At 24.0% G+C, this 115,657-nt stretch overlaps 2 protein-coding genes across 11 annotated transcripts; both read left to right on the plus strand.

The window, feature by feature from the left end:
* The first annotated feature begins 8,510 nt into the window (after window positions 1-8,510).
* LOC129613774 (voltage-dependent calcium channel type D subunit alpha-1) lies at window positions 8,511-75,000 on the plus strand. Of its 10 annotated transcripts, XM_055527989.1 has the most exons (32): window positions 8,511-8,842; window positions 9,138-9,510; window positions 11,562-11,858; window positions 12,412-14,661; window positions 15,318-17,785; window positions 17,988-18,127; window positions 18,317-18,423; window positions 18,492-18,644; window positions 18,779-18,963; window positions 19,024-19,543; window positions 19,664-19,889; window positions 20,072-20,282; window positions 20,410-20,616; window positions 20,722-20,825; window positions 21,207-21,280; window positions 29,774-30,017; window positions 35,093-35,222; window positions 35,606-35,772; window positions 35,846-35,933; window positions 42,686-42,793; window positions 58,471-58,523; window positions 59,237-59,383; window positions 59,901-60,372; window positions 60,548-60,694; window positions 60,761-60,949; window positions 61,244-61,498; window positions 61,600-62,262; window positions 62,340-62,490; window positions 62,954-63,215; window positions 64,802-64,842; window positions 73,975-74,096; window positions 74,164-75,000. In XM_055527989.1, exons 3-32 carry the CDS (start codon window positions 11,846-11,848, stop codon window positions 74,650-74,652), a joined length of 10,386 nt encoding a protein of 3,461 aa, XP_055383964.1. In that variant the 5' UTR covers window positions 8,511-8,842; window positions 9,138-9,510; window positions 11,562-11,845; the 3' UTR covers window positions 74,653-75,000. The 10 variants fall into 10 exon arrangements, 9 of the variants coding, with proteins under 9 accessions (XP_055383964.1, XP_055383969.1, XP_055383970.1 ...); XM_055527994.1 differs by lacking the exon at window positions 29,774-30,017 and adding an exon at window positions 26,377-26,494 and having other exon boundaries at window positions 8,511-9,510; XM_055527995.1 differs by lacking the exons at window positions 29,774-30,017; window positions 42,686-42,793 and adding exons at window positions 26,377-26,494; window positions 49,760-49,867 and having other exon boundaries at window positions 8,511-9,510.
* Window positions 75,001-93,981: 18,981 nt separating this feature from the next.
* On the plus strand, window positions 93,982-112,299 carry LOC129613731 (apolipophorins). The gene is made up of 11 exons (XM_055527918.1): window positions 93,982-94,108; window positions 95,486-95,590; window positions 99,014-99,040; window positions 99,356-100,461; window positions 100,678-103,131; window positions 103,406-105,505; window positions 105,797-106,537; window positions 106,604-107,173; window positions 107,543-109,942; window positions 110,200-110,320; window positions 111,421-112,299. The coding sequence occupies exons 2-11, from the start codon at window positions 95,494-95,496 to the stop codon at window positions 111,747-111,749; spliced, it is 9,945 nt and encodes a 3,314-aa protein (XP_055383893.1). The 5' UTR covers window positions 93,982-94,108; window positions 95,486-95,493; the 3' UTR covers window positions 111,750-112,299.
* Window positions 112,300-115,657: the final 3,358 nt, after the last annotated feature.

The following is a 115,657-nucleotide window of genomic DNA, read 5'->3' on the forward strand; positions in this document are numbered from 1 at the left end:
TTATTATCCGATATTGAATTGGGGTACCCTTAATTTAAAATCTCTTAATATTTTGTTATTACTTTTTCCTTCAATATTTTCTGAAAGTCTAATGAGAAAAGAGAAACTTTTTTGAAATAAATTATTTGAAAGACTTCTTTTTAAAATACAAAGACCCCTAGTCTAGTATTTCCCGGAAAACAAATTGTTTTTAACAGAAACAGAAAAGAAACAAAAAAAAAAGCAAGATAATAAAAAAAATGAAAATGTTGTAAACTAAAATTTAAATTTAGAATTATGTTAGCTCGCACTTTACACAATTTTTTATAATTAAAATAAGAAAAAAAAAAAAACAAAAATTGAAATACTCATTTTTTTTTTTTTTCAAAAGTGTATAAATAAAATTTAAAATGTACAGAAACACAAAAAAAATACATACAAAAAAATTGGGAAAAAAAATAAGTGATTTTCCTTTTAGTTTTGTTTCGTTTCTCTCAACGGCAACGGTAACAACTCTTGCCCTAGGGTAAATAAAATAACGTGCGCGCTTTTCTTATATATTTAAACGTTTTATTTGAAAAAGAAAAAAAAAACAAGAAAAAAAGCACAATATTCTGTTCTCTTATTATAGTTTCTATTTTAAAATTTATGAGTATATGTATATAAATTATAATGCATATACATATCTGTACATTCATATACATTTATAAATTTTTAAATATAATTCCTTCAAATTAAAAATAAATGCGTGCAATATACATATACACATTATATATATGTATATATATAAATTATCTGTATTCACAAAAAATAACATTGCCATAAAACATAAATTATATATATGGGGAGATTTTCGGAAAATTTAATTCTATCTTACGTACTACATATGTAGATCTTAAATAAAAAGGATCTATTTGAAATATCAGTACTGCAATATATATATATATATATATATATATACATAAAATTTGTAAAGTGGCGGCGGATGGTTCGAATAAATCTGCATGTCTGTTTTATTTATCGAAAAATCTCTTCCGCACGCTTCCTGTGAATTTTTACATTGATAACTTTTATCATCGTCATTGATAAGACTTGTGCATTTAATTTTGTAATGCAATTTTATTGCAATTTTAAATTTAAGGATGCAATATAAAATTATTATTTTTTATTTTTTCTTTGATTTTAGGTCCAAAATCGTGCTCCATCATTATATTAATTATTATTTCATTTATATTAATTTTTTGTTTTCTCATTTCAATTTTAAATTCAAGTTCGGATTTAAAATTAATTTTAAACTAGTTTTATTTGCTGGATAACATTTTTTGCAACAAATTTTATATATGTATCTTCTATAAGAACACGTATGTGCAGTTAAAACGCAAAATATACACTTAAAATACAAAATGTAAAAAAAGGAAAATAAAATAAAAATTAAAAAGGAATAATTTTCAAATGTTTTTTTTTTTTTTTCGAAAATAATTAATATATTTTTTAATAAATAAGAATTAAATTCATATTATAAATTAGAACAATTAACAAAAATATATTTTGAATTTTGGAAAAATTTAAAAAAGCAGTTTTAAAAAGAACTTTTTATTTTTTACATACACGCAAACGAAAAATAAATAAATTAAAAAAAAAATTAAAAAAAAATTCTTTTGAATATGGCAATGTTATTTAGTTTAAATGTACGAATAATATTTTGAAGAGTGTTGTTGTAAAGCCTCAATAATTTTGTTGTGACTTATAAATTTTACTACATTTAATTTATTTTATTATTTTTTTTAATTAATTTTTGAAATTTATTGTAAGAATTTCTTTTTTTTTATTTTGCTCGTAAATTTTTTGATTGTTATAATAATAAGAGAGAATTTATTTTACAAACTTTCAAAAAAAAAAAGTTAAATATAAAATTCCATTTGCAAAAAAAAAAAAAAAAAATTTAAAATACCTAATTTAAAAAAGAAATAAATAAAAAGGTTCGTAAGATTTTTTTTTTGTATTTTTAACCCTTTAATTGTTCATTAATATTTAACATATTTTTTAACCACAATATGTACATATGTATGTACATTTTGATACACACATTATAAATATAGAAAAAAATTAAAAAAACAGAATTAAAAATTATTTTTTACTTCGCGAAGTGCGGGTGATGTGTTTAAGAAAAAAAAAGTCATAACAATAAAAAAGATAGAAAACAAAACAAAACAAAAGATATACCTATATGTAGAAAATTAATACAAGCCATTATGACATTCAGAGAGACAGACAGAGAGAAAGAGAGAGGAAAATAATAAAATTACCCTAATAAAACAAAAAATTTACTAAAAATAGGAAAAAAAAGAAAATTTTTTTTAGTAATTAAAATAAATATTAAAATTACTCTTAAAATTAATATTAAAAAATAGCAAAAATAGTTGTTAATTGTTGTACAAGGTGTTTCACATAAAAATTTCAAGTATGATTCTTTGATCGTATATGGGTGGGAATAGCCTGTCGAAAAAAAAAAAATACCGGACTTTTCCTGCATATAAATAAATGCTTTTAACTTCAAAACCATACAACATAGAGTTATCAACGATAACACTATGTTGACGGTAACTTTGACGACCATACGTTTGTCAAAGTCAGCAATTTGTTTTTTTTTTTTTTTAATTTTTGTTTACAGAATTCGAAATTTCTCGAAAATTTTTTTTAATCAAAAAAATCCTGAATTGAAATTCGAAAACAAGTGCATCTGCATTCCTCCCCCCCCCCCCCCCCAGTCAAATTTTTTGCTGAAAATTGATCAAAGAATCTCCCCTGAAATTAATGGCACCTTATGTGAAACACCCTGTATATTAATATTTTATATGAGCTTGGCTTTATTAATATTATTAGCTTGTATTTTGCAAGAACCTATCAGAACTAAAATGCTTATAGGAGTCGCAAGGATAAATGAATTTTGCTATATATATATGAATTATATATTTTCATCATAGCACTTATGTGATCTTCTTTTGAATAATATTTGCACACATATACACGGACACCATATTATGATATTTTGAATTTTGTTTATGTTACTTCTTTTTTATCTTACTTTATTACATTCTCCATTTCAACATCCAAAGCAGTGTTGTTATTTCCAACTAGTTTTTCAGTAGCATTTTGCTCAAAAAAAAGTAGTACCGGGATCTTTAGCACAGTAATTTGGGGTTATCATTAACACCAAACAAAAAGTAAGGCATCGGCCTAAATAGATTATTTGTTCAAAAATTGATTTAACATCAAGTTTCGTTTATGAAAACAATTATATTTTGTCAAAATTTTTTATTATTTCAAAATAATGACATTTTCTAGTATAAATTGCAGTAGTATGGTAGTATAGAATGCCAAAATGTAGTAAAAAACCACAATTAAAGTAAAATTAACAACACTGAATTCCAATGTCTATTATTACAAGGTCTCAGGTAATCAAATTCAGCAATAACAAAATCATAAACTGAATTGTTTTTTTATAATACCTGCAATTTTTAAAAGCAGAGTTAATACAATTCAGCTTATATATTTATAATATTAATTAATGAATTGTGCTATGGTGATATTAATATATTTATTCATGGTTCAGCAATTTGCAGCATTTTCAAGTTTCTGATTTATTTTTACTCCCTGTTTAAGTTAAAAAATTAATTCGATAAATTTTATAACTTAATTTAAGCTTAATGTAAGCTGAATGCAAATTTGAGACGTTAATTTTTACTCATAGTCATGTGTCGTGCATGTATAGCTTACAAATGTACGAAATATGAGTGGGTAAATCAAATGAAAGAATATCGCTAGCGAATTCGTTTAATTGCACCCAATAAGTGATTGTAAAGGTTGAGCAGCTTTGAATAATTTTTATTGCAATTTGCAGTAATTATGGTATTAATTATGCAGTTCAGCTTATAAATAAAAATTACTCTTTTTAATTATTTAGAATCAAAACAAAAAAAATTAAGATTGTATTTTAATTGCCAAATCATGTTACACATGAAATGAATACAACAGTTTCATAATAAAATGCTTTATAATAATCGAATTACATACATATATAAATAATTTAAATAATAAATAAATTAATTGAATAATGAATAACTGAACAATAAATAAAAAGAAACTTCAATGAAGAAAAAAAAAGAAAAACAACTTAAAATAAAGCGATTATAACACTTGTAGTATGGCATAAAGGAAATTTTAACCATTATAACGGAACCATGAGCACGGTAAGCATTTTTTTGTTTTCTTTTTTTTTAAATATTTCGAATTATTGAATTGAACTGGAAAAAAACTGCAATTAATTTTATAAATTAAGCGTTACTTTTACTGTTATACCTATACATATGTATATACTTAAATGGATATGTACATATGTAAATAAATGATTTACACATACATTTTATATATACAAAATTAAAGTAAATTTATATTGTTTTTTTTTTTTTTTATTTTTTGACTTAGTTTTCTTTTATTCCTGTTATCTGTATAACAGAATGAATAGTTTTAAAAAATTTAGTATTCTTAATAGCGTATTTATTGCCTAAATTTCATTTGAATTATAAATTCGTCGATTTAAAGGTATGAAATTGTAAGAGCTTTTAAAATTACTTGAGAAACAAATTCCTTTATTAGTTATTTTAAATGTATATGTTCAACGGCTTCGAATATATAACGTATATAATATTTACTTGCATAGGTAGGAAAAGTCTTGAAACCAATTTTTTTCAACATAATTTGCAATTTAGAAAGAATCAAATCAGCAAGCTTCAACTCGCTCTCATCTTCCTAATCATTAAAATTAAACAAAAAATTATTCTTGGATTGGAATTATTTGCAACCTTATGCGACTGTTCGTGCATATAAGTATAAGTTTATGTGAAATTTACCTATTTTCGGAAAGTCTTTTCTGATCTTATTCCACTTATGTCATTTTTTCAAGCAGAGTTAGTGATATAATACAATTCAGCTTATATACTTATAATTAATTAAAGAAATGTGCTATGTTTATATTAATAATATATTTATTCACGGTTCACATTTTAGCACATTTCATGTATTTTCAAAAAAATCTTCTCTAAACATGAAAATTTTATCATCTAAAAAATGAAATTTTTTTGATTTCAGAAAATTTTTTTTTAATTTACACACCCTGTTCCTATTAAACAATAATAAATAACAGCCTAATCGTGTATTTATTCTTATATCACTTCTAACTTTTTATTCACTTTCAGATCAGAATTCTTAGTATTTTTTAATGGATGTTTCACTTTTCCAATAAGATTACTCATTTTTTAATTGGATATTCGCATTTCTTCTCAAATTATCGACTGAATGTTTCACTTTCAAAAACAAAGTGAAAAACTTTTGTATACGAGTACAGTTTAAGAAAAAACGAGTTACGCAAACGGAATAATTTTTCTAACTCGAAAATTACATTATATACAAGTATATGATAGTTACTCATTTTCTTCTCACTTTCCGCGTAAAATACCGAAATAGGCGATCACGCCTTAATAATATGATTCTATATAAAAAAAATCTGGTGTGATCAGCAGATAATCGACCGCAATATATGTTGTCCTGTTTAGTGAAAATGTTACAGAAGATTATGAAAATGCATTTTGAACACTCCCTTTCAATTTTAAGGAAGTTAGCTAGCATTTAGTTAACATACCTAGCAAAGTGTAAATTTAGGTTTTAGTAGAATTGCGCTTTGTGCCACCTGAATCCCCTGAGAAATTCACGAGTTAGTTTCGATGATAATCAGATCTCAAATATCAAATTTCAAGAAATTCCATCAATCCGTTCCGTATATATGATAAAAAATGTTACATCGGCAACCAGTTCGCTTTCCCTGATTTTTCTAACAAAATTTATGGATATATTGCTTCAACACGCCGAATTTAAATATTAAATTTCAATGAAATTGGTTGATTATTTGATGTTAGTTGATTTGACAAAAATGAAAAAACTAGGATTTTGAATATAAAATACCATTTTTGTTATAAAATCCGTAATATAATTTATTTTTATATCCTATTTTCTTTATTATAATGTTTTAACCGTGACTAAGGCCAGCCTCACCTTATATTTGTTAAATGCAGTTTGATTAACAATGCAAAATAAAAGAATCTTAATGATATTTTTATTCTGTTAAAAATATGAACCATAATTATTCTGCTACCTTCCTCGTATGTAGTTTAAACATTAAAATAATAAAACATTAGCAAATGTAATAACTGGCGCCCAATCAGAAATAATTTGAGAGACAATGTAATTACATAACTGTGCATAATACCTTTAATATTTTGGATATTGGAAAAATCGATATCCATAATTATTATTGAACTCTGACTTTTATATATATATAGTTCTTACCAATAGAAATAGTTCTATCTGAATTCTCTTAAATCCTTTTAAGTTTATGGACAAGTGATGTTATTTTGTTATTTTGGGAGATTTCAATAATTGCACTGAAAAAAATACGCATATCTAAAGTAGTCATAAACCATTTTGAAATTCATAGTTTTCAATAAAATTTTTACTCAAAGCAGAAACAATGTTAATATATATATATATAACATAAACATATTTCAATACATCTTTTAGTAAAACACGTTAAAATTATTTCAATAATTATGTGGATAAAATCATTATCCATAAATAATTAAAAGGAATATAATATATAGCAATTTCGTTGATGGTCCAATTATGATATGTGAATGTTGTTATAAAGGTACATAATATATAAATAGCTCTTTTTGATTTTAAAAATAAAATATATGTAGCTGAATAAAAAATGTTTTGATGAAGACAGTAATTGGAATTCAAATAACAGCATTACTAACTATTACTAAAAAGAATTTATCTGTAATGTGGCATAAATATTTCTCAATTTCTCGAAAAATATTTTGAATTTGACTAAAATGTAGCTCATATTTTGAATTTGTAGATAATTTAATATTCAAATAGATAATTTAATATTCATAAACGGCTCAAAAGGCGAACTAATTTGAAAACAGTTTATTTATAAAACTATTTCGAATTATATTCAAACTAAAAATAAAGGGAAAGGGAGAAAACATATTTATGTGAAAATTATCTATAAAGTATGGTTGTCGTGATTTCGGATATAGTTTTTAGTCTGTTCTCTTTAAAAAAATATCTAATTTAAAAAAAAAAATTTTTCTCAGTGAGAAAAGAAACAAACAAATCCAAAATTCGTATCCTTTCCCAGTACACTTTTACTATTTCTCTTATTTATTTTTGTTTTTATGTCTCTTTCTATTTCTCTTTCTCTTTTTCTCTTTCTATCAACATTTTTTGTTAAATTATTTAAAATTTTTTCTTCTTAAACATATTTAATTCGTGAAATGAAAACTTTATTTTACAATAATTTAATTTTTGACAAAATTTTATGTCGAGAAACTATGTATTTAATATTTTTATATAAATTTTGACTTACTCAATATGCGTAATATATTAAAAATTGTATTTGAGTGTATTTACTTAATTTGCCATTAAAATTTCTTGAAAGATACGGCGATATTCTCTATATATTTTTGGGTATGGCAGCACTATAGTTATTCAGGATTTTCATAACATGCATACACATACATAATATGATGTAAAAAAATAATAAGAATAAAAACAACAAATAATAAAGATAAAATGAAAATATTAATAATAACCAAACGAAAGAAAAAATCTGATGTAAAAACAATACCTAACTGATTGCAAGAAAATTTTCTATATAATAATATTGAGAAATATTAGAATAAATCAATTTAAAGATTTCTTATTCGTTGAGCGAACGATAAAATCCTTTTAAATTTTAAAGGAATTGCTCAGTACTTTATAAGAATTTCCTTTAAATACTCATTAAAAAATTTTAAAAAAGCTAGTATTAGCAATCCTTTTGATTGACCTGTCGTATATTGTTAGGCGGACAATTTATGTATATATATATGTATATAGATTTCCTCAAAATTTCATATTATTTATTTATATAAAATTTTAAGTAAATCTTGTTTAATATTTTCTGTTTTAAATGCTCAAAAATGTAAAAATCGACCCATCGTGAACGTCTCCATCTCCTTAAGTTGGACTTAAAAATTTTCATCATCAAAATTTATTCTACTGAAATTAAAACACACGAGTACAATACACACACCCAACAGATCAACATCTATTTTAAAATTGGATTATATTTTCTTACAATAGATAAATTCAATTTCCGTTTAAAAACTTGACATGTGAAATTTGATGTCATCACATAACCTCCCATTTTTATTGTATACAATGTGGTCGGTAAAAAGAGAGAGCAAAAAAAGGATATTTTTTTAAAGGAAAACATTAAAATTGTTGTTGTTTTTATTTCTAAAATATTTGAAGAGGAAAAAACACTCATTCACAAATAACCATAATTAATTATTTTTAAAAAAATAATAATAAAAAAATGAAAAAAAAAAACGTTAAATAATAATGAAATTGAGAAAAGTTGAAACCAATAAAAAAAAATAAAATGAAACGTGTGCAAGTGGAAATAAAAATTTTTAACAAATAGAAATATGAAAATATTAAAAAATAACAAAAAAAAAGAGAAAAAATTATCCAATAATATTTAATTGGTCATTTAAACTATACAAAAAAAAAATTACTGATTTTTTTAACAATTAGATTATTACAAAAAAAAAAAACTAAATCAAACTTAATTTTTGTTTCTATAACCACCGACCGCAAAAGACGAAGAAGACAAAGACGACGACGACGCGATATCGAACGACAAAAAACTACGACATCAGCAGGATATTGAGAGCGGAGCGCGGCGCGGCATAATGTAATGTAGAAAACGGAAAAGAGAAAGAGAGAGAAAGAAAAAAGAAATGAAAAAACGAACTGCGATTTAATTCGTTTTTCTCTTTTGTTTTTATTCCGTTTCATAAAAACAACATTTTTACAGTTTCCAAAAAATAAAAGAAAAAAAGCAAAAAATTAAAACTATAAAAAAATTTAATAAATAAATAAATAGATTTTTTTTTTCTATTTTTCTGTTTTTTTTTTCGATCGAAATTTGAGAATTTAAAATTTTATTAATCAAATTTTTTTTTGTTTTTAATAATTTAATATTCAAGGAATAAAAGAAAAACAAAAATAAAATATTGAATAATTAAAAAAAAAATTAAAATTTTAAAAATTTTATATACCTACTACGATAAAACAAAAATAAGGATACAAGAGGATATTTTGAAAACGTTATACGTGTATATATATGTGTTTTTTGTGTGTGTATCGGAATACCCTTAAGTTTAAAGTGACTTAATCTCAAAATATAAAATAATTAAATTAAATTGTTTACTATACAACAGCTAGGCTAGGCTAATTAATAACTCTTGAAGTTTGTTTAAATTGAATTCATGGTTTAAATTTTCATAAAAAATCCTCAATATACTTGAAATTTTCAACTTTTCTCTATCGATTTAAAAAATTTATAGCAAGATTTTATGTGTATAGAGATTTTATTAAAAATTTAAGGGATTATAAAATTTTTTAGAAATAGACTCTGACTTCAAAATTGCAATAATACGATATTAATAAACAATTTATAGTAATACAGTTTTACTGTACTATTCAAGGATTCTCTGTTTGAACCCACAACAAAATTTTTAAGTGTACCTAATAGAAGAGTGTTTCAAAATTTTTCAATTATAGCTTTATTACCACAGATCTGGATAGGTAATAAAAAATTTCGTATTTTCTAATCAGAATTTCGATTACTAACTATAGAATTAATCAAAAATATGGGGGGGGGGCTGGGGTTATTATCTAAGTTCTATCGATTCACATTTACTATTATTAAAATCGAAATGACTTTTTTAAGTTTTTTGACACTAATTTTTCAAGAAATATATATACATACATACAACTAATATATGTGTGAATTTTACTGTAATTTTAATAATTAATATCAAATTGAATCTTTTAATATATTAAGTCTTTTAATATCATTAAAGATATTAAATCTATTTTCAAATATTAAAGATATTTTAATATTTGGAAAGTAAAAGTATATATAAACGTATTTACAATTGTGTTTAATAATAATAATTAAAGTATATGCCTATTATATATTGTATAAATATATGATTATTAAGTGTATATGATGAAAAAAATCTGATGTGGTGAAACACTTTCTTTCAATTTTATGGAAGTTAGCAAGCTTTTAGCTTAGAAGAATGTAAATTTGGCTCTCGGTAGAATTTCGCTTTGTGCCACCCGAATCCCCTGAAAAATTAGTTTCGGTAACAGCCAGAACCCAAATATTAAATTTCCAGAAATTGCATCAATTCGTTCCGTACATATGGTAAAACATGTAAAATCGGTTTCCAATTTGGTTTCGGAGCCTTGATATTTCCAAAAAATTTAAAGATGTGAAATTGGCCCACAATGAGGTTCAGTTCCAGAGGTCTGATATATCCCAAAAGTTGATCAATCCGTATCATAACCAAAATAAACTCACATATAAAATTTCATCAAAATTTGTTCAGCCGAACTTGAGATACATGCGTGCACACACAGACCAACAGACTGACAGACCCGAAATTTCTCTAAAAGTAGTTTATTTACGCTTCCCTACTATATAAGAGTGCGTTACCACCGAAAATTCGAAATCCAAAATTTGGTGCCAACACATAACCTCATTGAAAATCTTAGCTATTCGTCGAGTTTTGTTTAGTGTTTATTCCTAAATATTTGTTTTCTAATTTACTATTTTCAATTTGTATATTTAGTATACGTCAGTCTTTTCCTTAAATATTGGATATTTTGTTTTATCTGCATTTATATTTATTTCATGCTTACACATCCATCCTTTGATTATTTCAAAGTCGTGCTTTATGTTCTGTTTAAGAATGCGTGAAGATGATAAAGCAGACTACTTCCTTGTTATATTAATATCCCATACATCACTATTTATATTCCCACATTCTGCAAATTGTTTTCTATCAGACAAATAGCTTCTGAACTAATTGAGTTCTGGACACCAAGTTCATACAGAATTCTGATTGCATTTCTGAAACAATGTTAAACAATGCTGTTTGTGTTCTAAGCTAAAATTGGACTATAACTCGTGACCTATCGCTCTCTAGAAGGACGCTCTACCAACTAAACAGGTATGAAGAAATTATCAGCAAATCGTTCTTCACTTTGTTTTATGCAGTAATCGTCGTGTTTACATGTAATCGATTCAACTGTCTTTGGTCGGTAGGTCATTGCTTAGAGAATAAAAACTTTTTAATTTTTCTACCTTTACTCGTTCTGTTCTGTATTTGTATGAGGGAATTTTCATTATATTTTCCCAGAAGAAAAAAGAGTCCTAGTTGGACACATAGGTTTTGAGTTTTGGGTACTGTTTTTTCATAAAATTTAGCTAAAAGGAACGGTACCATATTCTTGCAATTTTGATGCCAGGTTTAATTTTTTGAAAAAATAAAAATTTTATATAATACAATTAATTAGGTTATAAAGTTAAAGTGCAATTAAAAATTTTTATTTTACAGAAATGCAAAAAAAGTGTCCATTCAAATTTTTTTAGAAATTTTAAAAACGAATTTTGAGTATTTTAATAGAAAAAGAAAACTGACTTTGTAGTTTCGTTAAAATAAATATAAAAAAATAGATGAAACAAATTGTTTTTAAAAATTAGTTTTTTTCTATATAAAAATATATAAAATATGTTATTTTGAATAAATTTATTTATATAAAACAGAATTTATACCTAAAATTAAAACAAGGAGAAATCGATTGGGAAAAATTTACTTCTTTTTTAATAAACCAGTGTCAAATGTCAAAGTCTAGTAAGTATTTTACAAATTTTAGCAGAAATTTTCACATCAAAAATTTTAATTTCAAAATTTAGAGGATTCTGACTTTAAAATTATAGGTATATTTTCTTTTGTTGTAATTTGCTGCGTAGTTCAGCAATTAAACCCTATAGGTTGAATACCGTATTACTGGGTTTTTTTAAATCAGAGCGTATTTTTTTGAACACCCTTCCTAGGAGGGATATAAGGCTTATATATGATAGAAATTAAAGATGGCTAATGTCCTAGATTCGTACGTCATTGTACTTTAACTAGGTAGATGATTAGCTTCGCCTCCGGTGCAAGTCATGCTCTATAATAAAAATTGGAAACTTGAACATCGGGTTTCCAGTCATCACTAAGAAAAACTGAAAATTAAAATGTCCTTCGCATAATTTCTTTATATCGTGCAAAAGCCTCTAAAAAATTAATAAATTACTTTTTAAAGAAGCTAATTATTTTTTTTTCAATATTTTTATAAAATATAAAATTGCAAAATTTTATAAATAATGATCAATTTCTTTTTTTTTTGTTTTTGTTAAAACAGGGGACCAGTATGAGCTTCATTCGTATAACGCTCATTTACAATCGGCTGTGGAAAGCGGTAACGCTAATAACAGCAACAATATTAACAATTCCAATTCAACTCCTCCTACAACAGTTACAACAATTACAACAACATCAACAGCTACAGCAACAGCATCGACATCAACAACGTCAATATCTGCAATTCCAACAACATCATCGTCATTATCAACAGTACAAACAAAAAAAATATCAGAAACAATTACAATTCCAACATCAGCAACAAAAAATTTGTCATTATCATCTTCATCTACATCGTTATCGTCGGAAACTAAAAATGCCTCAGCAACAAATCAATTCAATAAAAAATTCGATAAATCAAAAATTACCGAAGAAAAAAACAAAAACTCAGAACAGGAAAATGAAAAACACGAAAAGAGAAGAAAAAAACAAAATACATTTTCTACTGTTACAACAACAAAAGATCAAAAAAATGATAATAAGGATGAATTGGATGATGATATTGAAGAAAATATTAAAATTAGGAAAATTCGTAAAAAGAAAAAAAGCAAAACTTTATCTAAAGATCCATTAAGATTAAAACAAATAAAAATTTTGCCAACAACAACAAAATCATTTGAAATTCCTGAAACAAAATCATCAGTAGCATCACTACCTTTAGCAGAAAATAATAGTAAAATAATTAAAAAAACTGAATCATTCCCTTCCTCATCAAAAACATATTATGATCAAGAACAAAATCAAAAAAAGTTCCAACAATCACAACAGCAGCAGCTACAACAATATTCAGATAAAAATATAATAAAAAAACAAAAAAGTGAGGACCACAATTTAAATTATAATAAACTAAAATTTGATAATATTCCGTTCAAAATTAGTAAATTTAAAATTTCATCTTCGATACTACCATTACACCCACAGTCATCTACATCTTTACAATCAACATCTATCGTAAATACTACTAATATTACAACTAGTACTATTTTAGGAACAAACGTTTCTTTTACAACAGCTTCCACCACATCAACTACCAGCACGTCTGCAACAAGTAATGATATGGTAGATATACATATAGACAAAATCAATAAAAATAAATCAGTTAAAAATAGAAATTTAAAAGATAAGTCTGAAAAAATGCTAGTAAAAAAATTAAATAGTTCAGTAACTGTAACAAATGATAATTCTAATTTAGAAAATTATACAAATATAATTAATGACAGTAAAACACAAACAACAGCGTCTACAACAACAACATCAATAGCAGCATCAATATTAACAGAAACAGTATCATCAACTACTACCACCACCACAACAGCAACTCCGCCAGTACCAATAGCAACTACATCAACAAAAAATATTAATAAACGTATAAAATCATCATTAAATTTAACAAAAAAACGTTATAGTTTTAATGGTTTTTGTAATTATGATTATAATAAAAGAAAAAGTAATAACAATATTGTAAATTTAAATAATAATAACAATAATAATATTAATAATACTAATAATAATATTGATAATAATAATGATATTAAATGCCAAATTTCAAAAAATAATTTTATTAAAACTAAAAAACAAAAGAAATCATCTAAAACTAATGACAATGATAATGTTATAGTTGATGATAATAAGGGTGATACTAATTTAATTAATGATAATGTTTTTGATAATGATGATGATGATGACACAACAACAACAACAAATGCAAAAGTAACTGCAAAAACAACAACCTTTATTACAAATAGTACAAGTAGTACAACATTTAGTAGTTCGTTTGCCAAAGAAAATTATTTTGATAGTAGTAATACTAGTGATAATAATAAAAAAATAATAAAAAAACCATCAACAACAACAACACAATCAACTAAGATAAAAGGAACATTAGAAAATAGTAGTATTGAAAATGATGATACAGCAATAGTATCAACAACAGCAAACACGAATAAAATGATAATAAAACCAGTTAAAGTAGCAAAAGCAAGTGTTGATGATAATGATGATGATGATGATGATGATGATGATGATGATGATGTTGATGATGATTACTTTTTATATAAAAATTTATCAAACAATAGTATTGATAATGATACAAGAAAAATTAAAAGAACGCAACAAGAGAAACAACAAGAATTTTCAAATACTAAAATTAATTATTTAAGAAAACAACAAGAAAAACAAATAAAAAAACAGCAAGAACAACAGCAACATAAAAAACAAAATTTACGTAAAATGTCATCAAAACATCATAAAGGTAAACAAAATGAAAGAGGAAATTTAAAAGAAAAAAAAAAATAACATTTTGTTATCGCACAATAGTTTGTGCTATCACTGTGCTGTCGTGTGCGGCAGGATATTTTATAACAGGATGTTAAAAATATTTGAATTTTAAAATCGAAGCAATGAAATTAATTTAAAAAGTATTAATTAATTTTATAAAACTATAAACATAGAATTTTAAAAATTAATGATAAAAAAAAACACCACTTTAAAATTTTATTTATTGTGATATTTTTGGTAAAGTAAAAATTTTAAATTAAAAAAAAAAATTTAAAAAAATTAAATTGTAAATAATTTATATTTCGCTGTCATAAAGGTGTTAAAATTAAGGTATTATAACCAGAAACTTTTTTCGTTTTTACCAGTGCGTCAAATGCAAAATCAAAAGTAATCGTTTGAATCACTGTTGTATTCATTTATTGATGCATTCAACAAAAATATTTTATATTTTAATTGAATATTATGAATTACTATAACCACATACGTGTGTTCGAATTTGGCATGAATTTAATTTAGCAAAATACATATTTCGTTTAACAATTAAAATTCTTTTATATAAAAATTATATTATAAAATTATAATTAATATAAAAATATATATTTTTCTTTATTTTTATTTTCTATTTTATAGGTACTACAAATTTAAAAACAGTTCCTCAAACGAGTACTGCTGCAACAACAGCAGTTACAACAACAGTTCATTCTCATGAATTAGCAACAAATATATTAAAATTAAATGAAGCTCAATTACATAAATTACAATCAGCAATTAAAACAACAGCAGCAACAACAATATCAGAAACAACAACACTAAGTTCCATATTACCAATTACAACAACAGGAGTAACAACAACATCATCAAAATTAATATCAAAAGTATTAAATCCAATAATTACAACAACAGCAACAACAACAACAACAAGTGCATTAAAATCATCTATATCATCTAGATTTCCAAGTACAAGTTGCACTAATTTTTATGTCGATAGTAATAATAGTATTGGTAAAACAGGTAATAGCTTTTTCGAATGTAATAATAGTAGTTTAGAGGATTCATCATCAATAATTGATGAATTATTTGAAGAAGAATTAAATGCAAAAAATTTTATTGTACCATTAGCTGATGAAGAAGATGAAATAACAACTGGTGGTCTAACATCTAGTTTAAATGGTAATAATGATAATATAAATAATAAAAATTTTAATATTATAAATAATAAAAATAATTTAATTAAATATAATAATATTAATAATACTGGTGCTGATAATAATGATGATAATCCATTTTCATTAACTGATATTGATGATATATCACATAAAACTTATATTATATTAGATAGAGATATTGAGGATGGTGATGATGATGATGATGATGATGATGAAGAAATTGATGATAATGATGATGATATTTCAAATATTGATTATAATAAATACGATAAAAATATAAACGAAATTTTATTAAATGAATATAACGATGATATTAAATTAAAATATAATGATATAATAGATGACGATGAAGAAGCTATATTAAAAGATACAAGTAATGAAGAAATAATTGAAGGTGAAGAAGACGACGGAGAAGAAGAGTTAATTGAAGAAGAACAAGAATATGATTTTGATATCAATGATGAAGAATTTGATATTGAAGAAGGAGAAGAAGAAGGAGAAATTGATGACGAAGAAGAATATATTATAGAAGAAGAAGTAGAAGAAGAAGAAGAAGAAGAAGAAGAAGAAGAAGAAATAGAAGACGAAGAAGAAGAAGTAGAAGAAGAAGAAGAAGAAAAAATAGACGAAGAAGACGAAGAAGGCGAAAATAATATTTATAAAATCGAACAAAATATAAAAGAAATTAATTTCAATAATAAAATATTAAAAACTGGTGAAAATAATTTAATAAAAACAATAATTAATAAAGACAGATTAAATAAAAGAAAAAATAAAAAATTAAATAAAACATTAAATAGGTTTGGTATTAGTAATAAATTAAAATATTTTCCGTCCTCCGGTAAAATAAATAAAATTATAAAACAAGAAGAAGAAGAAGACGATAATATTGATGATCATAGTTTTGTAGATAAAAAAAATATTAAAAAATATAAACAAAAATTCAAAAAACAACATCAAAAATTGCAACAAGAACAACATCAACTACAACTGCAACAACAATATCAAAGACAACAAAATAATTTAAATTATATTTATAATCAAACATTAAAAGATTTTACTGGTGTTATTGATAATAATGTAAATTGTGGTGGCATTAATAAAATTAATAATAATAATATAGATAATTGCGGTGATGTTAATAATATTAATTATAATAATATAAATAACAATCAATCAAATAAACGTTTATCATTCTTTCGTAGACGTCATCGTCGTAATAATAATACTAATAATAATAACTTTCAATATAGTCCAAATTCATTATATAGAGGTGTATGGCAAACATCTTTAAGTAGTGCAACAGCTGCTATAAGTACAGCTACTGCACCAGCATCATTTATAATAAATTCAAAATTAAATAGTAATAGTGTTAATTTAATAAAAAATAATAACAGTATGATTGGTAGTAACGGTAGTAGCGGCGGAGGTGGTAGAGGTGGTGGTGATAGTGGGGATGATGGTGATGGTGGTGGAATTAATGATACATTAGGAACAGGAAATTATAGTAATAGTGGTGGTACCGGTGGAACTGGTTGTGGTTATAGTGACTTAGATATAGGTATGAACATTGGTGATGGTATTGATGGTATTAGTAATGGTGGTGGTGGTGGAGGTTTATATGGTCCAAATATACCAGAAACATTAAATGGTACTGGTGGTGGTGGACAAAGTGGTAATACCGGACAAAAAACAGGTACAACAGCACAAAAAAGACCAGCAAGACGTGGTGGTAAACCACAACCGGAAAGGCCGGCTAGAGCATTATTTTTTTTAACATTAAAAAATCCGATTAGAAAATTTTGTATTGATATTGTTGAATGGAAACCATTTGAATATTTAATTTTATTAACAATATTTGCAAATTGTGTTGCCTTAGCTGTTTATACACCATATCCTTATAGTGATTCCAATATAACAAATGCAATTTTGGTAAGTTTTTTTTATATATTTTATATATATTTTAACATATTTTACCATAACTTCGAAATTGGAATAATACTAATAATATCGATGCATAATTAAGCAATTACATATCGTAAGCTGAATTATGTATTAGTATCGTATTACTGCAATTTAGAAATCAAGGCACATGAAAATGAAATTAATCTATTGAATTTTTAAAAATTTACAGGAAAAAGTTGAGTACGTGTTTTTAGTAATTTTTACGGCCGAATGTTTTATGAAAATTATAGCTTATGGTTTTGTTTTACATCAAGGTGCATATTTAAGGAATGGTTGGAATATGTTAGATTTTTTTATTGTTGTAATAGGGTAAGCCATAACATTGAAATTGTAATAATATTGTTTTGATTATACAATTCAGCGAATTATATTTTTAACCTGAATTGTGTAGTAACACTGATAGTTATTATTTTAAATCAGATGTATTATTGTAATATTTATTGTATTTATTATAATATTCTTCTTTTGCTGTTTAATTTTCATATATTTAAATAATAGCATGGTAAGCACAGCATTAGCTAATTTTATGAGAGAAGGATTTGATGTTAAAGCTTTAAGAGCATTTAGAGTACTAAGACCACTTCGATTGGTTTCAGGAGTGCCAAGTATATTTTTAATTTACATATTGAGTTTAATTATTAAAAATTTTAAAGAAAAAAAATTTATTTTTAAGGTCTACAAGTTGTACTTAATTCAATTCTTCGTGCCATGGTGCCTTTATTTCATATAGCTTTATTGGTGTTATTTGTAATTATAATTTATGCGATTATAGGATTGGAATTATTTTCAGGGAAAATGCATAAGACATGTTATAATAATGTAACAGGTTTGTTGGATTTTATATACAACACAAATTTTTTCAAAATTATTACAACACAAATAGAATTCAGCTTATTTATTCTACGTGCTGAATATTTATTTTTTTATTTGTTTTTATCTTTTTTACTTTTTTTCAATTAGATGAAATTATGGATGAAGCTGTACCATGTGGGGATGGTGGTCTATTATGTGATGATGGCTACACTTGTCATTCAGGTTGGGACGGACCCAATTGGGGCATAACGAATTTCGATAATTTTGGTTTAGCAATGTTAACTGTATTTCAGTGTGTTACACTTGAAGGATGGACTGATGTATTATATCATGTAAATTACATATATAAAAATATAATAATTCATTTAAAAAATTAACTCCGTTTCATATAGATACAAGATGCAATGGGTGGTACTTGGCAATGGGTTTATTTTATTTCAATGGTTATATTAGGTGCATTTTTTGTTATGAATCTTATTCTTGGTGTCCTATCTGGTGAATTTTCAAAAGAACGTACAAAAGCTAAAAATCGTGGTGATTTTCAAAAATTACGTGAAAAACAACAAATTGAAGAAGATCTAAGAGGTTATTTAGATTGGATAACACAAGCTGAAGATATTGAACCTGAATCAGAGGGCAATATATTACAAGATGGTAAAGTAAAACAACCAAATGAAATGGATTCACAAGATCAATTAGGTGAATTAGAAGCATTAGAACAAAAACAAGAATCATGGTTTGTTAAAAAAAAAAAAGATATGGATCGTGTTAACAGACGTTTAAGACGTGCATGTCGTAAAGCAGTTAAATCACAAGCATTTTATTGGTTAATTATTATTTTAGTATTTTTAAATACTGGTGTACTAGCAACAGAACATTATCGGCAACCACCATGGCTAGATGATTTTCAAGGTATATAATTGAATTTTACTTCTAAGCTGAATTTTGTATATGTAGTAAATGTAGTACTACTGTAATTTAATCGAAATTACAAGGTATTTGAATACAAAAATTTATTGCTTTTTTTTTCAGAAATTACGAATATTTGTTTCGTTGCATTATTTACAATGGAAATGCTTCTTAAAATGTATAGTTTAGGTATTCAAGGGTATTTTGTATCATTATTTAATCGTTTTGATTGTTTTGTGGTAATCGGTAGTATAACGGAAATGATATTAACAAAAACTCATATAATGCCACCATTGGGTGTATCTGTTTTGCGTTGTGTTCGATTACTTCGAGTTTTTAAAGTAACAAAGTAAGTTTATTTATAAAGTAATTGGTGTAATTTTATGCATTAAAATTAAATAATAAAATACACCCTGAGTTTGCGGTTGCAGTAACACGATATGCGTTATTATTGCAATTTTGAGATCAGGGATTGTAATTTTATAAACTTACGATAATTTTTTTAATGATTTGCTTTTTCGTTTTTTACAGATATTGGCATTCATTATCAAATTTGGTTGCATCATTATTAAATTCAATTCAATCGATTGCATCACTTTTATTGTTATTGTTTTTATTCATTGTAATTTTTGCTTTATTAGGAATGCAAGTATTCGGTGGTAAATTTGTTTTTAACGAAACCGAGGAGAAACCAAGATCAAATTTTGATAGCTTTTGGCAAAGTTTATTAACAGTATTTCAGGTATATTTCACTTAATTATTTCATTCCTTTTATATTTCATTCATTTTCGGATGCGAAAGCATAGTTTCCAGAACTTTATATTAAATAATTTAATTGATTATATAAAAATACTTATTTAAATATTCAGATATTAACTGGTGAAGATTGGAACGCTGTTATGTACGATGGTATACGCGCTCATGGTGGTGTTAATTCAACTGGTATTCTAGCATGTGTATATTTTATTATATTATTTATTTGCGGTAATTATATCCTGTTAAACGTTTTCTTGGCTATTGCTGTCGATAATTTAGCTGATGCAGATTCATTGACAACGGTTGAGAAAGAAGAAGCGGTAAGCGGGCTTAATGTCAAAAATTAAAAAAAAAAAATAACCAATAAAATTTATATTTTTTTTTTATTTTTTTTTTACTTAAATTTCGAAAAAACAAAAAAATAGGAGGAAGAAAATAAACCTAAATCTCATAGTCCTACACCCATATTAGATAGTGATGAGGAAATTTTAGATGAAGATGATTTAAGAGATGGTGATGAAATAAATTTGTTAGTTTCAAAATTTTATTAAAAAAATGTAAAAATTAGAACAATTATTCTGTGACATTTAATAATGATTTTAAATTGCAATAATACTAAATTTACCTTGAATTCCAAATTACAGTAATACGGTATTAATACACAATTTAGTTTATAAGTGTGAATTGTGTATTAATACCGTATTACTACATTTTGGAAGTCAAGGTTAATATACACAATTCAGCTTATAATTTTTAGTTGCTGAATTAGTTTTTAATAACATCGCATTTTTTAATCTTAAAGAAGTGATCTTAATATTTGAGAATCGAATTAAAATTTTTTATATTAATTTTTTTTTTTTTTTGATAAAAACACATTTTAATTACACATGAAATATTATTGTGTGTGCAGGGATGAGGATACAGCATCTGAAACTAAAATTCGTTTTGAAGAAGAACAGGATGTTTACGATGAAGAACAAGATGGTAAGTTGTATATTGAATAATATTAGTTTATCTAATTATATTTAATTATCAAATATTCAAAAAACTACAAATAAATTTTATTGAGTATAAAAAGTATTAAATTAAAAAATTTAAGAGAGAAAGAAAATTTAAAAATAAAATTAAATGAATTTTCAATTAAAAATAAAAAGAGTTGATAATAAAAAAATTTCTTTGAGTCTTTAATTTTTTTTTGTTTTTTTTACAAAAAATTGTTCGAGTTTCTGAAGCGTTCAGTTGCATAATAAAGTTGCGATTAGCGAACAGACATGTTTCTGTGTTTGCTTGTTTCATATAACGAAAACTGCTTGCAATTTTAAGAAACTGAACACTTAGATAAAATTGAAATAAGGCTATGTATTGAAAATTAATTTTCCTGAAATTGGAAATGCAGTAGGTACAGCGCATTCCCATGTACAATACAGTTTATGAATTCTAATTTTTGAATTATTTAAGGTATATCAATGAAATTCCGATATAGTCTGGGTTTCCATATTTATAATGAATTTTTTAATTAAAATTTACTTATAATTGGATTTTGAAACTCAATACCAGTATAAAAATAAAATATTTTTTATATTATAAAAATTAAAATTTCTTTTTGTGGTCTATATAGTAGACCCGAAAAACGCATAGGAAGATTTAAATTTATATTCTTATAGTTTCACTTTTCCAGATGAATAAAATAAGAAAACATACTACTTAATGTGGGTTATATGTAGATATTATTAAAAACTAATGAGAAACCAAGAGATAAAAATATACCAACTTTTATTGTAAAAATATAATATGCGTCAATTAGGATGCTAAGAAAAATTTAAAAAAAATTTCTTTTGTATATAATTTTAAATAACAAATTGTTATTTTAAATATTAATTTCACTTTTATTGTTAACAAATAAGGAATAACACCACCTTTTAAAGTCAACGTATTTTACCCTCCTCCACACGTTTGCTTTCCCTTTCCTGTAATCCACTGATCTCAAATAAGAAAAATAATGAGGCAATAAATATTTAACACAAGGTGGTTAGTATTTTTTATAATTAAAGATGGGCCATTTTGAATTATCTTATTTTTATGAAAAAAATCTAAAGATGAAAATACCATAATATCGCTATTATAATTATATATTTCTGGGAACATTTACTATGTTATTTTATAAAACATTGTGTGCGATTAACACCATATGCACATCACTACATATCTAAACCAATGTGCAGTGCTTATGGCACTGGTCCTCTAACCAAAGGGTTTCACCTTGAAACTCTGGTAAGGTCACTATAAATAAGTTATATTTAATATTATAAAGCTTACTATGCAATATTATAAAATAAAATATTAATATTAAAGTAATAGCCCACATTTCTAATAACATTTCTATAATTTTTATAATATTGTACACCAACAAAAATAAACAATAAATATCAATAAGCTTCAATATTTAGTATGAACAAAAACTACGGCAAGAGGGTCACCGCCTAGTTAACTTTAATGACCTGTAAAAACTGACGTTTGAATCTAAAATCAAGTGGAAGGTCTTAATTTTCCTTCTCGGAAAAAAAAAACATCAGTACATAATTCAACAACAATAAACTCTCTATTGCATACAATGCGATCGGTAAATATAGAACTTATAACTTGAATTGTACGTATATGGGTTCGGCAATTATCATTTTTATCGTGTTTGTTTGAATTTTTTTTCAATGATTGTATTATAGTGATTGGATTTTCAAATAAGTTTAAAGATTGTGATGCATAAATTAATTTATATGATAATAGCAACACAGTAAATGTTCCTAAGATTTTTAAATTATTTCTAATCGAAAGAGCAAAGTCGGTAAATTGCCCATTTTTAATATTAAAAGTTGTAATTATATTTTCAAAAATTTTTAAATCACAAACAAGTACATACAATTAAGAATATTAAAAAAAGTTAATTGAGTATATAATTGTATATATATATAATATATATATGTATATAGATATACATCTATAATCAAAGTCAGTCTGAAGGATCTGCGAAATAATGTATGTTAACTTGAATCGAATATTATATATAACTTTCGCATTTATTACTTTGACTGGCTTTGTTTATACATACATTACATTATGTGAAATGAATATTTCTGACATAAAAATTGTAGTAATCCTGTATCAATATATATAGTTCACTAATTAGCATGCATAAACTGAATTCTATATAGTAAATACAGTATGAAATAATACGGATGTCAAGAAGAACGTAGCATATTCCTAAAATAATATTAGAGATTTTCATAAACACCAAACCTATGCAAAAGATAGGCACAAAATTTGCATTGTTGCAAAAAAGTTTTATTTGTTTATTTATTTTATTTTTTTTTTTTCTGGTGTCATCATTATGTATGAGCGTGCACTCGGATTTAATTTTGTAAGATAAATAAATATTTTGTAGTTTTATTTAATTATTTGGGAACGTAGTTATTTTCAGCATTCCTATATTAAAAGTCAAGTCCTGTTTATCGGGTCGGCACCTCGACCTACAATACATATACTTCGTTGCTAGTATATGTCATATTTTTTTTCTTATAAACAAGCACAACCACCCATATAAGAAAGATCTGACATTAGAATTCCACAGTTATACTTTATTATATACCATATACAGTAAAGGGTTGATAAAATGTTTTGTTCTGGCATAATATTACAGTAATTTCTATATGTCAGGGATACTTAGGGAATTTTTTCGTTTATATCCAAATTTCTTATACAGGGTGTTTCGCATAAGGTGACAAATCATTTCAGGTATGACTCTTTGTTCGATTTTCAACAAAAAATTTTATGGGTGGGGAGTGCAGATATAACGTACTTGTTTTCGAGCTACAGCCTGTTGAAAAAAAAGATACCTGATTTTTCTTGCATTAATATAAATGCTTATAACTTTAGAACCATGCAACATAGAACTTTAGAACCTTTGGATACTGGTTTCAGAGGCGATTGATTATTCTTTATTTTCGGCCTTACAATCATTTTGATCTGGGTCATAGTTTCGAGATAAAGCTCGTCAAAATCTGAATTTTTGTTTTTTTTTTTTTTTTGTTGAATTTTCTTTTAAAAAACTCGAAATATCCTGAAAATTGGTATTATTATTACTTTTTTTATAATATCTCCATAGTATAAAATGTGTGAAATTTGCATTTTTCTCATGTTTTTAAAAAACTAAAAACGTGTTGATTAGTAAAACTATAAGAGATAGAGGAAAATGTTCCATGGGTTATTCTTTAGCTCTCATTGTAGTGCATCGAAAAAAAGATAACACAAATTTGTGAGAAATTTCTAACATTTAAAAAAAAAATCCAGAAATAAAAAAAAAATTCTCACTTTGACGAGCTTTATCTCGAAGATTGTGGCTCAAATCAAATTGATTGTAAGACCGAAAATAAAAAACAAGCACTCAATGGTTACCTGTGTCGCCTTGTTTCGAAAAAACCTAGTACATTTGTTTTCAACTGGATGTAGCTCGAGAACGGCCACATCTCCAACCACCCCCACCCCCCTTATAATTACAATTTTTGCTGGTAATTGAATAAAGAATTATCCCTGAAATTATTTGCCACCTTATGGGAACCACCCTATTATATACGATTTCGGCTAATTAATGAAATTTTTAGGTTTATAATTAACCGTTTTTGTGACTTATGTCACACTTGAAATTTTATTTTACGAATTACATACATATAATTCAATTATACAATACAATTTCGCATATTTTTGGAAATATGCGCATTTCATTTCTTGTCATATTTCAAACAAAATTAAAGTGTTTATAAAAATGTCCAATATTTTGAATAAATTACATACATACAATATATCAAAATTATTTCAAGTATATATATATACATATATATATATAAACAATACTATACACATATTTACATTTTCATTCTACACAATACTATACAAATAAAATTTTTTTATTTCGATAATGGAGAGTCAAACAGTCAAATATTTTTAATTCTTGTTCCAAATATCTTATTTGTCAGCACTTTACCAAAAAAATTAAAAAAAAGTGCTTTTTGGTTTCACTCTGTCCGTTCGTCCGTCCGTGGACATGTTTACAAAACTTTTACATTCTTCTGAAACTTCATATGTACATAGATCTTTACTAGAAATTTATTTCCGTAAAAGAAAATTTTTACCTATCTCCTCCCTTCTAAAAGTTATAACCTCTCAAAGTCCTAAAAAGGCCATTTCTCAAGTAATTATTGTAGCAAAACCAGAAACATTTTTTAAATTCTGCAAACGCAAAAAAGTAGCGGCATACTATTTTTAAACTTTACAAAAACAAAATGGCCGTTAAAATTTACCGTTAACTAAAATTTATTTTTTAATAATTATTTTTCTTAACTCTGACAATTAACCCTTAAATTCGAGCATTTTATTAAAGCCTCTTTAAATTTATTTTTGTTTTATTTCAAAGAAAATCTTTGAAACATATTCGTGTATGAAGGAAACTTATTTTTATAATATAGAACACATATTGCTTTTAAAAACAGTATTTTCACTTGTTGAAGGGTGCTATTACAAACCATTGGTTTGATCCAATTTTATTTCTTTTATATAGAAGTTAATTGCGTTTTATTCTACCTTATTTCCGATACAATTATGTTGAATTGTTTAGTAATGCAAGTATTACTGCAAATTCAGGGTTTTTATACATAATGTTATTTGTTTCTGTACGTGACATGCAAAGAACATTATTTTTGCTACAAAATTCTATATAAAATTTCATTGATTTTTCTTATTTTTATTGTTTTTGATTTAAGACACAATTCAGCTCATATATTGCTAAATTATATAATAAATTTAATATAATTATAATATAGATATCAGGGTATGTTTAGCTTTCCATTTCGAAATCCTAAATATTTTATATAAAATGAAATTAGAAACAAATATACATATGACATACATTAACATATATACATTGACATACATACAATATTTTGAAACTATATAAAAAATTTGAAAAAAAAAAATAAAACAAAAAATAAACAATATAAATAAAACAAAAACAAACATAAACAAAAATTTATTAGATGAATTACAAGAACAAGTAACAGCACGTCCTCGTCGAATATCAGAAATCAACATTAAGAAAGTTAAGAAACCGATACCAAAAGGCAGTGCACTATTTTTATTTTCCTATAAAAACAGGTAATCAAACTAATGCTTAACATAAAAATCCAAAAACTAAAAAATTAAAGTTTTATTTAATCTTTAATAATAAAAACCTTTCGATCCCATCAAATCCCCACCCCCCGCCCTCTTTTTCATTTTTATTATTACAAATTTAAAATTAAGGTTTTATTTTCTTAAAATATACTTATAATTATAATATTGAATAAGCATAACTAAGATTTAAACAGAAAAATGTATACGTATATCATAGTATCTGTTATGTCATAGTATTGAAAAAAAATCGAGCGTAAGTTACCGCGTTTAAAATTGCATTGTATTGATACACAATTCAGCAATTACAATTTATCAGCTGAATTGTGTATGAATACCGTATATTGCTGCAGTTTTGAAATCAGAAAAAAAATTTAAATGATTTTTTTTCTTTTATATATTCTTCATATGTTATTAAATATCCTCCAATATTTATAATACATTAACAATTGTATTACTATACGGAAAAATTTAACAAATGACACATATAGTAATGTAGCTATAGTAACGCAAAATTAGGGGGTTTTCGTTTATGCACGCTGCGCTGAAAGTTCTATGTTAGAACTAAAATTTCTAAGTCACAGCGTTAAACAGTATGCAACAATTTTAGCTAAGTTTTTTTATTTACACAGTCTACATATTCTGAAACTTCAAAATAATCAGTCGTTCGAAAATGACAGAAATGACATTATTTATGAAATTTTGTCCCAATTCTTTTTGCCTTCCAATTCACTACAAAATAATGAAATTTTAACAAGATTTGAAGATTTAAAAAAAACTTATTTCAATAACTCTTCAATATATGAAGCTGCTATTTTTAAATTTAAATTTTTTTTGAATTTATAATAGAGGTCTGCGTTACATTTCTTTATTGCAGATTGAATTTTCGAACGCACTTTATTGCAGGCAGTAATTTCCGAACGATCTATATTTCCAGTGTATGTAGCATGAATTTTCGAAAGTACTACAAGCTAGTACTATTTTAGAGCTGCATAAACGAAAACCTCCTTATTGTATTTGTAACGATTATATGGGAGACCCTTTTGTTATTTTATAAAACCTTACTATTAAAATTTTTAGTTCTTTATAATGGTATATTGAAACTTATGTTATCAACTGCCTGATATTTTGATCCTCTATATAGTACAAAATATTTTTAAAATAGATTTTTTTTTACACCTCCCCCCGCTCCGTAAAATCGAATGTTTTTAAAATTTTAATAATATATTTTATAATTTTTATTTAATTGAATTTTAGTTATATACATATAAGTATAGATGTTAATGAATATTGTTTATGTATAATATTATTTATATAATTATAATGTAAAAGTTTTTTTCATAAAATTATTGTATATGAGAATTAAAATCAAAATCCGTAATAATAAATAAGTAAACTTTGACTTCAAAATTGCAGTAAATATTGAATGTGTATCATTACACAATTCAGCACTTATAGCTTATATAAGCTGAATTGTGTTTAAATACCACATTTTCTAACATTTTTGAAGTCAGAGCAAAAATTTATGGATTTAATGTTGGTAATTTTAAAGATTTTTCTTTTTTTTTTTTGGAAACACAAATATGTACAGTAAAATTTTGTATGTGTACCACTCATATATTATAACAATTATATAAAGGCCCAAAGAAATTCTGTATATATAAAAATGTTTTTTTTTTTTAATTGTAAATGGTATTTTTAATTTGATATAATCTTATAATATATACACAAGGTGTTTCGTATAAGGTGGCAAATAATTTAAAGGATAATTCAAGGATTTGATCAATTTCCAGCAAAAAATTGTTTGGGTGGTGGGGGTGCAGATATATTCGTTTTTGATGTTGCCTCTTTTGAAAAAAAGGTACCAGATTTTTCCTGTAAAGAAATAAATGCTTACAACTTCGAAACCATGCGGCACAGAATAACCATTGGGTCCATCTTTTGTAGATGGTTGATTGCTCTTTATTTTTGGTCTGACAATCAATTTTTTCTGAACAACAATTTTCAAGATTCAAGAGAAAACTCAACTGTAAAACGAGCAGCCAATGGTTACATTATGTCGCATGGTTCCAAAGTTATTTATATATGCATTCATTTATATGAAGAAAGAACCTGGTACTTTTTTTTTCAACTGGCCGTAGCTCGAAAATTAGTATATCTTCACAAACCCGCCACCCCACCGATACAATATTTAAGGGAAATTGATCAAAAAATTATATCTGAAATTAACGTATTTGCCACGTTTTGCGAAACATCTTGTGTATATATTTATACATAATATAGCTTATAATAACTTAATCATATTATTTTTTTTAATTCTTAATTCAAATTAACACGAAACATTACACAATAAATAAAAATAAAGGGCTGGATAAATTTCATTTTATTTTTGAATTTGCAAAACTCAAAAAAAAAAGCGAAAAAATATGCTTAAGTAAAAATATTTAAGTATGATTATTAAACGATGTTCACATTGTTATCTTTAATATCATCGTCCCAACATTGAAAAGTTATCACATATGGTATACTAAGTTGTTTTTTATTTGGTATTGTGTCGGGTTGAAAATTTTCCGAGACAATTTCAATGCTAATGTCCAAGTCCAACATTCTTTATTAATTTTTGTAATGTTGCTACAGTTAATTTTGAAAATTTTTTATTTTTCTGATTTCATTTTTAAATTAACTTTCTTATACCTGTTATACATATATTAGTATAAAAAAGGTTGGGAAGTAGAAAGGAGGAGGGGGGCGGGGTACATTTTATCTCTTCCCCTCTTCTATTCCCTCTCAAAAATTTATACAATATTCATATATATGCTTCTGTTATTTTTTGTATTCCTTTTTTGATTTGTTCTCTCTATCTCTCTTTCTCTCTTTCTCTCTCTTATATGTTCTTATACATTTATATATACCTATTACTTTTATAATTATTTTAAACCTCACCTACACGCACGACACCTATATATACAAATTTTTTTTTTTAAATTAATTTTAATTTTCCATTCAATTAAAATTGAAATTTAAACACAAAAAAAAACAAATACACAATAATAATAAATTGAAAAAACGCCTGGGTTTGCACCAACACACCACCCACACTATTAAATAATTTGCCGATCATTCACTATATTAAACACAAAACCGCATTTATATATATTTTTATATGTACTTATATAAATATATATGCATATATAAACAAAACAATAATAATTAATAAAATGCTCAAAATTTGAATGAAAAAACATAAATTAAAAAAAAAAAAAGGTGGCGGCGGCGGCCATCAGAATAATTATAATAATAATGAAAATAATTTTGATGAAACGATGTATATGGAAGATGAAATGATAGAAGAAGAGCAAGAAGAAGATGTTGATATTAATGGAGAAGTACCAAAAAAAGGAAAACGTTCAGCAAGGCCTAGACGTATGTCAGAATTAAATGATCCACCTGAAAAAATTGTACCAATACCAGAAGGCACATCTTTTTTCGTCTTCGCTCAAAAGAACAGGTTTTTTTTTTGTTAATGAAAAGAAAAAAAAATTATGTTTTAACCCTAAAACAATTTTTAATTTTTTTTTCTTGTTGTCTTTTTTTAATTATCCGTACTTTTTTAATTATCATTATTATTTTGTTCTTCCTGTTTCTTTTACATACATAAAAATATCCAAATGCCTTTCTATTCTACAAGCCTGATCACCAGCCTCTTCAATTTGGTTTAATTAAATTTTAAGATTTTTCTTCTCTTTTTCGGCTATTTTAATTTCTGGCTCGAAAAGCTATTTTAATTTCTCAACTGGAATATATACATAGAGAATCCCTTACTCTTTGCAAGTTAAAAATTGATTAATTTTAATTTCTAATTCTATACAATTCGAAATACGAGTAGTATGAAAAAATTTAGAAGTTCCAATTCTTAAAGCCGACAAGAATACTATTGACATTATACACAACTCAGAAATTACAGTAAAAACCTTGTAAATTGAATTGTAATAGTAAATATTATCAACAATTCTAAAGCAAAGTTTTATATGAATAATGATTTACTCTAATTTTTGATGAATTATGATTTACCTTAGATAATGTTTTATTATTTACAGTTTTATTTCTGTTCCAATGTTTCTAATCAATATAAAATTACTTTAAATAATTTATAAAAAAATTTTACAACTACTTTAAACGATATGAATTTTCTTTATGCAAAACGAAAAATTGTTGCAGTTTAAATGCCAAAACTTTTAAAGATTCCTCATAATACAGTCAATAGTCAAGTGGGGCTTGATAATAAAGAGGCTTTGGATTACTATCAATATTATTATTAATATATTTTTTTACTTTATATTTGTTGACTATTCCATTCTATTATTTTAATTATTTGATCTATCATTGTAAGTTACTTTATGTTCCAAAATTATGCTGTGAATTGTGACACAATTTTATTATATTAAATTCAATTTAATTCAGTTTCAGTTCAAGCACGAGGCTGTGCTAAAATTCGACTTAAATTTTAAAATTTCTTAATTCTTTTTATTACTATTTTCGTAATAATTGCAATTTTTGGAACCTAAGGTTTTTTTTTAATTTTATTAATTTTTATTTCTACTTTTCCTTTGTTTTATTAATTATTGCTATCTTTTTTATATTTTTTTATTTTTTAGTTTTTGTGTATTTACCAATAATTTATTATCAGTTTACCCATACAAAAAAAAAAGTTTTTATTTAAAATCAAATATGTGGCATTGTAACCTTATACTTGCGTGTTAACCTCTTCCTTAAGAAATCGGCTGGCCTCTTAAGATTTTTTTATAATATTAATTGAAAAATATATTACTATATACGGTTTCTTCATTGTTTTGTGTTATCTTTTCTAAAACAAAAAGAAATTTAAAAATTCTTTCAATATCCTTTTTATATTGGTCGAAGTTGTAAGTAAATGATAGTGTAATTATGTGCTGTAATTGTATATGTTAAGAAAACACATTCCGGAAATCCAAATTTAATTTTTACTGTTACTACTAAACAATTCAGCTTATAACTTGTAGTTGTTGAACTATTAGTGATACTTTGTAATTTTTGTGATTTTAAGATCACAATTATTGCTCAAATTAAGCTTTAATAATCAAAAAATTTGTGTTATAGACTTATAAAGTTTACTTAATAACGGTAAATATTGTTACATTTGCTAGGCAAATAGTATAGGTATAAAAAAATTAGTATGTCGTGGAGATCGATCAGCGCAGAACAGATAGTGTTGCATTACACCGACCTTCTGGCTTAATAATACTATAAAATTGAGTCTTCTCCTATCAACAGGAGTCTATAACTTCGACTTGTGCCACTCTACTGTCTTAAAGACGTATATACATTTTTTCTCCTATTTTATTTTTAAAATTTTAATGCTTTTAATTTTTTTTTTAATTTATAAATTTCTATAATTGTAGATTTTTCTCCCAGAATATAATTTTTATTTAAATTTTTTGTTTACAAAATGAAAAAAGAAATGTTTTTACAAATAAATATATGAGCAAAAAACGTCAAAAACGTCAGCCAAATAGAGAAAAAAAACATCAACAATCCTTTAAATTTATTTTCTAAAAGGATCTGTCAAAGTAAAACATATACTTTATACTTCTTGTTAGTGTAATAACTGTATATAAAATTTTAAAGTCATTATAATTTTTATATAAAATATAAAAATTATATAATCAGTATCGGGTGTCGGCAATCTTAATTATTTCTGTTTTTAAATTAATGAATTTTAAAAAATTTATAAAATCAATTCGGTTTATTATTAGTGTGGTATATAATGTTTCACTTGATGTTAGAATTCATGTACTGTTGTATGATATACCCAAATTAAAGGTTCCCGAGATCTGGTTCAATATAAATATAGTCATTTTAAATTAATATTATTTTATTTAACAAGCATATTCTGTATACATAGTTGATATTTTATATATAAATATGTACATATATATATAAAAATAGTTTTATTTAAGTAAAATCACACATATTTTTGAAATAAATGGAAAGCACTAATTTAGTATTAATCTTACTTTGAATATATATATATATATATATACATATATATATATATATATAGAATATTCTGAATATTTTAGCGTAGAATACATAATACACAAGCGACTATTTATATAATTGGGCTTATTCTGAATAGTGAATCACTAAGTGATAGAGAAATTTATAGTAAAAACTTCAAAAACTTTATTATCGACTTGTTGGTATGAATTAATTTGTGTTTGCAATAATAATATTACAATAATATATTCCAATATGTAGTTTATTTACATATATATATATATATATATATATATATGTACATATATGTAATATATTATCTCTGACATCAAAATAATATACGGGATCAATACACAGTATTAATATACAATACTCAATTTATTAGTTGTAAATTGCTCATTTGTGTAAATAATAATGCAATATTACTGCATTTATAAAATCACAAAATATATTATTAAATCATTAACTAACTTATATTAAATTCATTCACAATGTCAAAAGTGCAGTAATACAGAATTAATACAAAATTCAGCAATTTCAATTTTGTTAGCTGATTGTGTATTAATACCATTTTAAAGTTAGAATATTATGGTGGTTAACCAACCATTCCACTTTTCCAGTCTTAAAAGATTTCAAAAATTTTAAGCGTATATACTATATAAGTATTTATTTTAAGCATTACGAAACCGAAACTCATCTCTATATTAATATTTTATCAACTTAAATAAGATTTCAAATGATCATCAGTAATTTCTTTTATAGCAAATTATAAAAAATATTAAATTTTATTAAAATATTGAATAAAATCTTGGCCACGTCAGTTTAATCTTGATTTACTCAGATAATTTTTTGTTATGCTTCCTTTATTGAAATTTGTAGTTATTTTCCCAGCGATTTTGTCTCTTAACTATATCTATACATTTAAATGTCACTCTTTGCTTCAAAATATGTGTTTAAATACAATATTTAATTTAAAAAATAAAAAAAAAAGAATAAGAAAATCCTAAATTTTAATCATTTGTTTAAATTTTATTATTTGTTTTTTAAATTAAAAGCTGTTAAATTAAAAATGTCAAATTAAAATCAATTAAAATATCAAAATAATATCATAGAAAAAGTTTGATGTTAAAATTGCATTATAATGAAGGCGTCTATAAAAATTCAGATTTAACGTTAATTTTATCTATTCAGCAATTAAAATTACATACTTATTTTATTTACACTAAAACAATTCAGATTAAAAAGTTTTAATTTGTGTATTTTAGAAAACAAAGTGTGTATATTACAATATTATCTAGCTGAACTACAAATCTAAAAATTAAATTGCGTATTAAAACCCCGTTTTATTGTAAATTTCTTGCCATCTTTTAATGCAATCCAAAAGAATTTTAAAAAAATCAAACATTTTTAATTTTAATTTGACATTAATTGCTATTTAGTATTATTTATATGTTTATATAATATGCGAACCTAGTTTTAAAATTTTAATAAAATCACAAAAAATTTGTAAAAAAAAAATTGTTAAATTTATTTATTAAATGTTGAACTTAATACACTAGTTTGTAATTAATATTATTTATGTGCTAAGTTTTGTTTAACTACACAAAAAAAAGAATGCTATAATTATGTAATTCCAATAAGTATTTAAATTTATAATAACTTCAGTGTTGCCGTTTATATTCAATTATTATTACATTTTTGTTTGCATGTTTTTTGTACGTTATTTACATGCCACCCATACAATTATTATTATATAAGTTGTAACTTTGTAATTGTTTTTTTTTTTTTTTCAACATAAATTCATTCCTTTACAATTTAGTTTAATTATTCAAAGACTCCCTCTTCTCTCCTCCTATCCTACACCCAGACCCCGTAACAACCCATCTTCCCATTATTTACCATCTACACAATATTTTAAAATTTTATCATTTTCGTTTATAATTTTATTCCTTTTGTTTATTTATTTCTAATTTACTTTATTAAATAAAAATATTTTTTAATGTTAAATTTATTTCTAAGGTAGATTAGAAGTTCCTTTTTTACTAATTTATTAAAAAAAATTTTTTTTTACTTTTTGTATTTAAAAAATTTATAGAAAATACAATATATTTATATACAAGGGTGTAATCTAGGTCCATCTATGATTTTCTTTTTAACATTAAATTTATAAAAAAATATAAACCGCATGTTAGGCAATGGCACACTTGAATGCAAATCAAAAGTTTATTTGATTTATTCGGGCTTGTTTTCTTAAAATTGTTTTGTGCTGAATAAATTGAATTAAACATAGATTTAGAAGGCAAAGCGCGTTGCCATAACATTATTTGATAATTTAAATAGAAATTCACAAAAAAGGAAACTGTAAATGGTGCATATCCTATGTATATGAATGTATATGTATATGTATCCATATATTTTTTAATTTACAAAAAAAAAATTTTTTTTCTTCCTTCCTTTTTATCACCATTTAATTTAAAAAAAAATTTTACTTTTTTTTTTTCAACCCAATGCTGCAATGTTTTACAATAATACAATAATATACAAAAGATTTCGAATATTTTGTCACTGGTTATGTAATCACAGTTATTTTGGTAATATAATTTTGGCAAGTATTATGTTTTCATCAGCAATGTTAGCGGCAGAAGACCCTCTAAAAGCCGATTCACCGCGAAATAAGGTTTGTATATCTGTATAGAAATAAATTTATAAAACAGAAATCATTAAAATTAATAAGTTTCAACAAATCATAAAGAGATTTATTTTTTAAGAAAAGTGGTGACTTAGCTAATAACAACTTAGCTAATTCAGCAAAATAGAATTCTAATGTTATATTGAATGAGTTGAATTGATATTTATATCCCTGACTTAAAAAATTGCAATAAAATTTTGTAAGTTTTACAATATTATCGCAATGTTTAACTAACGGAGAGAGGGAGGGGAGAGAATATGTGTTTCTAGCTAATTATATTTCGATCATACATACATACATTACTATATACAAATTTACGATGAAATTATAGATTTAAATAGAAATAATTCTTCTTTGGTTTTTTTTTTCAGATTTTAAATTATTTTGATTATTTTTTTACCGCTGTTTTTACTACTGAATTGTGTTTAAAAGTAATTGCTTATGGTTTTATATTACATAAAGGAGCATTTTGTCGGTCAGCTTTTAATATGCTAGATTTATTAGTCGTTTGTGTCTCGTTAACATCAATTTTTGCTGAGTAAGTTTTTTCTTAATTATTTTTACATCTTCAATTAATCAATAATAAAATTAAAAATTTCATATACCTACAGTTCGAGTGCAATTTCTGTTGTTAAAATTTTGCGTGTATTTCGTGTATTGAGACCATTAAGAGCAATTAATCGTGCCAAAGGATTAAAGGTAAGACAAACATTGCACATAAAATTATATATATGTAATAAAAAAAAAATAAAAAATATATATATATATTCATATTTAATAAAATATAAGAAATATAGAAAAAAAAATTAGACGTTTATTCGAATTAAACGGCTATTTAAATTATAATTATGTTGTAACTTCTACATTGAACATATATTAGATCGCTGAAGCCAGTTAAACGAACCCAATAATATAAATTAGTTTGTATAACGTAAAAGGGAGTTATGTAAATGGGAAGACAAGAATTAACAAAATATTGTATGATTCTGTTTTCATGCCAATTTTTCATTGCCCATAATTAATAATTTTCAAAAATTTTTCTGTCCCTTCTCTGATATATATTAAAGATGTTACAAAACATACTTATTTATATATTAAAGATTAAGTGAGTTATTTTTTAATTTTAATTTGTCTCGTGAAAGAACCTACCATAAAAATATCTATATTAATTATTTTGAATGAAATTTGTGAAAATAATGAAAAATAGTCTTAATAAACTTTAGTACCTGCCTACATCAATTAAAAAAAAATACAATTAAATTATTACATACATAAGAATACAATTAAAGGTTTAATTTACAATTTAATTTTTATATTTATAAGAAAACCAATTAATATCATTTGCAATTTAAGTTGTAAATGCAGTTAATACCTTAAACGCCTTGTAAAATATTTCTACTGGAATGTTCCAAATAACTTGATAAGTATGCTTTCATATACAAGTTGAATAAGTCTGTTATATGCAGCCGGCATATCACATAAGATTATCGTACATCTACAGTATAATACTCGTATTGCATTTGCGCACGTAGTGTTGAAAAAAATTATATTTACTGATTGACTATGTCGAATTTTTGTCGTTTTGTAGATCAAAATTATTTTTTTTATTGTAAATTTTGCTTTTATACATATTTCCAATGGAAGCAGGAGGTTTGAAGGAAGAAAGAGGGTTAGATAAGCTTGTAAGAAACGAATAAAAATTAACTAAAAATTATGTTAATCGTTTGTGTTTGCCTAAAGTTTATTTTTCCTCTTCTTTTCTTTGTAAATTGGAATTAAATTAAGTTGAATCAAAACAGCGCTTTTACAACAATCTAGCTATGTACTATATTATTAAAATTACTTTCATTCATATACGAATATATGTACATATGTATGTATGTATGTATTTCAAAAATCGCTTACCTTTGGGATGAGCAATGTTGAATACATTGCAATAAACCGAAAAAAAATTAAAGAAGCGTTAAAATAATGTTCCTTAAGAGTTAATTACGTGAGTTAAAAAAATAATTTAACATGAGAGTGGATGGGAGTGGAAAAAAATTTTCTTCTAGCGAAACTAGAAAGAAGAAGAATTTTTTTTACACAATAAGTACTTTATGTACATATACATTCACACAGTATGTACATATACACGTATTATAATATAATGACTTCGACTTCAAATTTCAAATTGAAAATGTAATAATCATTATCCAGAAAGTTTTTGAATTTTAAAACTCAAATAAGTGGATTCTAATTATATATGTATGTACATATGTGTATGTATGTAAATTCAACAATATACATATTTCATAATTTTAATTATAAAACTTTAAATCTTCTTACCTTGAATCAAAGCGATTTAATTTTAAAAATCCAATATTTAACTTTACAAATCCAGTTTTTTAAATTGAATATTAAATTTCAACACTTTTACAATTTGAAAAACGAATTTTAAATTGCAACGCTTCCACCATTAATTAAAAAATTTAATTCAACACAATTTTTATTACAAATATTTAATTGAAATAAGAAAATGCTCTTGTTTTATAACAACCGTTAAACATGTTAAAGCTTGTTTCTTCCAAAATATTTTAATCAAAGTATATCTACTTAAGAAGTAGTTCGGCTCGTTTCATTCCGTTATTTTTCGTTCCACTTCCAAAATCTTAAAATATTTCATTTTACTTTAGATATAGATAATAATAAGATAATTTGGTAATAAGAATTGTGTAGGCAAGAAAGCAAGAAAATATTTTATTTTTCATTTCATAAAAGTTAGGTAAAAACATTCGAATGTGTGAAAGCAAGACTTATAAATTTAAAATTTCATACCTTGTTATACGGTACAAACCAATTCAAGGTAGATACACAATATGATGTAATAATATGTATGTACCCCGTTTATATGGCTGCTTCAAGTTAATTGTTGTCTATATAAACGTTACTTGACCTGAAGCCGGCTTCACTCAAGTGGCTTACTTGACATGAAATATGAATGATTTGATAAACGTCGTTTTCGGGCTTAAGCTAATATAGTAAAAACGCAGCTTAGGTTTCGAGTTGATTTCACTTTAAAGCCGCAATATAGACGAGGTATAGAAATTAAGCAATTTATAAAAAAAATGCGTGTGTGTTACCGATACAAGTGTGTATATATATTCATAAGAAATATTTGTTTTAAATTTTTAAAAACAAAATTGAAATAAAAATTTCATAGTTTATATTTATTGCAATAAATGTAATGATAATTAGTAATTACAAATTTTAAATTTTTTCTTAATGTTATTTGTCTTGCATATAATCGTATGCATATAAATTATAATTTTTTTTTTATTTTAATTGTCAAATTTTGTTTTTAAATCGCTTCGTTTTTATAATATGGATACACCATTTCTGCTACCTTATAGTGGAATAAATTATAGAAATTAAACTCCCGCTTTCAAAATTTTTAATATATTTTCCTATACTTTATATACGAAAAAATAAATAACTCCCACTTTTAAAAAAACATTATAAAAAAACAGGTAGACATCTATTGCATACTCTTTCTCTCTCGAAAAATTCCTATATGTATAAAAATGAAAATAAGAAGGCATTCAGCTTAACTCTTTTTTAGCTAAGGGAATTTTTTGTATACAAATATTGGTGAGCGATTGCATTAAACGGGGAGTCGAACTATTTCTTCGGTAGATATACTTTGATTTTAATGTAGACAGTAGCAATGAATTTCTTTATGTACTAAAAAGAGAAAAATATATTCTTAAAATATTAAAAATTTGCGACTTGCGAGCAAAATGTGAAGAGAGACAAAAAAAACAGTTGAAGATCGCTAAAAAACCGGTAATAATGTTTATTAATTATCTAGTTTGGATTAATGAGCATAGCTGTAGTTTGGCTCCGATTTGAAAATTTCAATCAAAATCAAATATTGATAATTATTCTTAAAAATTTTTTCAATTGAAAAATATAATTTCAAAACAAGAAAAACTAACGAAATTATGTGACAAACGAAATTATGCACATATTATGCACCTTTTTTTGCTAATATAATTTAAAAGTCGTCACCTATTAGTAGTCAAGTTAATTGATTAGTCATACCTATGTGTCACAACTTTGAAAACGACGTTTCACAAGTCGACAGATAAAATCATTTTGCATAGAATTTTTACAATACATGATAATATTTAATAATACCTTCTTGACATTTTATTTGAAGTCAATCGTTATGTTACGGTAGAACATGCTTAATATCAACTTTTTAATACCTATGCATGTACCGTCTATATATGTAGCTCTTTTGAATTAGCTCCTCGTATATAGTTCTCCCGAATTAGCTCGGGTAAATGCAATACGCATAAATTTACAATTTTATATGAGTACAAAAAATTTTCATTACCAAAAATTTTTTTATATGAATTTTTATTCGCTTAAGTGGAAATTTTCTTTTTCTTTGAGAGATATATAATTCTGACACTTCTTCTACAAAACTGCAATCATTTTATTTCTTAGTAGATGAATACACTCTATTACGCATATTGTCACAACTTGCAAACAGCAGACATACAGCGTTGTCAAAACTAATAATTTTTTTTATTTTAATGTAATGAATTTTAAATGAATTTTTTGCTTTTTTCGGAATCACCTATATTTGCAAAAGAATAAACTAAATAATATTGATTTGAAAACCTTGAATATTGTTGAAAAAATAAAACTATTAAAAGAAATTCAAAATGAAACGAGAAAAAATAGAGTTGACCGTGTCAAGTCTGTGATACCAGTACGAAATTTTTTATCCATATACGACATCACAGCTTTTATAGTTTCTGAGATATATAATAATATAATATAATTAAATTAGAATCAGCAATGGCAACACAATTATTTATAATGCCAAAACAAGTACTTTATTTCTTTGATCTTTTTGAAAAACGGAGTTTTGCAGTTTTTTTCAACGTTTTTGAGTTTTTTTTTTTGTAAAGTTAACAGAATTTTTTCAATTCGTAATTTTTCGAATTTCGGAGCTACGAATGAAATTCATGATAAGACTGATTATTTTTTTAGCATTTTCATTTTCTTTGATAAACTTATAATTCTCATTTTAAATTAAAATTTTTGAGGAAAAATAGTATATACCATTTTCTTATTTCGTAGCACCAATATAAACATTCTCCTCTTGACAGTAACAAATATTCACTGACTGACAATTAACATTTGGTTTCATTTTAAATTTGAATTTGACACTTGATCAAAAACTTATACAGTACTAATTGTATTAAAACTTGAAAGTGCCTGTTTAAGTTATTTTTATTAGCTCAGTTATAGAATTAAATAAATGCAATAGAATTAAAAAAATTCGATAGAATTAAATAAATGTTAGATGTTTGTGAATATATAAAAAATATCTTAAAGAGAATTTATATGGAAAGAAATAGGGTTTAGAAAGAGAAAAAATTAAAATTTTGTAACTAATGATGGTAAATTGAGCAAGAAAGAGTTGGAAATACTAGTGCACTTTAAAATATTTTGGAAGAAACAAGCTTTAACATGTACATATAACGGTTGTTATAAAACAAGAGCATTTTCTTATTTCAATTAAATATTTGTAATAAAAATTGTGTTGAATTAAATTTTTTAATTAATGGAAGCGTTGCAATTTAAAATTGGTTTTTCAAATTGTGAAAGTGTGAAAATTTAATATTTAATTTAATAATGTGAGCTTATAAATTTGGTTTTTTAAAGTTGTGAATTCACTTTAATTCAAAATAATAAAAAAAATGGTAAAAACGTGTAAAATGAAAGCATACTTAGCTAAGAACAGCATTTCCATGTACATATTTGAATAATTTTCTCAATGGCTTCCGAAATTTTAAAGGTACGTGCCCTTTTTACTAATTTTGCATTGTAATAAATTGTTTAAATATATTTATTGATTTTAAATTGAATATTCATAATTTCAACAATAAAACTATAATTTATGTATGGATTAAACGTTTTCTTCGTACTATTAAATTCCTCTTATAAGCCTTAGTTTGCTTATTATATACATGCATATATATTTTTATAAATTATTATCATTTAGGTTTTATATTTTATGTAAGTAAATTTAATTGAATTTTTTAAAATATAAATACACAGTTGCAAAATTCGTATTACCGAAGTGAATGAAAATCCCCAACAAAGAATAATAGAATGATAAAATGTTAGATATGCAATTTGGGCTTAAACCAAGTTATACATATTTATAATTTGCAAACATAAAAAATTTTTCAGATATTGAGAAAAAAATTAGTCTTTAATATAATGTCTATATTATTTTTACTGTTTCAATCGAATATTATGATAAATTTTGAAGTATAGTAACAATATTACTATATTTTACGTACATAGATAAGCTTTCGGTTCTGGTAATCATCCTTGGCTCTTGAATACCCAATATAAGTTCATCGGTTCTTCTGCCTTGTAGTGGTTTTGTGGGTACAAAATTTGATTAATTAAAATTAACGAGTTAGGAATTTAAGAATGCTTTAAATCCTTTACATCCTTTAAAGGATATTTATTTTAATTCAGCAATTAGAATTATTAACATAAATACACTGTAAATTGTTTAATAAATTATGTGATGTTGTATAAATTAATTAAAATTTCAGCAGATTAAATTTGTTTCTAAAATATCTTTGCGCGTTAATAAACCCTTTTATTAATTAAATTTTTATTAAGTCCGTATCATTATTTCATTTTTAATTCAACTCTAATCTAATACTAAGGATGTGTCCACCAAAAATCTAAATTTAAAATATACTTACAATCTAACATTTAGTAGATAATTTATTAAAACTTTGGTAGATGTGATCTTGATAAGGTTGGAAAGTTTACAATGCGTTGGGCAATTTAAGAAACATTCTAAATGCAGATTTTATATGTCAAATTGATTTATATTCAATAATTACAATATTGTATTGCTGAATAAGATCAGTTGATATAAGATTTAAATTTAGAAGAAGATGATCGACAATAATTATTTTAACAACTAATAAAAGAAAAATTACGACATAAGATTTTAAGGAGGATAGAAATTTTATCCGATTGCAATTTTATTTCTTTCATTTTATATTGCGGCTTTATGCCACTGCCGTCTCTATTGTCATCAAAAATTACTAACTAATTGTTACGGTTTATAATAATATTATATAGCGTCATTTTAAAATTGCAATAAATATATTTTATTGCAACAGAACTCTGCGATTACAACTTACCATGGGTATTTCTGCAATTTTGAAGTCTTATGGATAATTTTTGTCCTTTTTCTAAAACAAATATTTAAATTAAAAAATTGATTTCGGTTAAATTTTTTTTAATTTTATTCTTTTTTCGTTTTGTTTATCTAATTTTTTTTTTTTTTTTCGAAATATGTTATGTGATTTGATAATATTTAAACGAAATTATTAAATTTCATATGTAATATGTAGCACGTTGTGCAATGTGTTATTGTTGCGGTAAAAACAATCGGCAATATTGTTTTAGTGACGTGCCTACTACAATTTATGTTTGCTGTAATTGGAGTACAATTATTTAAGGTAGGAAATTAAAATTTGGTTTTAGAACAATAAAAAAAAAAAAAATAGAGACTTTCTGCATTGGTATTCAGAAATGCAAATGTGCATGTATGTAAGTACTACACATAAATACCTGATATCGGAATTACCACGAGCAATACGACTTACTGTGTATCTCACTACATAATTCAGCAATTATTTCTCATAATACATATTGAATTATATATGTATAATATAAAAATATAATTCCGGATATCAGAGAATGTCATAAACACTCTGTTTTAATATATGTACATATGTACATATTCAGTACGGTGTTTCTATATACATACATCCAGTTATAAAAATTAATAGCGTGGTACAAAAGTGTAATCGCAAAACGCGATTGCAAGCAAACATTGACACAAAAATATCTTCTGATATGATTTTGATCTTTAATGGTACTGCGGATTTCCCTATTTTGATATTTCTCTTATAAGTTTATGACATTGATTGCATTTTTTTATACCTCAGTTTTCTATTTTTTTTATTTTCTTTTCTTTTTTTTTTGTTTTTTTTTTCATAGCTGTATTTTTTCTTATTTTTTTGTTTTATTTCTCTATGTTTTTGTTTTCTTTTTTTGTCTCACAACTTTGTTTTACTTTACACACATTTTGTTATTTATTCTTTTTATTGTCCTTATGTTGTTTTTTTTTGTTTTGTTTATGTTTTTCTTTGTTTTTATATTTTTTTTCCTATTTTTTAGTCCCAAAAACACAAAACAAAAACAAACAATATTTTTCCATCTTTTTTTTTCTTTTTTTGATTTTCTTTTGTTATTGTTACATTGTATACAATCCGTATGTACATATTGTAAATATACATAATAATTATTTTAAGTATGTATATGTTTGTGTATATGCTACAAGTTGCAAGCTGGAAAAAAAAACTTTTTTTTTAATATTTGAGGTACCTACATATTTCAAAATGCCTGACTATTCCCTGGTCACTCACATAATAGTGGAACCAAGCAAAATAGTGCATTATTTACACAATAAAAATGAATGAAAAATGTACATACGCAAATCACGATAAAATCGTGTAAATTCACAATTTATGTATGTAGTAGTGTTATACTACGTATTGTATGTAGTATTGTTTTATTAATTGAATTTATTAAATAGAAGAAGTTAGCGATAAACTTAAATATAGTAATTACATAAAAAATTTTTGTTTTTCTGTTCAAACTCAAGAAACTTGAAGATTTATTTAAGATTACGAATCAAATTTAGTACTGTTATTTAATAAATTAATTGAACCCTGTCAGAAAAACCTAATTGATTTCTCTGACGGGGAACTTTATTTTAAATAATGACTGCACTAATATTTAAATCTGTATCTTTTTACGATTTAAATAATTTCAACTTAATCAACTCAACTCAACTTTCTTCTTAACATGAATTAAGTGGTAGTTAGTGAACAGTTTTGAAATCCATGGGTTAAAAAACTTGTTAAGTAAAAAATCAAATTTTATACAATCAATATTTTAGACTTAGTTTGATAAATTCTTTCAAATACATAATAAAATATAATGAGTAATCTGCGTAATAGAGTCGCTGTCATCTGTGTGAATATCAAAATTTATGATTAAATTTTGTTTCATGCACCTACATACATAAATCAATTAAATATTTCTTTCAAATAAACTAAATAGATATACATAAATATTTATGTACATAAAAAACTTCTAAAAAAAGATATGTAAATTGTATGCATATAAGTATATAATATATTTTTTTCTTTGTTTTCCTATAATAGTTTGAAATATTATTTTTCTTATTTACAAAAAAATAAAACACTTATTAAATCCAAATTGCAATAAATATCGGCGCATTACTGTGTAAGTCAGCTAAATTATTGCTATTTGGAGGATGTCATAGTAAAATGTCCTTTTTTTCTGTACATTAAAATAAATCAAAATGATTATATATTTACAATTAAAGAAATTAAATTACAAAACTATATCATTACCGCAAATACAGGATGATTTTCTCATTCGAAAATACAAGATTTATCAGAATTATGGTAATATTGCATTTTTGCCGTATTTCAGTTTATACTTGTGCTAAATTATTAAATATTGGTTAATTTAACTCAGATGTTAAATTCCGTGTGCACACACATATATATATATATATATATATATATATATATATATATATATATATATATTACAGAATTGAATTTAAATTTAGAGATTTCCTCATATTATACTGGAATACGAATATATTTACATAATTTGTTCTTGTGGCAAAGTGTTTTACTGATTTCTCCTGTGTTATCTATAGTAAATTTAAGAGTAAATTTCAATTTAACCGAAAATATTTGTTAATATTATTTAATCTACAATATAACGGTAGAAATAGAGATACTTATATAATCATTTTGATTTTAGTTTTACGTTCTTTTTATCTACTTTATATGTTTTAAGTTTTGTTTTTTATTTCTTTTCTTTTTTCATTGTTTTTTTTTTTTTTGTTTTATATTTTTATAGATTTACTTACTTTCGTTTAAATTTTTAATTGCATAAAAATCAACGAAAAATAAATACAAAAGCAAAACAATTTTTATATGACTGAATTGTTTGTTAACTTACATTGCAATTATTAAGTCAATAGTGTGCCACAAAATTAAGTATATATTGTATATATACATGAGCCACATAATTGTAGGAATAACGTAATGTATAACACACAGCACTTTATAATAACAACAACAGTATAAAAATAATAATAATACTGCATTATAATTTTTCTGGTTTCTTTAAATTGCAAACCCTGACATTCATGATATACTTTGTAATCATGAATGAAAATAAAACGTTTGAAGTAGAAATTGTTGAAATGTGTATCAGGGTTGTGTTTAAAATGTATTTGATGTAAATCTATTGTACTTCAAATATTTGAATAAAATATTAATTCTCTTTATGCTTCAAAACTCAGCAATTTCATAATATAAAATGATCATAAACTAAAATAAATATGGAATCAAGGGTTAATTGAATGCAAAAATTTATGAATTTAATTTTCATATTAAAATGTGAGTGGCGTATTAGCATACTCGTATTTAAAATGTTAGCAATACGTGCTATCTAGTTAAGCGAAAATGTTGCAGACGATTTTGAAAATGCCTTTTAAATGCTTCTTTTCAATTTTAAGGGCGTTAATAAGCTTTTATTTGATATACCTAGAAAAATTGTAAATTTGGCTCTTAGTAGAGTTTCACTTTGTTCCATCCGAAATCCCTGAATAATACGTTTCATTATAATTATACCATTTTTTGTAATTGAATATTTCTTAGTTAAACAAAAACCTGATAATATAGAGAGATGTTGGAATTCAGTATAGTACTGTTTTAAATATACAATCTTCAGCTTATTGGGTTGTGATTGCTGCCTGCTAGATTGTATAACAATACAGTACTATTGCATTTTTAAATCAATGTTTTATTCTTTTAAATTAGTTGTTGCTGTTGTCAGAATTATGATAAAGTATAAAGAAAAAAGGAAATTAATATGTTGCACGTTGATTTAAAAATTGTTAAAGAAAAAATCGTATTCTTATAAAATTCAGCGATTAGTTTTTATATGGGCTTAATTTTGCATTTTAGAGTGGATACAATTTCATTGCAATATTTCAAAAATATACATAGTTGTATATTGTAAATGTCAGATGACCTATATGTTTACACTATAATGTATTATAATACTGCTAAAAATGTGGTATTAATGTCAGCTCACAAGTTGTAATTGCCAGTTTTACAATTTTTGTAATTTTTGAAGCTCCCCAAATGTAGGCTGTCATGATAAATTGTTGGAAGGACAATGATTTCTTGTACATATACCTAATACGTCTCTTATTATGTATATTTTATATGTTTTTCTTTTTTATTTATTTTTTTGTTTGTTTTTGTTTTCTTGTTATCAAATACAGAAAATTTTCCTGTTTTTTTTTGTGATTTTGTAGTACTTATAAAAATTGCGAAAATGTATTTCATCCAAAAACACTACTATTCTATTCAAAAACACTATCACCTACACACGCACACAAATATTGTATTTATAATTATGCATAAAAATTTAATTATAGTGTGTTATTTTAGTTGTTTTTTTTTCTTTTTTCTGTTTCTTTTTGTTTTCTTTATATTAATTAGTCTTTTGTTTTTTTTTTATCACTTTTATTTTTTGATTTTCAAGTAAAATGAAAAAAAAAAAACATCCGTGACTTCAAATTTTCCGAAATGATTGTATTGCTACACCAATTTAGCAAAATAAAACTTACAAACTGAATTGTGTGTATTAATGTTCAGTATTAGTGCAATTTTGAAGTCAAGGTGTACATAATATGTAATATGATACAAAATATTGCAAAAAACTGCTAAAACGGAAACTGTTGTATATATTATTTATATGGGATGAAAAACTTGTAAAAAGTATTTAAAATTTTATTTATTTAAAATCGGAATTTCTAGTTTTTTCTGAATTATAATACATAATATGTTTAGTTAAAACTATGTATTTAAAACAAAAAGATAATTAATATTTGTAAACCTAGTTAGTAAAAAGAGTCAAAAAATGTTAGAAATTCTAATAAAATTATTAAGAATTAAAAAAAAAAATCTAGGATACTTATAAAAACACGAAAACATTATTATTGTCACTTTTTTGTTTTCCTTGTTCCATATGGAATAACGGGCGCAATAGGAATTGGAGTTCATTAAATTTTAGCGCAACGTCACCTATGTGTATCCTTTTAATACCATTACACTTAATATATCATAATAACAATTTTATAAAATAGATTATATGTAACTTTAAAACTGCCGAAATATTGTATTAATACAACAATTCAGAAATTACATTCTATAAACTGAATTGTAAGTACAATAATATTGTATTAGTGCAGTTTTGAAGTTTATAGTTCTGCATATATTAATTTTATACATGTAAATAAGTATTATTTGACATTCGATAGTATAGTGTTGTACATAAAGATCATTAAAAGTCTAGTAAAATACTTGTTGTTGTAACGCGATTCAGCAATTTATCACTGAATAAGCAGAATTGTCTCTGGTAATGTAAAAAAAGAATAGTAATTCCCATTTCAAGACCAATTATTTTAAAAGTATGTTATTAAAAAAAAAAATAGAATTTTAACTAATAATCAGTTTGTGAATCAAAATTTAATTAAAGTGTGTTATAAGAGATTAATAAATAGATGAACGGTATATTAGTATACACTATTGTTTTAGCATACTTAATGCTTTTTATTATTGTTATTTACAAAGAGTATAAAATCGCATTTTGAAACTTGTTTTGCATACTATGTCCTTTTACATACTATGTCTTCTGACAAATTAGAAAATATTTTATTAAATTTCCCGTAAAGAGATCATCAAATGTTATTAATTTGATCATACAATCATAGTATATTGCTTACTATGATCCTATATATGTAGAAAGTAACTGAAAAGATTCTAGCTTGTGACATCGAAAAGTTACTGTATGTAATTGCATTACATACAGTAATGTTGTATTTACTATGCGTACACAATTTTATTAAAAATTTTAATTATACCTACTGAATCGTGTAATTTGTAGTGAATGGATATATCTTAGCAAAAATAAAATATTTGAGTACAGTTGGAATTCATTTACCTATGGAAAAATATTCGATGCTAACGTTCTTTTGTTTTTTTACTGCATTCTTGATTTTTAAAACACAATTAAACGCATCACACATCACACAATGCAATTCATTTCATGCGCAAAAATTATATATTTATACATACATATACGTACAAGTATATGAATAAGCACATAAATACAACACATAAATATCCTGACTTAAAAAATTGAATTTTGTGTGTGTATAAATGCAAAATGCTATAGAAATTTTAAAGTCAGAGATTTTTTTTTTTTTTTTGATGTGATAATTTTGATTAATATATAAGCAAAGTACTTACCACAATAAAAATTTTTATTGTTTTAGTTTTTTTTTCTTAAAACCACCAACCACCAACCCCTATACTTTCTTGAAATTATATCTTTAGTATTGGGTAGTGTTGCCAATATTATATAAACGCTCTTCATTCCTCTACAATAGTTTTTTTTTTTTCACTACAATTCGAGTTCTCTAATTATATACATATCAAGAAACCTTAGAAAATTTTTTTGTATCTTGCAATAAAGTGATTGTATATGTTGTTACTCACTCTCTCTGTTAGGACAGTTTTTATAATTACATACTCTGTATATTATGTTCTATAAATTAAATAAAATAAATTAAATATATATTTATATATATATACATATATACATATATATTTATATTTTTTTTAAATATTATTTTCCTTTCTATTTTCATTCCATTCACAATTAAAAAAAATTGAAAAAACTGAAAAAATTGAAAAAAAAATCGATCAATTGAATTTGAACATTAAAAACAATCAATAAATACCGATTTGAAATCCTGTGTGTGTGTTCATCTAAAATCGAAAAATCAAAAAAAATCACATATTAAAATAAAAAATCTTTTTATCTACATACCAAATATATAATTGCATTACATACATACATATATTTTATATGTACATAACCATATATATACATATATATATATATATAAAATCAAATTAATTAACTTTAATAATGAATTGAATTTGTATTCGAAAAATCATACCAAACTCTGACACGGACGCGTCATACTGCACATATGACATTTTGAATATTACGTCATAATATGTATGTCATTTAATATTATTGGTTCAATATAATTCGACATGTATAAAATTTTCTATGAACGGAAAAACTATAAAAAAAAAAAATAAACAAACAAACAAAAATATTTAATTCAATTCATTATTTTAATTATATATATATATATATATATATATATATATACTTATGTGCATATGTGTATATATATGTACAATATAACATATATACAGTATGTGGTAAAATGTGTCATTGTTGCCATTAAAACTATTGGTAATATTATGTTGGTTACTTACCTTCTTATATTTATGTTTGCCGTAATTGGGGTTCAACTTTTCAAGGTAAATTTTTTGTGTGTTTTATGAAACATACATATTTTTTTTTATAATTAAGTTCGTGTTTAAGACTTGTTTAATTTTTTTTATTATTATTAATTAATTATTATATATATCATAAAAATCTGCTGTAAGAAAAAAAAATGAAAATTATTAAGAAGAAATAAATTTTAAATCGGAAATGTCATTAAATGACGAGTACATTTTATATATAGAAATTAATTAAGGGTTAATTGATATTTTTTTTATTTATATTTTTTCTACAAGTCTATTTAGGATTTTATATACAAATATATTTGGATTTATGAAATATGCAATTAATGTTTCGGAGAAATGAAGTAGAATATCTATCCTTCTGTATAGAAAGAAAAAAAAAACTATACCGTTGCCTAATGTTTCAGAGAGAAAAAAGTGCAAAGTGTAAAAGATACTTAAAATTTATCCCGAACAAACTTTCAGAATAAAATTGTATAAAACAATTACCTTAAATTGCCCTCTCTTAAAATCTCAATCGGTTAAATCAAATCGTTTTTCAACTAATTTTCATACAGAATTTTTCTTTTTTTTTAAACAAAGTGGCAACTCGGATAAATTTCAAGTTTTAAAATGTAGACCTTGTAAAGCTTTTGATAAGTACATGTATGCTATGTAGACTTTTTTTGGTTTAGGTAATTTGATTTACTCCATTTATTTGATTCAAGTTTATTCAATATTTTTAAATATCTATCTACATTGTTTTATGTATACAATCGTAAATTTTTTGAGGGATTCGGATTACGGGCAGGCGAAACGATCCCTCCCTCTCTAAATTTTTTTGCAGCTTTTCTTCTTTTTTTCTTCACTCCGTGTATATAATAATTGTTTTATAACAATATTAAAACTATAAAAATTTTTAATAATTTCTATATAAATTAACTTTGATATTTCCGATTATAATAAACAAAAATAATAAAATAAATAAAATTTAAATATCAAATTAAATTTTTTTTTCTGTTATTTTTTTCTTAGATAACGATCTTACAATATATATGCATATATAAATATTAATATATATATAATATATATTTAAAAATATATATTTATATATATATTTATATATATATATATACGTATATTTTAATTATTAATATTATAAATCGACGTATTTATTTTAATTGCCTTGTTTCGTTATATATACCATTATATAATAATAATTTTGTCACGTGCAATTTATATAATCAAATAATTTGAATGTTTTTTCTTAGTTCTAATACTCTTATACATAAATATAATTTTCTGCTAAGTAGCTAAGTATTGTGACTTAAAAAAACAGTCTTTAAGTATACAATACATATATATATATATATATATATATATATTATGTACATATTGTATGCTTATTATATATATCGTCGGCTGAGAAATAAAACAGCGTATAAAAAAAGGTATAGTTTTGAGTAAATCGCGTTTGAAGTTTTTTGCAAAATGAAAATGAAGTTTCGAATCTAAAATCTTCCGGTCGTCATCTTTGACTATCCTGAAAAGTTATGTTAAACATTTTTGGGGGAATAAATAGTTTATTTGCATAAATTTGATTAAATAAATTTTTGTAGATCTTAGAAAATTAGAGGTTTGAAATTTCTTGGTACTTCTTACACTATTTTATTTTTGGTAGAAATTGTATGAAGAAAGTTATACACTGTTTCATTTTAATTTTTTTGTATGGTATACACCATTTCATTTTTATTTATACGTTATTTTATTTTGTAAAAAATTAGTATAATTTGAGAAACAAAATTAACATTACATACTTTAACTCAACGTATGAAAATATAAACAGGTATTTTTATCGATATTAATGTAACATGAAAAGTCGTAAACAAAAATAAATAATATTAACATAAAAGATAATTCAAATGTACATTATTTCTACTTAAAATTTTGAAACTTAGTTTTAAAAATTAATTATAGCTCTTCAATCTCGTCTTCTGAATAGCTTGGTTCGTTTAATTTAGATAAATTATTTTTAGATGAGGCTTTTTCTGCCAAGTTTTGATAAAATGTTACTGAATGTTTCTAACTAAGATTGATTGATCATGTTTTCATATTGCGCACATGAAACGAGTAACTAAATTTTGTATTAAAGATTATTTTATAAGTATGCTAGCCAACTTTTATGTGTATTTTATAATACTTAAGTTAAGTTTTTTTGGAAACGGTTTTACCATAAAATGTATAACAAGGCGTAAAATTTTTTCGAGACATTCGCGGTCGTTTTCTTGTATATACTTTGTGTGTGAAAGTATGTTTTAGAAATAATCTTTTCTTTCCATAATCACCCAGCTTTCAATACGAATTATTACTATTAATTCTTGCATCTTAAGGAAATTTTTCAACGCAATTGTGTTGGCAGTTGCAAATTCCGTTGTAACGTTCTTTTGCTTTGAATTCTTTCTTTTTTAATTTTTTTTATTGCTTTTTTACATTTTCACTTAGATTAGTACTTTCTAAAATTTTTTCGAGTAGTGTTTCCGGTGATGTAGGTGTAATGGTTTCATTATCAAACGTTTAGTCTATAAAACATTCTGTAAGTTTTTCTGGTTCCGCTTCACCCGTTTCAGATGCTGAACTCTTGCTAGGTTCATAATTGTCATCAGAACCAGAAGAAAAGTCTGTAATAGAATTTTCTGGTGACTTTTCGAAAAATGTTACCACTTCTTCATTAAAATTTCACATCATTAAAATTTTTATTCCTTTTCTTTTTGAGTAACACAACAAAATTATTTTAATTGTTGTAAGTATAAAATTTTGCCTTAAATTATTAATTATTTGCTTCACTTATTAAAAAAGTTATAACTTTAAGTTCTGTACTGATCAACAAAATCCAACAGAACACTTATTTGTTAAAAATATTTGTCTTATACATGAAGATGCATATAGAATTAAACAAATGTAAAAGTATAATGTACATATGTACGTTTGTTTTGTACGCTGTTTTATTGTATTGTTTGCCAGGGAAGACGATTCAAAATTCAAAATTAAAGTAGTGTATAAGACAATATGAAACAGTGTATCAAATTCTTACACCGTTTTACTTTTCAGTTTATTGCAAAAATTTTTTTATTAAAATTTAAAAAGCGTGTAAAAGTAACATACACTTTTTTATTTGGTATTGAAATTAACAACTGAATGATAAATTTTCTACCAAAATAGTGTAAGAATTCATTACGTTATTTTAAATTTTGTAAAAAGTTACGGTTTGGCAATAAAACAAAGTAAACGCATTTTACGCTATTTTGTTATTAATTAGTTTCTAAAAATGCTTTATACAATATTTTCGTTTTTATTTAAAAAGTATGTTAGAATGAAAAGATAGAGAAATATAAAGTAACTCAACTTATAGAATCGACTATGGAGAATCCAATGGTGATAAAATCGGATAACGACGTATAAATGTTATACGCTGTTTTCTTTCTCAGCCGACGATATAATATATATATATATATATATATATATATATATGTATTATGTACATATTGTATACTTATTATATATATATAATATATATATATATATATATATATATATATATTTATATATTATGTACATATTGTATACTTATTATATATATATATGTATATGTATATATATACATGTATATATATATATATATATATGTATTTATATATATATGTATTGCAACGTTTATGTTTACTGTTTGTAATTTTGAATAGTTCATTTTTCATATATACGTACATTTATAATCAAAAATAAAACTAATATTTGCAAAAACTTTCAAAATACCAATAATTTCTCTATTGCTGCTGCTGTAATACAATTTATTGTATACTTCTTTTAATAGTATAACAGTTTTAAGTTTTATACTCCTACTTCATTTGTTTTCTTTGAACAGTATAAAACTTTTAAAGTTTTATATATTTCATGTTATTAATATGTATATATATAACAGAATTTCCATTCAAATAATGGCGACATATTATATTCAATTTACAAAATATAGATATGCCCATTTAGGAATATAGGATATAATTTCTCTTCTGGGGATTGAAAAGTAAACTTTTAAAAATAAATGAACTATTCAAAAAATATATACATAACTGTTATACTTATATATGTATATGTATAAAAAAAAAATGGAAAGTAAAAAATAAAATTCAATTTTATTAATTGCACGATTTTTTTTTTCATTATCTTTCTTTTATTATATAATATTATGTATGTTAAAAAATTTAAAATTGGAATGATGGAATGGCTTTAAAAAAATTCAATAAAAAATAGAAATGTTAATAATTATTTTATTTTTTTTGATTAATTAAATTTGAACTGAAATGCAGAAGGAAATTAACCGTTGAAAAAATGAAATGCTGTAATTTTGGACACTTAAGGATAAATGTATTATTTTAAAAGAAAATTTTTATCACTATCTCTCATATCTATTCTTGAAAAAAAAAATTAACCATTAAACACTCAACTCTAGTTATTCATTAAGGACTGCATCTTGTTCTGTCGAAGCTACAATACAAATGCATTTTAAATCCCTAAGAATCCCGTGATAAATTTCTGACAGAAAAGTAGTAGTAAAAACAAAATAATCGTTGCTAAATAAAAGTGCAATGATTTATATTATCATCAGTATGCTTGATTTTTTTTTTTTCGAATTTTTGTTCTTATCCAAAGAGATTTGCGATGACAAAGCGGTCGTCTATTATGGCATTAAGATAAATGACGCAGAATAAATAATATAATAATTGTTGCTAAATTGAAATCTGCTATAATTAATGTCATCGAGCCCTTCTTCGATAACCCTTCGCAGCTGCTTATCAATAATCAAATCGAAGATTATATAGAGACACAAAAATTTATATAGAGCTCTATAGAAATATCTTTTCTATTAAACAGAAATGAAATTAAGTTGATAAATAAATAACCACAGTTTAATTGTATTATAATTGAATTCTCATTTTTAAAGAAGGTTTATTAAATTTATCTCGGACAAACAAACACGAACAAAGGATACAAATTGGTGTTAACTATTATTTTTTTTCTTTTATATTATTTATGTAACTGTATATATGTATGTATTTTTCTATTAAGAGCATATTGCACGATGAAATAGTTTTATTTTGAGATTATAAAATTTATTTTTGTGCTTATATACGTATGTATGTACATACATATATATATATAAATATTGGGTAGGTGGCAAATAATTTCAGGGATGATTCTTTTACCCTAAAATTATTTGCCAACTTATGCGAAATACCCTGTATACTATAAATATACATATACATTTGTAAATATTTTATATATACCCATATATACTCACATATATATATGTATGTACATATAATTTAATCTATAATTAAGTCAAAATTTTTTTTAATGAAAAATTAATGCAAATTTTGCATATTTTCCGTTCCAAAAAGACTTAGTTCCGCATTATTCATATTATACTTCATGTTTCAAGCCAAATCAGATACTTTTACGCGCATAAGTATATACTTATCTTTTACCAGATAAGTATACGCGCAATAAAATTTATATACTCTTGCTCTATATACAATTAAATCGAATATGTGTAAATGGATTGGTGACAGGAATATGTTGGAAGGGTTGAAGGGGATAAAGGAAATTGTTGGGAATGGTTATAGGCTTGAATTTTTGCTAAAATAAAAAGTACCTAAAGTTTTACGCGCAATATAAAACAAGTAATGCAAATTCTGTATATCAATTATATATATACCTATATTCATCGATATAATCTATATGTGATATATATGTACATAAATAGAATTAATTTAACTAGAATTAATTTTTTCTGCATTGTTTACATCATATTATTATTAAACATTGCCAATACCTTAAATCTTACAAATCTTCAATATGAAAATCATATGTGTAATTATTTAATGCTTTGAAATATATGTATATATATAAATATTTTTGTTTTGAAAATAACATATATGCTGTTATACATGTTTAAAAAATGGGGGAAATCTTATACACTCCCAAGAAAATAGGGAAATTTACACACAATCACCGGTTATTCTGAATTTACATTCAATTTTTTCAATAAAATTATTGGCGGGTTTACGTCTGCCTGTCTTAATTACTGCCTGGTTTTATATTACATAAGAAACTGATACTATATAGGTATAAGTGGGATACGGCTCCACCACCACCTTATCTAAGTCAAATTAGCTAGTTTTGTGTACAAGTAATCTATAATTTTAATTTAAATTCCCTTATAATAATATTTTAGGCTTTAAAATTTTTTGATCATATATAGCGCATGTTGTTTCTAAAAATTTGTGCATGTAAGTATGTGCAAATTAATTAATGTATAAATGTATATATATATTATTTTTCAATAAAATAATAAGCCCATATGTTCGTTTAGCTATAAATGTCATTTGCAAATATTTATAGTTTTAAAATGCATACTTATTCTTTATATGCAATTAATCTTATTATAATCCGTAGCTGACTACTTTTGCAAATGACATTTTCTGACTACGGCGGGCTATATTTAATGAACTTATTTTAAATTTGTGTATAAAAATTCTTGTACACATGATTTTTTTAATGAATAAATTTTTCTGTGTGTGGCGCACGATTTTCTTAATTTTAGATTTTTTTTTTTTTTTATAAATAATTAAGAAAAATTTTGCTTGTGATTAAATGTGTATATGTGTGCAAAAGTATGTTTTTTAAAATTTGCATCATCCCTTTAATTTTTTTAATAAAAAATTATAGCAAATTTTAATAAAAAACAAAATATGTTTTTAATTTTTTTTGTTTTTTTCTACCATTTTCAATAATCCATTCATATTAAATGGATGTGTGCAATAATCATATTTAAAATTATTTTGTTCTTAAATTTTTACTGTAACGTACAATTACAATAAATATACAATAGAAATTGACATATTAAAACTGCGTTGCGAGAATGACAAGAGCGACAATATTGTTAAATTCTTAATTTCAAAATCGGTAACAAAAAAATATTGTATAAAAGCGCACAGTTCAGTAAAAAACGAAAGTATACTGAATTGTGTATCAATAACGTAATTATCGCAATATTGTAATATTATTATATTAAAATTTTTGTTTGCATAAAATGTATTTTATATTTTAAAGTATAAATAATTGGACGGCTTATTTTGAAATTGAACTTATGTCCCATTTTTTTATTTCAGAAGTCTTTTTTATTTCCAAAATCGCAATGATAATGTCCAATTATCGGAAATATTCTATATAAAGCAAATAGCCAGTTTAAATAACAATTTTTGGTTATTTTAAACCCAAACGGGAGTATAATATTTCATTTTTAATTGCAATGAGCTTAAGTCACTTTCAAAATAAATTATTCAATTGTAGTGTAACAATTTTCGTTTACACACCATGACTTCAATAGTGCTTTATAAAAAGTTTAAGTACGGTATTAATACGATTGTAGTACCTTCTCAGAGCTTTGAATACCTTTACATTGTGAAAAAAACTGCTAAAGCTTTTGATACATTTTGTAATACAACTTGTACAATATTTATACATACTTTGAGGCTCGTTTGAAAAATTCAATTTAAAGTTCGGTGCAAATGCTTATTTTCAACAAACGTTACCATATCATTAAAAACTTAGGATTTTTATATGCTGCAGTTTAGGAAAAAAACTTAATAACTAGCATTTTATTGCTGAAAATATATGCTAGTTTATTCAATTGGTTATTCCTGGCAACATTTATATGACATGTATAAGAAAAGCGTGCCCGATTTTTTCGATGCCCAATTTACTTTTATTTTAGGTATCCACTACGTATAGAACGCATTTAGGAAAAGTGCACAATGTCAAGAGCTTTTACTAAACTTTTTGGAAAGTGATACTTTGCAAATTTTATAAAGTACTTGAATCTTTTTTTACAGCATTATTGAAGTCACGGTATTATTAAGAGCAAAATTTTATATTGTGCGTGATGCTTGTGCATTTTTGACGCCTTATATATAGCTACAAATGTATGCACATTACTAATTAGTTATTATTTTTATTGTTATTGTTATTATAATAATTTGCTTTTGATGTGTTTGTATACCCTTTCAGTTAATTTTATTTGCTTTATTTAAGTGCTGCTTTTTTCGCGCCTCCCCCTCCCAAATTCTTAAATTCAATCATTTTATTATTTACTTATCTGAAATAAATTAGAATGAAAATTTGATTTTAAATATTTTTATTTAAATTTTTTGTTTTATTTTTTTTTTGTTTTTGATTTTTTGTTTTAATTTTGAGTGGGTTCAAATTTATAATTAAATATTAATTAAATTAATAAAGAAACATAAGGCAATGCGTCTATACCAAAATGCAGATCTAACGTCAATTTAACTTATTCAACAAGAAATTTTTTAATTACTGAGTGTGAGTCAATTTGACGTTAGACGCTCATTTTATAGATAAAAAGTTTTTTTTTATTTTAATTTTTTTTTTATTTAAAAAAAATACTACTAAAAAAAACTGAAAAATTAATAAAAAAAACCTTAATAATTAATTTTATGTTTTTCTTCTTTTTATTCTGGAAAAAAAAAAAACAAAAATATAAACAAAATCCAAAAATTTAGGGAAAATTTTTCAAATGTACGGATGAATCAAAAGTTATTGCAGACGAATGCCAGTAAGTAGAAAAAAAAAATACTTAAAAAAATTGAATCTTTAAAGAGCAAATTGTAGGAAAATTCAGCCCTGTTAAATGTACTTTCCAAATATGCGTGCATTTTCTTATGCATTTTTAGAAAATTGAGCCACATACATATGTATATGTTAATGTATATTGACTATTCTCGAATCACAATATAACTTACAGAAATTGTGAAATCACTGTATATTCTTTTAATACAATTACTTACAATAAGTATAAGAGAATATAGAGTTTAAAATTCAAATGAGAAATTTTGATTTGATCCTTGCGTATTTATTTAATTTAAAAAAAAATATTGTGTATATAAATCTCTACATGTTAATTTGTTTAAAATAAGTTTGAGTATGAAAAATTTTCTAAAAAATTTTTTTAGGATCAATCAACTGATGCAAGTATACTCGTAATGTGCAGTACACAAATTTCTATAATTTCTATAACATACATATATTAAAAAGTAAAATTTTTTATATCCCAATCTATATATGTGTTAATAACTTATTTAAGCTTTTTTTTTTCGAAATCATCATGCTATAAAAGATAACCTGCAGTTGATAACCTTTTTTCAAAATATAAATTAATATTTTCAAGCTACATATGTTATATACAACATATACAATATAAAAATAAATTATTAATAGTATATTTTTGTTATTTTTCGATTATTGCTCTTTTTTTAAATCGTAATATAGTGGAACTTATCTAATATATGAAGGTGGTAATATCGAAAAACCTGAACTTAAAGAACGCGAATGGAAATTGAATAGATTTCATTTTGATGATGTTATCAAAGGAATGTTAACATTATTTACGGTATCAACATTTGAAGGATGGCCAGAGTATGTAATTATTAAATCATTTAAATTTTTTGCATTTACGATATGATTGCATTATGAAATCGGAATCGCAATATAGTATTCTGTATATTATATTTATACAGTTTAGTTTATAAGTGCGCTGATTGTTAATTAATGTATTGCTGCTGCTGTATACTGCGTATTACTGCATTCTTAATTGAACAATTGTAAACATATAAAACTGAATTGTATCAAATTTGAAATTGCAATTTCGAAATCGCGGAATCATTGTGGCATTTTGTCATTTATTTTAATTCATATATTAACATTCATTCCATGTATAATTTCTATAAATTATAAATTTTAAGAATGAACCTCGTGACATTAGAGTCTTTATCAATTTACAATTTCAATTATAAGAATTTATGAGCTAAATTATGTAAGTTGTAAAGTAATATATGTAATAATCGATTCTGATGTCAATGATGGCTTATTTTTTGTGTTTGTGTGTTAATTTATAAAACTGATTTTCTTTCTTGTTGTTGTTTTTTTTTTTTAGTTTATTATACGTATCAATTGATTCAAATCGTGAAAATTATGGTCCAATACATAATTTTCGTCCAATTGTTGCTGCTTATTATATAATTTATATAATTATAATTGCATTCTTTATGGTTAATATATTTGTTGGTTTCGTTATTGTAACATTCCAAAATGAAGGTGAACAGGAATATAAAAATTGTGATTTAGATAAAAATCAAAGAAATTGTATTGAATTTGCATTAAAAGCAAAACCAATACGTCGTTATATACCAAAACATCGTATACAGTATAAAGTATGGTGGTTTGTAACATCACAGCCATTTGAATATACAATATTTATTTTAATTATGATAAATACAATAACATTAGCTATGAAATTTTATAAACAACCAGATTGGTACACCGATATGTTAGATTTATTAAATATGATATTTACAGCTGTATTTGCATTAGAATTTATATTTAAATTAGCAGCATTTCGTTTTAAGGTAAATATTATTGACTTAAAAATTACTATTATATATTACGATATGTATACAATTCATATAACCTGAATTAGTATAATATGTAATTATAGTACTACAGTAATTTTAAAGTTTCTGAATTGCTTAAAATTATCATACGAAATAATATAGAATTCATTAAATTTTTTTCTTCTTTTAGAATTATTTTGGTGATGCCTGGAATGTTTTTGATTTCATTATTGTTCTTGGATCATTTATAGATATTGTTATATCTGAAATAAAACTTAGTAAAGGTCAAAAACCAGACGCCGAAATGACTGGAGGAGGGGGCACTAAAAAAGATAAAGTAAAAATAAAAAATCAAAATAAATAAAATTACTATATAATAATTCTTGTTAATTATTTTTTTTAGGGTGGTAGTAATATGATTTCAATTAATTTTTTTCGACTATTTCGTGTTATGCGTCTTGTTAAATTATTAAGTAAAGGTGAGGGTATACGAACATTATTGTGGACATTCATTAAATCATTTCAAGCACTGCCATATGTAGCTTTATTGATTGTAATGTTATTTTTTATTTATGCTGTTATTGGTATGCAGGTAATTTTTATTTTTCTATATATATATACATATATGCACATAAAGGAATTTGCCTAAATAAAAAAATATCGAAAATTAATAACCAATTCGGGATTTATAATAGTTTTAAATATTTTCATTTTAAATAAATGAGAAAAAAAGCCATTCATCATATTATGAACTTGAAAATTTTAGCACGCTTTCTGACATTTTTCTTTCTTGTTTTATCAAATTCCTTAAATTTTTTGTATACATATGTTTTTTTTATTTTAAATATTTTAATTGGATTTGAATTATTTCCTCTTTTTTTTTAAGGTATTTGGTAAAATTGCATTGTCAGATGATAATGCAATCAATCGTAATAATAACTTTCAAACATTTCCACAAGCTGTATTAGTATTATTTCGTTCAGCAACTGGAGAAGCATGGCAAAATATTATGATGGATTGTGCACCAAATCCTGGTGAAGTTGTTTGTGCTGAAGACTCTGATGATCCATATAACAAAAATTGTGGTTCAACTATTGCCTATCCATATTTTATATCATTTTACGTGTTGTGTTCATTTTTAGTAAGTGTTGTCAAATTATCGAAAATTACAGAAATATAAAATATAAATTTTATTATATAAAATGTTTAACAATTTTGTTTAACACTATGTTTTTATTTTAGATTATTAATTTATTTGTTGCTGTTATTATGGATAATTTTGATTATTTAACAAGAGATTGGTCTATATTGGGACCACATCATTTAGATGAATTTATACGTTTATGGAGTGAATATGATCCAGATGCAAAAGGCCGTATAAAACATTTAGATGTTGTTACATTATTAAGAAAAATATCACCACCATTAGGTTTTGGTAAATTATGTCCACATCGTATGGCATGCAAACGTTTAGTATCGATGAATATGCCATTAAATAGCGATGGTACTGTATTATTTAATGCAACATTATTTGCTGTTGTACGCACATCATTAAAAATTAAGACAGAAGGTAATATTGATGATTGTAATGCCGAATTACGTACTGTTATTAAACAAATATGGAAAAGAACAAATCCAAAATTATTAGATCAAGTTGTACCGCCACCTGGTGTTGATGATGAAGTTACTGTTGGTAAATTTTATGCAACATTTTTAATACAAGATTATTTTAGACGTTTTAAAAAAAGAAAAGAACAAGAATCAAAAGATGGCCAAATTGATCAAAATAATACTCGTACATTACAAGCTGGTTTAAGAACGTTACATGAAGCCGGACCAGAATTGAAAAGAGCTATATCTGGTAATTTAGATGAATTATTAGAAGAGCCGGAACCAATGCACAGAGTATATATTTGGAATATATTAAAAAAGAATAAAAGAAAAATAATAAAATTCTTTATTTATATTTTTCGAAAAATCAGCGAAATCATACATTATTTGGTAGTGTTTGGTCTTCAATGAGACGACATGGTGCAGTACCATTTACACGTAATCGAACGCAAAAATCACCTCAAAATGGTGGTATGAATTCAAAAAGAAATAATCCAAATATAGATGGTTCAATATCAAATCGTAAATATTTTGATTTCATTATTACTTTTAATTTTTTTTTTACATTTAGTTAAACATCTTAAATAATGAACATTTTTCTTGCTTAACTTTAAGTTTTCATTGTTTAATATTGTAGCTAAATTATTTTGAAATCCGAATCCCAGTAAAACTATACTTAAACTACACAAGTCAGTTTATTAAATCGTAAAAATCGACTGAGTTGTATAATGATAGATTAATAATTTAAGTCCGTAATCGAAAATGCTATTTGAGGCTAATTTCAAAATGTAGTCAACTACTGAATAAATTAATTTAATAATTGAGCAAATTACTACAAATTACTACTAATTTAATAACTGAACAAATTTTAATTTATGTTGACTGATTTTACAAATGCATTTTCGATTACAATTGTTAATTCTGATGTTCTTCAATTCTGATAGGGTTCCTATAATTAAATTACTAAAATTTTGTATCTTTTTAGTTTATTTAAATGTTTCTGATGGCATAAATCATATTACAAAGTCAATTATGCAAGTACGCAATGGTGGAACTGGTGGACTTGGTAATATTGGTGGTGGTGGTTGCGGTATTGGTAGTAATATTAGTGGTAATGGTCCATTAGGTTACGACACAGAAAATCATAACAATGAATTAAAAACATTCAATGAAAGTATACCCATGAGACCATTAATGTTTGCCAATAATAATAATACCGATAATAGTGATCATAAGAAACCCTATGAGTAAGTAAAATTATATATATATATATATATATTTATACATATGTCTACATATGTACACATATATATCATTATAGCTTATATGTAATAACATATGGGTATTTCGTTATAATTTATTTTTAATAATTAATATACAAGGATATTTTTAAAAAATATTTTTTATGTGAAAATTGCACTATTTTATATATATTGACATAAATCTTTTTATATCAGGATTAAATATATGTGTTTAACTAATATAGCTTTTTTCGTAGTGAAAAATATAAAGAAAATTTATTTATTCAAAAGAGATATGGGTACCCCGATATCCGAAATTCAGTAATACTTTATAGAAAAGGTTACAATATTGTATTATCATACTGTACAATTTCGCAATAATAGATATTTGCTCAATTGATGCAATTGAACACCATATTATTGCAATTTTGAATAAAAACACTCTGTGCTACTACGGAATACGGCAATTGGTACATATAAGCTGATTTAAATTGTTGTATACCAATTATTATTGCGATTTGGATGTCAGAGTATATGTATCTTAAGATTTATTCAAAATCAATCTGATATAAATTAACAATTTAAAATATGTATCGTATTGCAAACAAGACTCGTTTCTGAATTTTTCATTCCTGAATTACATTAACTGAAAAGTCCGTAGTATGATGAGTTGCGCATGATTTACATTTTAGAATATTCTTTGATTTGAAATTGCAATAATACGAAATTAATGTACAAAATTAAGTTTAATTAAAAAGCAATTTCGAAAGTGTTGATGTGGAAATGCGAAAAATGTGGGAAATCGCATTTTGGTTTTTCAAAATATATGAAATTACAGAAGTTTTTTCAAAAAATGTGAAAATGAAACAACGATAATAATTGCACTATGCAATATTGCTAATAAATTGACCCATAAAATATTGCTTATATTTTGTGAGTACCAAATGACTTCAAAATCACAATGATATTTTATTAGTACACAAAATTCAGGTACCATAAATGATAATTACTGAATTACGTAATAATTGGAGAGTTTTATTATTACAATTTTGAAGTCAGAAGGTCGTTAATCTAAAAAAATTTTAACTTTTTTGTAATTTTATTTTATTAATGAATTTGAAATTGCGTATTGCTACTTTGTTGCTATGTGGTGGTGTTAATTTTTGTAGACGCCCAGATTAGAGTTTACTTGTGTGCTGCAAGTATTTACTTTTTTTAATAGAAATTCGTTTTTATAATTATGCATTTTTATAAACCTATGACTTCCAAATTGCAGCAGTATGAGGTATTAATTCACAATTCAAAGCTAAGTAGGTTTTATTGAATTATGTATAGCAATACATAGTATTACCGCAATTTTGAAGTCACAGTTCCTTATATATTTAGATTACTAGAGGGTTTTTTATGTATTTTTCTTATAATTTGATAAAAAATATTCTAGAGTTTTTGTGTCTCCCTGCACAAAAAAAAATTTGAGCATAGGTAAAGAACAAGTTTTTCAATAATCTTTGTTTTTTTTTAAATTGTAATAAGCGGTTTAAAATTTTAAAACAATTTTCATTTCTCAAAATACAAGTAAATTTTTATTACAGCAAAACAGCTGCTGGTATATTACTACATCCGTATTACAACGGTAAGATTAAAAAATAATTGTAATAAAAAAACTAAAATGAACATCTTGTTTTTGGAGTTGTCATTATTTTTTTTAATTAATTTTTTTGCTCAACATCATTGAAATTTAACAACTTAGATTTTTATACCAGAAAACAAAATGTGTAATACGCATAATTAATATAATCAATAAGAAAAATGATTAATTTTACTGCTTTGTAATTAAAAAAATTTTTTGTTTTTTGCATTTTAACTAATGAAATTCATTAAATACATTAAATAGGAAACAAGTAACGATAAAATTTTAGTATAAAAAGCAAATGAAATAATTGCAATATCCTAATATCTAAATTGCAGTAATACTATATAGCGTTAATTGATAATTATTTAGTAATTATAGTGCTTTTAAGTTAAATTTTTGTAGTAATTACAGTATTACTGGAAATTAGGTGTTAGGGACAATCATACAGATTTTGTGATACCCAAAATCAACCAAAAATTTTTGCAAATATTTTGATTTCGGGATTGCAATGATACTGACGTAGTTTTACCACAATTCAGTTATGAAACCTTGTATGATAAATTTTTGTATTTATACCGGTATTATTGCAATTATGAAGTTAAAGATTTGGAATTAGATAATCGTTTAATATTATGTAGATTTTGGATGTCACGGATTAGTCCTAAATGATTTTTATATCTTACATTTTGAATTAAAAAAGATTAATAAATTAATGTAAAAATAAAAAATATAATCTAGTTCATTCTTTGCATACTAATTATAGTTTCTGAATTACAACGTTTTTATGTATGTGTACGGCATTTCTGAAAATTACAAAACAACTATAATACCCACCAAGTGTACATACACAATTCAGCAATTTTCATTTATAAGCTGAATTCTATAATGTATAAACGGTGTAATTGCAATTTCGAAATAATAATTTCAAATTACAACACAATGACTTTTTATTACGTAACCAAATTTAATTTATAACGCATGTTGACCTGATTTCAAAACTGTAGTAAAAACGTATATTATTTACTGCAATCTTGAACTCTATAATAATGATGTCACTCTTTTCTGAAATGCTTTAAAAAAGCTGTCTAATGATTTCTGTCGTTTCCGTTCCAAACTGTGTTTCATTTTATGCAATCTTTTCATTTTTATTATTACGCTGCCTTAATTTCAAATAACACCGCAAAATCTTTAGTAATTTATTTTAAAATTGCAGTAATTACGTTATTAATACACAATTCAGACAATTTTCAACACTCATGATCTAAATTGGGTATTAATATAGTATAACTGTATTTTTGTTTTTAATCACAAAATCGTTTTATTCAATTGGAGCTCAAGAATTTACTTAGCTCAAGAAATTTACTTAGCTTAAATTTACTGGAGCTCAAGAATTTACAGAAATAATTAATGAACTATAGTTATGGTCCCTATTATGGGGTTTATTTTTTTAAATTTTGATTTTTTCTTTTCCCTGAAAGGAGATGCCCAAATTAAAGAAGATAAGGTAGTATAAGGTGCGATACCAATCGATGTGCAGTGAAATACAAAGCTATTTGAGTAGATCAAAAATGGTACCATCTGGACAATATAACTCTTCAAGAAAATAAGGATATAATAACATGTAAAAAAGAATTTCCTTGTTTGTCAATTGAATTTCATAGTTAAACTCATGGGTTCCACTTCAATGTAAAATTCCATCTTTGATGTTCTTATGAATCTGGTGATATACAAATTTTCTTAAAAAAATAAATGCTAACACTTTATATCCAACTTTGTTATACTCTTTATGTTATACAGTTTATTATGATTATTTTTAAACTTATAACGCTGATACAGATATAATAAGATAATAGATTAATATATTAATGGTTGGTTATTGATATTTCTTAGAAATATTCTGTCGTCTGGCGGTGGTTTGTTAACTGTGTACTATAACTCGCCAATTTTTCTACAAAAAAAAATGGGTTTTTTTCTTGCTCATATCTAGTTACTCTGATTTCTAGTATCTTTCTTAAGTGCATATTATTTAAGTTTCTCTGAATAATATATAATATTACTTCTAAATTATAATATTACTTTAAAATTGCAGTGATATTATATTAACACACAGCTCCAACTTATGAATGGTAATTGCAGAATTGTGTGTTAATCTCGTATATTACTGCAATTTTTAGGTCATACGTTTTATAGGACGAAGAAGAATAATTATAAATTTTATTTACTTCTTTTTTTGTTTTTGCGGGGTTTTCCTACTTTTTTTTTGTTTTTTTTTTCTGTTTTCACTTTCAAAATTGCTTGTCAGATCATCAAATTTAAATAAAGAACTATTATCATTAACAAAAAAATCAGCAATTGAAAAACGAAAAGAAGCTTTTAAGCGAAGTCATCATCAACAACTTCGTCTTCAATCATCAACAATATCATCGAAATTTAATGAAAATAATTATGATAATTGTCAATTAATATCAAAAACACCAACAACAAATACAATATCTTTAACATCAAATTTAAATCGGAATTTAAATTTAATTAATGATTATAGTAAAAATGATGACAGCAATTTACAAACAAATATTTTAGCAAATGTTATAAATAGCAGTTGTGGTATGGCAAGAAACTTAGTTGGCTGCTTACATTTGAATTTAGTACAACATAGTAATGAAAGTGATATTGAACTAATACCATCATCATCTACAATAATAACGGCAATAACTACATCATTCACAACACCAGCTACACAGACAATAAAAACATCAACTACAACAAAGGAAACAATTTTAAAGGAGGACAATCAATACGTGAATTCATCATCAGGAATAATGTCATCATCAATATCACCACTACAATTAACAACAACAACAGATTCTGTAATATTAAAAAATTCAAAAATGGTACCACAATTGGAAAACACAATCACAACAAAAACGCGAAAATTCCAAAATGATCAATCATCATTATCATCGTTATCGTCACAATTTCATCAACGGCATCATAATAAATTTAATATACTTCAATCAATAGCATCATCATCATCATCATCGTCTAACAATTATAATAGTAATAACAATAATAATAATAGTAATAGTAATAATAATAATAACAATAACGATAATGTTACACCAACAATATCTAATTTAACATCACAAGTTATTGCCAATTTAAATCGTTCAATATTACCAACAAATTTATTAAATCAACATATCGATAGTATTGATGATTCTGATGGTACTGGTTCTGTTATAACAACATTAACACAATCAACATTACTAGATTATCCTATAACATATTATGGTAGCTTAAATCGTGATCATAAAACATCATCTATTTTTAATACAAATAATATTAAAAATTATTTTGTTAATACAACAAAAACAACAAATTCTAATTTATCATATGATAATATTGAATTAGATAACGAAGACTTCACTAAAATTGATTTTAATTTAAAAAAATTAAAAAATCAGCATTATTCAAAATCACAATTACAATTGCCTAAAACAAAATCATTAACAAAAATTATAACAACAAAAAAAAAATATGATTGTAACATTGATAATATAATTAATAATGATGATAATAATGATGGTATTACTAATGTTAATATTGGAGAAAATCACGACGATGATAATGATAAAAAATATTTTATAACATCAGCATTAATACATTCAAATCCAACAAATAGTTTAATAAATAAAATAATAATTTCACCTTCACCTTCAACGACTACTGTAACTACAACAACAACAGAATCAACAATGGCAACTACATTTAGGACAACAACTAGTTTTGATGGTGGTAAAATAAATTCAATAATACCAATGATTGATTCATCATCGAGTAGTGGTAATAATGATTATGGTTTTAATTCATTATCAATTAAAAATAATATGTATAAAGATGATGATAGTAATTATTATTATCATTATGATTATTATCATAATTATCCAAAAAATTATAATAATAAATTTATATCGAAAAAATGTCTAAGTGGTACAAAATCTATTGAACCATTTTCATTATCATTATCATCGTTATCATCATCATCATCATCATTAGTTTTTCCGTTAACATCTTCTTTGCCAATTGAAAAAATTTCATCTAATACAACAATAACAACAACAACAACTACAACATCACTAACAAATAATTTAAATATTGCATCAAACATACAAGCAGCTGAAGTTAAAAATCAAAGAATTACGCCACCATTATCAACAATATTTATTCATGAGGATGATAATGATGAAGATAGGAATGATATTACATGCGATTGTGATTTAAATGAATTATCAAAAATAAAAAAGTTATTAGGTAAAACATCACAAACATCAAAAAAATTATATTGTAGTAAAAATATAACAACAAAATCATCAAATACAAATAATTTACATAGAATTTCAAGTGGTTTACGTTTAGCTCAATTGCAAGCAATGGCTGTTGTTGGAATTTTAAGTGATAATATTGAAACAAAATCCTATGGAATTTCAACAAAAATATGTAATAATAATAATAATGAAAATATAAAAGAAATTATAAAAAATCCAAAATATATTACAACTTTAATACCGAATGTTATAAAAAATATTAGTAGTACACCAGTAACATCAACAACCGATACAAGTACTACTATTACAAATACTACTGTTACTACTACTGATAGTACTACTTGTACTATATTTAGTACTAATATAACAAATGCTAATTTAACTGAAACTACATCAACAACAAATGTTAATGACATAAAAGTATTAAATGATTCAATAAAATTATTAAATACTTCAAATAATGATACAATTAGTTTAGCTGATAATAAAACAATAAATTTAGGAAAAAAGAAAAATTATAATAAAAAAAATGCAATATTTTGTAAAGAAAATTATAATAATAGTGATAATGATGCGGAAAATGGTGGTGATGATGAAAAAAAATATTCGTCATTAAAAAAAAATTTAAAATTAACATCAACTAGCTGCAATAATGTTCAGTCAATTTCAAGTGATACATTGAATAATAGTACTTCTATTTCTAGTACTGCTAATACTAGTGATAAACTGGAGCAACAATTACGAGGTCTGATATATTTGTTTTTTTTTTGCCTTTAAAACTTTAAAGAGTAGCCCTGATTTTTCAGAATTGTAACATACTATGTTTACATTATATGTATACATATATATATATATATATATATATAAGTATTCGGTTTGTTATTCTGACACTCAAAAAATTGTATCAGTATTAAATTAAGATATATATATATACAATTCAACTTTTGAACTGTAATTGCTGAATTGCATATTTAATACCATATTATAGCAATTTTGCAGTCAGAATAGAAAAGGATAACTGAGTTCTGATAGTAAAAGACAAAAAATAAATAAAAGTGTTGCTACAATTTTGATATGTTACAGGTTACTTTCATATACTCAAATTGTGTAAGAATTCTGTATTACTAGACAATTTGGCTTATAAATGTTGAATTGCTGAATTGTTTAGTAATGCAACATTATTTGCAATTTTGATGTCAGAGTTAATTTGTCGTTTTTATTAGTATTATATATATATATATATATATATTTCATGTTCCTTTAATGTGATTTTACAATCAGCGATATTATATGAATATATATATATATATATATATATATATATATATATATATATATATATATATATATACATATATACATATATATAAAAATAAATATAGACTACATTGCTATGGATATGTTATAGATGTGTGTGTAAGCAAAAATATTTTGTATTTTATTTATTTCTATTCGTGTTTCTTTTAAGCATTTGGGACACATTGTCGAAAATGCTAATTTAATATTTCTGCATTAAAAATTTTTCTACTCAAAATTCAGCTCTTGTGTATATAATATCTTTAACTATTATACTGTATTGCTAAATAGTGTCCAAATATATGGTATAGCTGCAATTTCGATTATGATTATCTACGACTCCGTCTTATGACTAAAGACCTCCCTTTTTGATTGAAATTTCAAATAAAAATTAGACTAGATTTGCCATTGCATTAGTGCAATATGGAGGTCGCAGGATGATTAGGGTCCCTTACACTGTTTGGCAACAGTATACATTGGGAGTTGAACAGTTTTTTTTCTTATTTCTCTTATATAATTTACTTTATGTTACGATTTTGATTTTGTTTATGGCACGCACCAAAGCATACGCATAGATATACACAGTTGATCTACCTATAATCATAAGAAAAGTTAGTACCTAAATAATATTTGTTTTGAATGTCAAAAAAAGTCTGCTATAATTAAGTGATTATTAAAAATATTAAATGTTGTCTTTATAAATATTAAAATGAATGTATTTTAATAAAAGTATTGATGGTGCATGTGTTTAATTAAAAATTTTCGTAATGTGTACACGATTTAAATTTTTAAAAAAAGTGATATTCGCGAAATTAAAGAGACGATTCTAAAATTCTTCAGAATTACATACATACTATAAATACTACACAATATATCAATAATAAACTTATAACCTCGTTATTGTGTGTTTTAGAGAAGTATGACTGCAATTTTCAGCCTAACGCTGATAGCCTAGAATTAATTGCTGAAATGTGTTCCAGTGTTTATTAACCGAATCATAATTATTTTATATAAGTACTTTAAGTGCAAATTTAGCAGTTAGCATTTAAATTTAAAATGAATGAATTATGTATATTAATGAAGGAGGTTACCATAATCTGGGAGTTAGAGAGCCGGTAACTGAAATCTGCTAAGTTGGTTTTAAATGAGTATTAAATCTGTATACATTTTGAATATCAAAACTATTATATAACTTAACAAATTATCTGATATCATTATAGTAAATGTATGTATATAACATACCATATACTTATATATATGTGTATTTATGTAATTATTTCTCTAAAATTGCAAATATGTTCAATATTTCCTGACTTTAAAATTACAGTAATACGATTTTAATTTATACAATTCAGTATATAGGGGTGTTATTACTGAATTGTGTAGTGGTATAATATTACTGCCATTTTAAAATCACGGTGATTTGATATTATAAGCTTTTGTAAGTTCGTATGGTAAATTTTTATGGTATATATTCATTTGTGTAAGATCATAAGAAAAAAAAACCATTTCATTGTTCCATTTTTCGTTTTTTCATTCATTTATTTGTTTTCTTGTTATTATATAGACAAAATTTAATATTTATTTTATTCATAAAAGAATTTTCAGAATTCTAAGAAAACTACACTGTTATTGAAATTTCGGTATTTGATTGTCCCGCATTCAAATTTGGGATTTTGAATGGGACAATTCGAGGCACTGATTAAATTGAGTCCATTTTGCATTTAATACCCGTTAACTATTCAAGTATGAAGATGAAACAAGAAAAATTAGGTCGTATTACATTTTGAATGTTACCTACATATGTATATAGATGTTAGTGAGTGATTAAATACTCTGACTTCAAAATTGTAATACGCGATATTTATAAATAATTTACCTTGTGACTTTTAATAGCTGAATAGTTTCTCAATACAGTTTTAATATAGTGAAGTTCCCGGATAATTTTAATTAAAAATTTAAATGACTTTTTCCAATTCTATGTAACAACTTAAAAAATAAAATTAAATTTTACATATAAAAAATTGAGCTTAGTTACAATCAACTTCATCTGTCAACTTCAAAACCAACCAAATTTAGAAAATATAAAATTGCCAACCAAATTTAGAAAATATAAAATAAAAAAAATTTTCTAGAAAATGCTAAAGATGGCGGTGTTATTCTAAACTATACGTTAAACTGAAAAGACTTCTAGCTCATATAACTTCAAAATTGCAGTAATACATTATTTAATATATGAGGTGCTCAGAAGCAGAGTGGCGTAAGCCACAATGTGGGTTATGCCACTTTGCTTTTGAAAAATCAGAAAATTTTTACAAAATCGGAAAATTTTTTACAAAATCAGAAAATTTTTTCAAAAGCAAAAGTACTTTTGTGAAAAATAAATAGGAAAAAAGCTATTTCGAAACGGGAAACTAATATTACTGATTTTAGAAGGTTACTGCCATTTTAAAGTTACATAGTCTGTATACCTTATTCTTAAAATATATTTTTATATTCAGATTAAAAAGGGGTTTCAATCTTAAATTGTTAAGGATGTACTCGTATTATAATTCAGAGATAAACAAATTAATAACCTTTTTGATATGAAATACCATTGAACCTGTTTTTTTTGTTAATTTTTTAAGTTGCTTTTTTACTTACGTATAATATTATAAGTTTTTTTTTGTTATATAAATAAAATAATTTTATTTTTATGCAATGCATGTGTGTGTCCATCTCTCATCGCATTGAATTTTGAATTTTGTCATTTGAATATTGTCAATTTTTAATGTTATATAAATAATTATGGTCAAGTTAGTTTCCTTGCAACTCAAAAACTCGCTACAAGATTTGAATATTCTGATTTTAAGTCGAACTTGTTTTTTTATCTTTTTAATGTTATAATATTATATTTTTAATGAAATATAGATATCCTCATTTTGTACAATTCAGCTTATACATTTGCATGTAATATTATTTTGAATAGTATATTCTATATTAAATTAAGTTCGTACTGACATTTCTTGAATTTTAAAGAATATATTTATATAATGTAGATGTCATATATTAATCTTTAACTTTTTAATTAATATACTTTTTTACCTTAAATATTTAATTGTTTTATTTTGAATGCTTAATAATTTCTTGCCCGCTATTGTATTTCAAATTATTTAGAAAATGCATATTAAAAAATGTTACTGTACATGTATAAAAATATGTAAATATATATACACATTTATAATATATATATATACATAAAGTCCTGACTTTATAATTGAAGTAATACAGCATAATTCAGCTTATGACTTGTACTTAGTTTGATTTTGTAACAATACAATTTTATTGCATTTTTTTTTTAAGTCTCGGATATTATGCTTATGTATATATTCAAAATGGTTTTTGAAACGCTATTTAATTAATTTTTGAATATATTTTGTTTCTTATTTACGATTACATATATAAAATGTACATATATATAATATGCTGATATAAAATTAAAAAAAAATTATTTCCCACATTATATGGATAGTGGGAAATGAAGTGAATGGTAAAATTGATGGTCGTTATGCTTCTTCAACACCTGGAAGCCCGCAGGAACGTCGACCGAATTCCATAGAAGTAATTGGCTCAGCAGAAAGTTTAGTTGGAAGGGTATATACATATAGTTTTTTTTGCTTTGATATTTTTGAATTAAAGTTAGTGCATACTAATGTTTTAGGTATTAGCTGAAGAAGGTTTGGGAAAATTTTGTGATTCTGAATTTGTCGCATATACATCAAAAGAATTACGAGAAGCATTAGATATGACAAAAGAAGAAATGGATTTAGCTGCACATCAATTAATGCAAGAAAATTTTTCACCCACTGTTTCACCAATATTATTACAACGTCAACCTAATGGTTCCGTTGGTTTCAGTGGAAGTCATAGTATTACTGGTGGTGGTGGTGGTCGGAGAAATTCATCAATGGTATTATCAAGAAATGATTCAACATCACCAAATTCTTTAACAATAAGTGGTGGTGTTGGTATTGGTACAGCAACAAATCTATCATCATCTTCATCATCATCACCTCAAAATTCATCAAATATAAGACAACAACAACAACAGCAACCCCAACAACAACAGCCACAACAGCAATCACAGCAGCAACCGACACCACCGTCTCGTTCACTAAATAAAACGAAAAAAAAAGAACGTAATTTATAGCATCTGATAAAATGAAAAAAAAATTTTTGACTCACTTTTCTCGTATTTTGAAAGAAAACAAAAAACAAAAAAAAAAGGAAAAAGATTTTAATTAACATTATTATGGATAATTATATATGAAGCTATACAATGTACACCTTATATACATATATTTCTATTATATAACAAACTTATATTGTGTATTTGTATTATATTATGTATGTATTTAATATTATTGACAAAAGTTAGAAAAAAAGAACTATATATATGTAGAATATAAATTATTTATAAATTATAATTTTATATTATTATGGATAGTGTATGAAAAACTGAAAAAAAAAGAAAGTTAAAAAAAAAAATTCCCATAAATTGTCAAACAGAAAAAACAAATTGTCAAACTATTTATTAAGTGAAAAAAAAAACAAAACAATTAAGTATAGTTTTTATTACATAAAATAATTATTAATATAATTAAAAAGTAAGAATATTTAATTTTAATTGAAGATTATGTCTTTTTTACTTATATGTATACAAAAACACAAGTCCATACAGGTTCATATATGTATATATATATATAATTGCATATATATATATATATATAATTACATATATATATATATATATATGCAATAACCCCAACTAATTGCATTACAGTTTATTTCAAGTTGTTTCCCCTTTAAAATTGCACAAAAAAATAATTTAAATATAATTAATTTCCTGATTTCAAAATTACACAGAAATAATCTTCAATTTCAAAATTACAGTAAAATTAAACATGTAATTGTGTATTAATACAATTCAGTTTGTGACTTGTTGTATTTAGTAATTATGAGTTGACTGCAATCTTGAAGTCATTGAATACTTCTTAATAATATTGTTGAATTTGCTGAATTGTTATGTAATCTATATATATTATACCCTAATATTTAAATCACAGTACTATAGTTTAATTATGCTATACGATTCAGTAATAAACATGTACTTAAGAAGATAAAATTTGTATTATAGATAATATGTATTTCATGACATCAAAATATAGCAATAATATTGTATTGCAGCCACATAAGCTGCAGTAATTCTATAATTCATAAACTGAATTGTGAATTAAATATACTTGTAATATTACTGTGATTAAAAGAGTATATTACCAATAATTTGAATATCAGGTTTATAATTTTATTTTATATATAAAAATTTTTGTAATCAAAACGATTTTCTATATTTATGTACACCCATATTTATATCATACATATTTTATATTTTAAGAGTAATATAGATATGAAAATATTTTTCCTGGTAAAATCAATATACTTATATTAAAAATTCTTGATCATCAAAAATAAACTACATACATATATCGAATGTGCATTCCTGAATAATTCAGCAATATTTACTATATACATATATAAATAAATTGATGAATTGACACGAGATTACGCAAAAAACAAGAGAAATAATTAAATTTAATTTTTTTATGTATTTTTCTTGATTCGGTTTTTCTATAATAATTTTAATAGTTAATTTATGAAATTAATTCGAAAACGTTTGAACTTTGAATTTGAATATTTTTTATTTTTAAATTTCATTTATTTATTTATTTTTTAATAAATATACATACAATTATGTAATATATGAGTGTGTACATTTTTGTAAAAGTAATTTAATGTAGTTAAGTTTTAATTTTCCTGAGATCTTAAACTTGCAGTAATTTTTGTATTGTTGTTGAATTAAGTTAGTAACAAAGTATGTATGTATATTTATTGTATTTGTATTCCAGGATATTTAATTACTTCCAAATTACAGTATTTTGCTGTATTTACTACAATTTTTTACTGTAAATATTACAATTCAACAATTACAACTCATATAAGTTTGATATCTATACATTACTGCAAATTACTTATTCAGGGTCTTTTAAATAATTTTTTTTGTCAAGTGTGATTTATTGAAAATTCAAACGCGCCTCCAACTCTTCACACTAATTTGGAGTGTGTTCGATGCAACCAATTTGTGTGCGCGGATATTGCCCGGTTAGTTGCATATTTGTAAAAATTAAAAAAAAAATAACAACAAGCTATGCATTTTCTTTTAGTTTGACGCAATTAATCGGGGACAATCTTTCATATATATATACACATAATTATAATATGTATATAAATATAACAAGTTCTTTTATATTGTTCTTTTGTTTTTTAATTTTCTTTTTTTAATTTTTTGAATATTATTTGCGTTATAGGTTTTGATAAATTTTTGACAACACTATTGTAATATTTTGAATAATTTTATTAAAAAAATTTTAATGAAAAAGAAAAAAATTATTGTGAAAACTGAGAGTTTTACAAAATTAATAATCAAATTAAAGAAAAAAAATTTTGTATTTTAATTATCTTACGTTACAAAAGAAAAGAATCAAAAAAAAAAACAAAAATTTAAAAAATAAAACAAAAATAAAAAGAAATTTTTATATTTTCAGAACTATATTTTTGGTAAAAGAAGTATAAAAAGAATAAAAGAAAGAAAAAAATTGAAATTCTCCAATAACTTGTTGCAATCAAGAAGTCTTCCGTTATAAGAGATAGATTTTTTCCTTCCAAACACATATACGCTTATTATGATCGGCGAAGCGAATGGCTAGAACTAGCCGAATCGAATAACATTTTAAATTATGATTGGTGAATGCTTTTATTCGCCAGATCCAAAATGCTGCTACCGCAAGACATCGGAAAACCGAAAATAATGAGGTAAGCCCCACCAAATAGTACACATATTATGTACATTGTTTTGTTTTCCTATTTAGCAATGTCGGGGTTGCTGTCCATTAATTTATTTATATGCTCGAATTGTTTTTGGTTCGTTTCTTTCACATTTAAATTAATATTAAACAATCAATATTTTTTAAAACAATTTGTAGAATTTAATGAACTTACTTTACCGATAGTTTATATTTTTCCATTATATAACTATAAATGCTATAATATCCAATAAAAAAAAACATATGTTTTATTTTGATATTTGGTTTCATTTGCCAAGCTTGTAAACATTTAGGTTTACATTTCAAGTAACATTTAGGCGAATTCGCTAATCATAATACCAAAATTTATATTCGCCAAAAATTTCATTCGCTTTGCTGATCATAATGAGGGCCATAAATTATAATTTTTTCTGTTTTTAAATGAAGACCTGAAATTTTTACTCGGATCTGAAAGAGAAAATAGAAAAAATTTAAGTGGAAATACTAACAAGCAAACACAAGGGGATATAAGGACTACAAAAAAACAAATTATTAATTAAAATTTTTTAATCAATAAAATTAATTTTTTAATTAATTTTATTAAAGCGCAATTAAAATTTTTTAACAATAAAGAGAAAAACTAATGCAGACCACAAAATATTTGCGCCCTTCTATTTCAAAGGACCAGCCACGTTAACCGAGGGAATACCTTAATTTTTAGAGATATTCTGAAGTACTTCAGATATTCTTTTACTTTTTCACATTTATTTGAAAATCCCTTACATTTTTATCATAACTTTTTACAACTTTCTTGTTTATTTAAGTTGACACTCTTGAAAATACTGTACTTAGGGTACTTTTGTAAATTTAAATTTATTTTTATGCTATCAATCTTTAATGGAATTTTTATGCCTTTTTTGTTGTTATGTTTGAGATGAAATGAAAATTTTTCTTTTTTTTTCTATTTATTTTTGTGTAATTTTTAAGTGCTTGTACTTTCACTCTGTCCGTCCATTAATCCGTGAACATGTTTACAAAACTTCTACACTTTTGAAGATAAGAAGCTGAAATTTTAAATCCACATAGATCTTTGCTAGAATTTTATTTCCGTAGAAGAAAATTTTCACGTATGTGCTTTTTCAAATTCCTATAAAAGCAGAAAGTTAATGGCAAATTTCATGACATTAAAAATATAATTATTTTTCTTAACTCACGCAATTACCTTTAACATCGAGCATTATGTTAACGCCTCTTTGAATTTATTTTTGCTTTATTTTAAATAATAAATAAATCGTGCATCCTGAATGTATGCAATCCTTAGAATAGTTTCGTATATGAATGAAAGCAATTTTAATAGTGTAGTAGGTATATGAACATAGAAACGGCAAAGGCAGATATAATATGCCTTTGTGAAACTAAACTACAAAATAGACATATCTTCGTTTGGATGGTTGCAACATGATACGTCGAAATGGCGGTAAACAAGGGGTACAGCAATTTGTTTAAAAAATAATATACATTATAATATAATTGATAATAAACTTTTTAGCACATTTCAATGTATTGATCTGTGTGCTGTAAAAATTAACCTGAAGGATTCCAAAAAGACGTTTCTTATTGCAATTTATGATTCCCAAACAAAACAAAATAGATTTCTTGAAGAGTTTCAAAAAATTTTTGATATCCTTTATTTGGATGATACTGTTTGTTATTATGTTATCATTAGTGATTTCAATGCTAAATATACTTCTTATCGCATCGGTGACAATAATAGTCTAAGCATTTCGTTGTACAAATGGTTGAACAAAAATAAAATTAAATACAGATGCAACTTATTAACTTTAGACCTACCGATCTACTCTAGGTGCCACCCTTACATAGATATCGCTATTTTAGACGTTAGAAAAGAACATGAGCATGAAGAACTCAATACCGTATCATATGACAGTGACCACAATGCTGTACATGTTGGACGGTCGGTAGTAAATGAAATTATTGCCGATAGTCAATTATTGGCTGGAAAAAACATTTGTTCCATAAAACTAACTAGAAAAAATTTAAAAGAAAATTAGATTACAAATTTTGACACACATTATACGTTAATACTTTGAATGAACAAATAACAAGTAACACTAACATTCCTATAGATGAAATAGACATACACATATAAAACATAAATAAAATAATTGAACTAACAAGGAGTGATACAACACCAATAAAAACAAATCACAATAGCAAATATACTCCTTCGAAACTTAAAGACTTATTAAGGCACAGGAGTCAAATTCTTGGCGACATACATTAAAGTCATAAGAGAAACTTAACATTCACACCACAGCAATTAACTTTACTAAAAAGCCTACTAAATAATACAAATAACAAAAAACAAGAAACAAATATACAAGAAAGTAAGTACTAGTATAAAAGAATAAAAAATATAACACCAAAGCGTAATAGTGGCATGTTTCCTGAATTAAATAAAATATTTCGAAAATTATACGAAAACAATTTGACATCTTCAACAACAATTATTCTGTTTTGCTCAAGTCTATTCTAGCACTTGTTCTGTCTCGACAGTTCTGACAGAACAAATGCAAACCAATATATAGTAACCAATAAGGATATTTGCAGGGTTTTTGGTACATGTTTCGAGAAAAATCACAAATTATCATTTTCTGACAACATTGACTATCATAACAACATACGAAATAAAATATAATGGTTCAGATTGCTAAACATATAAAATGTTTAGCAGTCTGAACCATTATATTAAACATAGAACGGAACAGTATTACGCTTCCTACTTTGACAGCACAAATACTTCACTTAACACACTAAAAATCAATATCTACTTAAGAAATTTCGACGAATTATGCTGAAAACTTAAAAACCAAGACATCCCGCAAATTCTTTAACGTCAAAATTTTGTTTTCAGTCTGCAAACTGCCTGTCGTATAAAACTTTTACGGACAGAAATGTAATAAACTTTTTACCTGTTATTGACTTTGAATTTTGATCATCCGAAACAAAAAAAAAATTTAAAATTTAAAATAATTTTATACTTACATATTAAAAATTAACAAAAAAAATATTTTTTATATTATTTTTAACATAACAAATTTATTTACTGAATTACTACGTCAGACTGTCTGCATGTAAAAAAAAAAATCTACAATTTTGACGCTTAAATGACTTTTTTTAAACGTTTAAGAATTTAAACTTTGACTGAAAGTAAAAACGCAGTAGAGTATTCGTAAACTCAGACAACTCAGATTTTGTAAAATTTGACGTTTAAGAATTTACCAATCGTCTGTAATAGACTACATACCAAATGTGGTGTAAAAAATCTGTCAGTTATACAAGAAATATGTTATACTATTCAATAATGCATTCAATTATAGTTATTTTCCCAAAAAATAGAAAATAGCAAAAATTATTAAGCTAAAAAAACCGAGCAAAAGCTCTACAGATCCGATTAGCTACAGACCCATAAGCCTTTTGCCAAAAATTAGCTAGGCTTCCCACGTAACATTTTATTGCGGAATTCTAGTTATTAAGCTCATATCGACTTTTATAGCACTTTTTATAAGTCTTTTAAGGAAGCTTTATTGTTCATCTTATTGTTGCGCAACCGCAACGAAATGTTTTAAGTAGCATATAACGCTAAAGTGGAGAATTTTATAAGGCTCCGCAGCAATTGCTACAATATTTATAGCACAAGTAGTTTTATAAAGCTCGAATAGAAGTTCCTTTAAGAGTGTTGAGCAAAATTATGGCATCTCTAATATAGATGCGCATTGTATTTCTTTTAATATTGTAATTTATGTATGATATAAGACTTATGTATGTCAGTGTATGCGCGTGTTATTTTTTATATTAATATAAAAAAAACAAAAACATAAGTGTTAAATAAAAACAAAAGAGAAGTAAATAAAAAGGAGAGAAGTAATAAATGAAAAAGAAAAGAGAAAAAATTAATAATAAGAAAAATATTTATGAAAAGAAGAGATAGATATAAAATTTTAAATTTTTTTAATTTTGTCAGTTTTTAAAATTAATAGTAATTTCTGAATCTATTCAAGAAAAATAATAAATTTTTTTTGAAACGAAAGCAAAAAAGTTGTTGCCAAAGAAATTTTGTCGACTTTTTTTGCATTGTACCTCGAAAAAATACATCCCCATTCGAAAATATACGGTATTATAAAAAAATAAAATAATTTTTTTTTAATACAATTTTAAAATAAATATGAAAATTTCGTAAAACTATGTTAAAAAGTTTCTAAGGTAATATTTTGACATACATATTAAACATAAAAGTTATTTTGCAAGTTTTTACTTGAATTTAAATAAAAATTCACTTTTTAAATTTCAAAATTTTAATTCAAAAATTTACCACCATCTTTTTCATTAAAAGAATATGGCCGCAAGATGGTCTTGCTCTTATAAGATAATCATTGTTATAGGGAACCTTAAATTGTTTGAGCTAGATAACCAATGCTGATTAAAGATTATTTTTGTTGATATAGCATTTCTGACACTTTAGCAACAATATCAATCTAGCATTCAAAATTATTCTTTTAATGAAATTATTAATGCTACTATAAGAATATTGTAATATTATAGCAAGGTTATTGTTCTTTCCACAATACTCTTGTTAGAAAAACATTTTTAGTTTTGTTATAGGATCCCGCAACACTACACTTATAACAACATTACCTACACACTTGCAGAAAGTCCTTTTACAGCAATTGTTGGCAAGAGTTACCAAAACAGTTTTATAAAAGTAATTTTCCCCTTATAAGAAAAAAACATCTCTATAGAACCAAAAGTTTTGCTTGGGAGTGTAAAGAGAGCCTTATAAGACGATTTTCAAAATTTAGCGCACTAAAATGTTACGTGGGTTATGTAACTATAACAAATGATAAAGTATGGAGATTGATTAAGGATAGACATCTACTACCTGAAAATCAATTCAGTTTTAGAAATAGGTATAGTACTATTCACGCTATTAATAAACTAACGTCGAACATATGATGGTATGTAAAAGGGAAACTGTGGGCGCATGTCTTATCAACCTTGAAGAAGCATTTAATAGTGTTTGAATAGACGGGTTAATTTACAAATTGTTGAAATATGGCTTTCAAAGTAGTTTAGTAAGACTTATAATGGATAAGATTTCATGTAATGCATTTAACATAGCAAATAGTTCCGGAATATAACAAAAATTTTCAATTAGAAACGGATTACAACAGGACACAGTAAACTCACTGATATTGTTTTTGTTATATTTAACTGAGCTATTAACTTTGTTTAATAACTTTAGGGGTAGTACTTATGCAATTGGCATTGCTGATGATTTCATCATTTATTCTGCCGGTAGCACGATAGCAGAAATAACAACAAATGTGCAGAAGCAATTTAACCTCGCCAGAGATTGTTGTAAGGTTTGGTTATTAAAAATGAACAAAGGTATATGTGAAGCAATACTTTTTCTCAACACTGGATAAGATTAACAGTAATATCATGAAACATTAGAGAGATTTCAAAACTAGGGCTTTAAACAACTCTATGATTGTCAGGAAAAAATCTGTCAAATATCTGGGGGTTGTTTCAAATCAGCATTTAAATTTCATCGATATTGTAAAAAGCTTTACAAAGGGATTTAAGGCATTCATGGCTTCCAAAGGGCTTTTTGCAAATAATAAATTTATCAATGGAAAAGTAAAAGTTTTGGCATACTAGGCACTTATTAAACCTCTCATGTTCTGCGCTGCGCAATTTCGTTCGGCATAAGTGCAATTCTTATGGAGAAAATTAGAAAATTTGAACGAAAAGGCATTTGGGCCTTTACATATAGAAACGGATTACAAACATTTTCATTCAAATAAATGTTTGTACCGTAAACATAATATTGTAAGATTCGATAATTAATTAAAATTATTCGTAGTCATTTTAACAGATATATTTTACCATAACGAAAAGTATATTAAAATTGGTTTGAATACGGAATTTATAACACCCAAACATCTTATTTATCTCGATGCTAGGAGTTATATTCAGGACCACGAGCATGTCTCTTTATTATATCATTGTAATAGACGGGCCAGATGTAAGTGCATAGAATATGATCGTAATAAAATAGAGACAAGTTTATTAAAGTACGATATGTTTATCCCAGATAGGGATATAAAAATAAAAAATCTGATATGGTCAGCACATAACCGGCCGCAATGTATATTGTCTAAATTAGTAAAAGCATTTTAGAGGATTACGAAAATGTGTTTTAAACACTTCTTAAAAATTTTAAGGACACTAATGAGCTCTAAGTTATAATACCTAGAAAAATGTGAATTATATCCGATTTATACCAAAAGTTTGTCAGAACCAGACATTAAATATTAAATTTGAGGAAATTCCATTAATCCGTAATAATTGTAAAAAATAAAATATAATTCCGTAAATATTGTACAAAATATAAAATCGGGGCCCAGATCAGTTTCCGAGCCCTGATCTTCCCAAAAAATTTATAACTTAATATAAACTTAAATATTAAATTCCAATGAAATAAATCGGTTGATTATTTCTCTATATATTCGCAAAAATGCATATTTGGTCCGTGGTAAACGTCTAGTTCCTGACACTTGATTTCTTCCAAAAGTTAGGAGGTTTCGCGTTCGGTCGAATAAAGCTCGTATATGAAATTTCAAGTAAATCTGTTGAATATTTTCTTCAAAAATGTAAATTAGACCCGTTATAAGGGGCTCTGTTCAATCCGTGCCATAGTCGAAAGAAACTTATATATAAAATTTCATGAAAATCGGTTCAGCCGAACTTGAGATACAGGCGCGCACACACAAACAGGCAGACTGACCAATAGACCGACACCTTTTTAAAAGTAGTTTATTTACGCTTCCCTACTATGCAGAAGCGCGTTCCCAACGATATGCAAAATTTGTTGCTATCACATAACCTCCCTTATTGTATGCAATGTAGTCGGTAAAAATATGTAGATTGTTTTTGAAAGCAGTACTTTTACTTGTTGAAGGAAAAAGTGCTATATTACAAACCATTGGTTTGACCCAACTTTATTATATTATAAAATCTAGACACACATGGAAAATAAATGCAAGCTTTTACCGGATATTACCGGATATTGAATATATTGCCGGACTCCAGTATACATAAAATTTTTATTATATCGTATAACTACATACACATACTTAAATTTAAAAAGTAAATCAATTATTATTCTTGTATTTTAAATTTTCAGCTTACAATAATCTTTTTCACTTTCCTGTTTTTTTTTTCTTTCCAATTAGATTTTCTCTTTTCGCTGTTATTGTCTAATTATTGAAGAATGCATCATGTCAACTTTACGTATTGCTTTCCTGTCTACTTTCTTATTTTAAATAAGCTTGTTATCTGTAATAGTTCACAGCATTTTCCCAGAAAGTCATTTGCAAATAAAATGCAAAAGTCATGAATCCCAAATATTATTTATTACAATATAGAGCTTTATGAATTTCAGCTTTAACTGGCTTTTATTTGGCAAATGAAAGAGCTCTTAACGAGTGATAGCCTGAATGATGCTGTTTCAGAAATGTGTTTATATACTCGATTAAGGTTATTCATTGTTGAATTCAATATTGTGATGATTTAGCGGAGTTTTCACTTATCTATCGAATTATGTTAGTTAATCTATTTGTTGAATTCTGCAGTGACGGCACCGTGTTTAACCCTTTGAACCTAGACGAATTACATTTTATAATTTGTTAAAAAAAATATTTTACAAACAATTTATTATTGTTTAACTAGTTATTATTGCTGTTGTTTTTAACATACGGCGTGTAAATTTTAAATTTTTTTATTTTATTTAAATGATTTTTAACGCAAAAATTTTTTTATAAATGATAACGTTTTATTATTGATATTGCTAATTAAATATACAGGGTGATTGAGTAAAGAGTACAATATTATATATCATTGCTTAGGCCAGGGCATGAAAAATGGGTAAAATTTTTGTTTGGAAGTAGTTATCAAAACTTAATGGTTTCCGAGATACAGGGATTTTATTGAAATTTTGACTAAATTTCGACTTGTCAAAGCTCTTTTGCTCATAACTTTTGCTCTTTTGCTCATACCTTCAGAAGAAAATAGAAATTATAAATTAACAGTTTTGAAAAGGGCTAGTAAAGGGCTTGAAGTAGCATATTATTTTGTATTTTAATATGTACTTTCGGAATATCAATCATTCAAACTTTGAAAAAACATGAATTTTTTCCATGTTGTATATTATGTTATGTGACTGAATACTGAATCACCCTGTATATATATATTTATACATAAATGTATAGGTGTATACAATGTATTCAATTTAACTGCTGAATTTGTATTTCCCCTTTTTTTCGTAAATTAATATTTGTCGTCAATTCTATATAAATTTAATATTAACTTTATTATTATTAGTTTTTAAGTTATTGCATAATAACAAAAAAAACAAAATTGCGAAAAAAAGTTTTACATGTGTACAGAAATGATAACAATAATTATCGAAAGCATTCTGAACTAATATCGAAAGAAAGGGTAAAAAAATCTCTCTCGAATAAAACTGTCGTAATAGAAAATCTACCGATTTCACACCGCAATAAAAATGTTACTTTTATGCAACGGCAGCATCCTAGCTGACTTTTGAAACATCACAGTATTTGAGGAATAACCATGTGTTGCCAACTTTCCAATTGTAATACATAGTTCAGTTAATGAGCTGCAATAATTCATGAGCTTAGGTGTAAATGTAATAATCTCTATAAATTTTATATACTTATGTACATACCTTTTTCTTAAGTAAATTTATTTTAAATGCCTCAATAACAAGATTTTTATTTTTTTTTTTGAATAAACGTTTTCCTTCATTTTATAATCTTGATATTTTACATAATAATGAAAATAAAAAACAAACAGCCGAAAAGTAGAATTTTTTGAATTTGTTGTCACCGACGACATCTTAGCTCAGACAGCTCTATTAATAATTTATAACATTATAACCAATATAGTTATAAAGAATCACACTATGTATATAAAAATTATTTCTGCTAACACAGCAAATGGTTTCTTACAAAAAAAAAAAAGAAAATGTAAAAAAAAATGTTGGAATCATCGAGACTTTCTAAAAATTAATTTATTCCCCAGTCAATAGGTCTAATTTTACAGTTCAAGATTTATCAGTAAAAAAAAAAATGATAAGTAATTAATAATGAAATTTAATTAAATCATAAATATTTTGTACTTTGTTTTTTTTTTCTTGTTTTTAAATTATTTAGAAATTTTTTTTAGAAATTACGAGATAGAAAAAGTAAATTTAATATTTTTTTTTTTATTTTATTTTTATTTTTCTATACATACATACTTATTACGATGCAATGAAATACCAAATTTTTTTATAGGAAACTTAATATTATTGCATAATGCTTCTCCAAGATTCTATACAATCAAAAGTTATAATATGAAATAGCTGACTATCGTTTTAATTTGAAAAAAAAAAACCGTAACTTCTTAATTGCAGTACATGATGCAGTCTTAAAAAATCAATTCATGCTATTGTTAACAACATAAGATTTAAAAATAATTTATGGATTATGCCTGAATTCTGTGGGAGTTATTATTAAACTCGTTGAGTTACTTATATATACAAATACAATATACATATAAACAATAAATAAAATTGCATTTACGCAGGCGAATAATAAAAAATTGCATTTACGCAGGCGAATAAATTAATATATAATATAATTAATTTATTCGCCTGCGTAACAAATATGACCATATATTTAGTATATTATAGTATAACGAAGTAATACTTCGTTATACTATAATATACTAAATATATGGTCATATTTGGCTAGATTTTCTGATGAATTCGCCTATAATACTTACATAATAACCTTATAAATACATATAGAAATATGTTTTATATATGTATATATGTAAATGCTACTATAAATATATTTTATACCTTGAAAATGAAATCGCAATAATATTTTTATGTTATACTGTATGTAATTCAGCTTTAAAGTGCTAATATTACTGAATTTTTTTAACACAATACAATTATATTTTGCTAAAATGATTTTAAATATCATATAGATATATGATAGAAGTAGAAAGGTCGAAAATGGTAGAAATATACGAATATTTTAATTATAAGCTACTAACATATTTAATATATTATTATGATCTTATACGTACATTTATGTATAATGTAGGTGGCATAGTTACTATGAATTTCGCAAGAAATGAATAGAATTTTATTTACTTATAAGTTTTACAAATTAATTAAAAATTATATTATGAAATGTTTCAACATTTTATTTTATATGCAAGTATATATACATAATTATATACAATCGTATTATAGATTTCGTTATAGATTCAAAAAAAAAGGAATCAAAAAGAAATCAAAAAATAATAAATGTATATTTGAAAAATACTTGAACTCTATCAATTTTCTGAGTGTTATTGAACTTAAAACAACAACACAAAAAAAAATAAATTAAATAAGGTTAGGTGAAACTAATAATTTGCAATGCAGCATTTTTTACTTCAACAAGTGAAAATACTGCTTTTAAAAGCAATATTTTAAGCTAGCCTATGTAAATTATTAAAATTACCATTTCATTATTATCATTTTCCAAAATTTTTTGAAAATTGCATACATTTGGGATGAGACAAAAAAAAAAATTAAAAAAGGCGACATAAATTAACATAATGCCCGAATTTAAGGGTTAATTACATAGGTTAAGAAATATAATTATATTCAATAGCATGGTATTTACCGTTAATTTTCTGCATTTATGGAAATTTGAAAAAGTTTGCAGTTTCGGAAATATAAGCTGCCAAGAATTCAAATTCGACTCATTTCAATAGGCAGTAGGTAGGTAAAATTTTCTTTTACGAAAATAAGTTTCAAGTAGCGACGAACGGACTGAGTAAAACTAATAAGCACTTATTTTCAAATATTTTTTGGGAAAATACTAGAAAGCACTGCAAAATTAAACTGCAAGCTTTTGTTTTCAATTTAAACTTCGAAAATCATTTTAAATTAGAAGAAAAAAAGCATATAATAGAAAAAACAAGATTTTCTTAACTCACGCAATTAACCCTTAATAACGAGCATTACGTTAACGACTCTTTAATTTTTGTTTTACTTTAATTCAAAGACAGCATAAATCGTTCATCCTAAATGTATACAATCCTAGAAATAGTTTCGTATATGGATGAATATAATTATTGTAATAATGTAATACATAGTTGGATTATTTTTAAAATCAGTATTTTCACTTATTGAAGGAAAAAGTGTTACATTGCAAACCATTGCTTTTACCCATTTTTATTATATTATAAGATCTACGTTAGAATTATCGAAAATCTCACCTAAGTTAGCTTTGATTGAATTGTAATTGCTGAATTAATAATACACAGTTTTACAATAAATTTTGAATTCACGGTTTTTAACAACAATTATCGTATATTAATATTTAAATTAATTTTAGTATACATATGTACATTTTAATATAAAATTATTGATGAGAAAAGTTTATGGTATGGACCAACAAAAAATTATCAGTCATAAATTTAACAAAAAAAAAAAAACAAAAAACAGAGAGACAACAACCAAAAATAAAGAAAGTAAATAAACTCATTTTTTGGCTTTAATCAAAAAATTTTAATTACAATTTCTATATTCTATATATATATATATATATATATGTATTTAATGAATGTACATTTATATTTTAATATTATGTGGTATAAATATCAAATATAAAAATTGATTAAATTTAAAAATATTATTAAATTTGTTGTTATTGATTTTGAGTACTACTAACAAAAATGAAAAAAAAAATTCAAAAATCAAAAAAGTATTTTTGGAATTCTTTGATATCGTCATTTTTTATATATGCTTACATTTTGAATTTTTAATTTTTAATAAATAAGAGCAAATAATTAATATGATAACGTACACAATTCAGCTTATCTCACTATTAAGTATTGAACTATGTATATAACATTATGTATAATAAATATTAGGTAATAATTGTGAATTCAAAAATTTCTACTCTCACTTGTACAATAAATATGTACTCTATTTCTCTGAGAACATTCACTTTAAACATGTTTTACCAAAAAATGGTTACTATACTGTGTAACTTACTGCAATATTATAATTTTCAAAACTTTCCTAATACCTTAAAAACTTTACGTCTTAAAGAATAATTCAGCATGTATGAGGTTGCAATTGCTAAATTGTGTAACTAGAAATTTTGTACATATTACTGCAATTTTGAAATAATAGCTTCTCTTCTATTTCTTTAAATCTATTCATTTTTCTATACATTATAAATATTAAATTTAGTCAATTTTCTTAAAAACAAGCTAAAATTTTCATAAAATAAAGCAAATTACGAAAAAAAAAAGTTATCAGCATATTTACTTTTTTTTGTGATTAATATGCATGAATACATAATGATCACAGAAAATTTTTATACAAATACAATTATATGCAATTGAAGTTGCTGATATTGAAACAAACAATTATATAATTACAAAACAAATCCTTGACATCTAAAATAAATTGAAATGTGAAAAGAAAAGTTTAACAATCAATACACGCCACATTTAACCCTTTATTGACCAAAAAAAAAAAGAAAAACGCCTGAAATATACTTAAAACATGTTAACCCCTAAGTATACTAGAAATTTATAATTTACTTTTAACTGAAATTCGACAAAAATCTGAAATTTTATATGCTGGCACGCACAGCAAAAAAAACATATCTAAAGTGATCATAAACCATTTCGAAGATCATATTTCTGCTTTGTATATAAAATATTTTATTGTAAATAGAAATAATTTTTATCTTTGTAGAACATAATCATATATCAATACTTCTAATAGTAAAATGATCTTATTATCATTGAATTATATGAAAGGAATATAATGTGTAGCAATTTCGTGGATAATCCAATTTTGATATATGTGTGTTATAAGGGGGTTTTCGTTTATGCACGCTGCACTGAAGGTTCTACATTAGAACTAAAATTTCCAAGTCGCAAAAACTTTAGCTAAGTTTACGCAGTATACAAATTCTTAAACTTCTAAATAATGAGTAGTTCGAAAATAATAGAAATTAAATTGTTTATGAAATTCTATCCCAATATTTTTCGCCTTCCAACTCACTGCAAAATAAGGAAATTTTAACAAAATTTGAAGACTTAAAGAAAACTTACTTTAACACCCTTCAATATCTAAATCTGCCATTTAGAAATTTAAAATTTTTTTTTAATTTTAAATTAAAAAAGAAAAACAAAATATCATGAGGTAGCGACAAAATTTATACTAGAGGTCTGAGCTACATTTCTAACATATCTTTATTGCAGATTGAATTTTCGAACGCACCTTATTAGAGTCAGTAATTTACGAACGATTTATATTTTAAGTTTATGTAGCGTGAAGTTTCGAACGTACTACAAGCTAGAACTATTCTAGAACTGAATAAACGAAAACCCCCTAACAAAGCAAAAGCCCTTTTTTGTTTTTCAAAAGAAAATGTAGCTGAATAAAAAATGTTTTAATGGACACAAATTTATTAGCATTGCCAAATTTAATTGTAATGTGATCAAAAATATATTGAATTTAACTAAAAAAATATACGAAATTATTGTAGCTCATTCAGAAATTTCTTTTATTCCAAATAGATAATTTATTTTTGTAAGCGGCTCAAAAGGCAAACTAATTTAAAAACACTATACTTTTATAGAACTATTCAAAATAGTTTCATATTCAAAATAAAAATAAAGAGAAAGAAATTAATTTGTGTAAAAATTTGATACAGAATAATGTTGTCGTGATTTCGTATATAGATTAGATCTATTCTGTTTATAAAAAATATCTAATTTTTATAAAAAATTTCCCAGTGCACTTTTCATAACGTTTTATTTTAAAATATTCGAAACTATACATATTTTAAATTAGTACCATTTGAATATTAATTTTGGTTTTTTACTTTATTTGAATATTTAAGAAAATTTAACATACAAAAGAGAGCAGACACACACACTCTTCTGACTTTTTTTATAAATTTAATTTGATTTCGATATACATATATCTAGGAATTAAATGTATATGACCATATAGAAAACTTGCATTCATCAAAATTTATTATCAAAAGACTGTATGAAAAAAGATATTAGCAGCACGGTTTCGTTTGCGTATACTCAGAATCTTATATAATTTTCTCAACTTTTGTTTCATTCCACTTCTTTCCCAGCCAAAATCTACATATGTATATATAACCGAAAACAAAATCACCATACTTCACAATCAATATAGAACTTATAATACATTGGTGGACAAAAGGGTTAAAAATCAATTATAAAAAAATATTATTATAAATTGTTAAAATTTTAGCTAATATGCTTGCTTATTCTAATATTTCAATACTTAATTTATTTATTCCACATTTTTATTTCATTTTATGTTCTATTATCCCGAAAAAAATCAAAAAGGATTAAATATTTCCCCCTTTTTTTTTAGGATAGAAAAATTAGAATTCATTTCAGGCTTGTTATATTTTTTAGACTTTAGGTGAAAATTTAGCACAGTGTAGAAGGGGCTTATAAATAAAAAATATGTAATGAAATTTTGAAGAATATTTAAAAAACTGATTTCGTTATATAATCTATGAAAAAGGCTATAAGGATTTTCAAAAAATACAAGTATTTGGAACGATTTCTTGTTATTAACGCATAGGGATCAAAAATATAAAAGAATATTTTGTTTACATACTATCTGCATATATATATATATATATATATATATATATATATATGCATGTGTAATATTATTATGCCATTTTTATGACCAATGCCAGATGATGATTAAACTTGTTTACATCATTATTATGTACATAAAATTTGATCTATCTTTGTTGTTATCGTGTTATCCCATCGTCGTCATCGTTATCATTGTCATTGCCGTTTTTATATGCATATGTGTATATTCGTATATATTTTTATTACTTATCTTGAATTTCAAATATTATTTCATACAATATAATAATTATTATTAAAAATATCAATTTAATGTACTCAAAATTATATTTTATATTTATCGCTTTTTCTTTTTACTGTTATGTATATATGTTTATATGTTACTTATTGTAATTTTTATATATTTATTACCATTCTTAAAATATGTACTTATTTACATCGATATATATATAAATGTATATATTGATTATAAAAAAGAAACGAACAACCTTTAAGTATATCCACAAAACAAAAACAAAAAAAAAAAAAAATGGGAGAAAAATCTTCTTAATAATTTAAAAGAATAACAATATGAGTTACCGTTTACTTAAAATATTTTGTTACCTTTTTGTTACTTTGACATAACAAACGATTATACATAATTTATAGACGTATTCTTACTACAATGTTATCAAATCAGAATAAGCTGGAATTTGGCTCCAATAAAAGCTAGCGTCACATGATTCTCTATTCTATTTAATTTTTTTTACTATATATCAAAAATCTATTATGAAAGAAACGATGATCCAGTGCTGCGTAATCCGAATCTCATAGAATTAACATAAACCCATCATTGCAGGAGAAGGTAATGGGAAAAAAAAATTAAAAAAAGACTTGAAAAAAAATCAATACGGCAACTCTTATTGGTTTTAACTTTCTTTCTAATCTTGTTTTATTCCTTGATTCTGTTTTTTTGTTTTTTACATATTTTCTCCTTATCGCTTTCGTCTGATACTCTCTGATGCTGGCTGCTGTTGCTGCTGCTGCCGTTTTTTTTTTTGTTTTTTTTTTTTTTATTAAATTGCCTGTTCCTAAATGTTTTAATCTATTTGTATGTTGTATCTATGTATATATGGAATTTATTATTTTTGTTATCATCATCGTATTATCAATTTTATTAAATTGTACACAGTATGTTTTTATTTGTTACTCTGCTCTTTTCTTATATTTATTATTACTAAATAAAATTTTTTCTATACATACTTTATTACATTTAATATTTATATATATCTACGTATATCAGTATGGAAATGCACATGTATATATTTTGTTGTATGCACACATGCATGTATACACTCTAGAAGTTTTACTAAGAGATCTGCAATCATACAATGTATACGTACATATGTAAATATTAAAACTATATTTATTATAAATTATGATTGAAAATAATCAGAAAAACGAAAACAGAATAAGAGAAGAGAAATAAGATCGATGATAACAAAAATAATATACGGATGATAACAGCAACACAACATCTATTCAACTACCCTCTATATACCTTATACTGTATAACTAAACACAATATTAACATGCATACATATATAGTAGAAAATTTCACATCCAGATTAACACCACACTATACACATAAACAGATAAACACACAAAATAATCAAAAAAAAAAAAAAAAAGAAGAAATAAAATAAAAAGTAAAAAAAAATACTGAAGAAATTTTTAGGGTGTGGGGTATTAGGGGTTCCTCTTCTCTATATATAAGGGACAATTACAATTTTATTCAATTTGAGTTCCTTGTTGAGTGTGTTTTTGGAACGATCCCTCATCTTAATCTCATCATTTTTTTTTTTTAAATAGGAAAAAAAAAAAACACAGAAAAACAAGAAAACAAAATTCATTAACATCAACCAAAAAAAAAAAAAAGTGAGTGAAAAGTGAACACATAAGCTTATCATACACACATTTTTTAAAATATTTTTGTTGTTTGCCGCTTACCACTGCGCTGTTGGACTTTTTTTATATAGTTAAATGTGTGTACGCGTTCGTCGTCTGCCCTCTGCCTTCCTCACATTCCAAAATAACGGAACAAAAACAAATTGGAATTTTTTTTTTATAGGAAAAAATTGAATAAAAAAGAACCGTTATAAAAAATAATAGAGAAATTTATTTGAATTTTGTACGTTGGTTCTTTTATAACAGTTTCTTTTTTTTTTTAAATTTTTAGAAGTTTTTTTTTTTTTAAATTTTCTTGCATTATTCCGTTCATATACTAACGCTGTAAAAAAGCTATAAAAACTGTAAATTAAAAATAAAATTAAAAAAAAAAAATTAAAAAGAAAAGAAAAACCAAATAAGGACCACAACAATAGTGCGGTGTTTTTTGTGTAATTGCTTGAAAAAAAAAGTGAATAAAAACTGAAAAAATTAATTAAATTTAAAAAAAAAAAATTAAAAATTGAAAAAATTCTGATTGATCTGAATCTTAACAAAAATAAATAAATAGAAAGAATTTAATTAATAAAACAAAAGAAAAAGAAAACTGTTATAAAGTGAGAAAGAAATTTAAAAGTTTTTATTAAATTTTTATTTAATTTTTTGTTTCTTTAATTTTGGATATTGAAAACACTATTTTAACAATCTTATACTTTTACAATTTTTATAAGAGTTTGAGAGTTACGATCGGATTAATGTAATTGACTTGAACTCAAAATTCCAAACGGATAATTTAAATTTTTTACTGCACATGTTTTTAATTTAAAATTATTTTATTTAATTATAAAAATTATTTCTCTTATTAATAAGCAATTTGAATATTTCCCCTATATACATCCGATTCAATAAGATTTATGATAAATTTAAATGTTTAAACCATAGTACATATATATATATATATATATGTATATATATATTCAAAAATTATTTAATAACAAAATTATTTACTTGTATATATACATATACTACAGAATATATGTATAAACCACGAAATTAAAGTGTATATATACCGGCAATATATACAACATTTGCTATATACAAAATTCTGGAATTAAGTATAATACTTTTGTGTAATATCTAAATCATGTATAATAATATATTATCCATCATAATATTAAAAGTAATTTTAAAGTCAAGTACAGGCATATTAACGTATCATTTAGTATAAAATATGAAAACATTTATGTTACATTAAAATAATTCGTATAGTTATATGGAACTGTTATATAAAATTAGAATTAATATTCAAATTAAAAACAATTATTTCAATATTTTAATAATCAAATTTTAATTTTTTCAAATTTACAGAAACAGAAATGAAGATGAGGATGAAGCCAGGAAATTATTCTTGTCGAGAACTCTTTATTACCGGAATTTTATATTTATTTCTTTTGATAATTTCAACAAATGCAGGTAATTTACAATATTATATTACAATGTTCATATATGTATGTATAAACTAAAATTCAATATTATAATATTATAATTATAATGTATATAAGTTTGTTAATTATATAAATGTTATACTATGTATAATCAACAGAATATTTTTTTAATAAGTTTTATAATAATATTATAAAAAAAGAATTTTATGCTAAAATTTAAAAAATTGAAATCATATAACGTAGTTAGCCGTCGCAATTAACGTTATTATTTATGCGTGTACCATTATGTTGCTCAGAAGTTCAATTTCTTTTATTTTAATTAATTAATTAATTAATAAAAATTAGAATATATATAAGTATTTTGCTATGATGCATTCTTATATTTATGCGATTAAGAATATGTAGTCAAATTTGCCATATTTGCCACATTATAAAAGTTCCGCCAATTTTTTATAAAATTATATATAACCACTGGTATAAAATCCCCTATTATATACGTATATGCAAGGTCAATATTTATAATTACATACATATTATATATGTGTCTATATGTAGCGACACATATATATATATATGAATCGCTGTAGCAGTAATTTTATATAAAATAACTTTTATGTGATATATATGGATAACGGCGGCGAATCTTGTATTATAAATGAAAGTTGTCTCTTATCACTATATACGAGTACTTAGTTCTGGATTAATCTATATATATATATTATATAGAATGAAATTTTCAAAATATATAGGTACATATATATAATACATATATATACATACATATGTAAATAATGTACTTATTGTTATTTATGAACATTTGAAATATTATTTACCGGATATAATCATTTTACAATTTGTTTTCTTTTTATTTTTTCATTTTTTTCATTTTTTTCAATTTAATCAAGAAGAGAGAGAAAAAAATATTAATAAATAAATAACTAGTGCTCATATATATATATATATATATATATATATATATATATATATATATATATATATTAAATATGGAATTTACCTATATATACTATATTATTATTTTTAAATTTAAAATACAGGGTGTTTCTTATTAAATTTCATATAAATAATAGCCCCTATATATTCACTTAAGATCCATTTGAAAAGAAACATTTTAAAATAGATTATTTTAATAAAATTACAATTCAGTAACAAATATAATTTTTTAACTGAATTGTGTAATATTAATATACCGTGTAATATGCTACGATTTTGAAATTAGAGAGAGAAAGATGTTTATACGCATACAAGAATTGAAGTTATTATGCACTACTTATATGGTATAACACGCAGTGATGACAACTTTTTTCGCTAAAAATTGTAAAAGTTCAAAAAAGTGCTGAATTTGTCACTAAGTAGTAGAAAAAAGTGCTAAATTTTTTTTAGAAGTATTGAATCAGTGATTTATTTTCAGTTTTCTTTATTTTCATTTTTATTTCGTGCACACTTAAATAAAGCACAAATAACAATAAAAATAAAAATAACTTTTTACTTTCAAATAAAAATAGGAACTATTTATGACCAAGAATGTTTTTGTTAATTCACTTCGTAAAAGTAAGAAGGGCAAAGCTCAAGAACCTTAAAATATTGAAAATTCACATAAAGTTTTTAAAGTTTGAATAAAACTTAATTATAAATGACACTCAAACATGTAGAATTGTGAAAATTTTTTAAATTCAATAGCAAAAATTATTGCTGAATTGAATTGTTGGTTATTAACGACCTTACTATTTCGTCCATCTTTTCATTGGCGGTTATTTTTTTTTTTTGTTTTGTTTTTGAATTGTAAACATTAAGGGTTCCAATTTTATTTATCATATTTTTTGGCAAATTTGGATTGAAATTGGCTAAAATATCAATAAGGGTGGCCGAAATTAAAAGCGAAGTATTAAAACTGCAATTTAACATATTTTTTCAGAAAAAATTTTATTGAAATTTTAAGATAATTGGAAAAAATTGCAATAACCTAAAAATCTTAATATTAATCACTGAATTTATACGTCAAAATATGTAAAATCGTAAAAAGGTTCGTATTTTTTTAGTGATATCTTTAGAATACACTTGCTGCTAAGATTTTATAGTTAAAAATTCTATATACATAGGATCCAAAATATAAATTTTTAATACTCCGCAATAAAATTCATTTGAATAAATGAAATAGAAAGAGACCATTATTAAATTTCGTCTTAAAATTTGTTTTGTTTTTGTATACAGTTTGCAAATTAATGGCTTTCATGTTTATATAAAAATAGATATATTAAAACTAATGTGTTATATAATTAGAATGTGAACATTAATGTATAATTCTAAAATATATGTATACATTTAGAATGAAAATATGTTCACTTATGATAAGATTATGTACATTTTACTATCGATATAAGTAAAATAGTAAACGAAACTATAAAATTGCCAGTATTACAATATTTATCGCGATTATATAAAATTAAAATATTACGATATTATGACAAAGTCATAAGCTAGAATTATGATAACGTATATTACAGCAATTTTGAAGTTATAACTTTTATATTTATATCCTAAACGGACAAACTCATACTGATTACATACAACAAGGCTATAATTTTATGTTATATATAAATTTATTGTATATACCTTTATATAAACATATATAACATGTATTTATATATTATGTAATTACTGATATCGTATATAGTTGTCATGAATTAGTTCGAGTAAGAGCCAGTCTATACTCATAACTGACAAACAGCTGACATACAGCATTGTCAAAAATAATAATTTTTTTTTTTATTTTAATGTAATGGATTTAAAATGCATTTTTTGCTTTTTTGCGGAATCAACTATATTTGCAGAAGAATGAACTAATCTAAGAAATAGCAGCGAAATATGGAATTAATATATATGTACCGTATCTAGATTGATTAAATCACAGGACGAATTAACAAAATTCATTAAAAAAAATCGAAACCTTAAAAGAATAAAAAAAAAAGGATTTCGCGAAAAAATAAAAATATACAGCAGTTTTTCTCTTTTTTAAAATTTCTCAATTTTCAAATTACATTTATGTGTAAGTCCAAATTTGTGCACTTATGCTAATTACACGTAACTGCACAAAATCCTGAGAAAGTGCACTTGTCTGTGCTCTACTGCATTAACAAAATATGTTAATTTTTTAACATGAAATATGCAAGTTGTAATTGAACCGAACAATCAATGAACAATATTCTTATGATTTTAAAATTATACAATAGCATTATTCAATTGTATTGTGCGATATCCAATTAATACAATAATATTATCGCACTTATTAACCAAATTAATAAAATATTGGTAATTCTGAAATCAGAGCCCGGAAAAAATTGAAAAAAAAACTAAAATATTTCGTTTAAATAAAAAATTTTAAAATTATTTTTATTTTTTTTTCTTTATTTTCATATTCTTCTTTGCATGTAAGATGGTTGCCAAAAGGGTTGTCCACGCTGTAAGTAAAACAAAAAATATATTTAATTTTAAATGAATTTTTTTGTTGCATATTTACAGGATAAAATTATAAATGTGCATGTTATACAAAAAAATTGCATATGCCACAGGATGAATATGCAAAATATTTTTTTTTGTTTGGTATAAATTTAAAAATGAAAATTCTATATTATAGAGTTCCTAATATTGGTGCAGTATGTAAAATGGCTGCATCAATAAATTTTTAAAAATATCCAATATTTTGGTTTTTTTTTTTTAATTTAAAATTTTTATTAAATATTTTATTATTTAATTTTTTATTTTTAATAATTTACAGCTGATACTGGAAAATTAAATTATAAACCGGGTGTTGGATATCAATATGACATTGACAGTTATATTACAATTGGTATACAAAATGCACAAGCTGAAGAAACAAATATGAAATTAAAGGGTCATGCAATATTATATTATGAGGGCAATTGTGCATATAAATTAAAATTGGACAATGTTAAAATCGAAACAACACTCGAAAAATTACAGAAAGAAATGAAAGATAATTTTAATAAGCCAATACAATTTACAATGGTTGATGGTGAAATTCAACCGCAAATATGTACTGAATTACATGATAACGATTATTCATTAAATATAAAACGTTCAATAATATCAATGTTACAAATAACTGATAATAAATATGAAACTGATATATTTGGTGTATGTCCAACTGAAACGACAACACAATTAAATAATGATGGTACAAAAACAATAATAAAAATTCGTAATTTAATGAAATGCAGTTATCGTGAAAATTTAATTGCATATTATGCAAGTGGTGTTGTTAATGAAAATTCATTAATTAAATCACGTCCAATATTAAATGGTGATTATTATAAAGAACAAAAATTAAATAATAATATTATTGAAAATGTTGAATTAACTGAAACATATACATCAATGCAACAAAATAATAATGGCAAAAAAATATTATGGGTTAAAGTAAAAACAATTTTAAAATTATTAAATAATAATTATGATAATAATATACCACAATTAAATAATAATAATTTAAAATCAAAATCAATAATATTTTCATATCCAAATAATGATGGTATTAGAAATTATGATGTATTAAAAAAAGTTTTTGATGAAACAGTTAATTTAGTTAAAGAATATACAAAAGCTGATTCAGCACAACATTTTTCTGAATTAATACGTTTAATGAGAAATGCTGATGTTAATACATTAATTGAATTATCATCATTACATGATAATTTAGCTAAAAAAGTATATTTTGATGCATTAATAAGAACAAATACAGAGGAATCAGTTAAAGCAATTGTTAAACAAATTGGTAAATGGAATCATCTTGAAAAAAAAATGGCCTTAATGTCATTGGCATTGGTACATTCAATTGATTTAGATGCATTAAATAGTGTTGCAGTAAGTGATGTTTTTTTTTTATTTCTTAATATTATATAATATATATTGACTTTAACAATTCAGCTAATGAATATTTTGTGAATTATGTGTAGAAATTCGAATAATTAATTGCTGAATTTTAATATTGTATATTTATTATTTGAATTTAAATATCTGGATATTGAATTATATAAAATTTAAATTTATTTTTTTTTTCTTTCATTTCCATATTAACAGACTTTATTAACACCAAATGCCGGACGTGAAGCATATTTAGCTATTGGAACATTAGTTAATACATATTGTAGAGAAAATTCATGTAATAATGGTGAAGTTGACTTAATAACTGAAAAATTTCGTGATGCATTAAAAAATTGTCAAGTAAATAATAAAAAAGATGAAGATCATATTGTTAGTGTATTAAAAGGTATACGTAATGTACAATATATTGCTGATATTATAACACCACAATTATTGGAATGTTCAAATAAATATCATAGTTCACGTGTACGTGTTGCAGCAATACAATCATTTTCAGCATCAGCATGTAATAAAAATTTACAACAATATGCATTATCAATATTACGTGATTATAATGAAGATTCTGAAATACGTATTGAAGCATATTTATCATTAGTACAATGTCCAAATGGTGATATTGCTAATCAATTATCTGATATTATTAATAATGAAAAAGTAAATCAAGTTGGTAGTTTTATAACAACACATTTAAAATCAATACGTGATTCGACTGATTTTACAAAATCAGCACTAAAACATCATTTAAATAATATAAGAATAACAAAAAAATTTCCAATTGATCCAAAACGTTATTCATTTAATAATGAATTATCATATTCAATTGATTCATTGGGAATTGGTGCTAGTATTGATACAAATGTTATTTATTCACAAAAAGGTTTCTTACCAAGATCATTACGTTTAAATATAACAAATGAAGCATTTGGTACAAGTTTTAATACATTTGAATTTAATGTCAGACAAGAAAATATTGAAAAAATTTTAGAACATTTCTTTGGACCAAAGGGTTTCTTTAGTCAAGAACCACAATTAATAATGAATAAAGTTAATGATTATATAGCATCATCTGGATCACCGCCTTTTGGACATCATAATCAACGTAAAAAACGTAGTTTAATTGATGATTCAAATAATATGGCATTAAAATATAAAGCTGATGATAATAATAATCATTTTGATAATGATATTAATTTAGATTTATCAATGAAAATCTTTGGATCGGAATTAACATTTTTAAGTTTAGGGGAACATTTACCATCAAATGTTGATGATTTATCAAATTTATTGAAATTAGTTATTGGTAATTTTAAAAAAGGTTTAAAAAAATTTGATAAAACATTTGAATATCATACATTAATGCAAGATATAAAAATTGTATATCCAACTGGTATCGGTTTACCATTAGAATTAGCTGTTAAATCAACATCAACTGGTAAATTAGATTTTGGTATTGAATTTGATATTGATAAATTAATTGAAAATAAAAATAATAACAAATATCGCTTAAAATTTATACCATCAAATGATATTAATTTTGAAACATTTTTAACAATAAATGGTTATTTATTAACAACTGGTATTAGAACATCATCAAACTTACATTCAGCTGATGGTGGTGATATGACAATTGATTTTATAAATGATAATCATAAAGGTTTTAATATTGATCTAAAATTACCACGTACAAATGTTGAATTAATTGAATTTAAACATAATGTTGATTTTTATATATCAGAAATGGATAAAGAAATAAAAATTATACCATTTAAACAAAATAAAAAACGTAAAACATATCAACCAGTTTGTTTTGATCAATTACAATTATTTGGTTTAACAATATGTTATACAGCTAATTTACCATCAGATATTGAATTAAATAATTTAATACACCAAAATAATAATCAAAATACACAAAATAATAATGATAATAATATGCCATTATTATTAAATGGACCAGTACAAATGAGTATAATATTACAAACTGAAAAAAATATTAAATTACAAGGTGCATATGAATTAAATGATGGTATACAAAATTGGAAATTGATATATGATACACCAAATAGTATTGAATCGCATAAAACTGAATTGGATATTAAATTGGGTGTTAAACCAAAATTATTTGCTCGCATTGACTTTATAAATACACAAAAAATTTTAGCAACTGAAATTGGTTTAGTTAATAATGATAATGAATTCTTATTATATGGTCAATTTGAAATTGATAAAGATAAAACAATACAAAAAATTGGTTTTAATAAAAATAATAATGTATATACACCATTAATTGAATTTATTCATGGTAATCAAATACGTAATGATATTGCTGGTTATAAATTAGATGGTAAAATAATTGTTGATCAAATGCCAAATAATATTGAAAAATATAGTTTCGATAATTTACGTATTATAACACCAGATAATAAAGATAATATTATAATAAATGGTTGGTTAGAAAATTATGAAAAATTACAAGGTTTTAATACTGAATTAAATATACGTAAAAATGATAATAAATTATATAAAATTGAATCACATTTTAAATATGATCAAGTAACTGGTTTATCAGTTGGTACATTTGTAACAGAAGATAATAATCCGGAAACAACAATTGGTGGAAGCTTATTATTAGAATTTAGAAAATCATATGTAAGTATATGTATCATATGTAGAACAATTACAATTCATAAGCTGCATTTCAGTATATTCATCCAGTAATATACAACAATTCCAAAATATATATATATATAATTTAAAAAAAATACCATTTCTCTATGACATCATAATCGTAATTAAATACTGTGCTTACTACACAAGTCAGCTTATAAGTTGTATTTGCCTGTATTCAGTATATAAAATTTTGATATTTCGATTTTAGTCTTTATATTTCAATAGCTTTTTCTAATTTAAATTTTTTTTCTAGCTTAAAAATGAACTCAAACTACAAACTGGTAAACATTCATTGAAATTATTTAATGAATTTGAAAATATTGGTGGTAATGATGATGATTCGGCTTCTTCTGATGACACAGCAATTAGAAAATTTAATAATAATATTGAAATAAAAAATGTTAATGAAAAGAAATCAATAATATTTGGCAAATTAAATGTTGAACAATCTAAAAAATTAATTAAAATTGATTTTGAAGCACAACGTTTAAATAAAATTTTATCAATGAATGTTAAATTAATGCGCAATCAAAGACATATTGGTGATTTGAATTTCATATTTAATGCAAAATTAAATCGTCATTTTATTGATTTGAAATCAAAAGTTGATTTAAATCCACAAAATAATAAATATGTATTGGATACAATTTTAATAACAAGTTGGGGTACACAAGGTACATTAAAAGGTGAATTTAATCAAAATTTACAAATGCAAAATGCAATAATCGATTTAAATGGACAGTTAAAATTAAATGATAATGATAAAGAAAACTCATTTCAATTAAAATATAATGACATACAAGATAAACTGTTATGTGAAATAAAAATTAAACGTGATACAGCTGAATTAATATCATACAATATTGATATACAAAAAAATCCGGATAAACAGAATGGTCAATTAAAACTAATAATTAAAGATAATTTATCATTAAACGGTAAATATAATTTAAATAAAAATGGACGTGGTGATTTTAGTGGAACATTGAATTTAAAGAAAACTGGTAAACCAATTAAAATAAATTCAAAATTTTTATATTTATTACCAAAATTTAATTTGGACACAACAATACAATTTGATGATAAAAAAATTCAATATAAAACAGAAAATGAATTACATAATATTAATAAATTTAATACAAAAAATACATTAGAAATTGGTACAGAAAAATTTGTATTTAATACTGATTTAAAAATTCATGATAATAATAATGATATTAAAGGTGAATTATTATTAAAATTACCAAATGAAAGGCAATTTAATATTCATTTGAATAAATTATTAAAAAATAATAATGGAAATTTATTATTTGAATTTAATGACATATTACCAAATAATGATAAACGTTCAATACAATTAAATGGTAATATTAAAGATTATGATATTAATAAAAATATATATGACATTGATTATAAATTACAATATAATAATTTTAAAAATGATAATTTAATGTTAATATTAAATATGAAAAATTTATTAAAAAATAATGATAATAACAATAAAATATATGGATTTAATTTTAATATTGACATAACTGGTACATTAATAACTGAATCAATTAAATTTAATATTGATATAAGTGAATATTCAAATTTACATTCAATTTATCATATTACAAATTCGTATGGTAATAAATTTATAAATAATATTGATGGTAATTATTATTTAAATAATAATAATGATGATAAAACTGGTACATATGATATTAAAATAAATTTCGATTTACCCGAAACTGAATTAAAGCAAATTACATTAAAATCAAACGGTAAATATTCAAAACAACAACAGCAACAACAGAATGATAATAATGATGTTAGTAATATTATGCGTGAAATTGATTTTAATATTAATTATAATATTAATGGCTTAAATAAATATGGTGATTTAAATTTATATATAAAAGGTACACCAAAACATGGACAATATAATTTAAAAACATCATGTTCAGCAAATGGTAAAAATGAAATAAATGGCTTATGGAAACGTGATTTACAATATAAATCAAATGAAATTAAAACAAAAACTGATATAAAATCGTTACAACAATATGGTAAAATTGAACATACAATTAATTTTAATAGCGAAAAACATGGTCAAGCTGATATTAAAATATTATTTGATTTTATTGAAAATGATCAATTAAATTTACATTATACAATAAAAACGTCATATGATAAATTTAATTTATTTGATTTTATACTAAAAGCTAAAAACGATAATAATAATATATATACAACATTAATCAAAATAAATTTTAATCAAGAACAATATAATTTAAATACAATAACATATAATGATATTAATAAAAAATTCGGTATTGATTTAAAATTACAAACAACAAATAAAAATATTAAAATTTTAACAATATATGAAAAATTAAATGATAATCATATTAAAGGTAATATTAATATTGATAATTTATTTGATTTTGATTTATTAAATAATATTGAATTGAAATTTAATAATCCAGATGATTTTCATATAATGGGTAATTTAAATTCAAATAAATTAAAATTATATAATTATAATTGTAATATAATTGGTAAAAATAAAGATATTAATATAAATATACAATCAAATAATAATAATATTATAAATGGTAATGCAAAATATAATATTAAAACTGAAAAAAATAAAATAATAATTGAAGGACGTGGAGATATACAATATTATAATGATAAAAAATCAATTAGTTTTCATTTAACACAACAATTTTATAATAATCAAAATAATGATCATAATAATGAAATTGGTTTTGAATATAAATTTGATGGACATATTGATAATAAAAATTTAATATCAACATTAAAATTAACAAATAAAAACTTTATAGTTGAATTAACTGGTTGTGAACAAAGTAAACAATGTACAAATTTCCGTATTCAATCATTAATAACAATTAATAATAATGACTATACAAATATAGTACATGATTTACAAATTTTAATTAATTTAATTGAATTAGGCTATCCGTATGAATTTGATTTACAATCAAAGAATATAAAATCTGGTATTAATTATAAACATGATATTGAAATAACAATAAAATCAAATTTAAACAAACAATATAAATTGAATATAAATATAAAACCAGATAATAATATTATTGATATTATATTACCAAAACGTCATATATCATTTGAAACAATTAATAAAATACCAAAAAATAATAACATATTTGGTAAATATGATAATTCAATTATATTTTATATTGATAAATTAAATAAACCAAATGATAAATTATTAATATCGTCAATTATTGATTTAACAAATATTAAAAATACAAAATTAATAAATTCAAATATCGAATTTAAAATAATAACACCATATATACAAAAACCATTATTATTTAAATTATATGGTGAAATTGACACAATTAATAAAAATTTAAATGGTAATTTAATATTGGATATATTTAAAACGAATGATTTAAAAGTTATTGGTGATATTAAAATACAAAATAATATTAATAATGATAATAAAGAATTTAATCATTTAGCTGATATGAAATTACAAAGTAATGGTTTAAATATTAATTATAATATAAAATCATTAATTAAATTTGATTGTAATAATGATAATTACATTATTGAATTATTAACTGATACAAATAATAATAATAATTTTAAATCATCAATTAAATTAAATTATAATAAAGATAAATTTGATTCACAATTAATAATATTAAATCAACAATTATTCAATATGAAAGGATTATACGATAAACAAAAGAATTTAATTAAAGTTGAAAATACATATAATATAATTGATTCAAAACCAATTAAATTAATAAATGAATTATCATTCGGTCAATTATTGAAATTAAAAGTAATATTAAAACGTGATGATTTATTACAAGCAATCGGTGAATTTAATGTTGGTAAACAAGCAAGTTTACGTTTAAATAAAATCAGTAATAATAATAATGTTGTATTATATAATGCAAATATATCATTAGATCCGGCAACATTTTTCGCTACACAATATGATGTTAATAAACCTGAGCTCAATGAATTTATGGTAAGTATAAAATACATTCTAACAATTTTATAGTTATTTTAGAATGATATTGCCTCGCGAAATTAAATATCGAGATATGTTTTTTTTTGTATCTGCATTCGAACATAATGAATGTTCACCCATTGGCCAATATCGTTTGTGTGCAAATCGCAACTATATTGACTATTTCTGAATTAATGTCTCCTATGAATTTTCCTAAAACAATAAACTTGTTAAAGAATGATAATAATCAAATTAATTATATAACTGGCAGTAACAGAATATTAATCATATTTCAGCATAACAATATCAAAAGAAATTTTTTAAAAATATTTAATATTAATAATAGCATATTTAATAATAAAAAAATATTTTATTTTTTTAATACAGGAACATGCTAAAACTGAATTGGAAAATGATATTAATGCTGCTAAGAAAAAATTAAATGATAAATTTACAAAAGCATCAGATGGTGTTAAAGAACGTTATATAAAAATTAAAGAAAATTTACCAGATACAACAAAATTAATAAATAATTATCAAAACAATCTTAAATCAATAATAAGTGAATTAGAAGATGATCCAGAATTAAAGAAATTATTTATTGAATTACGTACATTATATGAAAAAATTATTGCAATATTGCAAGATTTATCAGTAAAAACAAATGAATTATATGAAAAAATTGAAATTGCATTCATGGAATTTTATGAGAAACAACAAAAATTATATAATGAAACAATATTACCAGCAATTAAAGATTTATATAATAAATTAAATGATATATTAAATGAATTTTATAATGAATTATATAAAATAATTAAAAATGTATATGAACGAGCAATAAAAGCATGGAAAAATTTTGAAAATGATTTGAAAGAATTAAGTAAACCAATTATTGAATTATTAAAACCAATTAATGATATTATAAATGATGTAATTAAAATGTTATCAAAAGAATGGAAAGAATTATATGATGATATTAAAGAATATTTCAACAAATTACCAACAATTATTAAAGAATTAACAAATAAATTAAATGAACAATTAATAAAATTGTATAATATTGATGAAATAATAAGTATATTACATGATATATTCTCACATTTAGATACTTATATAACATCAAATGAATTAAAAGAATTTTTAACAAATTTATTAAATTATATTGAAATAAAATTATTAAATAAATCTGATATTAATGACATTGAAGAATTAGAAAAATTATATAATGCTTTAATAAAAGCAATTAATTCAATAATATTACAATTAACTGGTAGTGATAATAAAATAATTGATGGTACAAATACATTATTAACTGGTGGTAATAAAAATATTAATTCATTTTATAATATTATAATACAACCAATACAATTTGGTATTGAAACAATTAATAAATTGCCATCATTATTTTCATTTAAATTAAGTCCATTTAATTATATTAAAAATGAAGAATTAAATATATTTAATAATTTATTAATATATAATATACCATCAATATTAGATTTCTTACCACCATATCAATTAAATGGTCATATAACAAATGGACAAAATATATTTACATATGATGGACGTTATATATTATTCCCTGGTTCATGTAAATATATATTATCACAAGATTCAATTGATAATAATTTTACAATAATTGGTAATATTAATAATGATAAATTAGAATCAATAATATTAATTGATAAAACACAAAATATTATTGAAATAAATAATAATGGTATATTAAAATTAAATAATAAAAAAATTGAATATCCATTACATAATATGGAAAATGGTTTACATGTATGGAGACGTTATTATACAATAACAATGTTATCATCATATGGTGTATTAATAAAATGTACATTAGATTTGAAAGTATGTCATATTAATATTAATGGCTTTTATACTGGTAAAACACGTGGCCTATTTGGTAATGGTAATTCAGAACCATATGATGACTTTTTAATACAAAATAATAAAATATTAGAGAATTCAATTGATTTTTGTAATTCATATAAATTAAATGAGAATTGTGCAAATATACCGCAACAACAACAATTACAACAATTATTACAATCTGATAATAACGAACCAATATGTAATGAATTATTTAATTATGAATCATCATTAATATTTGGATATTTATTTATTGATAAAAAACCATATATGAATGCATGTAATACAATTGTTAAATTAAAAACAAATGATATTGAAAAAGAAGAGGTTGCATGTAATATTGCATTAACATATGCATCAGCTGTACATTTATATAATAATATTCAAATTAGTATACCGAAAAAATGTGGTAAATGTTATATAAATCAAAATAATATAATAAATATTGATGATGAATTAAATGTTAAAGTACCAAAAAATAAAATTGATTTTATATTTATTGTTGATACATCATTATCAAGTGATATATTAAATGATTTAGTACAAGATGTATTAACAAAATTGAGAGTTGAATTAAAACAACGTGATTTAAATGATATTAATATCGCATTTATTGGTTTTAATAATGAACAAAAATATCCAAATTTATTAACAACAAATGGTAAATTGAATTATAATGGAAAAATATTAGAATCAGAATTAAATGGTCCAAAATATGATGATTATATTATAAATGATACTGGTATAAGTAAATTAAATGAGATATTAGAACAATTGAAAGGTATTCATACACCGATTGCATCAAATTTAAAAGCAATTGAATTAGCATTAGATTATCCATTTAGACCAGATGCTGTTAAATCAATATTATTAATAAGGGATAATGAAGCTAAAAATAAAATGGTAAGTATTAAAAAAACAAATGCTATATAGGCAACATAAATAATAATGATACACAACCTGACAACTAATATGCAATTCAATTATTAAAATTCATAAGTTGAATTTAATTCATAAGTAATTTAGTTATTATTATAAAATTTTGGATGTTAGGATGTGTAATTCCTTGAGTTCCATATTACAATAATTTAAGACATACTTACTATTTTTCCTCATTTTGATATTGTGTTGGTAATTTGTTTTATTTTTTTATTTTTAAGGTTGACATCATAAGTACACCGGTGCTAAATTATTTGTTCAAAACAAAAGGTGTAACAGTGAATTACATTGGACCCGTTGATGAATTAACGGTTGATGGTAAACCAAATGAAAAAGTAGTTGGTAAGTTGATATTTATTATTTTTTTTAAGTTAAATAAATATTTTTTATCATCCTGTAACATCAAAATGTTAATAATACTGTGTTGATACATATGCGGCAAATACAACTTCTTTTTCATGGTATTCCGTGCTATGATCTTGTTCTCAACCAGATATCGTTCCCAACCAGACGTTTTTTTGATTTACTTGAAAAGTTGTTTAATGTACCTTTTCATCACAATCAACCTACCACCTCACTAACTCATCTCTCTTATTTAATAGAGATGAGTTATTGCCTTCATTAGTTGAACAACCGGGTGATTGAATTTATAAAGATCGATTCTTTAACCTTATTAGTTTAACATCTAAATTATTTTTTATAAGAAGATCAAGTAGGACACGCACTTCTGTTTCCATTGTTGCTTTTGTGGCACTGGTTTGAGCTCGATCTGTCGCTCTCTTATCTGGACCCTATTGTACCAACCACTTATCACTAACTACCTTTCAACTTATCGAATAAAACTTATTTTGTAAGTTAATAAGTGACAAGTGATAAGTGGTTGGTGCAATAGGACCCTGTTCTGAGTGACTCGTTACCCCTCGTGTGAATAAATTTTTTCTTAAACGTTTTGCCTTTTGAATAATCCTTCGAGCTATGGTTTTTTAAACTTTCGATTTCACAATAGTCCTGGAAGTTTTCGGGCCGACTAGTGTAATGAATAGTATGACCCATATCTATATACCTCTTTTTAGATTCTAAAACAACACCCTCTCATCTTACCCCACTTCTAGCAGTCTTTTGAATCATTTCTTGGCACACTATTCATCTTTACCTTTCAAAAGTTTGTAATGCCTCCGGTGTGCTAGTTGACTATCGATGCCAACGGTTCGCTAAGTATTGAAAGCAGGACAGTAGTAGCATTGCTTACAAAATAGTTTTCCATTACTTTCATAGCTTTTCTTTTTTGGCATATTAGCAAATACTGCTGGCACCACTGCATCCTTTATTGTAAATTAATACTTTCATTGCTGCGTACATTTTTGTATTCATCTTTAATTTTTATAAAAAAAAATTAAAATTTTAATTTAACTTTTGTGTTGTTTTTTCCTAAAAATTTATAGGTTTTAATAAAAGAGCACTTGCTATGCTTGGTGGTACTAATAAACGCGAAAAATTGGAATATTCTTATGATCCATTTATTGATATATTAATTAATGATGATAGTTGGGTATTTGCATTAAATAGTTTTAAACAATTAAAAACACCAGATCAGAAAAAATTATATACACAACGCGTTTCATCTATTATCGCCGATCAATTATATAAGACTGAAGTAACCAGTAATTGTGTATGTTCATTGAAATATGGATTACATGGTGAAGTTCAATGCACAAAACAATCGTATGAATTTAATCCATCAAAGAAAAATATTCCACAAAAACAGGGTTAACATAAAAAAAAATAAATTTATTAATTATAATTTCACTTTATTCTACTAAAAAATCATTGTAAATATTTAAATGAAAATATTCAAAAAATTAAATTTATATACGATTAACAAAAAGTATGCAAATAAGAACGTATACGAGCCGAGAATAACCAACATACACGAAGTTACATGGTTTTATTTTTGTATTTTTATACCTACCAACATTTACATATATTATATATATACATATAGAGGAGGGAAAACTAAAACAGTAAACAAATAGCTTTGAAATTTCATCAACATCATTTTTGATAAATATGCAATTGACGTTACTTTCAAGAACATAAAATAAACATACTGCAATGGCAAAATAAACAACAACATCAAAACCATTCATCAACCAAGAGCCCTAACAAATAATTTTAATGTAAAAAAAAGTAATTTAATAATAATGTATAAAAAATTCAAATTAATTAAAAATCTTTAAATTTTATATTTAAATAAGAAAAAACAAAAATAAAAAATAATGGGTATGTAAAATAAAAAAAAAAAATCAAAAAAAAAATGGAAATTTAGTATTTTAATAATAAAATTTACAAATAACAAAAAAAATTATATTTCAAGGAGTAAGGATTAAAAAGCACACGGCACGGGTAAGGACTAACTGCAGCCTAAAAAACTTTAATTGTAAATTCCCATAAAATTAAAAACCTATGGTATAGTTTTGAAACCACTCGCAAAATCTAATTCCACATATTTCAAATTAGAAGCCTTCCTGAAACATGATGAACAAATAATATGTGCATAGATATTTCTTTTTCCTCCTGATGTAGAATTTTTGGTTAGGGATTTTGGCCGCGCTACATTTCAACTTCTGCATAACTATGTTATAACTAAATGGACTCAGTGAGGAGAAAATCTTATCACAAGGCATGCCTTTTCTACTTAACTGCCCCACTGTATATATATGTAAAGTATAAGTTACTATACTGGTTCTGCGACAAAAAATTTTAATTTATTTTAATTTTTTACAGTAACAACAAAAGTCCCAACTCAGAAACTCTCTCTGGAAAAATAAAGAAAAAATAACGGAAATTAAACAATTCTTTAGTGCTCATTATGAAGTATATGAGAATTTGAGTAAGTAAGTTTACATTTACAATACTTTATAAATAATTTTTGACAAAAAAAGAGAAAAAATGAAAATTTTCATGATTTGAATGAAATACCGTTAAGAGAATTTTTGCAATCAAAATCATAGAGTATTCTTTTAGTGAAAAAAATCGAGTCAAGACTATAAATTCAGAATTCAAACTTTTCTAAGCAACTTAAAACAACAAAAAAATTTCAAGAAATGAGAATATGAATGGAATATAGAAAATATCCAGACCTTGAGTCTTCATTACACAATTATTGTTTTATTGAGACATTTTCATCATAAAAAACTGATGTGAGTGTGTATATGTGCTTTATTTTGTGTTTATTTTTTATTATACAATTATATATATGCAGCATGCACACATATATTATGTGCATTTTCATATTTATGTGTAAAATGAATAGAAAAAGAAAAAAACAGAATAATGTTGTGTAACAGTTATTATGCAAGAGTTAAATTAGGATTACCATCTGTGAAATTTAACAAAAAAATTATAAATTTACTAATATAGGATGGTATATACAAAATTTCGAGAAAATTTATTTAAGAACCGACGAGCTTACAGCAGGTTAACACCCAGAAATAGAACTGTTGCATGCGAAGGGAATACAGATAAGCGAACAAAAAAAAATTAATGACCGTCACATAGGTACAGCCGTACAGATAGTAAATATTTAATTGAACCTAGGTGTAGTGCTCGATTTGTTTATGATTTCTATTTAATCGGTTGCCTTTCTTGCATTAACCAGTTAATATCTTAATACCAGTTAACTGATTGGCCATATAAATCAATTTTCAATAAAACTGTTCGGAGACATTTTGATATTTTTTTATCATTTTAATTAATCATAAAAAAAGTTTCACCGTTATTTTAGATTTTCCAAAACTAGAACAGAGTTCAAGCAAAATTGTTTAATTTCGGGGCTCAGTCTTTGTAATTATTTCTCAGGCTTATAATTGTACTCCATTGTATATTCTTTCTTTAAAACAACAACAATTTTGTAACATTAATTTTTTTTTCTTTCTTTGAGTTTTTGTAGGGTTTCTTAGACTATGCAATGCATCATAGGAGACAAAATAAAAAAAGAAAATTTAATTCTTTTGCCCCAAAAAGCTTAATTTACTAATGTATATTGTATGTATATGCAATAAACACATTAAACGAGTATTATATGATATTTACTAGACCTAGATATTAAAAAGAGACAATGTTTTCTTATGCAGGGGATCCCGCAACTGCACCATTTTGATTATGTATAGGCAATGAATGTCCTCACCTTTAATTAGTGTAATGCCGTAACTGTTGTACACACAAACAGATTTTTATTGTTCCACCTATATGTATATATATATATACATATATATACATGTACATACATATTATTATACGCTTTCTTTCAAAAAATCAAGTAAAAACGTAAGGAATCCAGGATACTTTTTTTTTTTTGCCATTATAATAAAAACATTTGTATAATGGGTGATTTTTTTTCTATATTTTCTATGAATAAGCTCCAATTTCGAGAAAATATTTTTTATAAAATTTTTTTTAAAATGTAAATAACAAGGATTAATTTTCGAAAATGTTCATGAGAATTAACAAAGTTTTTTAGTGCTTTTCCTTAAATTTTGCAAAAATGCTGAACAAATTCTTATATGTAATTCTTATACGGGAAAAATCCAGTATTTTTGTTTTATATATGTATGTGTTTTTGTGTCAAATAACATCTATTAGATAAATCTGGGAAATATTATTATATTGTGGTGACATTCATTTTGAGGCTCTCTCAATTTCTGTATTCTAAATCTTAAGATTTTCATTTTACTATTATTCTTATTATTGTTTTACATTATTATTATATTTTCAATAATTCAAACTTTCTCTCTATTTTTTTCTCTTTAATTTTCTTTCAATATTATTTTCTCTTCTCTCTGACGATTTGTTGTAATCGACTTGATGAAACGAGAAGGTAGCAAAGCAGAATAAAATTCATGGTTAATTTTTAAAAATTTTCTCTGTTTTTTTTTGTTCTTTTTTTTTATACGCAGTCGTAAAAAATTTTTATTGAATTTTTTTTATATTTTTTCTTTATAGTTCGATGCAAAATTTTTTTAATTACCCCAAATTTTAAAAAATTTTTTGAGAATAATTTATGTTTTATGTAACTTCATGTTTTCTATTAATGTACCTACATATATAGGGTATGATAAGGTATAATGATATTAAAGTAAAAACCACAATATTCCTCTAGACATGTTTCACCTCTATACATTACTAAACAAAATCTGTTTCGGTTTAATATTGGATGATACTATGTGTGCTTTTTATAGATATGAGTACAAAAAAAAGACAAATTTTTAAGTTATATAGCACTTGTACGGCGAATCACTGCGTGAAAATTTTATTAGAATATAGCAGCTTAATGTGACTTTAAAATATCGCTGAGGTAAACGGACAAACCGACAGGCTAAACACAGAGAGAGAGGGAGAGAGCTTTAAAAACGGAGTGTTAAATTAATAATGACAACTTAAATATATATCTGGGCTAGGTAGGCGTCTTCATCCTAATTTATATATAACTGAGAATTTTAATCTTAATTCATTTTAATAAATATATTTTACTTCTGTAGAGTGTCTCTCCATATATAAATTCACTTTTACTTTGTCCGTATAACGTTTACACTTAACGTATAATGTTTTTCGGCCAAAATATTCGGCATATTATTCTCTATATCTAAGGAAGAATGGAGGAAAATTCTGCAAAGAGACAAT

Source organism: Condylostylus longicornis, unplaced genomic scaffold, assembly GCF_029603195.1.
Source record: "Condylostylus longicornis isolate FDR11 unplaced genomic scaffold, ASM2960319v2 ptg000091l, whole genome shotgun sequence".
Taxonomy (NCBI): domain Eukaryota; kingdom Metazoa; phylum Arthropoda; class Insecta; order Diptera; family Dolichopodidae; genus Condylostylus; species Condylostylus longicornis.

Bases quoted from the DNA above. Each gene is read 5' to 3' on its own strand.
- LOC129613774 (XM_055527987.1), top strand. The intron at 21,281-29,773 runs GTAAGTTGTATA...AAAAAAAAAAAG, and splicing joins TTACGATGAAGAACAAGATG to GTGGCGGCGGCGGCCATCAG. The intron at 74,097-74,163 runs GTATATACATAT...CTAATGTTTTAG, and splicing joins CAGAAAGTTTAGTTGGAAGG to GTATTAGCTGAAGAAGGTTT.
- LOC129613731 (XM_055527918.1), top strand. From the start codon at position 95,494: ATGAAGATGAGGATGAAGCCAGGAAATTATTCTTGTCGAGAACTCTTT. The intron at 103,132-103,405 runs GTAAGTATATGT...TTTTTTTTCTAG, and splicing joins TAGAATTTAGAAAATCATAT to CTTAAAAATGAACTCAAACT. The intron at 105,506-105,796 runs AAAATTTTAACA...AATAAAATAATA, and splicing joins AAACAACAAATAAAAATATT to ATTGAAGGACGTGGAGATAT.